General features: G+C 38.4%; 1 long non-coding RNA gene across 1 annotated transcript; it reads right to left on the bottom strand.

Annotated features, from left to right (window-relative positions):
- Window positions 1–31,681: 31,681 nt before the first annotated feature.
- Window positions 31,682–113,131, bottom strand: LOC146004656 (uncharacterized). Its single transcript, XR_014443954.1, has 4 exons — window positions 113,098–113,131; window positions 90,106–90,232; window positions 86,538–86,656; window positions 31,682–31,787 (listed from the first exon to the last, which is right to left on the bottom strand). It is a non-coding gene; the product is annotated as an uncharacterized LOC146004656 (long non-coding RNA).
- Between the last annotated feature and the right edge of the window lie 31,048 nt (window positions 113,132–144,179).

Raw genomic sequence — 144,179 nt, 5'->3', positions numbered from 1 at the left:
GGAATCGCAAATACGATCCCAGTGTAAATGGCAGTTAGGGACTTTTGCTTTAAAAACTCACTCTAGTTATTGTAATCTGGTTGAAAATCCTCAAGATATAGATGTTGTGCAGTTAATACTTAGCCAGTTACCTGATAATATTGCAAATCACATTACTTGTCACGAAATTCGTTCAGTAGATCAACTGACTAGCATGTTAAGAAGATTAGATGTAATAAAATTTCCTAGTGAAGACAACGAACGTGAAATTATTCCAAAGATTTTTAAGAACTCTGAACAAAATAGAGGCAAGTTGAATGTGCGGCAAGTTAACGTTCGACGTTCGAAGACCACTAGTGTTTGTACTCAGACTCCAACTAGTAGTCAGAGAAACAATCTTCGAGGTCGATATTTCAACAATTTTAGGCGAACCTCTAATACTTATGGATATCATGGAAATTTTACTGCACGATTATAATAGCTTCAGATCTAGAAACGAACAATTCCGAAATAATTACAGGCAAAATAATTCTCGTTCACCTACAGGACAATTTAATGATGAAAATTTGCTCAATCAATCGCGATTCTATTACATGAATGAAAATCGCAGTGCTAATAATAATACAATGCCATATCAGCGTTTTCCTGCAAATTCAAATTCATTAAATTCTCAACCTGAAACAGCAGGTTTGGTATGACAAATTAATTCTGATGCTACAAGAATGGCAAATCGTGAACAAAATACTTCGCGAATAGATCAAGTACAAGGATCGATACAGCAACAAATTCCTAACTCTGCATCTTTAAATTAGTTGCGCAGAAGGAAGTGCCTCAGTCCCTCTGGTGTCCTGTTAAGAGGCAACGCTCAATTGATGGTAGTGTTAGAGGAAGGAGGTCATATTAATGTTGTAAATAATGCAAGTTCATCTTTCAAAACGTTTGAAATAAACTTTCTGTTAGAATGGTTCGACGATGAACCCGACTGGACATTTAATGAGGATGGTGTTCCTATTCCTGTAACGGAAGTTCCAATCATACATTGACTCATATGTAAATTACCTATTACTTGTATAATAGACTCTGGAAGTCAAGCAAATGTTTTAAATTACGAAGTTTGGTGCAAAATAACATCATTGATTGGTAATCTTAGATTAGACAAGGTTGAAGATATCAGATTGTCTGGATTTGTTGGAAGTAAAAGGTGCAAGATTGCTGGTTGCAAAACGATAAGCCTTCAAATTGATGATGAATATTTTCCTATTGAATTCTTTATTCTAAAGGAACTTAACGCTGATGTTATTTTGGGAGTTCCATTCTTACGAAAGTATAAGGCTATAGTAGATCTCAGGTCACAGCACATAAGTTTAGTAAGTTCTTCAGGTAAGTTCTTCTAAATGTGATGAATATTGTAGCTCAACGATTAAGAATGAACCTCAATCCAATGCAAGGAAGTTGAAGTCTTGTGGATTGTTAAATTATTTGCCTGTATCAGATATTGAATACATGCCTTCTAGGAGCGTTAATAAATGAAGTACAAAAACAAGATTTACTTTCACTTTAATGGAAGTATCATAACCAATTTTCCGATAGACCAAGACATGCAAATGTTGAGTTATATAAGATACAATTGGAAACAGAAATACCTGTATCTACTGCACCATATCCCATTCCGATTTCTAGAAGAAAACCTTTGGAAGAAGAACTTGCCAAATGGGAAAGTTGGGGCATAATTTACCAAAGAATTTTCGCCATATTTTAATCCTTTGCACATAGTCCGAAACAGGGGGGTCTGTGGAGGGCAGTTGTGGATTTTAGGAATTTAAATAAGCATGTTATTAGTCCGCAAGTTAGAGTGGAACCAATCAATGAAATGTTGCAACGCTTTTTGGGAGCGCAGTATTTTTCTTCTATTGACTTATCTTGTGGATATTTTCAGATCCCGTTAAGTCCGGATTCATATATTTATTCTGCTTTCTCATATCGTGGAAGGCAGTATCTCTTTCGATATCTTCCTTTTGGTATAAAATCTGCAGTTTCTGTTTTCCAAGACAGAATGAATAAGATATTCACAAGGGAATTTAATGATTATGTTGTTTGATACTTGGATGACCTCTTGATCTTCAGTAAAACTTGGCAGGAACATTTACGGCATATAGAAGCTGTTATTCAGAAACTCAAGGAGGCTAATATGTCAATTATGTTTTTGAAGTGCAAATTTTCACGAAAAGAAATTTCTTTTCTTGGCCATATAGTTTCTGGAAGCCAAATTAAAGTTGATCCAAGCAAGAATTCTGCAATAATAAATTTTCCGACACCTAATAACAAAAGAGCTCTTCGTAAATTCCTTGGCTTGGTCAACTGGAGACGAAAATTTATAAATAAATTTGCAGAAACTGCTCTGCCACTCTATGAACTTCTAAAATCTGATGTTCCTTGGATGTGGAAGGAGTTGCATTCAAAGGCATTTGAGAAGTTACGTGAGTTAGTTATATCTCCCGAGGGTTTAGCACAACCTGATTTTTCAAAACCTTTCAACATAAATGTAGGTGGCTCGAAGAAGGGGATCGGTGCGGTTTTATGGCAAAATGGAGACACTTCAGGAGAGGATCTCAAGATTATACAATATGCAAGCAGAGTTCTTCGAGGTAATGAGGTGACTTACAGTACGCACGAGATAGAATGTTTGGCAATTCTTTTTGCTTTTGAAAAATTTTATATATATGTTGCTAAGCAAAGTTCATTTGTATACTGATCACAAATCATTATCATGGCTGGAGTCTGCGAAGTCATTGAATCAGAGACTAAACAGATGGACCTTAAAACTACAAGGATTTGATTATTCCGTACATCATATACCTCGTACTTGTAACCAAGCTGCCGATACCCTTAGTAGGTATACTGATTTATCTACAGGCGTTCCTCTCATCAATGAATTATACATTAATTATTTGAATCTAGATATTGTTGATGAGGACACAGTTGACTTTTGGAAGGAGAGTCAAAGACTTGATCTATGCTGTTCTGAAATTTTATGGCATTTAAAGAAGGCAATATTCCGAAAGGATCCAAAGAGATTTATACATTCCATAACGGTCTTCTGTTTCTGAAGCACTTTCCAGACGATAAGTGGAAACTCGTAGTCCCAAGGCAGTTGGTACCTAAAATTCTACATCGACTTCACGATAAGCAAGGACATTTTGGATATTTTAAGGTTCATAATAAATGCAAAGATTATTTTTATTGGCCAAAAATGATAAGGAATATCTCAGAAACTGCTTAACATGTGCAAAGACTAAGCAGACAGTCTTAAAAATTGATAAAGAACTTTTGCATGTACATACTACAACCCCTCACAGTATGCTTTCTATAGACCTTATTGGACCTTTACCGAGGTCACAGCTTTATTTTAACAATTGTGGACGTTATGTCGAAATTTATAATGGCTTACCTTTTGAGAAAAGCTACAACCAAGGAAATTATAAATAAGTTCCAAGAATCGAATGCAATAAAACATGTTACAACATAAGTGTATTCACATTTCGCCAACCCAATTGAGAGATACAATAAGGAAATAATAAAGCTACTAAGACTATACACAAAGGATAATCATCAGCAGTGGTACTTAAGTGTAATCATTGGACTTTTAAACAGTTCGGTATCTGAGGTTCCAGGATTTACGCCGAATGAATTGTTTCTTCATGATAATGTCAAGAATACAGTATTTCATCAAATTAATTGGCGATCTGAACTGGAGAAGGTGACATGGCAGAATAAATGTCTAATGGCAAAAACAAGAATGAACAAAAGGGCAATAACCTAAACGAAGAAAGAGGATGGAAGGAGTATCACAATCGCAGTCAACGATATTGATCTTGTTAAAAACCACGAGAAGAGCAGCTTTCTTAATAAGAAAATTCACAAATTTCTGGATTTATGGTTAGGTCCTTACTTAGTTAAAAATGTTAAGAACAATTATGTGGAACTTAAGTCTCTAGATGGAAAGAAATCTGTAAATAAGCAAAATTTGACTAATGTAAAGAAGTTTAATTGTTCAGCCGACAGAAAAACAGAGTTGCTTAAATTTGCCTAAATAATTCTTGAATGTAGTTAGGTTAAGATAACTATGGACACTTCTATAATGAAAAATTTTGGATATTTGCATAGTCAATAATATTGTTTATTCATTTAATGTACTGAATGCATGCAACTAAAACAAAATGAAGAATATGTCAGTCAAGTTTGATTCACGTAAAAAAAAATGATTGAAAAAAATATAATTTATGTTGTAATTTAAAAAGTTCACAAGTTTGTTACTAAATGTAAAATTTTCGATATTTACAGAACTTAAATAAGTCGAAAATGTTCACCCGGAAGGGGTGCGTATTGTGACTGACCCAAAGATGTTCATTTATTTCATTTATTATTTATTGTTTAATTTTGTGTTTAACATGCATTAGGATATTTATGTTGTTATCAATTACTATTTTGTTATGTTCCAAAACGTTGTTGAATTAATAAGATGTATAATTAACTATTGATAATGTGAAATTGCTATATATAAATTTCTATACATATTTTGAGCATAGCAACGAAAAACAAAACACAGTAGATCAATAAGTGATAAAATATATGGACATTTTAAATAGTGACGTCCGAGTTTCATTGAACTTATCAAAATCCTCATACTAGGATGCATCGTTGAAGTTCAAGTAAAATGCTTGCTTCAGAGTTAGCAAAGAGAAAACTAAATATATGCTTACAGGCCGAAACCAAGTGTTAGGTAATAATCAAAATCTAATTATTGATAACAACTCGTTTGAACCAATTTCCAAAGTCAAATACTTAGGAGTAATATTAACAAGTGAAAATTATATTAAAGAGGAAATAAAAAGTAGGCTTAATTCAGGAAATGCATGTTACTTCTCTCTTCATGAACTTTTGTGTTCTCGTTTAATATCTAAGAAACTACGTAAAAGTTAAAATATAAAAACAGTAATTTTGCCTGTAGTATTATGTGGGTGTGAAACTTGGTCCCTTACATTGAAAGAGGAACATAAATTGAGAGTATTTGAAAATAAGATCCTTAGGAAATTCTTTGGACCTAAAAGGGATGAGGATACAGGTGAGTGGAGAATGTTACATAATTTAGAACTATATAATTTGTATTCATGTCCAGATATTATTAGAATAACTAAATCAAGAAGACTTAGGTGGGAAGGCTGTGCCACGAATGGGAGAGGATATAGTAGTTTACAGGATTCTTGTTGAGAATTCTAATGGTAAAAGACCTGTAGGAAAGCCAAGACGAAGATGGAGGGACAGCGTTGAGATAGACTTAAATAAAATCGGTAGGGATGGATAAGATTATATAGATGTTGCTCAAGATAGGGACAGATGGAAGGCCTGTGTTACTGCAGCCATAAACCTTCGGGTTTAAGAATGCTAGAGAGTTAGTTGGTTAAATCGTATCACTATTTTTAGGATTAGGTCTAACAGGTGTGAAAAATGAATTTTTATAAGTACTAGGACGTTCAACATCTAAAGAGAAGACAAGTTTATTTTCTGTTTGTTAGTTCCTTATTCCAGTAGAGAGTGTTGATGATGTTGTAATGCCTTCTGTGAGACCTGAAAGTAGTTTCTGATTCTGGAGAAAGCACATGAATTTCGAATAGATAATACTTCTTATCAGGGCCTTATTAAAGTATTGAAGACATTTGCAGATGGAAATAATATTTCAAGCACCGTAGTAAATTATCGACACTGAAAGATTCCAAAATGGTTTGAGCATTACGCGACGTGAAAGCAAGAGAGCAACGCATGAAGAACATTTTCAAGTTAGGATCTATTTTCCAGTCCATCATCGCCTAATTTCTGAACTAAAGGAAAGGCTTACTTGAAACAGTGCTGTGTTAATTGGAATTAGCTGTTTACATTCTAATAGAGCTGATTTTCTAAAAACTTCAGTCTGTCGCAGCTCACCGCTGTTATCATTATAACACTTTGGAGAGTCCCAGTTAAAACTGACGCCAAATATTAATTATCTATCGATTCTGCCCGTTGGGAAAAAGCTTGAAAGACTATAATTTTGCACCTGTTCTTTATGAGCAGTGGTTCTTTCTGTGGTTCATTTTCTCACTTTACCAAAAGAGCATTCACACTCTTTACTTTGAAATACATGTTGTACTAATACGCATATCCAGAGTTGAGAGTGAGTGTTGTTTTTAAGGTGTATTTTGTAATCTCGATAGTAAGTCTGTGATATTATTCCATTAAATAATGGCTTAAGAAAAATATATATTTATTGTGTTTGGTTTGGCCAAAAACATTCGTGACTAAAAGTACTCTTGTGTGCGAAGGAACCGAATACAGTATCTTACTATGATTTATACTTGTATTATGTTTATTATTTATATTTGTACTATGATTTACCTTTGCATCTGAATGTAAAATAGTATGTCACTGGTAAAATTATATCGTAGTAAAGTACAGCGTGTTCAAACCTCCCATATTTCAATTCATCATTGCTAAAAGGTTATGAAACATAATGGAATGCGAATGGTACTAGACGAAAGAGAACTCACTATGCAGCGCCACAATCGCATAAAGCACAATGGACTCCGCAGTAGCGCGAACAATCTGTATTCTGGTATGCAGAGAACAAATCAATCCTTACAGCGCAAAGAAATTAGCGGAGAGAATATGGACGTGAAGCACCTGATGGGAATACTGTAAAGGCATGGTGTGCGAAGTTCTTGGCGATTGGAAGTGATAATAAACAATCCGGAGGTTCTCAGATTGAATATTATTCGTGCTACAAAAGGTGTAGAGGAGTATTGGTTTATTCATGCTTAGTGCTTCATGCAATAAAATTCTTTGAGTTTCTCTTTCGTCTAGTACCACTCGCATGTGGGAGGTTTGAAAGGAATACCCTTTATTATGTAAATTCATTTTATTCACTATCAGACACCCCCCTAGAATTTTACTCCGGAATCTGTAGCTGCCCCGATTATTTCAGACTGGCGTCGTCACTGCTTACCTGCAGTGAACAATCATTTTATATTAGTGGTGGAAATATTTGCAGCTTGTTTAAGTCGATTCTAAAGTGAAAATTTTGTTTGTGAAAGTAAAATAATCAAATAGTTTCAAGTGAAATACACTCACAACATTGGTTATGATATAGCAGTAACAATACCAAAGGCACACCTGTGACCAATGACTACCAAAACTTCTGGTGCACTCCAAAAAAATTCCATAGGTCACAGGAAAATGCCTTTAAACTTGAAAAATAACTGAAAATAACTTATTTAGATAACATAGTCTGTATATCAAAATTTTACAATTAGCATGTACCCAAGTATACAAAATAATGTCAACATTTAAATTTATTTCATGAAGGTTGACCTACAGTTCAACCCTTCACTTGATATATTATTTAAATCAGTGAAATATCCTCTTATATTGTATTAAGAAACAGGGTGCAATATACGTTTCATTAGCCACATTATAAAAATACATTTTTCCACACACACACACGTGATGATGATGATGATGATGATGATGATGATGTGTGTGTTTGTGTGTGTCCAAACTCATCTCCTCAAACACATGAGCTTAACTACATTGATGTAGCAAAAATATATTATTTATGTAACTACCAGATTGGTGGCCAAGCACATTAAGTGGTCTAATTTTCATATGACCACTGACATTCGAATCCCAGCCTTGGCATGAGTTTTGTTGATGAGGGTTTCAATCAATCAACAATTTCATCTTATCAGAACTCATCGTCATGGTTATGATTAGCCAAAAGTGATGCAAAAGCGACAGTAAAGAACAAAAATATAAGTACTTAATACACATACATTTGAGCTGTAGGCATTGGTATCACACAGTTGATGTCTTCTAGCAATTCGCAATATTCATTTCATATGAAAGAAAAATGCTTAGTATTTTTTGTAGACAATAACAGAAATACAGCTTGCGTAATTAGCATTTATATAAATCTCTGATATTTTTATTTTTGCTTTTCAAGTAATCTCTTTTTTTACTTCTAAACGTGCGTTTAACTTCTCGCTTTATTCTATTATAATTGTTTAGATTTCTATCATCAGAGTTATTTAACCACCTAAGTCTATCCTGATTTCTTATTTCTATTAGATTATGACATTCATTATCAAACCATGGCTTACTTTTCCTTGGTTTATGGTATCCTATACTTTCTTTAGCTGCTGATTCTATTGCATTACGTATGTGCTCCCAATTCTTATTTACATCTGTTTCATTTATATTTTCATCATCATTTAAATCCTGCAAAACATCAAACCTATTTGACAGTTTAATTTGGTAATCTTTCTTAATTCTTTCATCAGTAAACTTTCCTGTATCAAATTTTAGAACTTTTAGATTTTGTTGCTTATGATTTATCACTGAGAGTCTTTCTCTTAATTTAGCAATTACTAAATAATGGTCACTGGCACAGTCAGCACCTCTATGTGTACGAAAGTCAATTATACTAGTACGCCTTCTCTTATCAATGAGAATATGATCTATCTGATTATGTGTTTTACCATCTGGAGAAGACCAGGTATATTTATGGATATCTTTATGTTTAAAAGTGGTACTTTTCACAATTAAATTCTTTGAGGTTGCAAAAGTAATCAATCTTATACCATTATCATTACTTAATTCATGAAGACTTTCTTTACCAATCGTGGGTTTAAATGTCTCTTCTTTGCCAATCTGTGCATTTCAGTCACCTAACAGAATTTTGATATCATACTGAGAAAATTTATCAAAGACCTGTTCTAACTCTGTATAAAAATCATCTTTAGTATTATCATCTTTATCTTCCGTTGGTGCATGTATGTTTATTAAAATAATTTTACACCACCTACCCTGTAAAACTCCATATGATATCCTATCATTAATAAATTCTACTGTTTTAAGAGCAGAGATAATTCTATTATTTATGAAAAAGCCTGTTCCAAAATTATGATTTTCAGTACCACCATAGAAAAAAGTATAATTTTTAGTTTTGCAATTCCCTTCTCCTGGCCACCTAACGTCCTGGACAGCTACTACATCTAATTTATACTTCACTATCTCATTAACTGTACACTGAAATGCCCGAGGCCGGTAAAGGTTCAGAACATTCCAGGTGCCTAATTTAATATCCTTATTCCTAATGTAGATCTTATTCTTAGTCCAGGGACTTCCCAAAGTAGTCGCCACCCGGAGATCCGAACGGGGACTATTTTACCTCCGGAATATTTTACCTTGGGAACATCCATGGCCTTATATTGCTGTTTCTTGACATTTTTTTACAGTACAGAGTTGTCAGCTCTACGCCTAACCCCCATTATGAATGGTGGAACTACTACACAAGACAAACACAAACACATTAGACAGTATAATTACTACACAAGACAAACACAAACACATTAGACAGCTCAACTACTACACAAGACACACACAAACACATCACAACTATAACACAATATAAACACAAACACACCACAACTACTACACAATATAAACATAAACAAACTGCACACCACAACTACTACACACCACAACTACTACACAAGACAAACACAAACAAATTAGACAGCACAACTAATCACAACTAAACCTCAGGTTTCTAAATATACCAAAGGTTTAACATTCCAAAGCATATGTGTACATTTTAATAAACGTGGAGATCTGGCCCCAACCCCTTGCCCACGCCAAGTTACGCCTATGACGATAAGCAGCAGTGCATGAATTGAGCGAGAGGGACAATCTCAGGGGTTTCATCCTTCTGCTAGCATGATCCCGTTTCCATAGAATACTGACGTCTTTAGTATGTTATCTGACAGAAAAAATATCACCTAACTGTTACATACACACAAGATCAGCGTCCAAAGTGTGGAGGGTGAAACGCAGCGGGATGATAACACCTTCAGTTAAACAAATTTTATAAAGCACCCGCCAGCTAGGCTAATTTGCCTGAGCATTCTACCTAGTGCATTGTCTCAATGTCGATACGTATAATCACGCCCCCTTCCCCTCGAACTTCTACCTCCAACCGAAAACTACACAAGAGAAAATGTTTTTTGAGGGCTGATTATTATATATTTATTTGAGGACTTATTATATTTATATAACAATAGAAACTAGTCCCAATATACAATTTTATCGATAGTCACAATATATAATTTTATCGAGTGTCTTAACAGAGCTCGAAAGAAATAAAAACCGGCAAATTTTAGACCCTGTACGGGCCGATGTATCATTTATGGAAATTTCAAGTAAATGTTACTTGTTCAAATTGGCTTTAAATCACTTTCAAATCTAGAAAGAGACCATATTTATTCGCCAAAGGATAGAGGTTTTTTTTGGTAGATTATGTCCTTCATTTTATGATGGCGTGGGACGATGGCAAACGCACAATTTTAAAACTAAACAAATATAGAAACGCGGCAAGTAAGAACAGCATAATATAAACCAGTTCCAGAGATCCTTACTGTCCTGTTCACCCCTCTTGGAAGCGTAGGGCCTTGATAAATGTACATCGGCGGATTCTGGTTTTTGCCATCTCTTTGATCTCGATCCAGCTCTTCCCTTGTTTCTCTACCTCTATTTGTACTGTACTCCTCCAGCTGTTTCTGGGTCTTCCTTGCACCTTGTGGGTTCCAATCTGACGACTTTTTGCTATGTTTTCGTTGTCTCAAGATGTGTCCTATCCATTTCCAGTATCTGATTTATTTCTGAACTTGCTTTTGATTTGTTCTTTTCCATATCTCCTGGTTGGTTATTACCTCTGGCCATCTAATTCCTAGGATAAATCTCCAACATTTATTTATGTATACTTGAAGCTTACTTCTTACACTTTGAGTTTCTTTCCATGTTTCACATCCACTTATTTAGGTCCTGTAATTTACTCTGAATATCTGTAAATTTATGGCATATATCATCTGCAAACTAAATCTTCCTGTCATATCCCATTGAATTCCTATTTTCCTATTTCTTCTTCCTGCTTCCATAACCTCATCCAGAACTAAAAGAACAGGAGTGGAGACAGAAGACAACCTTGTCTGATACCACTCAGACAAGGAAAAGGTTCTGATGTTTTCCCTTTGTGCAGAACTACTTACACAACTAGTTGAGACATAACTAACAAATTCACAATGCTCAAATCTGCCCCATGTTCAAATGTGGCCCAGCCTCCCCTACTCCATAAAGCAATGACCTTAAACGAAACTGATTAATTATCAGTTGGTTTAGACTCAAACTTTAACATCAGATCGCATGAGAGATCTCGGCTGTCCATTCCCCTTCACAATTAAAATTTCTACACAAAATCCTTCGTGGGATAAATTTTGAATATATAATTTTATGAGACAAGTTAATGTATTTTCTGTCAACCAGTAAAACCATCAATTGTAATTCTAATATGTACCCAAATACAGAAAAAAACACTCAAATCCTACAGCTATTTAACTTGACCATCTAAACTAGAATATCTACCCAAATATGTCTGAAATGAAACACGTTATGTGTGATAATATATGTAGTACAGATACATATCTCTATCTAGTTTCAAATTTTTAGTGCCAACTTTTCATACCTCTTTTATGAAATTACACTGTACTGGTCTTGTGTGCAACTCCCTTGTAGAATTGAATTTGTGTTTTAAGTCCACTTAATGTACAGTAAGACTAATCAGGACTGGGCTTCCAGTTTATAGTGGGACCTGAACCACTACCTACCTCCACCGGGTATTGAACCCGGGACCCCTTAATTATAAGACGACGACGCTACCACTGCAATTTCCTTGTCGTTTTATTTTCATTTTACTATATGGACTTATATTAATGAAGAAATTGTATATTGCATCCATGGTTAACTAATATGAAGGCCATCAGCTTTTAATTCAGATGGAAAATTAGACGAAATAAAATACACAATTAAATATTAAAATGACTGCACTCTCCACTGAGTTCCTTGGTTGAAATGAAATGTGATGAGAAAAATCACCTATGAGTCCCAATGGTAATAATCTGACTACCTGAAACCTGGCTGAACCATTCCATTGGCCAGTGGCTGGAGGTGAGCGTTCGGGCTAATTTGAAACAGGGAAAAAAGTATTTTATTTGCCTCCTCTTGGTTTCAGTCTCTACTTACACAACTAGTCTAGACATAACTAACAAACTCTCTAGCCTTCTTAAAGCCGAAGGTTCATGGCTGCAGCAACACTTTTCCATCCCTACCGATTTCCATTAGGTCCATCTGAACGTTATCCCTCCATCTTCGTCTTGGCCTTCCTACAGGTCTCTTACCATCAGGTTTCCCAACAACAATCCTGTAAACTTCTCTATCCTCTCCCATTTGTGCCACATGACCTGCCCAACTAAGTCTTCTTGATTTAATAATTCTAATAATATCTGGACATGACTACAAATTATGTAGTTCTAAATTATGTAACCTTCTCCACTCATCTGTCTCCTCATCCCTTTAAGTCCAAATATTTTCCTTACGATCTTGTTTTCAAATACTCTCAATTTATGATCCTCTTTCAATGTAAGAGACCAAGTTTCGCATCCATATAATAATTCAGGCAAAATTACTGTCTTGTATATTTTAACTTTTAGTTTCTTAGATATTAAACGAGAAGACAAAAGTTTATGAAGAGAAAGGTAACAAGAATTTCCTGAATTAAGCCTACTTTTTATTTCCTCTTTAATATCACTTTCATTTGGTAGTATTATTCCTAAGTATTTGAATTTGGAAACTGGTTCAAACGAGTTGTTATCAATAATTAGATTTTGAATATTACCTAACACTTGGTTTCGGCCTGTAAGCATATATTTAGTTTTCTCTTTGCTAACTTCCAAATCTTTCTCTTTAGCTTCTTTGAAAAATATTTTAGCATTATTCTAAATTGTATTTATATCATCCCCTAATAAGTCTACATCATGTGCATATGCTAACAACTGAGTCACACCGTTTAATTTTAGTCCTTCGTTAGTTTCACCCATCATGAATTGTAAATTTGTCAGACACATTAATACACACACGAATTTTATTTTCTGTTTCACTGGTGCATACTTTTATCATATTAACAAGCTTCTTATGTATTCCAAACTCGACTAATATATTATATAACACTGAGGAACAAATTCAAACTTTTTGTTTTGCCGCTTCATGAAAATAGGTGATCTTTAGTAAATCGGGTGTTCTGATTTAAAAAATCATAACAAAAATGCTGTATCACGTACCATTTCTGGCGGAAACCATTTCGAAAAATTTTCACCGCACATTAAAAGAAGGGTAAAATACAGCATATTGCTCCAACCTTAATGTGATAGTGTGAATTTTAGTAATACATTGGGTTCATAGAATACCAAATATGATTGTAAATGATGTAGTTATGACATACACTAAAATTGGCATTTGCAGTAAAATAGTAAATATTAAAGTAAAGAGTAAAAGTAACGCACCTTCAAAACGTATTTCTGTATGATTTCCGCTTATAGCAGGCGTGTTGAACATCTGCTACTGTGTTCCAGCAGTAATCCGCTAGTAAACTGGGAGACCATCTGCCTTTATAACGTTTTTCCATTTCTGCGATTTGTTGGTGAAAGAGTTCGACCTGCTCGTCACTCACTGCGCCCAGATTAGAGGGGGAAAAGTGTAAATGGGAATACAGAAAGTGTATCTTGAGAGACATATTGCACCTCATTTTTTGTATGTTGCCAGCATACATTCTACAAGTTCAGAGTAATTTTGAGCCCTGTGGTTGCTAAGGAAATTGCGGCACACACCCTTGAACGCACCCCATGCTGCTTTTTTATAGTTTCCTCCCAACTCCAGTGACATTGTTGCAGTATACCAGGGACCCATTCATAGAAAAAAAGGAAGAAAATTTTAGTTGACGTTTTCTGAATGTAATACTTGTCCCTGGTTCCAGCAGGTCCACCCTTGCAGTCTTGAACCCAACAATTCCGCTTCTTTCTTTGTAAGGTTCAAATCACATACTAAATCATTTAATTCCGTCTGGGTGATAAGATGCGTGACTCTTGAAAGTCAGGATCATGTCCGAGAGAAGATATCGGTTAATCTGAGGAAGTTTATGTTTCCTCTTCCAAAGACTATTCCAAAGGTGGCTTTGGAACGGGTAATGTCTTATCATGTTGCACTGGTCTTATCGCAGAAGGTAAATTTGGATACTGTAGGATTTTTTGGATTTTCTTGAAAATCCCGTTACATTAGTTAAACAGAAGTAACAATCAGTAAAGTGATCTTGAGGTTCGGCGATACCATGGGAACAACGAAGGGAATGGATAGATGGGTACCATCACGAGCATCTACTGCAACAGACATGAGGCGCCGACCCTTTATCTTTTTCTCCGATATTGCATCCGAAGCTCGTAAGCTTTCTTCACTATTGGTGTAATTGAGTTTCGTTGGTATTTTGTCGTGAACTCACTACACACATAGCAAAACAGATTGGGTGAATTTACACAGTTACGAGGTATCACTGCACTATTTTCAAATAATACACAAAAGAATCGCGATGAAGCACACAACCTAACACACAACCTACACTACCAGCGAACAGAACGCAACTGATAAATACACGGTACAATAAGTCACCTTGCCTCTTTAACAAAGACTTTTCTCTACTCTTATCATAATATCGGGTAACAAAATAAAAAACATTGTGTTCCCTTTTGTTGTCGTTAAAATACTTTCTTCATATTACGCAGGAAAAACAGCCACACGTGATTTTTTGAAGAATCCTTGTACATCTTATGGCGAAAAAAGCTTTGTCACATTTACTTCAATTTCGTGTTTTTTTTTAAACTAGACGTGGTGGAGAAAAAATAACATCATTTTCGAGTTCAGCAAGTCAAACAACATAGAAATAGGTTGTTTTCCGGTTGCGGCAAATTTCATTGTTCCTCAGTGTAATTTATCTCTTTTGACCAAATCATATGCTTTTCTTAAATCAATGAATAGCTGATGGACACTTTGATTATACTCCCACTTTTTCTGAAGTGTCTGTCTGATGTGAAAAATTCGATCTGAAGTTGATCTGTTACGTTTAAATCCACATTGATAATCACCTATAATTTCATTAGCAAATGGGGTTTGTCTTGTTATAAGAATGATAGATAATATTTTATATGTTGTTGAGAGTAGAGAAATTCCACGGTAATTGTTGTAGTTCATTTTATCACCTTTTTTAAACACAGGAACAATTATGAATTCTTTCTAACTAGTCGAGACATGGCAAATGCAATTGGAGCTCTTTCCGGTTTGTGTAGTCACACTGAGGGATGCAAAAGCACCATGAAAGACAGTGATGTGTATTAAGTGTAACTTTGATAAAACAATAAATAAAATGAAAAGTTCCACGACTTGTAACTCCAGTATATGGAGTCACGAATTTGGCAACACTCTGCTTCTTGCTCCAGCTACAGAGTTGGAAGCATCAATTCTCACCCAGGGATCGGGATTACGACGATCTCCAATCTACCATGAAGGTAACCACCGAGCAGCACATCACGTCAAATAAAATTAAAATACTTTATAAATAAAATGTCCAAAATCTTTAATCAACGACTGAGCGCGTACATACTTATTCGCATAAGTTAAAAGTATAGTTTGTTGGGTCCTGCTTGCTCGTAAGCAGTGATAAGTACTTATTTGTCACAACAGAATTCGCGCACCGCCTCACCGTTAACAGCAAGGCGATTTAAGAATCCTAAATGTTTCGAGATCAAGTGATTTATCATTGATCAGGAAGAGAGACTATGACATGTAAGAAAGTGACATAGAGTCCTAGCTGAGTCTTAGATTCTTAGGGAGTATAGAGATTGAATGAATATTTGCACCAAATAAAGGACGAAGATATTTGACAAAGTGTGGGGTGAAAATGAAGGTCAGAGTATATTAGGAAGAGTAAGTAGTTTGAGCACATGAAGAATATTAAGTGAGAAAGACTGTCTGTGAAAGCACCAGGAGTATAAAAGAGGCCAATAGGAAGACCAAGATATCTGTGGAAAGAGCAGGTAATGGATAGTGCAAGAATAAAACAACAGGATTGGAACACAGTAGAAAAAGATGTATGGTGAAAAATAGTAGTGTAATTGATGATACTACTGGGTCGATAAAGTATGAGCCCCCCTCAGGCAGATTTGGCTACACTTAAAACTAGCTCAAGATGTGCATATGAAATTATTGCTCAAGTGTGGTACTCCGTCTAATCCAAGATTTTTGTAAAAATGCCCTCGGGAATTTCCCGGGAAAGTATGACCCCCCTCAGATTGATTTGGCTACACTTACAAAAGCTGCATCTGTGAGATTGTTGTCCATAAGCTTGTTAAAAATAAGCCCCTCTTGATATTGTTTTTGGCTACACTTAAAATTAGACCAAACGTATTAACACACCCACACCCACCCACCCACCCACACACACACACACACACACACACACACACACACACACACACACACACACACACCCACACACCCACCCTCACACACACACCCACCCAAGTAGTGTGATTTACAATACTACTGGCGCACTTATAGCGTAGAAAAGAAGAGCTCATATGATTAAACAGCCCGATTTGCCCACACTTAAAATTATGCCAAGATGCCCTTATTCCCCATTTCTTCAAGTGTGATATGCTCTTAATTCTAAGAATTTTGAATCCTAGTGTAGAAAAGAAGAGTTCATATGCCCCCGATTTGCCTACACTTAAAATTATGTCAAGTACCCATATGATTTTATTGTTTATAGTGTGTTATTCTGTCAAAATCCCAAGAATCTTGAATTCTAGTGTAGAAATGAAGAACTCCCCTCAGACAAACTTGCCTATGTGTGTAAAAGCTACATCTCTCAGTTTGTTGTCCATAAACTTGTCAAAAATAAGCCCCTCTTGATATTGTTTTGGCTACACTTAAAAACTAAGGCTAAATACCACACACACACACACACACACACACACACACAAAGCACATTGTTGAACCCAACTGATATTTTTTATTAAGTATAGAATTTTGATTTGAACCCCAAGAAATCTTATATAATAAACCAACAAAAAAATGCCTAATCAAAAATATTGTAATCAATGCAATAAGAATATATCCAGCCCCAATTGGGTTAAACACCAAAAGAATTGTAATCCAGATAAAAGCAGAATTCTCACAAAAACATGCCCAAAATGCTATAGAAAATATAACATGAAATATTTCACTTATACTTGTTCTGCACAGTCATCACATTTCCAAACAAAATTGATTGGAAATATTTGTGTGATTGCCCTGTATAATTTAGATTGCAAGGTTATATTTTGTAATTTTCTAGACCAGAAGCTAGACCCTGTGCACCAGAAACAGGCTATAAAATGCCTCTCCACAAATTATGTGAGCATCATGGAGCACACAATACGCTTTACAATTTTGAGAATCTCAATTTAAATTGAGGAACAAGAGATTTGGATTTGATGTATCTGGAAATATCTCTTTTTTTTTTCAAAAAATGTTTGCATCTTGAATCAACCTGCAAACAATTTTACATGTTAGGCTGGGATATCTCAACAGCAGAGACATGCAGCTTAGTGGTTTCCCGCACTCACACTCTGTAAATACATTCCATGATTTTATTATCCCATTAAAGCACCCAATGCTGCAATTTTTAAATTTTTGCTGAAGAAGATACATGATTATCTCAGTCATGTTCAACATCTGAGAATTGTATGCATCAAAATATTGCAGGTGATGATTGAAATCTGCACCACTATACAACATCCCACTGTCTGTTGTGACAAATTCTGTTTTTTGGAACCTGTCCAGATGCATCAGCAAAAATCTGAAATGTTTCCAGTTTGAGCTCTGATTGGGAAGGATCTCAAAATCATAGGATCTCTCCACACTTGCATGATTTGAAAACCATCCTCCATAATAGGAAAAATCAATATAATAATAAAAAACAACAAACTGTCCCACAATTCTCCTACTTGTGGCACTCAAAATCAGTGATGTATCTCAAGTTTAGATAATTGAATTTTTGTGTGCTGTTCAGGGCCCAGCCGAACTCTGTTTCATTATTGATTGAAAATAAATCATACTCTGAAAGTGTTGAGAATCTAATTTTGAAATCAGGAATAAGAGATTCAGACCTAATATATTTTGCAACATATCTTCTGTCAAAAAATGACATGAGCATTGATCCTATTGTGCACCTACACAATTGTGGAGAGCAATCATGTAGATATAAACAGAAATTGTACATGGCTCTGTGTACCTTCCGATCAGTATTTGAGGTTGAGATTTGAAGATTGCAAATAATTGCAGTTTAAAGGTTCAAAATATCTCAAATCATGAAATTTTATCTTCAAACTCAGCAAATACAGAATAATCTCATTTGCATTTATGACCCCCGAGATATATTTTTCTCTTCTAACAAAATCCGCACCAGAAAACACCAAGCCTGTATCTGTGGTTACAAATTCAAAATCATCATAGGATTTCAAATAAGTATCATAATTTAAATGTTTCCAGTTCTCAGATATGTCAAATGGGATATGAAAACAATACATTGATTCAAAATATTTTGTTGTGAACCAATAATTTTTTCTGTAACAATCATAAAACCTACAAACAGCCCAACAATTCTCCTGTGCAACAGATATATGTATTTTTCCTTCTTGCCCAACAATCCCGGATGTATGCATCCAAATTCATGGTCACTCTCAAGCACCCACCTAAATTCTGACTCATTTCTAACTGCAAACACATCATATTCACATAAATCGGAAAATGCAAGCTTGAACCTTTCCAACAGTGATTCCGATTGTATATATTGTGACAAATTCCTTCTCTCAAAAAACATTGCAACAAGTGCTGTGTGTTATCCTTCTAAAACAAGGACACATTCAAAAATGCAATGCTGTAATTTTTTAAGAGCATGCCCAACACTATGCTTAATAATATTGTTCCTTTGTTGCTGATAATCCCGATTTATTTCCAAATCACACTGCCCGGGATACATGTTTGCTGAACAATATTGCAAAATTGGAACTGTAGCAACTATGTATGTATTATTGGGAGCTTAGATAATTGTTCCCCACACCTGCATGTTTCATTCCAAGAGGTTTTGTCTAGGCACAGTGCAAGGCACTTACTGCTGCAATTTCTGAATTTTTGCCTCAGAAAATACAGAACAAGCTCATTCAGGCATTTGTGTTTTATATACCCAACAAGATCCGGGTGGAAATCATCTGCACTGAACAAGTGCCCATCATCTGTGGTCACAAATTCAATATTCCTATTAAACAGATTGGGATTGGAAATTATTCTGTTCAAAAATTTAAAATGCACCCAATTTAAGCTCTGATCAGCCATGAGCTCTAAATCATAATCTTCATACCCATCACAACAATTGCTGTACCAATATTCATCAAACAATTTCAACCTGCAGAAATAATAATAGCTCCCAGTGTGGTGATGCACAAACAATCCACAAATTCTCTTAAACTTGTTGTACATAAATTTTTCAAACTTGCTGATGCTCTTCAGTGACAAGTATTGAACATTCTTGTCACTATCAAGCACCCAGTGCATTTCAGTCTCATTCTGAACTGCAAACAAATTATACTCGGACAGGTTCAGGAACCTAAGTCTAAAATCTTGAACAAGTGATTGAGATTTAATGTATTTTGAAATTGATCTCCTGTCAAAAAAATTCTGCATTATGACAGGCACAATGGCAGTGTGAACAATTTCCTGCCGCATTGGCATGTATTTTGTATGTTGTGTGCTTCAAGTGTCAGGCATATGCATTCATGCTCACAGTTTTTAAATTTTTGCCTAAACATAAACATGAGAATTTCATTGAAGTTTGTATGTTTTAAAAATTTGCTCATGCCTGGCTTAAAATCTTCAGGTAGGTATAAATTGCCCTCATCTGTAGTGACATATTCAAGAGGATTCAGGTCCACATAAACTCTGTTTGAGATTTTATAATGGACCCAGTTTAGACTCTGCGGCATAATTATGTCCATTCTGTGCACAAAACAATTCTTATTGCAATTGTTGTACCAGTAATCATCATACATTGCAAATCCACAATGCCAATAATAACACTCTACAGAATAATGCACAAAAAATCCAACAATTCTTTTGCATGTATTGAACATGGATATTTCAAATCTTGTCAGGGATTTCAGGAACAGGTAGTGAAAAGCAAAATCACTTGAAAGCACCCACTGCATCTCAGCTTCATTCTGCACAGAGAACAGGTCATGCTCAGAGAGTCCAGAGAACCTATGCCTGAAATCCCCAAGTGATTCTGATTTTATATATCTGTCAAAAAATTCCATACTTTTGATTCAATCCTCTCTCCCACTGCTCTGCTTTCCCTGCTGTTTCTGCTCTCTCTCTGCTGTTTCTGCTCTATCTGAAATCAAATTTTTATTTTAGATAATTGTTTCCCACAATTGCATGTTCCCGCTGAGATTGCTCCCACCTAGAATCTTTGCAATGCAATCAGAGTCACAGTGTTTGAATTTTTCTCTTATGAAATACATAATAATCTCATTCAAGTATATATGCTTAGAGTACCACACACAATCAGGATCAAAATCATCCCCACTGGGATCAATGCTCATGTCATTTTTTGACAGAAGATATGTTGCAAAATATATTAGGTCTGAATCTCTTATTCCTGATTTCAAAATTAGATTCTCAACACTTTCAGAGTATGATTTATTTTTAATCAATAATGAAACAGAGTTCCGCTGGGCCCTGAACAGCACACAAAAATTCAATTATCTAAACTTGAGATACATCACTGATTTTGAGTGCCACAAGTAGGAGAATTGTGGGACAGTTTGTTGTTTTTTATTATTATATTGATTTTTCCTATTATGGAGGATGGTTTTCAAATCATGCAAGTGTGGAGAGATCCTATGATTTTGAGATCCTTCCCAATCAGAGCTCAAACTGGAAACATTTCAGATTTTTGCTGATGCATCTGGACAGGTTCCAAAAAACAGAATTTGTCACAACAGACAGTGGGATGTTGTATAGTGGTGCAGATTTCAATCATCACCTGCAATATTTTGATGCATACAATTCTCAGATGTTGAACATGACTGAGATAATCATGTATCTTCTTCAGCAAAAATTTAAAAATTGCAGCATTGGGTGCTTTAATGGGATAATAAAATCATGGAATGTATTTACAGAGTGTGAGTGCGGGAAACCACTAAGCTGCCTCTGCTGTTGAGATATCCCAGCCTAACATGTAAAATTGTTTGCAGGTTGATTCAAGATGCAAACATTTTTTGAAAAAAAAAAGAGATATTTCCAGATACATCAAATCCAAATCTCTTGTTCCTCAATTTAAATTGAGATTCTCAACATTGTAAAGCGTATTGTGTGCTCCATGATGCTCACATAATTTGTGGAGAAGCATTTTATAGCCTGTTTCTGGTGCACAGGGTCTAGCTTCTGGTCTAGAAAATTACAAAATATAACCTTGCAATCTAAATTATACAGGGCAATCACACAAATATTTCCAATCAATTTTGTTTGGAAATGTGATGACTGTGCAGAACAAGTATAAGTGAAATATTTCATGTTATATTTTCTATAGCATTTTGGGCATGTTTTTGTGAGAATTCTGCTTTTATCTGGATTACAATTCTTTTGGTGTTTAACCCAATTGGGGCTGGATATATTCTTATTGCATTGATTACAATATTTTTGATTAGGCATTTTTTTGTTGGTTTATTATATAAGATTTCTTGGGGTTCAAATCAAAATTCTATACTTAATAAAAAATATCAGTTGGGTTCAGAAGTGTGTTTTGTATATTTAGTGTGTGTGTGTGTGTGTGTATGTGTGTGAATATTTTTGGCTTTGGGTTATATAAAATTTCTTTGGGTTCAAATCAAAACTCTATACTTAATAAAAAATATCAGTTGGGTTCAACAATGTGCTTTGTGTGTGTGTGTGTGTGTGTGTGTGAGTGTGTGTGTGTGTGTGTGTGTGTGTGTGTGTGTGTGGCATTTAGCCTTAGTTTTTAAGTGTAGCCAAAACAATATCAAGAGGGGCTTATTTTTGACAAATTTATGGACAACAAACTGAGAGATGTAGCTTTTACACACATAGGCAAATCTGTCTGAGGGGAGTTCTTCATTTCTACACTAGAATTCAAGATTCTTGGGATTTTGACAGAATAACACACTATAAACAATAAAATCATATGGGTACTTGACATAATTTTAAGTGTAGGCAAATCGGGGCATATGAACTCTTCTTTTCTACACTAGGATTCAAAATTCTTAGAATTAAGAGCATATCACACTTGAAGAAATGGGGAATAAGGGCATCTTGGCATAATTTTAAGTGTGGGCAAATCGGGCTGTTTAATCATATGAGCTCTTCTTTTCTACGCTATAAGTGCGCCAGTAGTATTGTAAATCACACTACTTGGGTGGGTGTGTGTGTGAGGGTGGTTGTGTGTGTGTGTGTGTGTGTGTGTGTGTGTGTGTGTGTGTGTGTGTGTGTGTGTGTGGGTGGGTGTGGGTGGGTGTGGGTGTGTTAATACGTTTGGTCTAGTTTTAAGTGTAGCCAAAAACAATATCAAGAGGGGCTTATTTTTAACAAGCTTATGGACAACAATCTCACAGATGCAGCTTTTGTAAGTGTAGCCAAATCAATCTGAGGGGGGTCATACTTTCCCGGGAAATTCCCGAGGGCATTTTTACAAAAATCTTGGATTAGACGGAGTACCACACTTGAGCAATAAGCTCATATACACATCTTGAGCTAGTTTTAAGTGTAGCCAAATCTGCCTGAGGGGGGCTCATACTTTATCAACCCAGTAGTATCATCAATTACACTACTAAAGATCAGAAAGTAATGAACAGCCTTGATTTATTTACGACCCATTCAGCGACCAGAAATTATGAAGGTTGGGAATGATTATGTGACAAATTGATTTTGTGATTCTGCATAAGTTATTTCATTATCAGCTATTTCTCCTTTTCTCTTATGTAAACAAATGGATATTTTATATTTTCTTATCTTAAAGCAAAAGTATAGTACAATGCTATGATATAATTGTAATCAAGTAAATGTTAAAATATTGTGAAAATTTTAAATTTTACAATACTCAAATATTGCTATTAGTAGAAATTGGTAAAAATTTTGCTCGTTCAAAGTTTTATCAAACAGTATGTTTTTCAGTTTTCTACAAGAGCACTTGAATAGGAAATTGGTAACTGGGAGGATGTTTGGGTGTGCCTTGGGCTTAGCTGGGGGATGTTCCCATGATTTAACATAGTTGCAATGAGACAGTTGCGAGGATGCTTTGCAGAATATTTTGCTATCTGGCGAGAAATAACATTTGTTCAGAGTCTTATTTCTATATTTTAACTAAACCTGAAAATTTGAGAAAACTTGCCTCTTTTGGGACTGAAAAGAAATGTAGTAAGAAGTGTGTTGTTTAGTATTCTTGTTTATTTTACTTCACATACCTGACACTTCTGGTTAATCACACAAATTCGCAAAGTGATGAAATGATGAAATTGATTAAGGGACAATCACAAAAAACATCCATGGCCAGACTGAAACTCGACCCACTAGAACCACTGACTTCATATTACACTGTGATAAACGGTGTTGATTACAAGTTTGGGAATTTTGTATTTCAGAAATCATAAAAAAAATATTTTTTAAAACTTGAAATGTGTCAATCTTACATTAATAACTAACATGTTCTAGTAGGTAATGTATATTATGTACTACGAATGATTTGTACATTTTGGGACAGCGTATCCTACTCTCCCCTTACTCAGCTGTTAACCCTATTCTCAAGTCAAGTGAATAAACATGCTTTAAGGCTATTTTTTCAGGTAGAAGCTTACAGTAAACTTGAATTAAGAGAACTAGATAACGCATTTTACAATTGTAATTTAAAATGACAAGTGATGCTTTCCATGTTTACATGTACAAGCTAAAATTTCACATCTTGAAGAATATAACATATGAGCAATCTCACATCAAGCATGTCGTATGAAGCTAATTTCGAAAAGCTATATGCAAGCAATTTTAAGCTTAATACAAGCCCATGAGCAATTTTGGTACCTTTGTTGTTTCATTCTTTATCAATAATTACCAGCATTACACATTAAATTTATGGTAAGGAGGTTATAATTGAACTACTGCAATCAAACGTTTATGATAAAATGGACATTATTGAGCTGCAGGTTTACAAAATCATATTTTCTAAATAAGTATTATTTGTCGTTTTAAAAGGGATGTCTTAAATAGTACATGTTGTTGCTATTGTTTTTATAATACCACAGTTTGAATTGATTTCTATTAGTCAGATTATAATAGTTTAAAATATCTAAATGTGGAGAAATGAAGTTTATAAAGTGAAACTGAATGTTAATCATAAAATAAAATGCATTCACCAAATTTGAACCCTTCACCAGATCAGTATCTTCAAGGTGCCTCTGCAGATCACTTGGTGCAGTTTCTTTTCACACATGTCAGATATGGAGGCACCTTGCATTCACACTCTCCACAACTCGGTCTCTTTGAGAGTTTGTCACCAACACGAAACTGTAAAGATCCAAATATGCATTCCCCTGTAAGGAAAAATCAAGAAATATGAGTAAAGCAAAATTCACTTGATTTATATTAAACCAAAGTTCACAAAATGAATGAATTATTAGTTAATATTATGTTTATTGCAAGAAGTAAAATAAAATGCAATTTTAACAATTAGGAGAAAGTCGTCAAACACCTACCCCCAACTCACTTTTAATTTTTGTAAATACTAATGATTTAATGACACATTTATTTGGAAAGTATTTACTTGTGACTAGTAATTAATACATAACATAAAATAGTTTCTTGTTTGTAAAGCACTTTTCAAATAATAAGTTTCAGGTTTCCAGATCTCTATATGTTCATGTATAGTTACCTTTTCCTGATAACACATCCGAATCATCATTTGGAACTACTGCATCATTTTCACTGGCTGCAAAGAGAAACCAAGAAATTGTAAATTATATTGTTTTGGAATTAAAATTTTAACTTATTACTCAATAAGACAATAATTTGATGACATAAGCAAGCTTGTTTATTGTATATTTATAAATTTAAATAAAAATTAAATGATAAATATTGTCATACTTAAGGGGGTAGATTTAATGGCTCCAAACCATTCCTTTCCACTGGTGAAATATATAATTTGTGTTCATTGTAAAATCATGTACGGGGTGACCTTCAGGTAAGGCACCCAAAAGTTAACCTCACTTCACGTAGGATACCCTGGTAACTTCTTTTTGCAGGGAAACGAGGTTCTGGTGTGTGGACCTAAAGCCAGAATCATCTGTAGGACTGTGTTATCCTCTCCATAGTACTTGTTTGTGCTGAGCGCCCCCTTGCAGCTTAAATAGGTTAGGAGATATTAGTTATAGTGAAGAGAATGGCCTGTATAATGTGATTGGTGCAAATAACCCAAATATTGATACATCGAAAATATTTAATTCAAATTCAGAAGTACAATGTTTGACATTAGCGTGTCGATGAGAATATCGAGATACATCAGAATCAAAGTGTGCTATGAGCACAAAGAGGAGCAATCATAGAAGATGTACAAGAATATCTTAAAAATCAAGAGTTTAGATTGCATGGAATTAACTTCAGTGAAATATCCTGACATGAATAAAAGGCAAGAGAAGGTAGGAGAAACATGCAGTATGAAAGTGCTGGGCATCTGGGAAAAGAGAAGAGTTTTCAAAGGAAGATTGTGACAATAAGGGTAAAGGAAAACCTCAGCCAGGTAATTATTTTTTTTAGCTGATGAGTTACGTGGTTCATTTATGTTTAGGTTTATTGACATTTATCAACTGTTGTTGTTTTAAATTTCTATATACCTATTTTTCAGTGACTAATTCTTCAGGGTAGTGTGATGTTCTGTAATTACTATTTTGTTCAGTGTTTGGACACGTCATGCGTTTTGGGTAGGCATGTATATGATAGGATATAAAATCTACTGCCTACTGCGTGTATTATGAAATATTAATATAGGATATTGAAGTAATACGAATGGTATTTTTAATAAAATAACATCTTACTCTTACTTCCTTGACTCGTTATTAGTTGGTTGGTTGGTTGAGTTGGTGTTTTAAGTCCACTTTATGCACAGTATGGCTAATCGGGACTGGACCTACAGTTTAAAGTGGGATCCGAACCACTTGTGCCTCCACCGGGTATCGAACCCGGGACCCCTTTATTACAAGGCAACGACGCTAGCACTGCGCCATGGGGGAGGCCCGACTCGTTATTAGTATTGGTGCTATTTTTTGAAGATTTAATACTCATCAACTGAGTGAAACCAGTGTAGATTAGGCACACACATGAGATGTACTACGTATAAATTATCAGCGAAAAATGCAGGCTCGACCAGGACTGTAACAGGGGTTCGAGTCCTGGTCGAGCCTGAATTTTTCGCTTAAAATTTCTACGAAGTATATTCTAGTTCTTTCTTAAGAGATTTGCAGGGTTCTTTTGCTTTTATGCCGTTAAATTTTGCGTTACATAAATGGATCCCAGTGTACTTAGTTCCATTTTTCATACAAAGATGTATTGTGGCAGATGTAATTTCATATTTATTCTTTAATGTAAGGCTAAATTTGCAGTCAATTATGGAGGGTGTCGAGGAAATTTTGGACAGTGTTGAACATTTGTGAATCATTGATTTACATGACTAGTTCCAGGGTTGGCAAAATTTGTGTTTTTTCCAAAGAAACAAAACAAGCAGTTTCCTTTATTTAAATATGTTTTAATTTTTTTCAACAGTGTTTTAATCAAGAACAAAAAAAAAAACATGTTTCATTAGAAGAAATTTTCTGTTTAATTCTTCTGTGCCTATTGTTGTAAAAATATACGTCTCACTCGTTCGTCCAGTACTGGAATACTTGAGTACCATATGGAATCCACAGTACAAAATATGGCAAGAGGAAGTGGGGAGCGTCCAAAGGCAGTTTGTGAAATGACTGTGCTTCAAGGTGAACATTGAATATCACAAAAATAACTATACATCTTTATGCAAGCATATCGGTCTTGAAACTTTGTTCAACAGAAGAGTCGTTAGTGATGTTATTTTTTTACAGAAACTGATTAATCACAGCTGTGAGTGTTCTGCACTGTTAGAAAGTATAAACTTTAATGTAGGTCGACACAGTGCAAGAAGCCGAAAATTATTCTACACGGAGAGGTCAAAGGTCAACACGCATAGATTTTCACCTGCAGTGCGCATGCAGGACATGGTGAAAGAACTATTAAAAACTGAAGACTTCGAAATATTCACAGATTCACGTAGTGTTCTGAAAAAAAGATAATCACAACAATAAGTCCATAAATTGATGTAAATCCTACATAGACGCTCATACTTTAATGCTTTATTTTTCCTCTCTCTCTCTCTCTTCTCTCTTGTTATTTATTCACGGTGTATTATGTTCAACATAATTGGGAAATGTATCCTATGCTGAACAAATAAATAATAATAACCATAAAAATAAAAGTACCAAAACTTGTTTTTTTAAAATAGCAACATGTTTTAAACACTTTGTTTTGAACGTTTTACACATTTTTAAGAAACAAAGCCATGTGTTAAACTTTTAAAACAAGTTGTTTTAGACACGTTTGTTCTGACTAGTTCACACATGAATAATAATAGAATAAATATGGATTTCGAAAGTTATAATTAGTACAATAGAAGAAAAATATAGGTTCAGGTATCAGAATTGATAAAAAGTTTAAAATTGTTACCGATAATTAAACTTTATATAATAACTGTCATGTACTTACGGCAAAGCATATCTATTGGGCAGCATGAACCATCTAAGTAAACAGGCACACATCCTTTTTTAATTGCATCGATATTATGAATGTCTGTGTTGCATTCAATATCACTGCACCAAGGTTCAGAAATTCGTCCTGAAAAAATAATATTACTTTACCTTGAGAGTACAAAAATAGAAATTGGTTTGAGATATATTGCCAATTACATCAAATTTGAAAATCAGAGTTAAATTTACAATCTGTACAAAGTAAACTTCTTTCAAAGTTTTTTTTTACAGAGAAGAGAAATATGTGTTATATTTTTTTTAAATAATTGTTTATGTGCATATTTTGGGTATTAGAAAAGTTCGAGTAAATTCGAATGAATTATTTTCTAATTTCAGATATTGTTGATAATTATAATTTTTAGCTTTCAATATTAACAAAAATAAACTTGCAAGAAGAGTTTAAATGATTATGTACATGTAGTGTCATTCAATAGTTTTTCAACATCCCTTTTTTTTTGCAAGAACTTTTATCAAATTTCATAGACATACAAGTGAAATTTATATATGTTGGGCAGCAATGTAGGTGGATCTGTGTCAATGGTGGTAGATAAGTTCGGACTATTTACAAATTATTGAAAATCTTTGTTCGATTTTTCAACCTGGGAAATAAATGGCACGTTTATTTTATTACTGTAGTGCATGAATGCTGTGGGCAACAATCACCAAACTAGTTAGCAGTATCAACACACTCTAGTACTGGGTTTCGAAGCTCTTAGATTCGATCAGAGGCATGACTGGCATGGAGTTTATCACCGACTGAGAGATTGTGCCCCATTCTTCCTTCAGCTCCGGAGACTGTTTGAAATCTCAAGATCAGCCATCTACAGAGTTCTTCAGTGGACCAAGGTATGGGGAGGCATTGTTAAGATGCCCAAGCAGTCAAGTGTAACCGATTCCCTCCACGATCGGAGCATTCTGTGAATAATCCATGCCAACCCCCGCCTGTCTTCCAGAGGCATTACTCGGGAGATAATGGTGCCATGAGCAAAGCAACTATCCATAGATACTGTGAAGAGGCAGCCGCCGAGAAAGGTGGCCTGCGAAGAAGACATTGATCCCCTCAAGAACAGGAAGGTTAGGCTGAATATAGCGAACGAGCACCTGACGTGGACATGGAGCCAGAGGAACAACGTTCTTTGGGACGATGAGAGCAGGTACAGTTTCTTGGCAATGGACAGAGGAGAGTGGATACGAAATCCCAAAAGCAAAAGGCACACCTCGAGTACCACCTGCACGCCAGCAAGCATAGCGGTGAGAATATGATAGTGTGGGGGAGCTTCTCTGCCATTTGGATGGACCCCCTTCACCATATGAAGGGCCACATGGACCGGTTCATGTACAGGGACTTTCCAGCGAATGTCAGGCACCCCTTGGCTAATCATCCCTTCATCCTGCAGGAGGACAACTACCCGAAACACAGATCAACCACCATCGCATGAGTGGCCAAGCCAGAATCCAGACTTGAATCCCATCGAGGACATATGGGAAGAGCTGGAGCCACGCTTCAAGCACAAGGCAAACACGAATGCCAATGAAAAGTTCGCCTAGCTGAAGGAAGAATAGGACCAGTCGGTGATCGACAAATTTTGATTGATCTAAGGGCTTTGAAACCAAGTAATATAGTGTGTTGATACCCTAACTAGTTTGATGATTGTTGCTCAAAGCATTCATGCACTACGGTGATTAGAATACAAATGTCATTATTTTGTCAGGATGAAAAATCTAATAAATGTTTGTTACTAATTTGTAAATAGTCCGACTGATCTGCCACCAATTGACACGGATGCACCTACATTGCAGACCAGTTTTTCATTTTCGGCCAGACATCTACATTGTAAACGAAGATTCACAAAAAGAAGAAACCCTGTTAGAGGGTGGAAACGTTACGTTTTGAGTGTGTTTTATACAATAAGTTTTGCCTTGGTCATTATTTTAATGTTTTATGAATATATAAAGTTTGAAAATGTTATCGCAAATGAAATGTGATGTTGATAAACTTTTGAACAGCACTGTATAAAGGAATGATATTCATATGCGTATTGGATCAATTTTACTTTGTTCACTCAGAGTATTCACGAGTTCAGTTATAATATATCACACTTTTAAATTAAGGCCTACAACTGAAAGGTTAGTTTTTACGTTCTTGTTTCCAAACTTCGCGTAATCCTAAGAGTTTTAGGAACAATAACCACCTACTTTCAATCACGTTCTTTAAGCAGGCCAACTAACAGAGCGCTATATTGAATACTCAACTTCGTTACAAAATTTCAAATTCTAAATGTATGCCCAATTTCCACCATCTGAAATTGAGCACCCTTTCTTAATACTTACAATATATTGTTTATAATGCAGATGTTTGGCCGAAATAGAAAAACTGCTCGTCAGAAACAATGAAAAAAGCTATGTAAGTGGTGAAGAACAAGGAAGTGGGATTTCTGAAGACATCTAAAGTCTTTCAAGTTCCAAAACAAAACATTTTGGACAATGTAAAGAGTAAAAATGTTGATTAGCGATTACCACCATCAATTGGCCACAAACGTGTACTTGGTACTGAGCCAAAAGTTCAGATAATCGCAAGTTGATGGTCGAAAGTTTCTGTGGACTAAAAAAGACATGATAACTAAATGTTAGGGTACCAGCTGGCAAGGTTAAATAATACTGAAGCAGCTGTAATTACATCATCTCCTTTCCACAAGGAACTAGTAGGAAGCAACAACAAAGCATTCAAATGCAAGTGGAATGTTTATGCACCAAAAAGAATGCCAAAATAGATAGCAAAAGAAAGTGGAGTCTTCAAAATATCAAGAAAAATCAAGCCAAAACTTAACGATATGGATGGAACTTCAGATGAGGGAAGAGGCGGCGAAAAATCTGCCCACAGGCGATGAAGATGGTGTGGACTAGGAGTGCGTTTATTGCCAAACAGGGTACAGACTGGAGAAGACTGGAAAATATGTGTGAAATGCTTAAGATGGTTTCACGAGATTTGTGCAGGAACAGAAGAAAATGGAGGAAGAATTGCAAGTACAAATATTGTAAGTAAAGGAATGAAATGAAATAGATCTCAAAGTTTCCAAACATGCACATTCACATAATACATATGTATTCGTTTGAGATTGTTATGTATGTACATCTATTTTTTTGTTTTAATTGAAAACTGATTGATAATTATAAACCTTATCCAAAATTAGGCTTCATTTCTTTCATAACCACAATTTGCATACAAATAAATATTGTTAAAAGTATCACAAATTGGTTATTTAAATGTAGAAAACTGAGAAATATAAATAAATCTATGTACTAAGTATATGAAGTCATTAACAGATTATTTTCTTTGCATTTAGGTAATGAACGTATGATTTAAAATTAAATATCCGAAACATAGTTACCTTACCTTACAATTTTAGTTACAATTTTCAGGACAGGTCATGTACATAGTTTGTTGTATATTCAATTCTTTTAACTGCATTTGAAATTTATATTTTTACTTCAATTTATATATTTTTTGAAGACATTTGCCCAGTGAATGGAGGTATGGGACGTCAGTCCCTGAAACTTCCACACTCTAAATCCCTGGTGCTGGTAATATACAAAGCAATTGTGGAATTGTGGAAAAAATGTTGAATTCACAAGAGAAAGGACTCTTGTCATGGAACTTACACTGCAGTTAAAATTAAAAAGGATGATGTCACATCTAAATTTTGTGGCATGACTGTAGATTTATATGCCATATATTTCTAGATTAACAGATATACTTGCCATCAAATCCTTTCTGACAATAGCACGATTTACAGGGCTCATCCACAGTTATAGGCTGGCCCTCTAGGTATGTATTCCCTTTGTAGTGACACTTGAATACTCCTGTGGTATTTTGAGCTGCAAGGAAAAACTACTGTAATTTTTGAAGATATAATTAAAAAGTACTTCATTACAGGAAGATTAAGAAAAATAGCAGAGATGGCATTAAATTGTCTCATAATGCAGGAATAAGTAACAAACCGCTTGATATTTAATGTTGTCCTTGACCCTTCATGTTATATAGAAGCAATTCGTAACAAACTCTGAAGTTCATGGGATCGAACCAAGAACTTTTAACCATTCAGGTAGATGATGTAACTGGAGGTATCATTCATCCTCTTCATTTGAGCACTCGCTCTTCATGTAAGCCTAATGGTAACGAGGAAAAGGTACAAATATCTATACACTTAAATGGAAAAAGGCTCTTGGTTCCATCCCACGAACCTCAGAGTTCATTACGTAAATGGAGGTGCTGGAATTTTCATTCATTTCAGTTTGAAATAAATAAAAATTAAGAACATAGAACCGTCATGACATTTTTGCGCACCATTTCATTTATCTCAGGCGGAAACGCAAGGAAAAATAATATTATATTTTAAATTAGGCTTCCCCACCCTCCAGATAGGTTTTTCTCATTTCTAGGCGGAGAAAAGAAGGGATAGACGTCATAATGAAAACATTAAATGAATAACAGGTTGCGTACGCATTTAAAAGTAGAGAATTTATAGAGTTCCACGTGTTTTAATGCTAATATCAGCGGGGGAAAACCATTACGCTATGATAGATGTCGAGTTCTAACTCGAGAATGAATCAGATGAAACCTATCGAACTCAAGTCAGGGTCGGTCACCCGCAAAATGTAAAAATGCGGAGGAACCTGCGCCTTAGCTCCGTTGCGGTTATCCGTGTCGGGCTCGCGATTTGGTATCAGGAGCGTCCGTCATTCCGCGTGGCGGAAGGTTCGATGTCGCACTTTAGGGAGACCCATTTCTTTAGAAATGTAGCCGGCCCAGAGACGTCCGTGGACGATTCCCTATCAATCCGCTCCAGGTAGCGCGAACCCGGTACCCTGGCTACAACAGAATTCCCACCTGGGAAAATTTTATCATTCCCAGGATTTTAGCTAATGTAGAAAGTGGCATTAGATGGTCCTTGAAATTGCAGTGGTCCCAGAACGTAAAAGTTGGGAAATTTTTATTTTTATTTTACATGACGTTTGACACGTAAATCATCATAGCGTCGTCTATAAGCAGCAGGTTACAGAAATTTTTTAATCATTTTTTTTTATTGACGTCCCTCTGCATTTTGGTCAGACTGTGATTATGCTTACCCTTAATATTAAAAACTCAATATGCTGACCAAGGCAGAAATTTATTTTGTTTTAAAACAAACTAAATGTAACATATTAATATATCAACTAACTAACAACCTGGATTAAAAGTGAATATTAAAGTTATATCATGAACTAGGAAAATAAATTAGAGTTTATTGACTCTAACTTAGTGGCACTATTATTATTAAGAAAGTTCCGTAAAAGTCTTAATTTAAATTTCGTTTAAAACTGACCGTAACGTGTAAATGATCTAGAATGCATGAGCTATAACTGTTAAGATTATTGCAACAAGGATATTAAATTTTAATAAATATAGTTTTGGGAACGATAAAGGTCCCGCCGGCGACTCAATTATATTTATTATGACTTAAGTCTCCTAGCACCTCTAGAAGGGAGCTTAAAACACGGAGAAAGCAGGGAATTCAGGAGTCGACCACTTTTCCTTATATTACTTTAACTAAGGAATACATTGCCTTATTTCTAAATTCATGTAAATATGTAATTAGACGTAACACTAATAATATTCCTAGACATGCAGTACAATTATGTCCACTATTACGCCAAACGTATATATACTAATGTCCGAAATAAAAGCAACAAACGGAAATTCTTTTCCGTGTGTCCATTTGACCACATAATACGATCAGGTGATAGTAATATTTATGATGTCATAGACAACTGGTTTAAGATTGAAAATAAACTAACCTTAATGTGCTCGGATTAAGGGTGCCCATCCCCCCCAAGGCAAATGGCGCATCCCCCCCCAAAATCATGTCATGCATTTCCCCCAAATCATAAGATTCGCGCCCTTAAACCATATCGTATTCCCCACAAAATATTTAATTACGACAGCGTTTCTACCGAAAGTAACTTTTTCCTTAGCTTTACTGAACATTATAATTGATCTGCCTCTCCTCTCTAAACAGGGGTGCCATCACTAAAGATCACCCCTAAAATCGTTCATCATAATCGAGAATATCGCGTGGATCCCACTTTAAACTGTAGGTTCAGTCCCGATTAGCCTTAGAGTGCATAAAGTGGACTTAAAACACCAAAGCAATGAATCAATCAATCGAGAATATTGCTTGTCTTGTAATGTAGCTTTAGAATAAAAACTTCATATTCATCTCATTAAAGCGCCAAACACACATCGTAGCAACAAATTATTGCGAGCGAAGCGAGCAAGAAAATGTTTACATACATTTCTTTGCAGGCTTTGAAGAATATTAATTTAATGGGGTGTCAATATTTTCTTAAGATCCAGAGATATTTAGTCTGTTTCTTTTCCAGCTTTTCCTTTGGCACATTCGGGGTGGAAAACGTGTAGATGCTTTATCACTAAATACAGTCTCCAAAATGTAATGTTCGAACTCTCACTCCACTACAGAAATTCCTCGACAATCTAAGATTTAACACTTTCTCAAGAGCTTTCTATCTCCCCCTTTAAATTTCATACTCAATCCTACCACCAAAATTTCGATGCCAATTTTAGACTTACTGTTAATATTGAATAGTAGATATTGCCTCCTCAAAAAAATTAATTCTCAGTCTCCACACCAGAAATTCCGCAACAGTCTAAGACAATAGTAATAAACAGAATTGGATACCCCCTTCAATTTAATGTTCAATCCCCCTCTAACTAAAGCACTCGCCATAATCTAAGACCTAGAGTTGGATACTGTCCCCCGAAGTTTAATTCAGAATCCCCCTCAGAACCCACGTGTCAATTAAGGCCTAATATATAGAAGTCCGATACCCTTCCCCTTTCGATAATGCCGTAAACACTTTCATTTCTTCATCTAATGGATTAAATATAGTGCATTTAAGATGTAAAATTTTACATATATTTTGGAAAAGATATAAATGTCGAATTTTATATTATTTGAAAGGAAAAAATCCCCCCCAAAATTTCGATGGCGCAACCTGCAGGAGAAAACCCCCCTGTGGGCACCCCTGCCAGGATTTATCAACAAAAAAATCACCATAGCAACAGGTAAAACTTGGCAAATTTATCAACAAAAAAAGTGACACGAGGAAAGGATTTCTGTTTGTTGCTTTAATTTTGGACACTAGTGTAGTTAGAGTGTTGTACCGTGCTCTAGAGTATAAATCGCTCGTTTAATTGATCTACCTCAGGAATTCATAATAGCAGTTTTAGTTGTGACTTTAGATAGTCTAGGCACCATAGTTAGCATAATAGAACTTTAATGAACAAGAGATTGCATAATAACGCAAGGATCAAAGTTTTTTCACAAAAATAATGAAACATTTTGTGGTTATATATATATTTTTTTTCTCTGTAAGATATTGCATTCGTTAACAGTTGAATATCTCTTCTTTGCAGTTTACAGCTTTAAATTCTAAAATATCTTAAACTTCATATGCTATATAGGGTGTTTCAGAGCGACCCAGACACTACCTTTTTCTCGAGAACGGGAGATCGTATCAAGTTGAAACAAAAAGATGCACTACTAAATTGAGCCCAAAGAATCCGTAGAAAGTATTTGCAACAGCCCAAAAGCCACCCTATGTGGTTTTTGTTGGTGGGCACATGCCCCATTCTTGCGATTTTCAAATGGGAAGGGTATGTTTGGAATGCTGATTCGGAAAGGCGTTGAGAAAATACGATTGTCATATGAAACATTTGTCTGTAGTGGCCGCGGTGGCTCAGTCGATAAAGCGTCTGACTATCATGCTAGAGGTCCCGGGTTCGGTCCCCGGCCGGTTCAAATCCGGCAACTATTCTAACGATGGAAGTGGCCCCGGCGCCCACCTGGCGTCGAATAACATGGGTACCTGGGGAAACCCTTGTGGGTAAAGGCGGTCATGGGCGTGATGCTGATCACATCACCCCCACTCACGACCGGATCAAGAAAGTGTAGGGCGTTACCCCCACACCCCCTTTACGCCTTCATGGCGTGGTGCTATGCACAGGGGAGCACTTTACCTTTTTTCTTTAACATTGTTCTGAACCTTCGACCGTTTTCCGTGTAGAAAATGGTTTTGCAAAAAAAGGAAGGTGAGCCAAATCGAGTATACCGAGCTTAACACTTAAGATAAGTGCAGCACCATAACAGTTTCGGCAAGTGCAGGACACAAGCTTTCCAACGATATGCCACATGATGACTGCGGGACTAAAAAAGGATGACCCAAAAAGTTAGGGAAGGTTTCGAAAATTTCAAATGGTAAGGGGGGTTGAGTAATACCTCGTTTTAGAGGTTACAGAAAACGTGAAAAGGATGCAAACATGATGTTGCAATCCACTGACTGGTTTCAAAATTGAGACCAAAACAATTCCGACCCTTGAAGTTGGTGTTCCAAAGTGAGGAATTACGTACGTAAATAGCAAAACACAAACACTGGACAGAGTACATGAGATCCTGTACAAGGAATGCCAGCGGAACAGTTGTTTATTCGTGACAAGGTTTCTAAATGGTTACTGGTTCGCTACCATTGTCAGACCATGCCACCCGTCACATGTAACGTCAGTGTACTGAATAACCGGGTGAGAGGTCTGCGGTTTCGTATTAGTACATGCCTCTGTGAGTGTACAACATACAGTGAGCAGAACTTCAGGTTCATTGTGTACGAGTAGGAATAAGCATATCCCCACGTGTTGGGTAGGCTGCAGTACATAACACAGCATGCTGGCCCAGTCGACAAATTACAAAGTACGTCAATTGTCGGTGCGTCCAGTTCCATTTGACTGCACGTACGCTGTTCCCACTGCCCGGTTCAACAAAGGCAATCGGAAAGTACCACGGGTCGAGGTGTGACGAGCTCTCCTGCATAGCAGTCGGTTCTAGTGTGCTTCCACTGATAACGCGAATACGCCCCTCCAATCTTGGTGTCATTCACCGTTGTCTGTTACAAGTGGTTGCATCGTCGAAGTCATTGTGTGGTACCTCAGGACGTTCTACAGTGCATTCCTCGCGGGTAGTGTGCATTCCTGTACTTAATTCGCAGTGGCAAATTGTTGAATGTGAACTAATAATGCTTTTCACGAACGAAGAAGCATTTCATATGCTCATGGTGTTGGGTGAGTGCCAACGAAATAGTTCTGCTGCTGCTCGTGTGTATGCTGCAAGGTATCCCTATCGGGAACATCGTTCAAGACATGTTTTTCGCACCCTTGCCGATCGTGTACGCAGAAAGGGTAATGTTCAGCCTTCTAGCAGTCACAAACATGAACGCATTGCTCGGCCTGTTCGAGATGAGAGGTCTGCTGGTGTACTTGCAGCCTTCCATCTCAATCCTCACGTGAGTATCAGACAAGTTCCTCGTTATTCTGGTGTCAGCGCAAGTACAGTGAGAAGGATTTTAAGGATTCACAGATTTCATCCCTACCACGTGTCCTTGAATCAAGAGCTACACGAAACTGATTTTTAAAGCAAGCTAGACTTTTGCTTGTGGTCTCAAGCTCAAGTGAATGCAAATTTCGATTCTTTGACGAAATGTTGTGGTCTGAAGAGGCTACATTTAAAAGTAATGGTCAGGTAAATAGGCACAACATGAATTACTGGGCCGCCGAAAACCCACGGTCGATGCAAGAGGTTGATCATCAACGTAGATGGTCTGTGAATGTGTGGTGTGGAATCATCGGCGGACGAATAATTGGACCTTATTTTTTTCATGCGAGGCTTACGGGTGTTGTGTACCGCACATTTCTTCAAGAACAATTTCCCAGTCTTCTCGAAGATGTCCCCTTACACATCAGAACACACATGTAGCTACAACAAGATGGCTGCCCAGCACATTTTGAGCTGACATCGAGGAATTAGGTGAATGCAATGCTTCGGGTATGTACAGGTGGGACTGTACCCTGGCCTCCTAGATCACCAGACTTAACATGTTTAGATTATTACCTCTTGGGACGACTGAAATAAATCTTTTACCAAAATCTCCCTACAACGAAGGACGACATGATCGAGGGCATAGTTGCTGCATGCAGGCAGGTTAGTGAGGCAGAAGTTATTGCAGCACAGAATGATTTCAATGTCCGTGTGCAGAAATGCATTGAGACCCAGGGAAGACATTTCGAACAGCTATTGTAAGTTGGTAAATGTGCATCACACTGCGTACTTTACCTATTCTTCTCGTTTTCGTTGTTCTTTGGTTTCATATTACTCTTTCGTTTTTCTTATCATCATTTCAGTTAGGCCTATTTCTCTTGTCAAACAATGATTTGACAATCAATTATGAGAAAAGGACCTTTTTCGTTGGTGAAGCAGCCGTTAAACACGCCAACGAATTCCTTATTGTGCGTGACAGTAAACCATTCGTTTCCACTCCTAAGCCTGGAGAAAGTGTGAAGGGCGGTCAAAGTTGCAGCTCAAACAAAGCTTACAGTAGTACGGTGTTTCAAGAGCGGACCCATTACAATAATTATTTGTACATGATCTTACATACTCTGTCCAGTGTTTGTGTTTTGCTATTTACGTACGTAATTCCTCACTTTGGAACACCAACTTCAAGGGTCGGAATTATTTTGGTCGCCATTTTGAAACCAGTCAGTGGATTACAAAATCATGTTTGCATCCTTTTCACGATTTCTGTGACCTTTAAAACGAGGTATTACTCGACCCCCCCTTGCCATTTGAAATTTTCGAGATCTTCCCTAACGTTTTGAGTTATCCTTTTTTAGTCCCACAGTCACCATGTGGCATATTGTTGGAAAGCTTGTGTCCTGCACTTTCCGAAACTGTTATGGTGCTGCACTTATCTTAATTGTTAAGCTCGATATACTCGATTTGGCTCAACTTCCTTTTTTTGCAAAACCATTTTCTACACGGACAACGGTAGGTGGTACAGACAAATGTTTCATATGACAGTAGTATTTTTTCCCTGCTTTCCGAATCTGCATTCCAAACATACCCTTTCCATTTGAAAATCGCACAAACGGGGTATGTGCCCCCCACTAAAACCACAAAGGGTGGCTTTCGGGCTGTTGCAAACACTTTCTAAGAATTCTTTGGGCCCAACTTAATGGTTTCTACTTGACACGATCTCATGTTCTCGAGAAAAAGGTTGTATCTGGGTCACTCTGAAACACCCTGTATATATTGTTTTAAACCTTAAAATATAAACATCGCAATTTCGCTACAAGTCACGGCATTCATTATCTAATATTAAACAGGTTCTACATGACTCAAGTGTGCATAAAATATATATTTTTTAAGGCATTAGTCTCTAATAAATTATTCAAATTTCATAATATGCGACAAGATTTTCTTTAAGCGGTATAATTTATACTAGCTAAGTAGTTACATCACTGAAATTTTAGTTCTAATAATAGAAGAAGGTAAACCTTCATACTAGCAAAGTTTTGTATCAAGCGCAAGTTATTGAGAATGTTTATTTCATACAGTGACGTCGGAACTTTTTTTGGAGGGGGGGCAAGTTTTTCAAATCCATCAATCAGTTTTTACATCTTCCCCCATATATATATATGAAATATAATTAAAGAGCTTATTATATTGTATTGTTATATTTATATATTAATTACATAAATATAATAAATATATGGTTATTGAATATATGTACGTATATTCCACAGTGGCGAAGTCTCGTAAGAGATAAGAGAAGGAAGGACTAGAGGCCTCTATTATGGACTATTTTATTACTTATATTTCCATTAAAAGGCGCTTAATACAAGAAAACTACCATTATGTCTTACGATAATTTCCGCGAATTTCCATCCCTGCCTGGTAGCAGATCTTCGCATGCAGTAAAGCATGTTGGTATGGAGGCATCCTTTAATGATTAGTAACACGTTAAAACACGTTACTTTCAAAAGGGGGCAAAGTACACGTGAAAATGTATTGAGAAAATACATGTTTCTGAAACTTTCTCATCGATGTGTTGCAAAGAAAATTATATAGTAAATATTATTTTTAATAAATTTAGTGGCCACGGTGGCTCAGTCGGTAATCCGTCTGACTACCATGCTAAAGGTCCGGTTCAAATCCGTGAACTCTTCTAACTTTGGAAGCGGCCCCAGTGCTCACCCAGTGTCGAATGACATGGGTACCTGGTCCTGTGGGGTAAAGAGGTCAGGGGCGTGAAGCTGATCACATCACCCGCACTCACGACCGAATAAAATGTGAGGCGTTACACCCAAACCCCCTATACGCCTTCATGGCCTGGTACTAAGCACAGGGGAACACTTTACCTTTTTTAAATATTATTTTTTTAATATCACCACAAAAATTAGAAAAATCCACCTGAATTCTGTGCATGAAACTCTAGAGGAGTTATCTAAAGAATCTGCAATAATATCTTAGACTTTTATGTAACTGCTACTAAGTTACATTCTCAAATGACGTGAAGTAACTCTAACTGTAATTCAGTTACTTTAAAAAGTAACTTTCCAGACACTGTTGTGAAGTTTGTAAGATAGAAAGGTGCTCCATATAATTCTACCAGATGCAAATTAATTATGTACTAAACATGAGTATAACCTTACTCCAAAAAGATAAATAATGAAACTAATAATACCAAAGAGAAGCTGAGTTTAAGTCAATATGTAGCCATCCAGAAAGTTATGCAACCGAGACTTTGAATGATCATAACTTTTGTACAGAAATCGATAGAGACATGAATGTTACACTGGGTGTTGCATTTTTCTGTGAGGATATTTTCTGAAACATTAAACAAGAAAATGAAAACATGAATGTTCAGCATGCGGAAAAAGTTACTAAGGTGTAAAAAAGTTTTTGTACAAAGTAGAAACAAACGTGAATGAAAGACAACAGTGGAGTTGCTTGAAATAATTTTCGATGTGTACCAATGGTCTCAGTGAGTATTTACCGAACTGATGAAAGATCGATAACTTTTTATTCATTTTCTGCATTATAGACAATTTATGAGGTTCATTATGAGTAGATTTCTGATTTTTAGGATTTAAAAAGTGTGCTTTTAGGTTCCTAAAACAGGCTCTAAAACACTTACATAGGTTCTAAAAATCCGAAAATACGAGTATTCAATTTTTAATCGTAGGTTACATCAATCTTATATTAGGCTCGAAAAATTCTCAAAAATGTTCCAAAAATTTTAAAATGATTCACAATTCGTGGAAAATACTGATTAAGTGTAACCTTTAAAAACAAAATGTCAAAAGAACCATACGGAATATTAATAGCTAACCTATACATAACAACCACATTTTAATTCGTTAACCAAATTTTCATTTGCATACATCATTTACAATATTTTCCAAAATTAATATAACACTAAATAATATACAGCGCTTCTCATGGTCGAGTCATCCGCTGAGCAGTGGCTACACGGCGGGCAGTGAGAGAGCGTCTGCTGGCAAACTGGATGTAACACGCACATAACTGAAACCACTATCAATGTAATGAAATAAACCCGCACAATTCTATCGGCAGTTACAATTAAAATGAGCATGTACCTTGTTACAAGAGATGTTGGAAATGTCCTTCACTCACCTTAGGTGATAAATCAAATATGCTAAGTGTAGATATTATAATTATTTAAATTCCTGTTTTGCTAGTGACAAAACTCGTTTTTGGAGACTAATTAATTTGTCACCTCCTAAGCTGTCTACTCTTGTCACATCTGATAATAAAATATTGCATGATGAGAAGGAAATTGCTGATGCATTTATGAGTCATTTCGAGGGTAATTTTTCTAAACCGCAAGACACTGCTCTTCAGTAATCTGATTGGTATTTTAACCCTATATTTCCTCCTGTAATCTATGAGAAAGATATAATTGTTGTCTTCAAGAAAATTATGGCTAAAAGTAATTCTGGTCTCTACAATATACCTAACTATATTTTCAATGGATGTAGTGATATACGTGCACCTGTCTTCTGCTTAATTTTTAACAAATCATTAAAAACTGGCATCTTCCCTAATTATGTAAGGAAGTAACTGTGGTGCCAATTCAGAAGATAACTGGAAACAACAAAATTTCTAATTAAAGACCGATTACTATTATTAATATTTTTAGTAAGATGTTCGAATCTCTTAGACACAAATCTTTATATTTTAATATTAAGAGTATAGTTAGTGAATGTCAACATGGGTTTATACGAGGAAGATCTACAAGCACAAATCTATCAGTTCTTATAACTAATGCTTTTCAATCCTTCTGAAATAAGAGTCAACTAGATGTTATATACCTTGATTTATCCAAAGCTTTTGATAGTGTCAATCATAATTTACTGGTGCAGAAACTCAACAATTATGTGGTGTAGTTATAATTATAAATTAGACTCATGGAGTAGTTAAAAAAGTTGAAGTTACTAAACATTTGGGTGTCGTTTTAGACATAAGGCTTGATTTTAAAGATCATGTATATGATTCTGCAAAAAAGCTAGAAAGAGAAGCGGCCACTTAATTAACAAATGGTCTAATTCAAACAATCTATTATTGTTAATTCAGTTATTCACTGTGTATGTAAGGCCAATTTTGGAATACAGTACAAGAACATAGAATTTTGCATAATAATATGAAAGAGATACTTGAAAATGTACAGAAAAGATTTCTCATTTTATTATGAATATCATAATTTGTTAGAAAAACTTAATATTTCGTGTCACTTGGAAAGAATAAATATTAACGATTACAATTTCATTTTCAATTAAATTAATGGAAAAATTGATGTACCATTTTTATTATCTAAAATTGCACTAAGGACACGTCATTATGTATTAGTAGTGCAGGTGGGACAGTTCTGAAACATTAATTGGGGTTCAGTGGTGCCAACCCAACCCAAAGAAAATCGCACCAAAACCTCAAAAACTCACTTTCTCTCCACGTTCCGCGCCTCATTTATTGCGCTGACGATGTTTCACAGCGCAGAAAAGCCGGTACGAAAAAAATACTCAAGTGGGGTTCAGTGTTGCCAACCCACGAAAATTTCACCAAAACCTCAAAAACTCACTTTCTCTCCACCTTCCGCGCCTGACGATGTTTCACAGCGCACAAAAAGCCGGTACGAGTACAAGTAAATGCACTTTCTCATCCTTGAAGGATGAATGCGCCTTATCGTAATTTTCCAAGTCCGGGACCATGTTTATATATCGTGACCTTTTGTAAACCTCTCGGGAACGATGTGCCACACACACACGCGTGCGTGCCTGTATTGTGACGCAAGCAAACGAAAACAAATAATAATAATTGTTTTTTTTAGGATTCCTGGCCCCTATAACCACGCCAGGTTGCGTGGTGCCCAACCAAAAAAAAAGGTTCTAACGGCTGCGGTTATAGATAACCACACCTCTGTAGAGTTTCACGTGTTTTTTTCTCAAACTTCGAGACAGAAAAGTGACGATGGGGACGCGCAAGCGGGGGGTTCTTCGAAACGAACGAGCCCCCAACGTTTTTCCCGTACGGCCTGCGAATGTAAGGTTGGTTCACGTGAGCGCGAATTTCTTCGGGAATGTCTTTCAGCTCGTACATCTGACCGTACATGCTGTTCATCATCAACTTCGCCGTATTCTGTTTCGCGACCATTTCGAGCAATTTTTGCCCGGCGGCAGTAGATCCGTGAAGACAGCCCCACCCATAACGGCACAAATTATAAGACATATCCTAAAAATTAGTGCCGAATTAGTGCTACCAAAGTATGCAATCCAAAAAATTAGTGCCACTTTAATATACCAGAAAAATGAAAATCATTCTGGGTGAGGCTATCTTCACGGTGACCCCACCCACAACAGCACAAATTACGAAACATGTGCTAAGATTTAGTGCTAAATTAGTGCTGATCATCCCGCATGAAAGAAAAATTAGTGCTATTAATACAAGCCAGTTATTAGAGATTTATTGATTCCTTTGATCTATCCCGCCTGTGAAGCTAGCCCCACCCACAACACCCAAAATGTTTAAATCCCACGCCAAGATTTAGGGCTCAATTAGTGCTGATCATCCCGTATGAAAGTAAAATTAGTGCTATTAATACAAGCAAGTTATTAGAGATTTATTGATTCCTTTGATCTCTGCCGCCTGTGAAGCTAGCCCCACCCACAACTCCCAAAATGTTTAAATCGTACGCCAAGATTTAGTGCTAAATTAGTGCTGATCAACGCGCATGAAAGAAAAATTAGTGCTATTAATACAAGCAAGTTATTAGAGATTTATTGATTCCATTGATCTCTGCCGCCTGTGAAGCTAGCCCCACCCACAACACCCAAAACGTTTAAATTCCACGCCAAGATTTAGTGCTAAATTAGTGCTGATCATCCCGCATGAAAGTAAAATTAGTGCTATTAATACAAGCAAGTTATTAGAGATTTATTGATTTCCTTCATCTGTGCCGCCTGCGAAACTAGCCCCACCCACAACACCCAAAACGTTTCAATCACACGCCAAGATTTAGTGCTAAATTAGTGCTGATCATCCCGTATGAAAGTAAAATTAGTGCTATTAATACAAGCAAGTTATTAGAGATTTATTGATTCCTTTGATCTCTGCCGCCTGTGAAGCTAGCCCCACCCACAACATCCAAAACGTTTAAATTCCACGCCAAGATTTAGTGCTCAATTAGTGCTGATCATCCCGCATGAAAGTAGAATTAGTGCTATTAATACAAGCAAGTTATTAGAATTTATTGATTCCTTTCATCACTGCCGCCTGTGAAGCTAGCCCCACCCGCAACACCCAAAATATTTAAATCTTACGCCAAGATTTAGGGCTCAATTAGTGCTGATCATCCCGTATGAAAGTAAAATTAGTGCTATTAATACAAGCAAGTTATTAGAATTTATTGATTACTTTCATCTCTGCCGCCTGTGAAGCTAGCCCCACCCACAACATCCAAAACGTTTAAATTCCACGCCAAGATTTAGTGCTCAATTAGTGCTGATCATCCCGCATGAAAGTAAAATTAGTGCTATTAATACAAGCAAGTTATTAGAATTTATTGATTCCTTTCATCTCTGCCGCCTGTGAAGCTAGCCCCACCCGCAACACCCAAAATGTTTAAATCTTACGCCAAGATTTAGTGCTCAATTAGTGCTGATCATCCCGTATGAAAGTAAAATTAGTGCTATTAATACAAGCAAGTTATTAGAGATTTATTGATTCCTTTGATCTCTGCCGCCTGTGAAGCTAGCCCCACCCACAACACCCAAAATGTTTAAATCGTACGCCAAGATTTAGTGCTAAATTAGTGCTGATCAACGCGCATGAAAGAAAAATTAGTGCTATTAATACAAGCAAGTTATTAGAGATTTATTGATTCCATTGATCTCTGCCGCCTGTGAAGCTAGCCCCACCCACAACACCCAAAACGTTTAAATTCCACGCCAAGATTTAGTGCTAAATTAGTGCTGATCATCCCGCATGAAAGTAAAATTAGTGCTATTAATACAAGCAAGTTATTAGAGATTAATTGATTTCTTTCATCTGTGCCGCCTGTGAAACTAGCCCCACCCACAACACCCAAAATGTTTAAATCTTACGCCAAGATTTAGTGCTAAATTGGTGCTGATCATCCCGCATGAAAGTAAAATTAGTGCTATTAATACAAGCAAGTTATTAGAGATTAATTGATTTCTTTCATCTCTGCCGCCTGTAAAGCTAGCCACACCCACAACACCCAAAAACGTTTCAATCACACGCCAAGATTTAGTGCTAAATTAGTGCTGATCATCCCGTATGAAAGTAAAATTAGTGCTATTAATACAAGCAAGTTATTAGAGATTTATTGATTCCTTTGATCTCTGCTCCTGTGAAGCTAGCCCCACCCACAACATCCAAAACGTTTAAATTCCACGCCAAGATTTAGTGCTCAATTAGTGCTGATCATCCCGCATGAAAGTAAAATTAGTGCTATTAATACAAGCAAGTTATTAGAATTTATTGATTCCTTTCATCTCTGCCGCCTGTGAAGCTAGCCCCACCCGCAACACCCAAAATGTTTAAATCTTCCGCCAAGATTTAGTGCTCAATTAGTGCTGATCATCCCGTATGAAAGTAAAATTAGTGCTATTAATACAAGCAAGTTATTAGAGATTTAGTGATTCCTTTGATCTCTGCCGCCTGTGAAGCTAGCCCCACCCACAACACCCAAAACGTTTAAATTCCACGCCAAGATTTAGTGCTAAATTAGTGCTGATCATCCCGCATGAAAGTAAAATTAGTGCTATTAATACAAGCAAGTTATTAGAGATTAATTGATTTCTTTCATCTGTGCCGCCTGTGAAACTAGCCCCACCCACAACACCCAAAATGTTTAAATCTTACGCCAAGATTTAGTGCTAAATTAGTGCTGATCATCCCGCATGAAAGTAAAATTAGTGCTATTAATACAAGCAAGTTATTAGAGATTATTTGATTTCTTTCATCTCTCCCGCCTGTGAAGCTAGCCACACCCACAACACCCAAAACGTTTCAATCACACGCCAAGATTTAGTGCTAAATTAGTGCTGATCATCCCGTATGAAAGTAAAATTAGTGCTATTAATACAAGCAAGTTATTAGAGATTTATTGATTCCTTCGATCTCTGCCGCCTGTGAAGCTAGCCCCACCCACAACATCCAAAACGTTTAAATTCCACGCCAAGATTTAGTGCTCAATTAGTGCTGATCATCCCGCATGAAAGTAAAATTAGTGCTATTAATACAAGCAAGTTATTAGAATTTATTGATTCCTTTCATCTCTGCCGCCTGTGAAGCTAGCCCCACCCGCAACACCCAAAATGTTTAAATCTTACGCCAAGATTTAGTGCTCAATTAGTGCTGATCATCCCGTATGAAAGTAAAATTAGTGCTATTAATACAAGCAAGTTATTAGAGATTTATTGATTCCTTTGATCTCTGCCGCCTGTGAAGCTAGCCCCACCCACAACATCCAAAACGTTTAAATTCCACGCCAAGATTTAGTGCTCAATTAGTGCTGATCATCCCGCATGAAAGTAAAATTAGTGCTATTAATACAAGCAAGTTATTAGAATTTATTGATTCCTTTCATCTCTGCCGCCTGTGAAGCTAGCCCCACCCGCAACACCCAAAATGTTTAAATCTTACGCCAAGATTTAGGGCTCAATTAGTGCTGATCATCCCGTATGAAAGTAAAATTAGTGCTATTAATACAAGCAAGTTATTAGAGATTTATTGATTCCTTTGATCTCTGCCGCCTGTGAAGCCAGCCCCATCCGCAACACCCAAAATGTTTATATCTTACGCCAAGATTTAGGGCTCATGACACGTGGCGCCATTCTGCGAGAAGAACATCTCATCAACATCAAAGCCAAAGTCCATGGCTTCCACAGGAGGCCACAAAAATGCTGATATAATCTTGCGATAAATATACCATTGACAGTTACTGCACTTCCGGACTCGTTTTCGAAGAAGTGCGGCCCAATAATTCCACCACACCAAAGTGCACACCACACACACACTCGTTGGGAATAAATCGGTTTTTCTTCAATAACACGAAGGTTTTCCGTGCCCCAAATACGACGACAGTTCTGCTTATTTACATACCCTTCCAGATGAAAATGCACCTCGTCACTGACGATGATTTTCTTAGCAAAATCACCATCCACTTGGAGATTGTCCAGGACCCAATCGACGAATGTTGAGTCATCTAGGTCTTGTATGGGTGCATACGCAGATCTTTCGCCATAATCATGTAGGGTGCTCCTCGAAATGTCTAACTCAAGAGACCTGCGTCGAATTGACGTTGTCGAACACTCAGTGACAGTAGCGCCCACATCGGCAATGATATCAGCCGAGCGTCCGGTATGAGGACGACCGCTTCTTTTGTCGTCCATCACCGAACCTGTTTGTTCAAACTTTTGAAGCACTTTTTTCACAGTCGTTCCGTTTGGCGCGTTTTCCCGCCCAAACATACCACGTAATTTGCACACCGTTTCAGCACAACACTCTTCGTATTTGTAATATGTTTTTACGATAGTTATGCGCTCCTGCATCGTGTATTTCTCCATCACGACTAACTCACTACTAACCGGAATGTGCTTACTACAACATGTGCTTCAGAGAGCGTTGCCAACCCAATGGAAAAAAATGGTGCGCAATTTAAATCCTGCGTTACTTTTGGGACACCCTTATAAGCAAGTTATTAAAGATTTATTGATACCTTTGATCTGTGCCCACTGTGAAACTAGTCTTATCTAAAATTCAAAAATAAATGTAGATATGGCTAATTCAATTCAAGAGTTTGTGCAAGACGTTAGTAACAAATGTTGTGATGTATCAAAAGATATATTTTTGAGGTAGAAACAGCTCTAGAAGAACACTTTGTTGCGTAATGTAGCAAATGCGGTCTTCATATAATTTTGTTTTCTATTTTTCATTTTTAGTGTTTTTATTGATTGATTTGCTTTAATTTACGTCGCTTTTGTGCCACTTTGCGCTAATTGCGAAGATGGGGATGAGTGACGATATGATGAAATTAATGAATGGAAAATCATTCCCAGGCCGGGATTCGAATCTGGGACCCCTGGCTATTTAGTGTTGTTAGAAGTATTATTAATGTTATTAACAGTATACAAACTGACAGTTCACGAAAGCAATATGAACAAGAAAATAAAATAAAATAACATTCTGCCCTGCATCCCTTACGTTCACTGGCAAAAATACCCCTCCGAAATATTGAGAGATCGACATTTCCAAATGAAAGCAGTATAGAACTCGGGGAAAACCGAAGTGGTAAATGCAAACAGATTGTCATTTCTGTCATTGAACAACTTTCAAACCGAAGGTTAAAAATGTTAATTACGGTATATTTCATTTTGTATTCCGTCCCCCTAGAACGCAGATCTCTCCGCAAAAAAAAATTAAAAATCTGCGTATTCCAGTGCTTACGTTCAAATGCAATAATTGAAATACGCATTTTGTATTTTTAAAATGGTTTATCTTTTGTAATTAACATTTATGTCAATTAATGGCATATGATCAATTGTATTCCATCATCAACAGCATTTTTTCTTGCCTTAGCGTTTCGCGAAACTTAGCGTATACCGTCGGAAAATTTTGGGACTATGCAGGCACGTATCCACATACCCTCCACAAAATCCACCAATTCAACACCACATATTAAAAATTTGCCCTCTCTAGGATTAACTTTGCCCTCCTCCCTACTAAGAATTCCTGGCTACGGGCCTGCAGCAGTGCGTACATCTCGGTGGAGACAGTATCATCTACAACTTAACGTTCGGTCAGGGAGCAACACTTTTCTATGGCATCATGATAACACAGCCCAAATTGCAAAGTCATTTTTCAAGTTTACAACTGGTTGAAATAACTTAGAATAGGATGTGTAGGTATTGCCAGCACATGTTTTTTTCTCTCCCTGTCTCTCTCTCTCTCTTTCTTACCGAAAGGGAACTTACGAAGCTCAAAGAAAACTCCAAATAATCCTCCAAAATATCACGTTGCAACGGACTGGGATGCTTACACTCGACAATTAGTGTCTATCATTGGCTTGCATTTAGCTTTAAAAACCCCAGCCGAAATTAAGCAGGCATACAAACTTCTTATCTTCACTCCACTATCAGAAGCCCACAGTTATACAATAACCACAGTGGTCTATTCCTTGAGGGCATGATCCTTCGGAACTGTAAAAAACAGCACAGTGCTACTACGCAACTTCACCGAGTAGTGGAATATGTTACAGGACACTTTAATCTTAGTTGACATTCTCTAGGAGTACTTCTCGACTCCGACAAAGTCTCCCGTCCAATTTGACAAGCTGGATTACTTGTGAAACTAGCTGAATTTCCCGTCCCGGTCCCGACTTTTCAGGATACCGAGCAGTCGGGAAATACCGAATGGTCATTTTAAAAAGTCGTTAATTCTCGAAGTTTTTTGCATTGTAAATGTCTGGATCTTACCGGAAATTATTAGTATTTGTACCAGAAATGCAAAAACAATTACTTAAGGTGAAAATGACGTGTAGAATTCGAGATTTCAAGAGCTTCGGGAAATTTCGACATTTGCCGTCCCAAAAATTTCCCGACCTTGTCGGGAAATTGAGAATTTTTCCCGCCCCGAATGTCGGGACTTAAAAATATTCCCGTCCCGACCCAAAAAATTCTGTCCCGCAACCCCTAGTATTTACAAAATAGACAATTTCAGGTGCTTTTTAGGAATTCGATCCACCGTTAAGGTAAGTGCTGGTGTTCCCCAGGGAGCTGTTCTATCTCCACTTATATTTGCTTTATATACCAGTAATATTCCTGTCACTGATAAATGCATGTTAGCTAACTATGCAGATGATGTTGTCAACATTACAAATAGCCCTTTACAAGAACTATGCTACAGCAGGATGAGACAACAACTATTGGAGTTTGAAGATTGGTCTTCTCGCTGGCGCATGAAGTGTAATTCACTGAAGAGTGCGGCGGTTTTATTTACACGTCAACACAGACAACTACCAAAGATTTTAAGACCCCAGGGATCTTCTATACCGAGTAGTGTATATTGGAGGCTTCAAAGTACTCCTTTGTAGGTATCCCCTATTTCTATGGATTTAGCCTCAGTTGTATCATATTATGAACCTACAAAGGCTGTTTTTGTCTTATTCTGGTTATATTCTTTTTTTCTTACGATCTTATGTGATATAACTTAACCTATTCACTTTTTCTTTACGATCTTTCACGAGTTAAGTAGTTCTTTTTCACTACAGTTGTAACCTGTCACGAGCACACATCTTTTATGGTTTTAAGATCTTTTACGGACTAAACTAAGCTACAATGGGGACATCTCACCTATATGTATGCATGTCCAAGAAAAAAAACAGATTATGACCAAGTGTAACAGTTTTCGAGATACATCCACTTCCGGTCGCCATTTTGAATTTCTTCCAGTCAGGGAGGACACCGAGACGATGTTAACGCATCAAACCTGAGCTCTCTGCGACCATCTGTTCGGAAGTTACGAGCAATGGAAAAAAAATGGCAATTGGTGTTTAGACCAAACCCCTCTCCCCCTTGACCTCACACCCAAATTTTGCATGCGTACTCTACATCCCCAAAATCGACGAGGAAGTCAGCGGGGGAGATTTTTCGAGTTATTTTCGCGATATCTCTTACCGTTTTCGAGATACGTCTACTTCCGGTCGCCATTTTTTATAATTTCGGAAATTTTTCTCGGAAGGGTAGAGGAATTTTGGTACGCGACGACAGAGCAAAACTCGGATGTTGGAATTTTGATAGGCGACGACAGAGCAAGACTTGAATTTTGAAATTTTGATAGGCGACGACACAGTCATCTATAAGCAAAACGTTGAAACTCTCGGTTGTTGGAATTTTCTGTCAACTTTTTCAGTACGTCGGCATTTTTTTCTTTTCTTAGTGAATGGGTTAGGTGACTTGCAACGACGAAGGCCTTCTAGCAACACGAACTTAGCTTATGCCGGCGTATTTCACTAAAATATGTCTTTAACTATTGTCATTTAGAATCCGCCATCTCCTTGTGCTAAATTTGGTTATGGCCAATTTGAAAATTGGGTCAAAAATAACAATGGAGATGGCTATTAAAAGCTCGGAAATGACAATAGTTAGAGGTTTCCTCTATATAGTTAGATAGGTTGGTTGAAATTTATTTTAATTTTTTTTAAAAATATAAACATGTTAGAAATTGAATTGTCTCCACCAGACGTGTTGTCCCCAAGAAATTCTATATATATAACATACCTGAAAATTCTATCGTATTTGAGACCATAGTCCTTTAACTTGATTTAAAGCTATATTCGACAAATTATTTGAAGTTTAAAGAGTCTTTTTAGAAGGTGTTTCCTAGTGATTCGACCACATTGAATTTTTTACATGATCGGATTTTACTTGTCCCCAAGAAATTCTCTATAAATAACATACCTAAAAATTCTATTGTCTTTTACTTGGCTTTTCTATTCTCTTTGATTTGTGTGAAAGTGTTTTTTTTAAAAAATGGCATCCACCAGTTTCACTCATAAATATGATAAAACCAAATGCGATACTTGTGGGAAGCTAATCTCAAGAAACAATTTATAAGTACATAGGGCAAGATGTAGCGAAACAGGTTCAAGAATAAATCGTTTGTTACCTTCTAAACCCTGTCCTCAATGCGGAAAGATGTTTAGCATAATAAATAGGCATCTGAAAATTTGCAAACTATCGACCGAACAAGTACTGAAAAAAAAATTAATAATCCAGGAACTGAAGCTTTTACTTGTAAACGAATTAAGTTAACAAATGAACATAAACCAGTGAGGTCTGCATTTAACGACCGGCTCAAGAATTTTCCTTTTTCGTCGGAACCAGGCCGTGACATTCCTAGTTTCTTGAGTGAAATAAAAACATCTATAATAAATATTCTGAAAAATGAACTGGAAAACAATTCTATTAAAGTATATGTTGAGCTAATATTTTCTGAATACGAGACACACGAATACACAACGAATATTTATTATCACAGAACGAAAAACCAGGTTCTTCACTTGGCAAACATCGGTAATCTGGACGTATTCTATTCTAATTTCTCCAACGAACTTGTTAAGCAACACGATGATTTCGAGGCTAAGGGATCAGGATGATCATTATGTGGGAGTCCTCGCAAATTAATCGTTTATGTAAACCAATTCGCACCTCTTTCGGCTTCCAGCTAAGTGTCTCTTCCACCGGACATTCGACATAAGAGGGCTGTGCTGAACAATCCAAACATCGATAACAAGTGCTTTCTTTGGTTCATCTTGGCGGTTCTGTACCCGGCTGATCAATCAAATAATCCAGAGCAGGTTTCTCATTATACGCAATATGTTGATGAGATTGAATATGCTATGTCGGGTATCGAGTACCCAGTTGCTGTTAAAAATATAACAAAATTAGAGTCGCGTACACAAGATGCAGAAAGAAAACGCTTAGCCATAAATGTGTATGGCTACACATCGGACAAGCATGTCGTGCATCCCGTCAGAAGAAGCAATATGGATGACGACAATGATCGTGTAATAAATCTCCTTCTTATTTCCAACGAGGATGTTAATCACTACTGTCTTATTCGTTCAATCTCCCGATTGGTTAGAAGTCAAAAAACCAAGCGTAAAAACCACATCGAAGTTTGTCCAAGGTGCTTAACCACGTTCGACGATCGTGTTCAACGCAACTTCGTCAATTACTACGGACGACAAATTGCGTCAGAAAAACTTGCAGAACATAAAATCTATTGTGGAGTCAACAGACCAGTTAGCATTTTGATGCCGAAATCGAAAGAGGTCGAAGAATTAAAAATGCACAGGGCCTTGTTGGAAAACCCTGCCATAATCATTGCATATTTCGAAGCAATGCGAGCCGGATCCTGAAATTTCCTCCACCACGCCGTATCAGCTTTATGAACCAAATAGTTTTGGTTACGTTGTCGTGTGGCAGGATAGAATAGATGAACCATACATATACCGTGGGCCCGATGCTGCCGAATGTTTCCTGGAAAAAATGGTCGAGGAGGTTGAGAAAATTGGCAGTGTGTTGCATTAATCGAAACCAATGTTTCCATTATCTACCACAGTTTTGCAAAGTCACAATACTGCCGTTGTCTCTCCGGTGTGTGATCAACACTTCACAGATGAAAACTGGAAAATATTCCACCACGATCATTTCACCGGAAACTATATCTGTCCATTATGCAATATTTGTAACCTAAGAACTCAAAAACCTAAATTTGTCCCCATATTTTTCACAACGGCAGCGGCTACGATTTTCACCACTTAGTCAGGCATCTTGGTTATAATACAAAACTTATAGGTGTCTTTGCCCATAATGAGGAACGATATATCAGTCTCAGCAAGCAAATGTCGATTCCTGGGACGAAAAATACAATCGAAATGCGTTTTCTCGACTCGTATAGATTTCTTTCGGCTAGCCTCGACTCTCTCGCAAGCAAACTTACTGATGATCAATTTACATTCACGGTCGATAGTTTTCAAAATTTGAACATAGAACTCGTTAGGCGAAAAGGTGTGTAACCCTACGAGTATGTGACTGACCATTCGAAGTTTGACGAGGAGTCTCTTCCTCCTGAAGAAGAGTTGTACAGCCGACTCAGAGGGGCGGACAACACGACAGAGGACTACCAACATGCGCATTTGATGTGGGATAAACTGGAATATAAAACACTTGGCGAATATCACGATGTTTATCTGAAATTAGATGTAACCATCCTCGCCGACGTTTTTCAAGCATTTCGTAAAGTGTCCATGCATATTTACAAGTTGGACCCTGTACATTTTTACAGCCTTCCTGGTTTGACGTGGTCGTCCATGTTGTTCCAAACTCACGTCAAGCTGGAACTTATTTCCGACGTGGATATGCTGCTTTTTATCTAGAGCTATACGTGGGGGAATGGTTCAATGTCCACAGAGGTATGCTAAAGTTCGTATGTGTGAGAATCAATACGATCCAAATCGGCCCTCCAGTTACATCTTCTACATCGATGTCAACAATTTATACGGACAATCCATGATGCAGAAACTGTCCTACGGTGGTTTTGAATGGATTGATCCTACTTCGGTAAATGTCAATTTCGATGACAGGGAATATGGTTTCTTCGCAGAGATAGATCTTGATTTCCTCGACCACTTGCACGATCTGTTCAGCGATTTACCACCAACATCCGACTTTAAATGTCCACCTGAATCGCTTCAACCAAAGCTTCTGATGACTTTGAAGGCGAAAGAGAGATATGTTGTTCATTACAAAAGTCGACAGTTTTTGATTGGGAAGGGAGTTCAGATAGTAAATGTAAGAAGAATACTCAAGTTTAAACATTCCGAGTGGTTAAGACCATATATTGAAACCAACACCGTACATCGTACTGCCGCTTCTCCTGAGCTTGACCGGGACTTTTTCAAGTTTATGAACAATGCGGTGTTCGGTAAGACAATGGAAAATGTGCGGAATCGTGTGGAAGTGAGGTTGGTCTCCGATGCCAGGAAGTGTTGGAAGTTGATAGCAACTCCAACTTTCAAGTCGCGAAAAATGTATCACGAACAACTGGCATTGATCCACATGGAGAAAAAAATGATTTGTTTCCATAAGCCTATTTATGTTGGAGATACGGTTCTCGACTTGTCGAAGCTTCACATGTTGGAGCTCCACTATGATGCTATGAAACCTCATTATGACGATTGTATCTCTCTGCTCTACATGGACACCGACAGCTTCCTCTACCACATCCAAACGACTAACCTCCATGCAGACGTAAAAAATTCATCCATGTTCGAGTATTTTGATACTTCTTCCTACTCCCAACCGAACAGTTTCAACATTCCTTCCCGTAACAAAAAAAAAATACCTGGCAAATTGAAAGATGAGAAAAATGGTAACATCATCCTCGAGTTTGCTGGATTGCGTTCGAAGATGTATGCGATTCGAGCAGAGGATGACATTACCAAGAAGGCTAAGGGTATCGGTAGGAACACAGTTGCGAACAAACTCACCTTCCAAGACTATATCGAGTGTCTTAACACATGATCACCGATATTGAGGGCCGAAGAGAGGATTCAAAGCGTTGACCACGTCCTCACCACAAACAAAGTTAGAACAGTTGCACTAGATGCTCGTGATGATAAGAGATGCATCCTGTAGTGTGTAAAAGATGGAACGAATTGCACTCAATGCAAATGCACGTAAAAAAGGGCACATATTCTTCTTCGCACCACCACATACTTCACTCTCGAAGAAATTAAGAGTAAATTGCAGATTTTGGAAGATATCATTAGAAATTTACCTTCCTCCGACGAAGTGCAAGTTATAGGTAAGAGCATAGCGAATATAAAGCTTCAGTTAGAGGCGTACCAATATTTTGAACATATTCAAACTACGATTGCTACACTCGAGGCGTCTTTTGAGTTGATTAATGACGAAATTAAAAATATCCATGCTCTTATAGAGATCTTCCAAAATCAGACGATCAGTATTCAAGACACATTAACTACGGTTCAGGAGAAGATTGATTAATTAGAAAATTTGAACATTGAATCTAGTCTCAATCATTTTCATCATGTCTTGGACAACATACAGCATAATCTCGAAACCTTGCAGATGAGTGTTCCATCGAACGAAGATTTACAGAAGTTAAAAACAGCGGTGTTGACATTGTCCGAATCTAGTGACGTTGAAAGTATCAAAACTTCTCTGACTGCACTCGAAAACACAGTAGGTGGTCTTCCCACCTCGCAAGAACTTCTCGCCGTTAAAAGAAATATTGCACGCATACTGAAACAGATAGAAACAGAAGTGACAAATGCATAACAGATTCGGGATGAAATTTCTTCGTTTCGTGACATGGTGTCCACGTTACCAACATCACATAGTGTAATCGATCTCCATGCGCAGTTTACCTAGATGAGAAACATAATAAACGATCCTACTGTGAAAATTTCGAAATTGCATCTGTTAGAAAATCTTCAGCAAATTGTCGTCAGTGTCAGAGAACAGGTTGGTGTTCTCGAAATCAATGCTGCTTCGCAGGAATCGACGCTAGCCGCTTTCAGATCTAAGTTACAAGAACTGAACGAAAACTACAAACAATTGAATATTGAAATAAAAATCAAACCAACATTTTCGTCTATAACGGATTATATTGTAAGCAATTGCTATCCACAGAAAATAAACTAGGACATATTCACAGTAATCTTGTTACTGTCAATACTAAAATTGCCAAATTGTTTTCCTTGCAAGCTATCGAAATCAATAGCATACCAAACCAGCAAAGAACTTCAACGTTCGTTAAGGACAACAAGTTTTACGCATTAAGCCCCATAAGCCGTATTACAGATTTTTAATCGACGGTACTATACAAATACACGAATTTCATACATGCTAAACAGATCGCCATTCCTACAATGACATTAATAAGTAAGCGTGGAGTCCAGATGACAGGAAATATCCCTTTAGCATACTGGGATGAAACTCATTCTGTATATGAAATACATATGGATGAGATAAACTTTTTATTCAAAGTACCAGTGAGATACCACCTTCGAAACATCCAATCACGTTAGTCATTTTCTTCAAACGAAATCTCTCACTCAATGTCTAGAAAGGCTAATGTGAACGAGTTGCACAAACCTGCGCGTCGCAATTACAAACGTTTATCGGTGGTGACAAATGGATAGACCATTTGTGGCAATGCGACCTCGTCGAAATGAGCAGTGGTAATTTGAAGTCTTTGCATAAAATCAACAAGGCCAACAAGTACCTCCTCACCGCCATAGATACATTTTCAAAATTTGCATGGGCTTTAACCCTCAAGGTCAAAACGGGAACATGTGTAGTGGAAGCATTCAAAACAATTTTCCATGAATGTGGCAGTCGACCTCGATTCCTTCAAACAGACAACGGAAAAGAATTCTACAACTCCGTATTTAAACACTTCATTCAAAAGTATGATATTCTTCATTATTCGACCTTTAGTCACATAAAAGCCAGCATAGTGGAACGTTTAAACCGAACCTTGAAAACGCACATGTGGAAACGGTTCACGCTTCAGGGTAATTACACATGGGTCGACATTCTACCGGAACTCGTAAACCATTACAATCATACTGTTCACAGCACAACACGCATGAAAGCAGCTGACGTTACTAAATGTAACGAGCGGCGTTTAATTTCTACGTCTAATGATACGGTAACAAACCTTTTTCATCCACCACAGCTTGTAATCGTCTGAGTAATATACGTTCAAAGATTTTGCTAACATGGCTCACAAGACTTTCCTGGTTTTGACAAGAGGATTATTTTTGCTAGTTTCCAACTTGATGGATAATAGCCGGTAAGGAATTTAGCATTGAAGATTTTGCTAGAAAAACTAGCAATTTTCTGGGGCCGTTCTTCAGTTGTAATGTAGTAATAGTATGAAAGCCAGGTGCCTTACCAGGTCGAAGAAGATTTATAACACCTTTGAAGTCCTGAGGGGTTGTGAGAAGTGGATAAGCTGTGAGTGGTTCATGACGTAATTGTTCCAGTCGATGTGGAATATTCTGGATATAATTGCCATTATGCGGCTGATCTGGTGTGTGGAGAACACTTTACCCTTCTCCTCTGGTGTGTACACCATGCCATTTGGACCCTGAAGAGGGTAGGCAGCAGATTGTGGATTCTTTCGCAGATAATTTCTTAATAATTGCCAGAATCTACTATCCTGCATTGATATCCCGGAGAATTCGGTTTCCCAATCTGCCTGTTGCTGTCGAATGAGATATCGGCGAAATCGATCGTGAAATTGATTTAAAACTGTTTGTAGCGATAGGTATAAGTTTGTTGCCATTTCCGTCGGAAATATTTTTTACAGTTCGGGAGGATCATACCCTCACGGGATACACAACCGTGGATATTGTATAACTGAGGCGTTCTGATGGTGGAGTGAAGATAAGAAGTTTGTATGCCTGCTGTAAGGTTTTGTAAAGCCGAATCAATTTCGGCTGGGGTTTTTAAAGCTAAATGCAAGTCAATGATAGACACTAATTGTCGAGTGTAAGCATCGCAGGCTTTTGTAACGTGATGTTTTGGAGGAGGAGGCTTCAATAAATTATGATGAACAATTTCAAAGAGAGTTTGTTTATGGCCCTAGTCTAGATCATGAATAATACAGGGACCAGTCATAATATTTACACCTTGATATATCAAGACATCCAACACATCTGGAAGTTCACGTCCTCGCGGATAATGAGTCTGTTTTTTTGGGCAAGAATAGGTAAGTTCAATTGTTGGACACTTTGGAGAAGAGAGGCACCTCCACGGTTCACTGCACGCGAATTCCATGAAGGGTTTTTACAATTTAGATCCCAGCGAAAATCACTTTGCGGCCCAATCGATAAACAGTCTCTAATTCTTGTATAGGAATAAGCAGTTCTGAAACGTTATATCCTGCTATCAAAACTAGTGGGTCGGTGGTAGTTAATAGTTCAATTATTGTGATTTCTAAAGCTTTTACAGCTGGATTTCGAAGTTGACGTGCAAATAGCAAAGATTTCACAACTACAACCGTATCTCCTTTCCGTCCCGGGAACCGATCGTTTCTATAGATGTATAATTTGCAATTTTTCACTTATTACGGGGTTTTAAGTGCGTTTCATTCACCAGGGCTATATCAACATTAGATTCACGGACACATTGTTTGAAGGTCAGGAATTGAGTACGAACTCCATCAGCATTCCACTGAACACACGTCAATGTTCTACTTATCGGAGTACCTTTTTTTGGGCGATTTCCGAAAAGGTTTTCCAAAACATCCATGGTAACACTGAACTTATGTACGATTGTCTTGGCATGACTAATTCGTTGTAGACCAAATACAATTTTTTGTAGAAAACCCTTGAAATCGAATATTTATTTAATACTAGGCCAAATGTCCTTAAATTCCTGGCCTCTTGTATTCGTTTTTGTATTTGCAGCAGTACCATAACTCCTAGTGGTTGGTAGTTCTTGCGCTCGTTATACACGTTGGAAAATCGGACAACCGCGAGAGTTAGCAGGATGGTCACCTTGACAGTTTACACATTTAGCAGGTGATGTACGGTCTTTTTTAGGGCATTTCCGTGTATCATGTAATTGAGCACATTTGATACAGCGAGCTATGGCATTGCAGTTCTGTTGGGCATGTCCCAGTCTCTGACATTTGAAACACTATAAATTGCCGTGGGTGTTACTCCTCTATCACCACACGGTGTTGTTCAAAATATAGTTCTTTATACATTCCTTTAGCAAATTCAGTATTTTTAATGGTCATCAGAAAAAGAGCTAATGGCATGAGTTTATGGGTATTTTGATCCTTCTGTTTCAACTGAGATACCTTGAGCACATCATAACCTATTTGTTGATAAAATTTGCCGATATCCGTGATATTTGTATCGTTTGGAAGTTCTCGCAGTACAACTAGAAGCACCGGAACCCCTGTTTGGGTCCCGGTTGCATATTCAAGATAGAAGTATGTTATATTGAAGGATTAATTTTAAGTGCTTTGAAGTGTTGGGAGAGGGCATAGAAATTGTTAAGGTTAAACACATATATAGGTGGTGGTTTCATTCGACGGGTGTCTTGAATAGAATTTCGTGTGGTTGTATCATCCCTTTTATCACCAGGAGCATCCTCAGTTTCATGTTCCTGAAGAGCACTAAATTGATTATTCAGTGGGATGGATATTTGCTGATATATCGGTAATTTCCTTGCCGTCTTCTTGGTGAGCTGAAAGCCATCAGCAGCTACTCCGGAATCCTCACCAGATGAGTGGCCACTATCACGGGCTCTCTTGTTAGAAACACTAGATGTAGATTCGGTCTTCTGTAGTTTAGGGTCCGTAATAGCATCCGGGAGCGAATTCGTGGAATTATGAAGTGATTCTCTGGAGCGAAAGTCTGGAACAGTCGATCCTTGTAATTTGAGTGGTCCATGTAGTTCTGTCAGATCCGTATCAGATGATGAATGCTGAAAACCACGTCATCTGTATCGAGTGGTCCTGAGTGGAGGGGATTTAGGTGTTTCAAAGTCCTGTTTTTTCATTGTCGGATCTTGAGGAAACGGGAAGCGAATTATGAAGACGCCTAAGTTGGTGAACCCCCCCACCAATTGCGTTTTCGAACATATTATCGATGCACACATCGCCTGTCAAAGTGTACACCATGATTGTATCGTTCCTATTGTGTCCGGAAGGAATGAAGCAAATTAGTTGTACGTTGTCTTTTATACGACACGATTTCCCCACACTCACGAACCTGTGATTTTTGCCGAATTACACAATTACACGAATATACTAGTTCCCTTTCCCAAAGTACAGTCCGATGTGAGATTTTAGTTAGGTTTTAGGCACTTCGATCACCAATGGAAGGCTGAAGAACCACAAATGTGGCTAACGGTGTATATATTGCTATCTGAGTCCACTGATTCAAAAGAAAAATTCTTTTGAATGAAAACAAAGCACCGTCTGTGTACTTTCCTAAGCACAGTTTTCAGCCATTTTTGTACAATTATTCACAACCACCTAACCGAGTTACTTACATCGGGCGTCTGACAACTTCCGAAACGTTAGAAATTATCCGGATAACACTAGAACTTGATTCTTCTTACCGTAATTAGCGAAAAATAGAGATCTCAACGCAACACGTCCAACTCACTTATTACCGCCACCGGGAATCAAATCCTGTATAACACAGCATCACCATGAAGCCCAAGAGTGACGTGTACCAAGTACCATACTCGAATCTTAAAACAATGGGTGCTCTCGATGGGTTACTCACCAAAAAGCAACGCGAAAATAATCTTACTTGCTTGTCCAAAGGTCACGGAATGAAATTGTTGCCCAGCACTCCTCAATTGAAAAGATTGCAGCGTTCGAGGAAAAAATCTCACACGGAAGGTTTCAGCATTCCATCAATTCTAGCGGCTTTGGGTGGTAGCGCCGCCATAGCAAAATCCGTAATCGACGCGAAAAGAACAAGGCGAAATTGGAAGAACAGAAACGTGACAACCTGGAAATGGGAAAAAAAGGTAAAGGCCTCAAGAGAAAAAGATCGACGCTTTGAGCAAGTTTTTTAAAAAGAAGAACCACTCAGTATCCGCAACATTGAATCTCTGTTGAAACCGTTGGGAATCAAACACTTCAGAGGAGTTTTCATGTTAGATTCTTTACCTTCCTCCATAAGGAAAAAAGAGTGTGGAGTCGTCAACTTGGACAATTACGAAAATCCAGGCATGCATTGGATATATTGTCTCAAACATTCAAATACCGCTTTTGTTTTTGTTTCTTTCGGAGGTGTTTCACCGTCGAATTTAGTAAAATATCTCAAAGCTTCCAATCTCTACTACAACGACGAGATAATCCAAGGTTTCGAGGACGTGAACTGCGGCCACCTCTGCGTTTCCATGCTTGTCTTTCTGTCTCGAATAAATAACCCATCAATTCAAGATTTCCAGAAAGCATTGTGAAACCTGAAACATTATGGGAGTGTTCCATCTCACAAGCGAAACTTCGGTCTTGAAACTCACGTTGCACGACGATATCCCCTAACCTAAATCCATCGCCTTGCCTGCATTCTACAGCATGTTCCTGATTCGAAATGTGACCGAACACTATCAAGATCGGAAACGAAAAAATCAGCATCATGTCGGGACAGTACAATTTGTCCACCTTGCAAGCCGAATTACCAAAAGGAGTATTTCTCTCTCGAAATTCCGTGACCCACAGAGTTGAGTTGGTATCTGCAACAGAAACAGTTGACCTGGGTACGATCGGAGAGCTTTTGAGTTTCGAGAACAACACCAAACTCGATCCTGGCATCAAACACTTCGGCGCCAACATTCCAAAATTCCTGATCATCGAGACTTTGAACGTGCACTGCCACGTGGCAGAAGGCATGATCACAAAAGCAGACAATATAGGCAGTCACAAACAAACGGGAATTATCGCGACGTTCAAACCAAATTCAGAATTCATGGAACCGATCATCTTCACGCCCTCGTCACCAATATACTTTCCGGTGTGTCGCAACAGAATCGATCATATGGAATTGGTGGTGACCAACGAAAAAGGTAAAGTTGTGGATTTTCGCAGGAGCCACGTCAACGTCTATAGTTGAGATCAACATATAAATAACTACAATAGAACAAATCGAAAGTTACGAATTCCAATCTTTCCCTCCCAACCGTCGCACGTTCGCCAATCTCAACGAACCGAATCGAGAAATAGAGGTGGACATCGACGTTGGAGACGGATTCGTTCATCCTCACAGAGCAGACCTTTACGTTAAATTCAACGTGGTAAAAAAGGAAAACTGAGAATCATTTCCGTCTAACACAAATTTGAAACTCGTAGACAACTTTGTGCCTAACCTATTCTCGCAAGTTGAAGTTAGAAAACACGGAACGATCATCGATAGAGTTGATAATCCAGGCATCACTTTCACAGTAGTAGGAACATTGAAACTATCGAAAACAGATGCCGCTTACTACCAGGTTGGAGGTAAGAGGACTCGAAGCGGGAACGAAAATCTTAACAAAAAACCGCACCGTATTGTTAACCATGCGTCTACTTCAGGGTTTTTTCTCAGACTACAAGTAGATCATGTGGAAAGGAGGTTTGAGAATCACTTTTCGCAGATCGTCTAACGACATCAATGTTTTGATGCGATATAGTAACTTGAACGCCGACGGCACGCCACTACCCAACACCCCACCCGAATCAGCCAAATGCGTCATTCAGAGCATGGAGTTGAGAATTCCAGTGGTATAATACGAAATCAACAACGCCCTCAAGTACAAAGCGGGTCGCCAGATCTCAACCCTCTCGATTTTTCTTCTAGGGAGAAATGAAAACCCTCGTATACGACACACCTGTCACATCAGCTGAGGACCTCTTTGCTCGCATCAACGTCGCCGCACGACGGTAGCAGATACACCTGGCTTGTTTGCTCGTACTCGACAATCCTTGATTCGTAGCTGTCATCTCTGCGTAGAAGTGAACGGCAGTCATTTTTAAAACCGTCTGTGATTATCGCCCTCGGCAAATCCCAGTGAGAACACTCTTGGTATTGCTCCCCACCCCATTTGTGTGGTGGAAGTGACATCTTCAGTTGGTGTACAGTGACACGCACTGTCTGTGCGTAAGTCATTGTAGCATTTTTTTGTTTGTTGTGTGTGGGGGGGAGGGGGATATTACGTAGTTGTCGCGTGTAAAAATACACGTTGTCGCCATCATCTGATATTGTGTTTTTCTTTCCTTCCTCCTGGTGGAGTAATGTGTCTCTCGTATGTCTCATGACATGATTCGTTCATTCCTCGCGTGTAACTGGGGTATGCAACCGTGCTCAACTTTTCGGATTTTGTGTTCCGTGCTCATGTTTTGATGTTTGAGGTCGAGATGTGTTGTCTTTAAAACGCATTTCTCATTGTCACGGTCCTTCTTGCTGCGTTACATACCCTTCCCATGCATTGTTCTTGCTGGAAATCTCCAATTCCTTTGAGGACTCCATTGCGCATGCGTGCAGTGAACTTTTCATGGTGACGTCCGGACTGAGCACATACGATTCCTTGATGATTCCCTTGGAACCGCCTCTCTATCTGTGATAGTATTCGTCCCAGTTAGGTGTGACGTTCACTTTGTCACCTTTTGCGAGGCTCCTATTTCGGAAAGGAAGCCTCAGTCGTAAAAATTGAACTCACACTTTTTGCTTGTTTTCGTGTGAGGAATCACAGCAAAAGCACAAACTCGGGTTGGACATTTGTACCCAGTTTTCCGAAATCCTACCTTGGGACTAAAGACTCGCTTGCATGTGTATAACATGAAGGTACGTCCCACACTCTTGTATGCGGCACCATTTTGGGGTCATCTCCGACCTTCGGTCATACGTAAATTGCAGATTACACAGAATAATGTCACTCGACTTATTACTGGACATGGCCGAGATACTCGTATCTCACAAATCCATGAGGACCTTGAACTGGATTTGGTTCAATCTGCTATATATGCCATGTGTTACAACTTCTGGGTACAGATACAAAATCATCCAAATCCAGCAGTTCAGGGCATTTGACCAAATGTCCGGATGTCCCACTCCATTCCCAGAAATTTTGAACTCATATAAATTAAAAAATGTTATTGTATTATTATGTTGTGTGACATATGCTACCGTTCATGGGTACTTCCAAGTACTGTTTTGAATGGGGCAGATAAGTGTTCCTTGATAGTGCACCTATAAAAGCACAGATTGTGATTTTGTTGTTACTTTATATATTGTCATCATTATTATTATTCTAGTGGTTACTTTATGTTTAATGTGTCTTTAAACTTACTTACTTACTTATTCCGATCCTCTTCTACCAATTGGTGTCGAGGTTTTGTAGAGAGCTCGCCATCTGTCACGATCTTCTGCCAGCTTCTTTCCTTCACTCCACGAGATGTTCCTCCTGCTCAGGATATCCTTCATTCCCTCATTCCATGTCCTACGTAGTCTTTCTTTCGGTCTCTTTGCACCCAATCCTCCCATTCTTGCTTCCCATACCTGTTTAGGTATTCGATGTTCAGGCATTCTGCTGAGGTGTCCAAACCACCTGAGTTGTGCTTGCTCCACATCCTGATATATTGGTTTTGTGTTTAATGTTATTCTGATTGTTTGATTACTGATCTTATACCTTCTGGTATTTCCCACTGTTTTCCTCAAATATTTCATTTCTACTGTTTGTAAATTTTGTTTTTGTTTTTCATTAATTATCCAGGATTCACTTCCATATACCAATGTTGGTACATAAGTTGATTTGTACACAATAATTTTTGTTTTTTGGCTTATTTCCTTTTTCCCTAAAAATCCATTGTTTATGGCATAAGATAATCTGTTTGTATTCTTTATTCGAGTGTTTAATTCTTCATCTATTTTTCCATTACTATTGATTGGAACACCTAGATACTTAAAACTTTGTACTTGTTTTAGCTCGGAATCTTCAAGGCTTATTATGCAGGGTTTTTCTATTCTCCCTATCCTTAACACAGTTGTTTTATCTTTGTTTATTTTCATATATTTCTTTGACATATTACCATTTATTATTTCTAAATTTCTTTGTAGGTTTGATTGTGAATTTGCAAACAATACAATATCATCTGCATATAAAAGTTCAGATACAGTTACAGTTTTCAGTTTCCAATTTCCTACTTTGAATTTTCTCATCTTTGGTTTTATTTCTTTCAGAACATCATCCATTAGAATGATAAACAAGTATGGGGATAAAATATCACCTTGTCTTACTCCTGTTGATGTTTTGAATTCCTCTCATCTGTTATTGCCAGTTCTGACATAGCATCTATTTGTTCTGTAGAAACTTTGTATTGCTTCTACTAATTGTTTGTTTACATTGTTTTTCTTTAGGGTTTTCCATAGCTCTTGCCATGGCACCCTATCGAAAGCCTTTTTCAAATCTATAAAGCATAGGTAAAATTCTCTATTGTATTCTATAACTTTCTCTATTATTTGCCTTATTGTAAATATGTGATCTTGGACACCTCTACCTGGTTTGAATCCACTTTGTGTCTCCCCTAATTTATCCTCGATTTCTTGTCTTAGTCTAGTTTTCCAAAATTCTTGAATAGACTTTGCCAGGCACACTGAGTAGTGAAACACCTCTGTGATTTCCGCATTCCTTGTTATCTCCTTTCTTATATATTGGTATTAGTATTGATATTTCCCAATCTTTCACTATCTTCTTTTCCTTCCATGCCACATTTATTATTCTGAGCAAAAGATCTTCTCCTTCCTTTCCCATATACTTGATCATTTCTGGTGCAATGCCATCATGACCAGCTGCCTTTCCTAGTTTCATTCTACTAATAGCTTTCATTAACTCTTCCCATGTAATTACTTCTTGTTCTACATCTAGCATATCTGATTCTTCAGGCCTTCTCTCCTCCTCCTCCTCCTCCTCTTCATTTGGTATGTTTCTTTCGTTTTCACTTAATAATTTTTGGAAATAGTTTTTCCATCTTTTCATTATTTCTTCAGAATTTGTTAATAATTTGTTTTTAAAGTGATGTAGTTTGTGATTAGAACTTTTCATCAGTGCACCGAAAACTAAATAAAACTTTAAATGTATTATAATATGTAGCGAATGTGGAGCGTATGTGACCAGTCCGAAAATGGTGTCTGTGATCAATTCGAAATTTTTATTACTTGGACCCGAATTTTAAACTCAGCCTAAATACCTTAGAGTATTTTTATAGTTTTACACACGAGAAAATGCCTCCATCGTGGCAAACTGGTAGCCTAGTCGCCTTGTAATCAAGGGGTCCCGAGTTCGATGGAAGGTGGAGGCACATAATGGATCGGAACCAACTTCAAACTGTAGGTGCAGTCCCTCCCGACTACTCCTGTTGTGCATAAATTGGACTTGAAATAACAACTCAATCAATTAGATACAAGTAAAATTAATCGTTATTTATAGAAGACGGTGTCACAAGTTTAATTCTCCAATGCACCAAACATAACATTTAGCAGAAATCACTTGATATAACATTAATTACAACAACCTTGAAAATATGTTTGGTAGAGGCGGGGTGTGCTCAAATATAAGAGCAAAGAGTCAGACAACACAAAAATAATCAACTTTTCTCTAAAAACTTACTCGTAATAAGAGAACCAATTTCACCCTCATGCAGGTAGATAAGCACTAATTGAGCACTAAATATTGAACTGGGAGTTTAACCATTTGGATGTTATGGGTAAGGCTAACTTCACAGGCGGCATAGATAAAATGAATCAATTAATCACTAATAACTTTATTTTATTAATAGCACTAATTTTTCTTTCATGCAGTTTGATTAGCACTAATTGAGCACTAAATCTTGGCGTGGGATTTAAACGTTTTGGGTGTTGTGGGTGGGGCTAGTTTCACAGGCGGCACAGATGAAAGAAATCAATTAATCTCTAATAACTTGCTTGTATTAATAGCACTAATTTTACTTTCATGCGGGATGATCAGCACTAATTGAGCACTAAATCTTGGCGTGGGATTTAAACATTTTGGGTGTTGTGGGTGGGGCTAGTTTCACAGGCGGCAGAGATGAAAGGAATCAATAAATCTCTAATAACTTGCTTGTATTAATAGCACTAATTTTACTTTCATGCGGGATGATCAGCACTAATTGAGCACTAAATTTTGGCGTACGATTTAAACATTTTGGGTGTTGTGGGTGGGGCTAGCTTCACAGGCGGCAGAGATCAAAGGAATCTATAAATCACTAATAACTTGCTTGTATTAATAGTACTAATTTTACTTTCATGCGGGATGATCAGCACTAATTGAGCACTAAATCTTGGCGTGGGATTAAAACGTCTTGGGTGTTGTGGGTGGGGCTAGCTTCACAGGCAGCAGAGGTCGAAGGAATCTATAAATCTCTAATAACTTGCTTGTATTAATAGCACAAATTTTTCTTTCATGGGGGTTTATTAGCACTAATTGAGCACTAACTTTTGGCGAACGATTTATACATTTTGGGTGTTGTGGGTGAGGCTAGCTTTACAGGCGGCAGAGATCAAAGGAATCTATAAATCTCTAATAACTTGCTTGTATTAATAGCACTAATTTTACTTTCATGCGGGATGATCAGCACTAATTGAGCACTAAATCTTGGCGTGGGATTTAAACGTCTTGGGTGTTGTGGGTGAGGCTAGCTTGACAGGCCACAGAGATCGAAGGAATCTATAAATCTCTAATAACTTGCTTGTATTAATAGCACTAATTTTTCTTTCATGCGGGTTTATCAGCACTAATTGAGCACTAACTTTTGGCGTACGATTTATACATTTTGGGTGTTGTGGGTGGGGCTAGCTTCACAGGCAGCAGAGATCGAAGGAATCTATAAATCTCTAATAATTAGCTTGTATTAATAGCAGTAATTTCTCTTTCATGGGGGTTTATCAGCACTAATTGAGCACTAACTTTTGGCGTACGATTTATACATTTTGGGTGTTGTGGGTGGGGCTAGCTTCACAGGCGGCAGAGATCAAAGGAATCTATAAATCTCGAATAACTTGCTTGTATTGATAGCACTAATTTTACTTTCATGCGGGATGATCAGCACTAATTGAGCACTAAATCTTGGCTTGGGATTTAAACGTTTTGGGTGTTGTGGGTGGGGCTAGCTTCACAGGCGGCAGAGATCAAAGGAATCTATAAATCTCTAATAACTTGCTTTTATTAATAGCACTAATTTTACTTTCATGCGGGATGATCAGCACTAATTGAGCACTAAATCTTGGCGTGGGATTTAAACGTTTTGGGTGTTGTGGGTGGGGCTAGCTTCACAGGCGGCAGAGATCAAAGGAATCAATAAATCTCCAATGACTTGCTTGTATTAACAGCACTAATTTTTCTTTCATGTGCGTTGATCAGCACTAATTTAGCACTAAATCTTGGCGTGGGATTTAAACATTTTGGGTGTTGTGGGTGGGGCTAGCTTCACAGGCGGCAGAGATCAAAGGAATCAATAATTCTCTAATAACTTGCTTGTATTAATAGCACTAATTTTACTTTCATGCGGGATGATCAGCACTAATTGAGCACTAAATCTTGGCGTAAGATTTAAACATTTTGGGTGTTGTGGGTGGGGCTAGCTTCACAGGCGGCAGAGATGAAAGAAATCAATTAATCACTAATAACCTGCTTGTATTAATAGCCCTAATTTTACTTTCATGCGGGATGATCAGCACTAATTGAGCACTAAATTTTGGCTTGGGATTTAAACATTTTGGGTGTTGTGGGTGGGGCTAGCTTCACAGGCGGCAGAGATCAAAGAAATCAATAAATCTCTGATAACTTGCTTGTATTAATAGCACTAATTTTTCTTTCATGCGGGATGATCAGCACTAATTTAGCACTAAATCTTAGCACATGTTTTGGTAATTTGTGCATTTGTGGGTGGGGCCACCGTGAAGTTAGCCTCACCCAGAATGATTTTCATTTTTCTGGTATATTAAAGTAGCACTAATTTTTTGGATTGCATACTTTGGTAGCACTAATTCGGCACTAATTTTTAGGATATGTCTTATAATTTGTGCCGTTATGGGTGGGGCTGTCTTCACGGATCTGGCGGCAGTGGGTCTTGCAATTCTTTGCATCCTTGATTTTTTTACGCAAGGTCATGATCTTGCGGATGCGCATGGCGTTGAGCGTATCGGGCGAAAAAATACACGTGGAGATCCGCTTCCGTGCAGCCGGTTGGGGATTCGTGCTGCCGCGATAAACGTCCACTTCCGTGCTTGGTGGTTCCGGTGTGGAATTCGTGCCACTCCCAAAATTTACGTTGAAGGGGGAGAGTCCCGCTGCGACCATGACAATAATTTCGTTCTCGGTCCTGTTCTTGAGCGCCACGTTCATGTGAGGGTTGCGGTGCACGTATCCCCCGACCAACTTGTGGTGGTTTTCCGAGATGCTGCCGTGGGAAACACAAACATCGCCTGTTCTGCAACGCTTCGTTGAAATAATAATGCGAAAGATGCAAGTTGAGTTGGTGCCTACGAACCTGGTCCGCACGCAACACGCTCTGGCAGCACGTGGAGACGATCGTTTACACGAGTCCTTTTTTCAGAAACACGTCCCGCACCAGCATGGAATCTTGGATGTTGTATTGCAGCAGGTCGTCTATTTTTGTTTTTCTCGTAGAGCGTCTGCACGGTTTCGCCCTTGGGCATCATTTTCTCTCCCAGGTTGAAATACAACGACACGTACTTCAGCGTGTACGAGGAGAGGTTCCCGAAAAGATAACGCACCACTTCGATGCCGTCCAGTTCGAGTTGATGGTGGGCAGCAACGGTGTTCGGCTGCACCCACCGCTCGCACAATGCGAGTTGCCCGAAACTCAGAGGCAACACTGATACGGCCTAGTGAGTTGGCAACACTGATACGACCTAGTTTGCTTATATTGTCATCGCAATCGGATGTGACGAGGGTGGGGTAGATGACTTTCGTTCTGTGGTGTCGATGTAGGTCAGATCAAACACAGTAATGTGAAAGCTTCTGCACAGAAGAGTAACGTTTTTGCAACTGTACGCGATTATACAACCGTTTGTGTGTGTTAAATTGCTAGCAGCTTTTTTGTGACACTCTACTAAAAATATAAAATAACATACCCCACAAATATTTTATTATAGCGAATTAGCCTTCCAAGTTTTTTTATTGCAAAAGTATTTATTTTGTGACACTCCACTAAACATACTCCCAAATATTTTCAACAAGATGCAATCGGTACAAATTTGCCCTACGTGTGAAACTGGTGTTTCAACTAAACATTTCCAAAGGCACTGTCGTACCTGGGTACCTGGTAAGCATGTGACCGCTAAAAAACCATGTCCCAGGTGCGGTAAACATATTACTATTAATAATTTGAAAAAGCATATAACAACATGCAAAGTCGTCGGAGCACCTGTTCTACAACCGTCGACCAGCTCGACCAAGAGGAAAGCGAATGCCGACTCGCCACCATCCGCCAAACGTGTCAAGCCTGTGGCGAAAGCGAACCAGTCTGCTTTTGAGCGTTTGTTACAGGACTTTGTCCTCACTTCGGAGGGCTCATGTGACGTGCGTAGCTTTTTGGAGAACGAGCAAGCCAAAATTATTTCCATCCTCAGCGATGCGCTTGCAACGCACTCCACCAAATTCTACGCATCGCTACGTTGCCAGTACAAGAAGCCGTCTGATGAAATTTACAGCTTCTGCCACAACACCAAGGCGAAGACGCTGCATCTGGCGGATGTCGATAACCTCGAGGTCATCTACAACAAGTTTGCAGATGAACTGGTGGCCAAGCACGAGGAACATCAAGCTGTGGGCTCAGGAGGTTCGCTGTGTGGTGAACCTCACGAATTGTGTATCAAACTTAACAAGTTTGTGCCTCTCTCCGCGTCGAGCTACGTCCCCTTAACACGTACCATTGTGTTAAAGAAGGCTGTCCTGAATATTCAGAACAGTGACGCCAAATGCTTTCTCTGGTCGGTGCTTGCAGCGTTGCACCCTGTCGACCGGAAAAAACAACCACGCCGAGTTAACCACTACCTACCCTACGAGCCAGAGCTGGAAGATGCGATGGCTGGGATCGACTACCCGGTGGAGGTCCCGGACATTCGAAAGTTTGAGGCTCGTGCGCGGTTGGCCATCAACGTTTATGGCCTCACTGAGAAAAATGTGGTGTACCCTATCCGGGTGAGCGATGTAGACGACGATGGTGCGCAGGAAATTCACCTCTTGCTCATCAAGGACGAGACCCATCACCACTACACCCTCATTCGCTCGCTCTCCCGGTTGGTGTCGAGTCAAAAAAGCAAGCATGATGGTAGCATAGAAGTTTGTCGCAGATGCTTGTCTACTTTTGATAATCGAGAATAGCAGGATTATCAGCGCATCAGAGGTCCCAACATCGCTCCCGAGAAGCTCGCTCGCCACAAGCTCTATTGCAATGCTAACGAGCCGGGGGTGGCAGTCTTGCCCCAACCTGGCACTGTGGAGCGTTTCCACATGCACGGTGCCATGGTAGAGCACCCTGCAATCATCACCGCGGATTTCGAGGCCTTCCTCAAACCTATCTCCACATGCGATCCCAATCCCGAAGTTTCTTTCACCACCCCTTACCAACTCCACGAGGCATCCAGTTTCGCATATGTTTTGGTGCGGCGAGAACGACATGTTGCCCCCGAGCCCTACGTGTACCGTGGTCCCAACGCAGCCAAACACTTCCTCGAGAGGATGGTTGTCGAGGCCATCGAGATAGGGAAGGTACTGTTGGCCCCCAAGTCTATGCTCCCACTGTCCCCCGACGCTCAACGTAGACACGACGAGGCCATCGCTTGCCCTGTCTGAGTCAAGGAGTACACCGCCAACAACGGTAAAGTTCGCCATCATGACCACTTCTCTGGAGATTACGTAGGTCCTTGGTGCAACGGATGCAACCTCATGGCCCGGGACCCGCGATTTATTCCGATCTTCTTCCACAACGGCTCGGGGTACGACTTTCACCACCTGATCAAGCATCTTGGGTGCGACAACGAGGGAATCAACGTTCTCGCTCAGAACGAGGAGCGTTATATCAGTGTGAGCAAACGAGTGTCAATCCCGGGATCACGCTCTACCGTCGAGCTTCGCTTCCTCGACTCCCTGAGGTTCCTCCCAGCAAGCCTCGATGCTCTCGCGGGGAAGCTTAGCGACGATCAAATACTCATCACCTCTGCAAACTTTCCGAACTTGGACGCCGGTCTCTTCAGGCGTAAGGGGGTCTACCCTTACGAATACATCACCGACTCTACCAAGTTTGCGGAGACGTCGCTACCTCCCCAGGCGAAGTTCTACAGTCAGCTAGGAGGCTCGAACATCACCGACGAAGAATATCACCATGCCCAGTCCATGTGGCGCGAGCTGGGTTGTCGAACTCTCGGGGACTACCAAGACGCCTACCTCAAACTTGATGTGACGCTCCTCGCCGACGTGTTCCAGACGTTCCGTGCGACCGCAATGAAGATCTACCAGCTGGACCCCGCATACTTCTATAGTCTCCCCGGACTGGCGTGGTCAGCCATGTTTCTGCTGACGAAAATCGAGCTGGAGCTTCTTTCTAATTATGACATGGTGCTGTTTGTGGAACGCGCTATCCGGGGTGGCATGGTCCAGGTGTCGCAACGGCACGCGCGCGCCAACAACCATCACATGGCTACTGACTACGACTCCTCCCAACCGTCGAGCTACATCATGCACACGGACGTGAATAACGTCTACGGGCACTCCATGATGCAGATACTTCCCTACGGAAGCTTCGAGTTTACTGATCCTTCCAACTTCGACATCGAAAGCTTCGACGATTCGGAACATGGGTTCTTCGCCGAGGTTGATCTGCAATTCTCCGAGAAGCTACATCATGTATTTTGCGATCTTCCCCCTGCACCTGAGTTCAAGTGTCCACCCGAATCGAACCAGACGAAGCTCGTCATGGATTTCGAACCCAAGAAGAATTACGTCCTGCACTACCAGAATCTCCGGTGGTTGATGCAGCGAGGGCTCACGGTCCACACAGTTCACCGCATCCTCAAGTTCAACCATTCTCCATGGTTGCGTCCATATATTGAAGTCAACACTAAACACCGCACCGCAGCCACGTCCGAGCTTGATAAGGATTTCTTCAAGCTCATGAATAATGCGGTGTTTGGAAAGACCATGGAGAATTAACGGAATCGTGTGGAGATAAAATTGGTGACGAGAAAAGAGCGATGTCGTCAGCTTGTCGCGAGTCCATTGTTCAAGTCTCGAACAATCTACAACGAGCAGCTGGCTCTGATTCACATGAAGCAAGGTGAGTTGAGGCTCACCAAGCCCATCTACGTTGGAGCCACGGTTCTGGATCTGAGCAAGCTACACATGTTCGAGACGTACTACGACATATTACGTCCACACTACGGCCACAACATCTCGCTTCTCTACACAGACACGGACAGCTTGGTGTACCACGTTCGCACGGACGACGCATACAGGGATATAGCCACAGTTCCATCTTTGGTTAACCTCTTCGACACCTCTGGCTATCCGCAGCAAAACAAGTACGGAATCCTGGCCCGCAACAAGAAGGTGCCTGGCAAACTCAAAGATGAGAAGGACGGAGACGTGATTCTTAAGTTTACAGGTCTTCGCGCCAAGGCCTATGCCATCAAAGCCGAGAGCAGCGTTACCAAGAAGGCCAAGGGTGTCGGCAGACAGGTGGTTCGGGAGCATCTCACATTCGAGGACTTCGTCGATTGCCTCAAGACCAGGTCGTCGGTTCTAAGAGCAGAACAGCGCATCCAGAGCGTCGACCATGTGTTGACCACCAACGAGGTGAGGAAGATTGCCCTGGATCCCAAAGACGACAAGAGGTGCGTTCTCCAATGTGGAATCCACACACTCCCATGGAGACACAACCGTTTGAGAGATGGAAAAAATGTTACAAATGTCCATAAAAAAGTGAACCTAACATCAAACCAAAAAAAATAATTGAAAATGACAAAAAAGTAAACCTAACATCAAACCAAAAATTTGAAAAAAAGTATACTTAACATCAAACCAAAAATTTGAAAATGACAAAAAATCTTGCACGTACAAAAAAATAAATAACCATGCCTATGAACTTGTTCGGATACAGAAAGCAGACCATCATGGAAACTGCACCACCAAATTCCAATAACCTCTTACCTTCCGTGTTATCTAAACTCAACGGTCTGTTGATCGTTCATCTCAACAGCATTTGGACAAAATTGGACGGGGACGTGGGCAAGATTTTTTACGTCTTCAATAACAATTTACATTTTTACGAAATTCCGATCGACGGGAAACTTCGGATCACCGTGAATCCGGAGAACGAAGGACGAAAAATCAAAATTTCTAGCGGCAAGAACATTTTTCGAATGAAGCACGACAAGGTACTTTCTAACATGGCGTACGATGTTTCTGCAGCCGATTGTCTTTACGTGGAACTCCTCGGAGATTACGACAAACTCATTCCTCTCTTCGTAGAATTACGAATCGTCTATCCTTTAATAAATAACCGTTAACAAAATGCCTAACGACATTTTCGGCCACACCAAGCGTGTAGACCACGCAGAAGAAATTCTCATGTTGTATATTCGAGTTAAAAAGTTGAGGAGCGATTTGATCGCTTTGCAGGATACCTTAAACAAAAGTTTAGAGTCGTAAATCGCTACGCTCCAAACGCAATGTCTCGATCCTATTCTGAAAATCGATTCCGAACTGAAAACGCTCATAAAAAATTATGTTGACGTACCTTCTTACGACAACGTTCAAAATATACAGTTGAACGTGGATTCGCTTCAAAATGATTTGGCCAAATTACAGCAATTTCAATCGAAAGAAGATTTGGAAAAATTGAAACTCGAAATCGAAGAACGAACTTCCGCAATTGAAAAGAATTTCTCTGAACTTCAAACCGTCGTGAATGATATCGATATAGAACGCTTGCATGTCGTCGTTTCCAAATTACAAGAAGAATTCACCAGCACGTTGGAAGAAATTAAATCCAAGTTACAGACTTTGGAAGATACCATGACGAATCTACCACCGTCAGACGAACTGCAGGTCATCGGTAAATTCGTCGCGAACATAAAAATTCAATTGGAGGCTTATCAAGATTTCGAACACATTCAAACCACAATCGCTACGCTTCAGGCGTCTTTGGAGTTGATCAACGAAGAAATTAAAAATATTCACATTCAAGCGAACGCGTTGACGAGTATTCAAGACACGTTAAGCACGGTTCAGCAGAAGATCGGATATTTAGAAAATTTGAACGTGGAATCGAACCTGCTCATTTTCATCACGTACTGGACAACATACAGGATGACTTGGAATCGTTACGGACGAGTGTGCCTTCGAAGGAAGATTTGGAAAAATTGAAAACGGCGGTGACGGCATTATCTGATTCGAGCGACATCAAAAGTTCATTGAGCGATCTCGAAAGTACGGTGGCCAATCTCCCCACCTCCAAAGAATTACACGCTTTGAAAAGGAACATATCTCGAATGCTGAAACGACTAGAAACGGAAACGGCAAACGTGGAACAGATTCGAGATGAAATCACTTCGCTGGTGTCGACGTTGCCCACTTCGCAGAGCGTCACGGATCTTCACACGCAGTTTACCGAAATGCGAAGCATCGTGAACGATCTTACCGAGAAAAGTTCGAAATTGAATCAAGTTTAGAACCTTCAGAACATTGTCGTCAACATCAGAGATCAAGTTGGAGTGCTGGAATCCACGCAGGAATCGACGCTGGCCTCTTTCGGTGCCAAGTTGCAAGAACTGACCGAAAACTACAAGCAGTTGAACGTGGAAGTGAAAATCAAACCGTCATTTTCTGCCGTTACGGATACCATAGTCGAGCATTTGTTGCCCATTGAAAATAAACTTGGACACGTTCACAGTAATCTGCTCAGCGTCGACACTAAAATCGCCAAATTGTTCACCTTGCAAGCCATCGAAATCAACAGCGTACCCAATCAACAGAGAATCTCCACGTTCGTCGAAGGTAACAAACTGTACATGTTACATCCTTATCATCCGTATTACAAGTTTCTCTTCGATGGCACGATTCAGATAAACGAATTTTCGTACTGGTCTCACGGCAGAAAAGCTAGCGTCCCCACCATGACCTTGATATCGAATCGTGGTGTCCAGAAAGCAGGAAACATTCCTCTGGCACGTTGGAACGAAACGCGCAACATATATGAAATACACGAAGACGAAGATGTTACCGTTTTCGACGTGAGTGCCGGCTGATCATTCAAAACACGAGCGAGCTGCCACCCTCTTTGAATCCCATCACGCTGGTGCTTCTCTTCAAACGCAATCTCTAAAAAAATGTCTAGGCAAGCCATCGTCGAAGAATTGCATAAACCTGCAGGCCGCAACTACGAACGTTTAGCGGTGGTAACCAAGGGCTTCGATGACATCTGGGAAAGTGACCTCGTGGAGATGAGTAGCGGCAATTTAAAAAACGTACATAAATTGAAGAAGGACAACAAGTACCTTCTCACCGTCATAGACACATTTTCGAAATTCGCATGGGCTCTACCTTTGAAAGCCAAAACAGGAACATGCGTCACGGAAGCATTCAAATTAATTTTTTGCGAAAGCGGTAGACGACCTCGGTTTCTGCACACGGACAAGGGGAAGGAATTCTACAATGCCGTATTCCAAACGTTTATTCGGAAACACGACGTTCGACATTACTCGACCTTCAGTGACGTGGAAAGATTCAATCGGACTCTGAAATCGCGCATGTGGTCACGCTTCACGCTTCAGGGAAGCTACAAGTGGGTCACCATTCTTCCGGAACTCGTTAACGACTATAATCACACACGGCACAGAACGATAGGCATGAATCCAGCTGACGTTACGAAGTCCGACGAGCAGCGCTTAATTTCTACCGTTTACTGTCCAAAGTACACACCCACGACAAAAAGACCTAAATACAAAATTGGAGACCAGGTGAGGATCAGTAAATTGAAGCGAACGTTCGACAGGGGTTTCACACGAAACTGGAGCACGGAACTTTTTACCGTGGTTCGAGTTTTACCCGGGAACCGCCACACGTATATAATAAAGGACAGTGGCGGTGAAATTTTATTGGGGCGCTTCTACGAGGAGGAACTCTCTAAAACTAAATACCCCGACACGTACCTTATCGAAAAAGTTTTGCGTAAGAGAGGTGACAAACTTTTGGTGAAATGGCTGGGACTTCCGGGAACAAGTTGGATCGATTCGAACGAAGTGATTCTATGAGTACGTGGAATGTTGTGAAACGTTTACCTGATTCAGAAAGTCAAACTAAAAAAAGGAACGGTGAATTGCTCCCCGACAGCATACGGTGTCTGATCGTAGGACCTTCGGGGTGTGGAAAGACGACACTGCTCATTGATAATTTTATCCTCGCACCCAATTGGTTAGACTGGGAAAACAGACACCTCTACGAATTTTCGAAAAGTCTCGAACAACCGAAATACCAGCAACTTATGAAACTGTACGAGGGACTGGGCATTGCAACTTTCGCATCTGAAATCATTCCACTGGACTATTGTCTCGAGAATTCCGTTGTGGTGTTCGACGACATGATCCTGGAAAATCAAAACGAGATTCGTAATTTTTTCACTCGAGGACGTCACAAAGGATTAGATTGTTTCTACCTGGCACAAACTTTTTCCAAGGTTCCGAAACAACTGCTACGTGATAATGCTAATTTTATTTGCTTGTTTCGACAAGACCACGCCAATTTAAAACACGCACGTGATGATTACGTAGGGGCTGAAATTCTGCTCCCACTGCTGGAACCAAGGTGATTTCGGATTCGTGACCATTGACATGACTCGAAAAGCAAACCATGGAAAATATAGGAATAAAATAAACGTTTATCTAGACGTCTCAGAGGCTAACAAGAGGAAAATTTCAGATTTGCAACGAGAAGAAGAAAATCCCAAAAAAATAAAAAATCAAAGGTCGAGAATCTAAAAAATAAAATTTGAAAAAAAAAACGTTCTTTTTTTTCAAACGTCTGACAAGCATATATAAAATAACCATTACAACAAAAAGTGAGTGTTAGATAAGTTGATAGTCTCAAGCGGGTGACGGCAAGAAAACTACGAGAACCGAACGTATAGGCTGAGAATTCGACGTTTCAGAAACGTTCCGACGTATATAGAAAAATGTCAAAACGTCAATTTCAAGAAGACGAAAATCTCAAGTTGCGGGAATATCTAGTGAAGCGATTCAAAGGTTGGAAATCCGAGAATCGCGGAATCAACCTGTGATCGATGCCATCAGCGGTCTAGGTAAAGAAATTAAGGTGTCACGGAACAAAATAAAAATTTAATCAACGAACTCGTGCCACTTGCAGCTAAAATTTACGCTGTACCCACGTCCATTTCAATCATTCCTTCGACGCCGTTCGAACTGAAGGAAGTACCGGCACGACGTCAAGCCATAGGTAGCACGTCGTCATCTTCGGATAAGATCGAGTTGGGACCTTTGGCACGAGACTACCTGAGCACGGAGAAATTCGACAAGGATGAAGTATTCGGATTGTATCCGAGTATGGAAACCAACGAGGGTGTGATTTGTAAGATTGGAAAATCGAAAGTCACCTTCGAAGGCAACGACATTAAAGTTAATTTAGGCGATAAGAATAGTTGGACCAGGTATCCGGGTACGGTGGGACTGTGGGAACTCGTTGCCAAAAAGCAGCCGAAAGATTACACCAACGAAGATTACCAAAGTTACAAGGAAATTCTAATCATGACGGATGCCATGTACCAGAACAACGATGCCTCGCAGAATAGGGTGAAATCGAGCAGCGGTGAGAAGTACAGGAATTTCATCAAACCGATATGGAACGAGGTGGAAAGTGGAAGCGGCGTCAAACGCTACAACACGTTACCCAAAGAATTCGTTTGGGTGGACGACGTGAGGAAACTCATTGACCGATTGTTGGTGATAGCCTGCGAAGAGAATGCAGGCAATCGTAATTTCTACAACGAGAAGGTTGGCATCGTGGACATGATCAGCACCAAACTTTCCAACTTCATCGTGAACGACGACAAGGGCATAGGTTACCTGATGAAAATTATCAACACGCTGCCTCCGAGATTCTGGAACGTGGCCGAAGGAAAGGGACTCGTGAACGACATCATCAACAAGTTACCTTTCGAGATGCATTTACCTGGCTACCAGTACTGCGGACCAGGTACCAAACTCGAGAAAAGATTGGAGAGAGGAGACAAGGGTGTGAATCCGTTGGATGCGGCATGCAAAGATCACGACATCGCTTAGAACAACACGCGCACCGATCTGGATGCACGTCACGAAGCAGACAAGAAATTTGAGCATGCCGCTTTCGAAAGATTCGTCAGCAGAGACGCTTCTTTGGGTGAAAGAGTTGCAGCATTGGGCACCACCATCGCCATGAACACGGAACAAAAATTTGGATGGGGTGTGTAAATAAATAACATACATAATAACAACATGTCTTGTATAACCGATTTACCGCACGAACTGCTATGTAAAATATTCAAACACGCAGTAAACGGAGATGTAGGGAAACTTTTAATCATAGCAAGAACAACGCCGGAATTTCGTATCCCTTGTGAAATGGTTGTCAAGGATTATCTTCGGGAGATCAGTGACATGAGGTGCGGTGATCTCGACACTCTTCTTTCGGCCGCAGGGAAAAAATACAACAATAGGATGGACGAACTTCACGAGGCGAGGTAGGGAAGAAGACGATACACGGATGATTGGCGCAAGTCTAAACAGGAGACCGATGATATCATCACGCCCATCATCGCGTTTTCCGAAGCACGAACTTTCTTCCTCTGTGAAAAAAATAATAATATATACGTGTCAAAACTTGATATATAAATAACACACATCGTGAAATATTGAAATTCTCTAACACACGCACACATTCTGAATTTGTCCATCGATATGACTGAAAAAAGAGTGATCTCCAAGCATTAAAACAAATGCTAAATTCATCAGTCGAATATGTAAAAATTCAGGAATTGGAAGTGGACAAACCTTACACGATAACTTCAGGTTCAATTGTTTCTACCCAGTATGGTCCCAAAGTACGTCTGTTGCTCAACGGACAATACAGTCTATTTTTACCAGATCGATACGCTATCATGTTATCCGACGAGAAGCTATCTATTTTAATCGAGAACAAAACTCAAATCGTGTACAAGGGGACAAAGGAACTTCTTGGTAAGAAAACGAAGAACGTAATAGAATTTGTGTAAGGGCTGCGCGGAGTATATAAAATAACATACCTTGGAAAAAAAATTACACGAGAGAGGGAAACAAAAAAATCTCAGAACATTTATATATAAATAACATACCGTGAAAAAAAAAACATGAAGCCCAAGGGTGTCGTGTACCAGATACCATATTCGAATCTGAAAACGCTGGGTGCCCTCGATGGGTTACTCACCAAGAAACAACGCGAGAAGAAACGTTCTTGCTTGACGAAAGAACACGGAATGAAATTTCTTTTCAGCACACCTCAATTGAGACGGTTGCAGCGTTCGCGGAAACAGCAAAAGATCGGATGTTTCGTATTCAGCATCCCGGCCATCCTGGCAGCATTGGGGGCCGTTGGAAATTTGGCTGGGGGTAGCGCCACCATCGCGAAAACCGTCATCGACTCGAAGAAGAACAAGGCGGAATTGGAAGAACAGAAACGTCACAATCTGGCCATGTAGAAGAAAAGGAAGGGGGTCATGAGGAAGTTTAAAAAAAAGAAACAGCACTCACCAACCGAGACATTGAATATCTGATCAAACCATTACAAATCAAACACTTCAGAGGAGTTTTCATGTCCGACTCGTTACCTTCAACCGTTAAAAGAAGAGAATGCGGCGTAGTCAACTTGGACAGTCAAGAAAATCCAGGCACGCATTGGATATGTTACCACAAAAATGATAAAGCATTCGTTTTCGATTCTTTCGGAGGTGTTCCACCTACAAATTTAGTCAATTATCTGAAAACAAACAATCCTATATACTACAACGACGAACGCATTCAAAATTTCGGAGACGGGAACTGCGGTCATCTCTGTCTCTCCATGCTCGCGTTTCTCTCTAAAATAAATAAGCCGCAGGTGGAAGATTTCCAGAAAGCATTGTGGAACCTGAAACAGCATCACGATGGGCGTGTTCCATCTCACGAGCGAATCTTCGATCTTGAAACTCACGCTGCACGACGACATCGTCTATCCTAAATCCATAGCTCTGCGTGCATTCTACAGCATGTACCTCATACCTAACGTCACGCAGCACAACAACAAAATTAGCGTCGGAAGCGAACATATCGTCGTCACGCCAGGTCAATACAATCTTTCTACTTTGCAAGCTCAATTACCCAAAGGCACGTACCTTTCTCAAAATTCGGTCACGCAGAGAGTGGAAATCGTGTCCGCGACGGAGACCGTGGACCTGGGCACCATAGGAGAACTTTTAGGTTTCGAGAACGACACCAAACTCGAAGCTGGCATCAAGCACGTAGCAGCCAATATTCCTAAATTCTTGGCCATAGAGACTCTGAACGTTCACTGTAACGTGGCGGAAGGCATGATCACGAAATCCTCGGACGGGTTGCTGGGAAGTCACAAGCAGACGGGAATCATAGCCACGTTCAAACCCAGTTCCGAATTCATGGAACCGATCATCTACACACCCTCTTCGCCGATCTATTTTCCAGTATGTCGCAACCGCATAGACAACATAGAGTTGGTGGTGACGAACGAGAAAGGAGACGTGGTGGATTTCGCAGGTGCAACGACCACGGCCGTCGTGGAGATCAACGTATAATAAATAACACACATAGTGAAAAAAGAAATGGAGCAAATCGAAAGTTACGAATTGCAATCTTTCCCTCCCAACCGTCGCACGTTCGCAAATTTGAACGAAGCGAACCGGGAGATCGAATACGACGTGGACGTAGGCGACGGGTTCGTTCATCCTCACAGAGCGGATCTTTACCTTCAATTCGACGTGGTGAAGAAAGAAAGCGGAGACGCGTTCCCCGCAGCAGCAAATTTGATACTCGTTCACAACTTCGTGCCTCACCTGTTCTCGCAGGTGGAGGTGAGGAAACACAACACCGTCATCGACAGAATCGATTATCCGGGCATCACGTCGACGGCAGTGGGAACATTGAAATTATCCAAAACGGACGCAGCATACTATCAGGCGGGAGGATTCGAAGCGGGAACCAAAATATCGACGAGAAGTCACACGGTGCTCTTTCCCATGCGTCTGCTTCCGGGATTCTTCTCGGACTACAAGGAGATCATGTGGAAGGGAGGACTGAGAATCACATTTCGAAGAGCGGCCAACGACAACGACGCACTGATGCGATACGCTACTTTGGGTCCGGACGGCACCACGCCACTGCCCAACACTTTACCCGAAGCAGCCAAATGCGTCATCCGGAGCATGGAGTTGAGAATGCCGATCGTGGAATACGAAACGAACTACGCCCTCAAGTACAAAGCGGAGATCTTGAAAAGTCCGCAGGTGCCGATTCACTTTCACGGTTACCAGTGCGTGCAGAAGATAGCGTCAGGAAGTCACATGGAATTCGACGTGACGACTCAGTTCAACAACATACAGTTCGACATGCCAGATTTCGTCATTGTACTCTTTCAGCCCGAGAGCGATAACAACCAGGAAAAAGATTCCAGCAAATTCGACGACTGCAAGATCAAAAACGTTTATCTCAAGAATGGCAGGAACGAAGTGTTCCCGCGCGAAAATTACAACCTCGACATGAGCAAAGATGATTACCTCAAACTTTACGAAGCGTTCTCTGCTTACAAGCGCGTGACCGAGGGAAGCGTGGACATGTACTACACACCCAGCGAATTCAAAACCCACAGGCCGATGTTCGTCATCAACACGATTTTCTTTGGGTTGGGTTGGCACCACTGAACCCCAATTAATGTTTCAGAACTTTCCCACCTGCACTACTTGTATTCTTATTTTAAACTTAATAGGTATTTTAATTTTCTGATATCCCAATACGGTAATAATCCACTGGAGCCTAGTAACCTTTTACTATGATAACAACATGTGTAATTTTACTTTTAACGTGTTTTTTAACATATGTGATCACCTTGTACTTTTTAAATTTGCATTTTTCTTTATTTTAACGAAATTGTCTTCCCACTATATTTGTTAATGTAGTACACATTTCATATTTTTTTTCTAATACTTATAATATTGTATATATATCATATGTCATCACAAACATGTAAGCTGTTTTTCAGCAGTAAAATAAAATACATCAATTGAAATTATCCAACTACTTACGGGGCAATGTATGGTCAGCACAATAAACTCCCATTCATTGCTGCCAGTTTCCGTGACCGGGTTATGCATTCGTAGCTCCTCAATTTCCTCACGATGGTGGTGGCCACTGGCACAAACACAGGCCGAAATCTCAGGGAAAAGTTGCTACGCTTCCCCCAGGAGACTCGAACCTGCACTCGTTCCGTAGCAGGAGCCCAAAGCATGACGCCTTAGGCCTCACGGCCATGTTGTGTGACATACAATACATACTGTTGGCAAAAGTTACTTGTTGATGACGAATAAATTACTTATGTATAATTTGAGGCAAAACACCACGGTCGCAACTAATCTGGAATTCCTTGAATTCCGAAATTATGCCTGCATTATTGGCTCCAGAATTTATGCGCAACTTTTCTCCTCAGACGTGAAAAAATGCAACTTTAATTAATCCAAATCCCATTAAATTTACTACATTGAAGGATTGTAAATTTTTCAACGTATGTATCTTCTTTCATGTCTCTTTCTCATGCACGTTGCCACAAAAAGAAAAATGGCCCTCCTATATTTCAGAAATATTAGTCACTATCTTTTTCGGTACCAAACCGAGAAAAACCTTTGTTGTATAAAAATCCTGCAAAAAATTAAAAGAAGATAAAGATTTGCTTTAGGCGCATTAACATAATATTGGGTCTAACAAGTAAAATTGGTTATTTCAGGCGCTATAAAACTTAATCCGTTGCTGCGTTTTTTAATGAAACGTTGATGTAACTTCTTATTTCTTATTTATCTGCAAATGTAAAAAAATAGGTAAAAAGGAAACAACAATAATCCGAGGTTTGATTATGACGTATTCATAAAAAAGGATTTTTGAAACAATTACAAGGTACAATGGATACATTGGTCGTATCAGAGAACAGTATCAGGTTTACCCGACATCTGGCTGTGTCATTTAATCAATGTACAGATGAAACAAAGAAAATGTTAAAATATATCGAGCAAAAAAATAAGTAGGTTAGTTAGGTTAGATTTTGGCATGATAAATTTAATTATTTTATTTAGGTGTCGTGTCGTTTGCGCCGAGTCATTTGCGCCGAGGCTTCGTATCGGTTCATTTCTGCCATGACATATGTCAAGACTTTCCTTGGCTGGTTTTCCCACAATCCAGAGTGTCATCACCACCGCGCGCACGTGTGTTTATGGACACATGGTACATAGTGCATAAAGTGGACTTAAAACATAAAATCAAACGTGTGTTTATGATGATGCACAGCTGTGTTTACACTGAAATGTTAAACATATCCAGAGAGTCAAATATGACTTTTCTTTACTTATTTCAAAAGACGTTACACAGGATTACTTGTATCAATTTTATTCCACAACAGAAAATACATAAATTAGTATCAGCCTATTAACTATTAATCATTTATCGTTAATCGTCAAAAAGACATTGTAAATACAGTATTGTTAAAATATTGAAAGCATTCTAGAAGTACTACGTAAATGTACACTTTGGAAGCAACATAAATGTGCCAGTCCATTACACTTAATTATTATACACTACATAAAATCGTCAAAAACATTATAAATACAGTGTAATTTTTTGCAAACTTTATATACGTAATAGCTACGTATATATAAACACAACATTTCGATACACTTGCACAACAACAATACAAACGTTATTTGAATTCTTGTAGGTATGCAAATGCTCGAAGGTATTCCACGCGTTGTTTCTATCATTTCCATATTCTCAGCCATCTTGTAGTCTCTCTCAAGTCTCAGTTTTACATAAATACTAATTTCCCAATGTATATCCGTCATATATACTTTCATCTTACATTTGTTTACCAATCACCTTCCTTTTCAATCTAAGATAAACACAGCTGGAGCTGGGCAACGTCATAAACACACGTGCACGTGGCGGTGATGACACTCCACATTGTGGGAAAACCCACCAAGGAAGGTATTGACATATGTCGCGGCGGAAATGAACCGATCAGAAGTCTCGGCACAAATGACTCGGCGCAAACGACACGGACTCTTTATTTCATCGAGGTATTGATTGAATAATGCAACCAGATGTCGGGCAAATGTGATACTTCCTCTGACACGAGTAATGTGTTTAGTGGACCTGGTATTTTTTTAAAAAATCAATTTAGTGAATATGTCACAATTAACCAAATAAATCATCTGTAATGCATAAAATGCGTACAAAATTATTGGTCTTTCATCAGTTCGACAAATACCCACAGAGACCATTGATACATATAAAAAAATATTTCCAGCGACTCCACTGTTGTCTTTTATTCATGATTGTTTCTATTTTATACAAAAACATTTTTTATACATCAATATTTTTTCTGCATACTGAATGTTCATCTAGAACATGCTTTTCTTGTTTAATGTTTCAAGAATATCCACATACAAAAATGTAATACCCAGTGTAAGATTCATATCATATGTTCAAAATATTTGTTGCTTGACGTTTTGGACACCCTGTACATATTTTATGAAAGTTTTGAATAAAATATCTATTGCTCCCCATAATAACTTCCACATCCTGCAAGTAATCCTAACTAGAAGTTCCCGGTGCCATGTGTAAAAAGCAAATCTTACTTGTATTGTGTTACAAGTAATTCATAAGTTTCAAGCAGTGGATAAAGTGATTCAAGATACTTACTGCAAAGAGTACCGGTTGAGCAACATCTGTCTGGAGCATACTGTCTGAAGCAAGAAGGGTTGTCAAGAGGTCCAAGGAATAACTCCGGACACTCGACTGTTGCACACAAAAATCCAACTCTACAATGAAGAAAGCAATAGCTCAGTTTATTATTAGTAGTGGTTCTGAGCATTTTTCTATGTGGAATTTAACATTTTTTTAAAAATAGTTTTATCCATTCTTCATGCTAAATAATATTATTTTCATACTTGCCACTTCCGTGGCTAGTTGAGGGTAGTGGAGAGCTTCAAATATCTAGGAAGCATAATTGAGAGAAATGGTTGAATATATAGGAAGGTAAACAGAAGGGAACAAATGGGTGGTGGACTATATAAAAGCGTTGAATGATTAATATGAAAGAGGGAAGTACGTAGCTATGAAATGCAAGAAGGTAATACAGCGTGTAACAAAAGTCCGGGAACACTTTAAAAAAATTATTGTAGCCAAACAACAAGCATTACAAAGTGGCAAAGTACATCATTTCAAAGAGTAAAGTTGCAAGTTTTTTTCTCATTGCAGGTGTTACATGTAGTTCCATATATCGTCGCTAGGTGGTGTCATAATCAAGATGGCGCTTTCTAGAGCTGAGAAGGCTTTCTGCGTGCTAGAATTTGACACAACGAAGAGTGCAACGGATGTCCAACGAAAATTTAGGATGAAGTACGGGAAAGCAGCACCAACCAGGGAGGAAATCTACAATTGACATGTAAAGTTTGTTGAAACTGGGTGTTTGTGTGTCAAGATGAAAAGTGGTCGGCCAGGTGTGAGTGAAAATGACATTGAGCGAGTGAGAGAAGCTTTCAAAAGGAGTACGAGAAAATCTATACGTAGAGCTTCACGTGAGTTGGAATTGTCATCAATGACTGGCGTGTTTTGCGTAAAAAATTAAACATGAAACCGTAAAGACTACAGTTAGTGCAAGAGTTATATCCTAAAGACAAACACCAGCTCCAGAAAGCGCCATCTTAATTATGACACCACCTAGCGACGATATATGGAACTACACGTAACACCTGCAATGAAAAAAAAAATTGCAACTTTACTTTTTGAAATGATGTACTTTGTTACTTCGTGATGTTATTCGTTTGGGTACAATATTTTTTTTAAAGTGTTCCCAGACTTTTGTTACACGCTGTATGTAACATATACTTTGTGCCAATAATTGCGTACGGAGCAGAGACTTGGACAATGACAGAGAGAGACAAAAGAAAGAAGCTTCAGGACAGAATAAATCAGGCAGAGATGTCATGGTTCAGAGACATTAAGAGGATGTTTGCAGAAAGACTGTCAGTAGGAGCTTTTAATTCAGAAGGAGTGCGAATAAGTCCAAGAAGGAGACCAAGATGTCGGTAGAAAGAGCGGATAGTGTTAGGCGAAGAGTGCAATATTGGAACATCGTGGAAATAGAGGAGTAGTGGGAGACGAGAAAAAATGGAGAGACTTGACTTCTATGCTGACCCAGGAAACGGCCAAGAATGATGATGATGAGTAGACACTCCTAGTTTAGGTTGGATATGATATTGCCATGCACACCAGCAGAATATCTTCCAGAAAGAAAAAAAACTAATATTATTCCAGGTATGCAAAGTATTTTTCCCAACACAGTATTTTAGTTTGAAACTATATTCTATTATTAGAGCCATATATTTCCAAATTATTCTCTTTACAAACCTCTGTAGAGCTTTATCATTTTCTTTATTAATTGTTCAGACTTCTGCAACATATGTAATCACTGGTTTCACTAGTGTCATATATATCTTAATTTAAGTTTACTGGTGATAATTCTACTTTTCAATAGGGCTTCCCCGATGGCGTAATGGTAGCGTCATCGCCATCTAATCAAGGAGTCCCGGTTCGATAACCGAGGGAGGCACAAGTGGTTCGGATCCCACTTTAAGCTGTAGTTCCTGTCCCGATTAGTCTCACTGTGCATTAAGTGGTCTTAAAACAACAAATCAAAATCAAAAAAATCATTCTACTTTTCAATCGTTATATATTTGTGTAATGCACTTTATTTTCTGCGTTTATTTTTTAAAATTGTTCCTTGCATGTTGTTCCGATCATTAGCCATCATCCAAAATATTTAATCACTCTAACTGCTTGCAGATTTCTTTCACAAATTATAAGCTATTTTATGTTTTTCTAGATGGTTTTGGTGTTTTAAGCACTTATTTAGTTTCATTAACATTAAATTGCATTATATTTTTCTCCATCTTTAAAAGGATTCACTAACTTTATTCTGCATACAACCAAAATAATGAATATGACTACAAAATACCTTCCATCGGTATAAACCCCAAAGCAAGAAATTCCACTCAAGTCTTGAACAATATCAACATAATGAGATAATGTGATAATATGGCCCCAAAACGTTTTCTAATACAACAGTTCTTTTAGTAGTTGAATCAAAAATAACTATTGAGTCTGGAAGTACAATCTATAGACTTGTCTTCTCTGAGGTCACCCTTTGTTCAAGTGAAATAAGCATTTGTTAAATTCAAATTATGTGATGCTCAAACTGTAGGACATTTATCATTTTTTTCAAAATCCTCGCGGGCAACAGAAATAAGGTTAATATATATTTCTAAATATATATTTCTATTGGAAAGACTGTCAAATAGCGCTCAAAATGGGGTGGGTTAATGTAGGGAATGCTATCCCACATTTAAGAAAATTTTCATAAATTATCAGTATCAAAAAACCAAGCTAGGATAATTTGCATAGCCCAAGTATCCAAAAGTAATTAGACAAATTTTACGCCAAGTGTACTAAACGTAGTTGGTAAATATAAGGATATGCCACTAATCAACAGTGATGTTGGTGCAAATGTAAGGCCAATAGGTAATTTCTATGTTGTTTCTACGTACTGAAAACTAGAGATAGATTTCTGTTGTGACGTATATAATTGATGGTAAAGCCAAATATAAATTATATCTCTAAATTAAAAATTTACACAACTCCTTCACTTTCAAATTATGTCACTGTTTTTCAAGGTAGGCAACCTTCACGCACAAAGAACTATCTGAAGAGTTTATGTAGTTTTACAGATTTCAGAGAACTTAGTATGTACATAGCACAAGTTTATTTCTTGTTCTCCTACAGATAAACAGACAAACCATAAGCACAGAAATATAACTAATCGATGGAGAGTGACAAATGACTAGTGAGTGACTCCAAGTTACAAATAACTTCAAAAATATTATATTCTCAGGCCATGTGACTGAAATGTTTGGAAATAAACACAACACTGCCACATGTCGTATATACTCTAGAATTTACAGCATACTTTTGATTGTGGTCTTAACATGAGAAAGTACCTAGTTGATAACGCCGATTTTGATTGACCTATTGGAACAATTCGTAATCAACTAAGATTTGCCAACAATTTGTACTGCATTGTATCCATGTTGATTCATACAAGCATCTCCTCCCTAAACCCAAATTTATCAATAAACTCGATCAAGTTGTGAATTTCTAATTTTAGCACTATTATGAACACAACAAACACATTTGTTTGTAAATATCTTACCTTCCATTAAAATCTTTTCTGCAACGACACACTGCTAGACAGTGAGGGTCTCTTTCCAAAATAGAATCCACTTCATATTCTTTTCCATTATGGTAGCACTTGTTAGGGTCCCGATTTTCAAAATCACCTATAATGATTGAAATATTACAATTCATATGATAATCACAGTAATTTGAATTAATAATTACTTTGCTGTTTCCTCTACATCACTTAGAGGAAAACCAAAGTAGAAAAAACTATTTTCCTGTAAATTTACTTTCATTCTCTGCATTATATTATGAAATGGCAGCATCTAAAGTGATGACCTTCTCTAGAAAAATACACTTTCAGGTGTTATCTCGCACAAAAAGAAGCACTCAAATATTAACATTTTAGAAGCTAAGAACATCATACAGTGTTCCTTGTTCCACAGACTATGCAGCCAATACAATAGTTTAGAAAAACAAACAATCATTGTTTGAAAATCAGGCATGTTTCATGTTTTATACGGTTGTTATAAAGAAATGTGTAGTTCACTTTATCACATGTAATTCTATTTTTCTTGTTTGTTTCATTGTTATTTTCTGTTGTTAGTACATTCCAATGTAAAATGTCTAATGCTGTGTTAGCCAATTTGAATTTTGAAATACGTATCATGAATGACCTATTTTGTATGTGTTTGACAGAGGGGGCCACTCCGCGACTTGCACGTTATTGGCTAGAGCTTGTGACGTCACCAAGCGGACACGAGCGGAAGAAAGCTGTGCGTAGAATGTAGCAGATGGCTCATGAAACGATGTGTTTTCATGCATCTTTTGATATTATACACCAAAGCTGTTAATTTAATTTGACAACAAGAGATCAAATACGCGATAGAAGAATACACTTATTCCGAAACAATGCATAGTTTATTTTTCATACATTATATGCGTGATATCTTGTCCCTGTAGGCTATATTCCACTGCCAGCTTTTCTTTCCAGCTAACCTATTGCATTTAAGTAGATAGTAAATGTGCATCCCACCGCAACCTTGATTTTTCGACCTCTAAGAAAATCGCACCAAAACCTCAAAAACTCACTTTCTCTCCACGTTCCGCGCCTCATTTATTGCGCTGACGATGCTTCACAGCGCAGAAAAGCAGTGATGAGTAAATGCACTTTCTCATCCTTGAAGGATGAATGCACATTATCGTAATTTTCCAAGTCCGGCCTCTCATTATTTCTGTATTGTGACGCAAACAAACAAATAATAATTGTTTTTTTTTTTAGGATTCCTGGCCCCTATAACCCCGCCAGGGTGCGTGGTGCCCAACCGAAAAAAAGGTTCTAACGGCTGCTGTTAGATAACCACACCTCTGTAGAGTTTCACGTGTTTTTTTTTTCTCAAAGATCCTATGGGACACCTCTGTTTGTCAAAAATTCGAGATATTTGCAATTTAAGATTTTTTTAACGCTGTGGACTTAGAAAATTTTCGATTGATGAAAAAAATTGGTTCCATGACGACCTATGTTTATTTTGGTATGGGAGGACAGAGGACACCGAGACTCGACCGACACACTAAACCCGACAGGTGGGATGCTTCGTTTTTGGCGCAGCCCTTTGACCTACTTTTGAAATGACTTACGACATTTTCCTATAAGGCTGTCTCCCCTTACGATGTTTTCCTGTAAGGCAGAGATCGTCTGTCAATTGGCCCTCAGTGTAACCTACGACCTAATACTAACTTTCTTTTTATGTTTTTATGTTTAGCCTTACTGTGCATCAATCAATCTATTTCTATTAGGTTATGCGAACCATGGCTTACTTTTTCTTGATTTATACTTTATTTAACTGCTGATTCTATTGGATTACGTACGTGTTCCCTATTCTTATTTACGTCTGTTTCATTTAAATCCTGCAAAATTAAAAAAAAATGTTCAATTGTATAGGTTGAAGTTCATTATATGGAAATAAATTTCATTTTTTTTTAAATTCATTTTTTGTCAGGGATTGTATTTTTTTTATAGTGGCATGTGCTTTCATAACTAACTAACTAACTCTCTAGCCTTCTAAAACCCCAAGGTTCATGGCTGCATCAACACAGGCCTTCCATCTGCCCCTAACTTGAGAAAAATCTATATACTCTTTTCCATCTCTACCAAAATTTCCGTTAGGTTCATCCCAAATATTGTCCTTCCATCTTCGTCTTAGTTTTCCTACAGGTCTCTTACCATCAGGTCTCCCAACAAGAATCCTGTAAACTCCTTTTTTCCTCTCCCATTCATGCCACATGGCCTGTCCACCTAAGTCTTCTTGATTTAATTAATCTAATAATATCTGGACATGAATATAAATTTATGTAGTTCTAAATTATGTAACCTTCTCCACTCACCTATCTTCTCACCCCTTTTAGATCCAAATATTTTCCTAACGATCTTATTTTCAAATACTCTCAATTTATGTTCCTCTTTCAATATGACAGACCAAGTTTCACATCCATATAATACAACAGGCAAAAAATTACTGTTTTGTATATTTTAACTATAAGTTTCTTAGAGAGAAGTAACATACATTTCCTAAATTTTAAGCCTACTTTTTTATTTTATATCCTCTTTAATATAATTTTCATTTGTTAATATTACTCCTAAGTATTTGAATTTTTAAACTGGTTCAAATAAGTTATCATGTGCTAACCACTGAACCGGAAATCAACAGCGTTGAGGCAGGGGTCCCAGGTTCAAATCCTGGCCTGGGCATGGGTGTTATTTGTGGTGTCCCTTCATTAATTTCATCATCATCACATACATATCTTCGCGTTTAGCCAAAAGTGGCGAAAAAAATAAAATAAACAAAATCAAGTAATTGGTGCTAACCACTACGCCACGAGGTCGACTGGTACAGAAAGGCTAATCGGGACTACAATTTAAAGTAGGATCCGAACAACTAAGTGCCTCCACCGGGTATCGAACCCAGGACCCCTTGATTACAAGACAATCGGGGATGCCCTCTCATGCACGGTGTTGAATCATGGACAATAAAGGCATCAGACCAAAATATCGGTGCCTTCGAAAGATGGTGCTGGTTGCGAATGCTACGAATCTATTAGACGTTTGAAAGAACTGACGAACGATTTGAAATGAATTGTGTATTCAAGAAAGGTTCTAGACAGTTTGCTGTCATCAGATTTTACAATACTTTGAGCATGTAGCACGTCGTTTTGAAACTGGTCCTGGGAATCCATTCTCCAAGAAATAGAAGAAGAATAAATATCCAGAGGTTATTTACCAATTAGATGGATGGATCAAATTGAACATTTTATATGGACTCACATTTCCTTACGAGATGCATACAGAAATTTAAATTTTGAGAAATAAAGAGGACGAATTGAACATAATTTAGTTGTATAGAATATTTACGAGAGATTGAGTATCTATATATTTCCGTAGATGCAACAACAATCTGGATACAGCAATCCGCGACCATTATTAAGAGCTGTTGTTGGATGACTTAACAATCACATCACCGCAGAAACAGATGGAACTGGTGAATAAAAAGCAGTTGTTTTGATGCAGCCATATCACTGCAAGAATCCTATATCCTTTCTTCCGCGTTACAGCATTATTGCTTCTAAAAGTAGAACTTCATTCACAGCCGCATATAAAAGCCATCATCGCAGAAACGCCTCACGATATAGAAACATGGACGGCACATGTTTTTAGAAAGTTACATTACTGGAGCATGCATACTTGAAAGTACGTTTTTTGACACTCACCTTTCAGAGCCTTTTTTTCCGCTCTTTTAGTTCGTCACTGCAATAAAACAGCCGCGAAACATAAAAAGAAAGTTAGTATTAGGTCGTAGGTTACACTGAGGGCCAATTGACAGACGATCTCTGCCTTACAGGAAAACATCGTAAGGGGAGACAGCCTTATAGGAAAATGTCGTAAGTCATTTCAAAAGTAGGTCAAAGGGCTGCGCCAAAAACGAAGCATCCCACCTGTCGGGTTTAGTGTGTCGGTCGAGTCTCGGTGTCCTCTGTCCTCCCATACCAAAATAAACATAGGTCGTCATGGAACCAATTTTTCATCAATCGAAAATTTTCCAAGTCCAGCGTTAAATTGCAAATATCTCGAAAATGGTAAGAGTTATCGAAAAAATATATCGAGAAACACCCCCATCCTGGTATCGTTAGATACCCCCCCTGTCGATTTTGGAGGTGTAGAATACGTATACCAAGTTTTGGTGGTCCTGAGGTTAAGAGGTAAGAAGTTAGCCCACCCTCCAAAATTTTGATCACTCGTAACTTTTGAACAAATAGTCGTAGAAAGATCGGGTTTAGTGCGTTGGTCGAGTCTCGGTGTCCTCTGTCCACCCATACCAAAATAAACATAGGTCGTCATGGAACCAATTTTTTTCATCAATCGAAAATTTTCTAAGTCCACAGCGTTAAAAAAATCTTAAATTGCAAATATCTTGAATTTTTGACAAACAGAGGTGTCCCATAGGATCTTTGAGAAAAAAAAAACACGTGAAACTCTACAGAGGTGTGGTTATCTAACCGCAGCCGTTAGAACCTTTTTTCGGTTGGGCACCACGCACCCTGGCGGGGTTATAGGGGCCAGGAATCCTAAAAAAAAACAATTATTATTTGTTTGTTTGCGTCACAATACAGAAATAATGAGAGGCACGCGCGCGCGTGTGGCAGAGAGATCACATCGTTCCCGAGAGGTTTACAAAGCTCACGATATATAAACATTGGTCCCGGACTTGGAAAATTACGATAAGGTGCATTCATCCTTCAAGGATGAGAAAGTGCATTTACTCATCACTGCTTTTCTGGGCTGTGAAACATCGTCAGCGCAATAAATGAGGCGCGGAACGTGGAGAGAAAGTGAGTTTTTGAGGTTTTGGTGCGATTTTCTTAGAGGTCGAAAAATCAGGGTTGCGGTGGGATGCACATTTACTATCTACTCATTTATTTTAAATGTCTAATTATAAGGAAAGTTCTTGTCCGGGCATATTCTGCTATGAATTTTTACTGAATGTCCTGGAATTTCCCTTTAATATTTTTACGCTACTTTTCAGATTCTCCAATTGATCGCCACGGTGAGGATAAATTTGTGTTTGTTATTTAGCGTCTTCTTTCACTTTTGGCTAATCGCGATGAACAGGATGAGTGATGATTAGTTTAAATTGATGAAGGGACACTCGCAGCAGGCACGTACCCAAGGGGGAGCTTAGGCGGCTCGAGCCACCCCGAAAGTTTGCGGTTTACAATAGTTAAAATGAGGTTTTTGGTTTCTTGTGGTGTGAAATAAAATAACGTGACGATAATTTAAGGAGAGAAATAATTATCGAGTCAAGCACGTATGCAAGGTGGGAATCATGGGGCTCCAGCACCCCATTCAGGAAATTACGCTACATAAAATTAGGTTCATGGCTTCTTAAATAATGTGATGATAATTTGAGATAAATAATTTTCTAGCCAAGACACAGAATGTTCTATAACCCTGTTATTGTTAATAGCGCGCACTCAAGGTGGGATCAGGGGGCTGGAGCCCCCCCTTAATTTTTTCAGTTTACACTACATAAAATTAGTTTTTTTTAAAAATTTGATTTATTTCATTTTACTTCGCGTTTTGTTCCTCTTAGCTAATTTACGAAGATGGGAATGAGTGATGAAATTATGAAAATGATAAATGGACATTCACACACAACCATGGCCGAGCGGGATTCGAACCCGGGACCCTTGGCGTCGCAGCGCGATGTACTAACCACTCAGCCACAGGGTCCGGCAAAATTAGGTTTTTGTTTTCTTGAATAGTGTGCCGATAATATATAAGGAGAGAAATACTTACCAAGGCAACAGGGAGAATGTTCTATAACCCTGTTGTTGATAATATTGCACTAAAACTTTTCTTGCGCTTTCGGTGTTGTCGCAACACTATGCAAAGACTTGTCAGCATTTGGAAGCTGCAAACGTAGCGCCACACGTAGGACGATTCATTGTAATTTTTTAATCTCTGGAAAGCGCGAGAGGGAACGTTCTTGAATAAGAGAAGGAGTCAAACTACTGGCAACATTAACGAATCGTTTTATCTGTGGAACGTTCTAGAATATAATGAGGTTAAAATACGCGGCTTCAATTTCCAGGTTGATCTGTACAACAGAATCGCTTAATGAGTATTCAAAGGCAAGTGTGATAGTTCATACAGTCGATTAGTGATCAGTCAGTGTCTATTGGTGGCTTTATAAGATCTAGTGATTCGAAAATGAAAAGGACTAAATACCATAAAGTAACGAAGTCTACTACTAGTTCCAGTTCGGGTCCAAAGCAGAAGGCATTAACGACAGTGGAATTTCCGGAGCCTCAGTGTAGTGCTAGTTCGTGTCGATGGCCGAAGAGATCGAAGGTCTCTCTCTAAAGTGAATATTTAAGCAGTAACGGGTATTGGAGCGGTTAATTAAAAAATAAATAAGCTGCACAGATCAACTGAAAATCAAAGTTTTGAGTGATGAGTTAGTTGTGCCCGGACCAAATTTTCCCAGAATTTTAGAAGAGGAGGGTTATGCATACTATTTTTGGTGGTCAGTCCTCATTTTGCCATCTTTTCCTCTCTTTGACGTTCATTTTTGTAAGGAATACTTTGTCAAATTGGGTTATGACCTCACCAACCCTCCCCTGGGCACGTCACTGGAGATAAATGAGTAAGCATTTAATCATATTGGGAGAAGAAACACTAGATGTATTGGGATCGGAAGGGTTTTCATTGTGAATTAATTGTTTCGAACTGTAGTCGAGAAGACTTACTTTGTTTTGTGCCAATATATGACAAGACTGCGGAACTTGTGACAGACAATTGTGAACCCTTGCATGTGCTTAGGCCTCAATATGAATAATTTGGTGGGTTTCGGCTTTTATAAGAACTGTAAACAAGGTAGTGGTGTTCAGGCTCGAATCAGAGAGAAATATTCGAGAAATTTCTGCGTCCAGTTCGCAGCCCACAGTTTGAGTCTCGCGTTGTCGAGTGGATTGTCCATCCCGTGCGTGTGTAACAGCTTCGTAAAAACACTCGAAGACGCCATAGATGTTTTGATGTCTGATGATAAGAAATGGACAAACACACATACTGAGATGATTCCGGCACACAATGTTAATGCATGGAAACAGAGGAGTTGAGTGGTAAAAAATGTTCCGATTTCACGTTCTGAATAATTTGGCAGCCTTGAAGAGTGGCGACGATTTTATGCTAACCCTTGTATACCAAGGGAAGAGAAAGTAAACTTTTCTTGCACCCCCCACTCCCGTTTTGAACCCAATTGCCACCATTGGCCTTAAACATACAATTGTGAGGTTCTATCTTAACCCCTTAAAAATATGGTGTTTAGCCCCCCACGAAGGGAATTCCTGGATACGTGCCTGACTCGCAGAGAACACCTATGCCCATACTGGGACTTGAACCGGGAACTTCGGAGGCGAAATCGAAAGTCGACCACTTAACGCCCTCGGCTACCGAGCCGGCGAATGAATTAGATAATGGCTATTGTACAAATGGTGTCTTTTCGGGAAACATTCAAATAGCAATATTTCTTCCAGGTAATATATCCTAGGAACTTCATTCTTGCGGGCTTATTAGGTTCTGGCATATGGGCCAACAATCTGTGTAGTACTCTGTACTGTTTGTGATCCACATGGATTTGTGATCATCCATTTCATCTACTCACCATTCATTTTCATTTTTGCGATTAGCGAAGTTGTAAATTATACTTGAAATAAAACAAATGCAATACAAATACAAAACAAAAATAATGGAACGATTATGCTGTTACATTTTCCTGTATTTTAGGCACGTCGCATTTATCAGCCAACAGTCGGAGATTGCTTTTCGGTCGAATGATACTTCTAATAATCGGAGGTAAATGCAAGCTGAGAATTATAATTTGATCTCTTATCCACCTGAGTTGAGGATCTAATTTTTTGGATTTTATTTGTAACAATATTTACTACTGCGAGGAATTAAAAAAAACTTACGGCTAATTTCATCACTGGCTTCCTATTCTGTAATAGTTACATTTGTTGTAAGAACATAATACATTAATTTACTTTGTATAAATATTACATTATCCATCGCTTTTCCTAATTAAATCTCATACCATATCCAACACACACATAAAATGTGTTTTACTAATAATACAGGTAGGTTTGGTTTGAGTTGGTTTTTTAAGTCTATTTTATGCACAGTAAGGCTAATTGGGACTTGACCCACAGTTTAAAGTGGGATCCGGTAAACGGATCTAAATTATGTACGTATTCAAAGTTTTTTTCATTACACATATACAAGACATATTATTTAAATACATCACATTACAAAAAAACAATTACTTGGTGCGTACTGAAAGTAGTGATCAACTTTTTATTTCAGACGTAAATGTTCACGTAGAGCGATGCGTTGTATAAGACAGTTAGAACCATCTATTGTGACAACATACACTTGAAAGTGGGGTGATCGGCGCAGTACGTATGCGCATTAGCGAGTAGCGAGTAATGGCTCCGTTTGACACGTCGTTTCGCCAGCGTGCAGTAATTGAATTTCTGTTGAAGGAAGGTGCATCGGCATCAGATATCCACCGCTGATTGCAGGAAGTGTATGGTGATCAGTGTATGGCTGCCAGTAGCATCAGGCGATGGATAAAACATTTTAGAGGTGGAAACACAGACATCAGTAATCTCCCTCGCACAGGCCACCCGAGAACTGCCTCGAACAACAGGAACGTGGCTCGCGTCCAGGAAATCATCCAGGGGAACAGGCGTGTTTCGGTTAGGGAACTTTCACACATTGTTGGAGTAGGGCACAGTGATATCCAGGAGATGATTGGTGTACTGGGTTACCGGAAAGTGTGTTGCAGATGGGTGCCAAGGGATTTGAATGCGGCACAAAAACGAAACAGAAAAGATGTTTGCACGGAACTTTTGGCGCGGTACCGAGCAGAAGATGGAGGCGAGGGTTTCTTGAAGTGTTTGGTTACTGGAGACGAAACCATTTTCCACCTCTACGAGCCTGAGAGTAAACGTCAAAGCCTGGAGTGGCGACATCAAACATCACCAAGAAAGAAGAAACCGAGGACAATGTCATCAGCTGGCAAAGTAATGGGAACTGTCTTCTGGGATTCGGAGGGTGTTCTTCTCGTGGACTTTCTCATTCCAGGGGAAACAATCAATGCTGCTCACTATGTGCGCACTTTGAGAAAACTTCGTCGTGCTATTCGTGAAAAACGTCCTGGCAGGGATAGTGTTATCCTCCAACACGACAATGCCAAGCCGCACACAGCACAGCTAACGAGGGATGAAGTTGCCAGATTTGGGTGGGAACTCCTTCGACATCCTCCCTACAGTCCAGATCTGACTCCTTCTGACTTTCACTTGTTTTCTTTTCTGAAAGAACACATGCGGGAAAACAGATATGACACCAACAAGGAAGTGGAACTTGCCGTTAGGAGAATACTCAGACGTGCCCGAACGGAGTTCTACAACAGAGGAATTTTCAAACTTCCAGAACGTTGGCAAAAATGTGTCGATTTAGATGGTGATTATGTTGAAGACTAATAAAGGTATGTACTCTAACAGGCATATATTAGATTCTTTTTTGTACAGTTTACTTCCTTCTTGTAACATGTTGATCACGACTTTCAGTACGCACGATATATTCAGGGTTTCGGAGCGGAGTGCGGAGCGTACTAAAGGAGCGCTCCGGAGCGATTTCGAAGCGTCATTTCTACTCCGCTCCTCGCTCCGGAGCGGACCGTGGTACGACAGCACTACGATCCGGAGCGGAGTGGTTCGACTTTTTGAGTCGCACGCTCCGATCCGGAGCGGAGCGTGATATAAAAGCACTCGCTCCGGAGCGGAGTGGTTCGGCTTTCTGGGATAGACGCTCCGATCCGGAGCGGAGCGTGATACAGCAGTACTCCGCTCCGGAGCGGACCGTGGTGCTTTTGACAGCACGCTCCGATCCGGCAAGGGTTTGTTTTTACACGAATGCTTTAATGCAACTATGAAGAATGGGAATGTGCACATTAAAGCCGACTTCCGTGACGGAGTGGTTATAGTGGAACCACATGGAAAAGAGCCTGCAGTCCTGTTTCCAGGTACTCTAGTTGTTTGTCTGTATGATCGCCCTGCTTGGAGGGGAGGGACAGAGTGGATTTGCTTCCTTTTGACCCTAGTCGAACGGGTGAAGGGAGGTGCGCGGGGACTTTTGGCCGTAGCTTTTGTGTTTATGGTCGCTCTACAGCACAGCACCCTATGACGTCAGGGATCCGTGGGGTGGTTCAAATCCCGGCATGGCTTGTACAGGGTCAACGAAGTTAGTAATAAGTTTGTTATATACACTTGTATGTTGAATTGTATCTTCTGCAAATATGCTGTATAAAGAAACAAACTGCCGGAGTACTAAGTGAGGAGAGTGTACAATCTTTGTGTGTATCGTTCATCAATTTAATCATAAAATCGATCATCCCATCTTCGCGATTAGCCAAAAGCAACAAAGAAGAGAAGTAAAATGAACTAAATTAATCAATCAATCATGCACATTAAACATTGGTAAAACAATACAAGAATGTTGTTTTGGCTCAATAGAGAGAGAGAGAGAGAGAGAGAGAGAGACAGACAGAGAGAGAGAGAGAGAGAGAGAGAGAGAGAGAGAGAGGGACAGAGAGACAGACAGAGAGAGAGAGAGAGAGAGAGGGACAGAGAGACAGACAGAGAGAGAGAGAGAGAGAGAGAGAGAGAGAGAGCTGTAGTACGTAAATTGTTCATTTGATGTAAGTTGAAATATGAATTACGTAAATAGTATTTCTGTATTGAGATGTACTATTTTGTATTGTGACTCTTAGATATAAGAGTTTGAATGTTATGTGTTGAATGGGTTACGAATAATTTCAAGCAATCAGTTTTTCTGCTTTGCGGATTTGTCCGACCCACCTCCCCCATACAACAGACAGCTTCGTTTTGTGCCGTATTCCGTGTTCCTTGCAGGTGACTCTGTGCAGTCGGCTAGCGCATTGGCCTTGTGCCCATTTCAAGAGGGAAGGAAGTTGAAACTGGTACATAGCTTGTTTGTGTGTGCTTTCGGGGTTGAGAACTTCGTTTGCTGCGCTGTACGTTGCGTTCGACGTATCCGTAGAGACATCGCCTTTGCCAGACAGATCCAGTGTTGCCAGTTGTATTAGAATTATGCTACACCAATTCTGGCTAGATTGTTCTCTTTTAAAAATATTACTTGCGCGTGTTGTTCTTCTCTTCACTGTCATAAAAAGAAGCATTTAAAAGCTGTGTTCTCTTGTATCATTACATGCATATTATGTGTGCTTGTCAACGGTGATGTATGGACATTTAATAAAATTTTTAACGCCGCTGACGTCTTCAGGATTTTTTCCAGGAAGGGACAAGCAAGATATTTTTCCAAGGGAGGGGGGCAGAATGAGGCAGAATTTCCCCAAAATAGTATTACTCCTTTTAAAAAAATTCTACAGTTTGAAGTTATCATATTCCTGCAACGCCCTTGCAATAATTAACATATATTACTGTGACTGAAATGAAATTATATGCGTGAAATATAAACTTTTTGATTGACTTTCATTTCCGGGTGGCGTGGCCCCCCTCCCTTCCGGACGTTCATGCGAATGGAGAAATCATTCCAACCAGTATCGGTTAATGGAATTATAAGGTGACTAGATTTGTTAAATCAATATACAAGAACAAAAAAGAAAAATCCGTAATTGTTAATTCTATGCATCATAAGCCACGAGAATCATGGAAGATGTAGTATACTGTAATAATGAATTGAAGGAAACCATGCCGAGTTTTTATTTATAGTTTACCTGTTCAAGTAGGAATGGAAAGGTGCACAAAAAGAATTACAAAAATGTATGTAAAAGAAAACCAAGTATTTCGGTCAAGTTATTTCTATAATTGTAATCAACAATGACCAATTGTCCTTTCAACTAACTATAAGTTTCGATTTGTCTTTTCCGGACTATTACCTTTGTCTTGCCTTTAATCGTATATTTCTCATGATCCGTAATTGTAAACAAATCCTAGATAAGTCGGTAAAAAATAGGACACCGAAACTATGGAAAAGAAATATACTGTGATAGAGAAAGAAACACAAAGGAAACCTCAATGACATTATGACACCATGGGTCAAACCAACACCACTTGTCGTTGAGAGCTGAACTCACATGCATGAACTCGCTGAAATATTCCCATGGAATTCGTTATTCGTCTGATATTGAATACCCAATGATGCTTTCTGTTATGTAATAGACATTTATGAAGTGCCAGATTTCAGAAAACACACACACACATACGTAAAAGATATGCATAAGAGATTGTTCATTTGGAAATTAATTTCCAAGTTGTATTTTTATAAAAAGTGCTCCCCTGTGCATAGCACCACGCCATTAAGGCGTATAGGGGGTGTGGGGGTAACGCCCCACACTTTCTTGATCCGGTCGTGAGTGGGGGTGATGTGATCAGCATCACGCCCCTGACCGCCTTTACCCCCCAGGGTTTCCCCCCAGGTACCCATGTTATTCGACGCTGGGTGGGCGCCGGGGCCGCTTCCATCGTTAGAAAAGTTCCCGGATTTGAACCGGCCGGGGATCGAACCCGGGACCTTTAGCATGGTAGTCAGACGCGTTACCGACTGAGCCACCGCGGCTCATTTTTATGCTCTTGTGAATAGATGTAAAGGAAAGTGAAGTCTCTTATTGTTAAACAGAATTACAAATGTATATTTGCTTAAGGATTAATTTATCACAATATACATTGCAATTATACATTCAACATACGTTGAAACAATGCCTTTTGTTGTGGACTTTAGGTTGATTTAAGACTCAACAATACGCTATCGAGAATAGACCTATAGTTTTAATCCTACCTAAAGTGGGATTCGAGCCACTATGTCCCTCCACCGGGTATCGATCCCAGTGCCCCTTCATTACAAGGAGACGTTGTTACCACTATGTTATCGGGGTACAGCGCGCTACATTTTTTTTTCAGTACATATTTATCAATTCTCTCATTATCATCGTCGCGATTAGCCTAAATTCAAAGCTAAGTAACAAAAACCAAAACAAATGCCATCAGTGAGGAACGCACGTATTTGTCGCAGCCCTGTTTTTCAAAATGAAACCATAAAATTCAGGATATGACCCTATTCAAGTAGATAATATTATAATACGTTTTGTGTTTATCACGGTTATTAAGGTTTATACATCTTGTTTCGACTTATCTGCTGACTACACATTGTTCATTACTGAAAACTTGCTTTCAGTTTGCTGTGTTTAACGTACTCAATACAAAAAATATTAATTTTATACGTATACGTTTTCTGGCTTTCTAGACTCAGAAAGTTAAATATAGCAACATTCCATTCGTCGTTTTTCCAAACTTTTTGCAATTTTCTTATAACCACCATGCCTATTTCCAGGTTACTGCTTACAAACTTGAAATGTTAGATATATCAACCAGACATTTTGTAATGTTTGCAGTAGTATACGTATGTAACCATTAAATACCTATTTCAACTTCCTGCCTTCAAAATTGGGAAAAAGAATCGATATGACAACCCTGTATTTCATACTATTTAAATTCCCCTGTTCGGCTGTATACAAACAACATTCCGATTTTCGACTTATACCTTTATGAAAGTAAACCAAATGTGGCAACTTATATTTTTGGTTAAGCCGGTTTTCAACTTTCTAGTGTCAAGATTTTTAAAAAAGTTAGATATGAAAACTCTGTATTTCAAATTAAAACGTTTCCTTATTGGCCGACGGTAACATTAATAAGCATGATTCCGAATTTCAACTTCATACATTCAAAAATCGAAAAGTTAAAATTAGCAACCTGAATTTCCAATTGCTTTAAACTTTTCCCTTTCGCTACATTAAAAGTAACATACATAACCAGGGTAAAAGAAGGTTAGATATGGCAATCAATCACCAGCGAGTGTTTTGCATGAACACCTGTCTGCCTTTTATCTTCCTCCGTACAAGAGTGGTTCCATTCTCTCAACTTATAAAACCACAGGTGGCACACCTGCTATTGAAATATATTGTCCCCAGAAGTAGTAGGAGAATAGTAAAAGTGATAATGAAAATGTAATAATAATAATAATAATAATAATAATAATAATAATAGTAATAATATCGCTCTCTTCACGAAAACAGTCCAGTGAAGTTCGAAGCTTCCCCTTGCCTCCTCCACACCCCTGGCCCTCCAGGTTTGCCACACTTCTTATACGCTTCACAGTTGACACATTGCGCGTTGTGCAGTCACGGACACTGCCGGCTTGTAACGATTCCATTGAAAGTCAATGTATTCATTACAAGCCGGCAGTGTCCGTGACTGTACATAAGCGGTGATTGTGCCTTCCCTGGTGTATTGTGTAAGGATTATTCCTTGCTTATTGGCAACACTGTAGGTGAGTGAGGTAATCTTTTCTGGACTGTTTCCGTGGCGTTAGCTTTAGTAATAATCAGTTTTATAACTACAATAACGGGCGATTTTCAAATGCCGTACAAATTCCACAAACAAAATTACTAATGTACTCGGACACTTTGATCGTTAGTTTTCTGTATACACTCGTATTATCCAACCTCGGAGCGCTCCGGAGTCGCTCCGGAGCGGAGTGCGCAAGTTCTTAGAATTTCGCTCCTCGCTCCGGAGCGGAGCGATAAATTTTCCGATTCCCGCTGCTCCGCTCCGGAGCGGAGCGAACCATTTCTTAGAATCTCGCTCCTCGCTTCGGAGCGTGGGCAACAGTCGGAGCGTTGATCCGCTCCGCTCCGAAACCCTGATTATATTGCGAGCGAAGCGAGAAAGTAAATTTTTTGATCCAATTTTTGCAATTTAAAACAATATTGATTTAATAAGGAACAAATAATATCACATGGCGCCAAGGCATTCTCTCTTTCACATTTTTTAAAAATTAGATTATTTGGCGCCCATGGCCGACTCCCGACGCCCCCTAGCTACGTCTCTGAACTTGACGAGACTGAGAAAAGCTGGCACTGCAAGCAAAGCGAGTAAGAAAATTTTACGAAATGTATTTTTATTTGTATAAAATTTGAAATAGAAGGGGGCAATTTCTCCTCTGTGCCCCCTGCAGGTGCCTTTGGCCATCAATGTTTGCCCCCCCCCCCTAGAATTGACTTCCGTCGAAGGTTGGGGGACAATGCCCCTGCCCTCCCCTGTGGTTGCACCACTGAGTAAGTCCGAAATTTGGAGGAACAAATTGAATCAATCCTGCTACAGCAACTTATTGGGAAGCGATGATCGCTTTATTCCAGGCGATTTTCTTCTATTATTATTGCACGTGGCAAGAGCACAAACAGGTTGATTTGTTCTCATTCTACCGGCATTCAAGAAAAAGTGTGTATAAGTAAATAATCGACCCATTTATCTCAAGCTTCCGTATACGATAACGAAGTAAGTTCCATTCTGTCCTCTTAATGACGTCATAGCGCGCACAAAATCATGGGAGAAAATCTCGGAACCTCGGGAATGGCATACCTTATAAAGGTACCTTGTGTGTTTGATTCATTTCGCATTGTTGGAAGTAATGCTTTAATTGCAATTAAGCTTCAAGTAATAGTTACTTGTACAAGTAGAACTCCATCAGTTTCAATATTCAGTGATTCATGTATCCTGGATACTGATAATGGGATTTTAACGGATAAACAGAATATGGCTGATACATTTTGTGAAAGGTTCTAATTTTTTTTTCTTACTTCAAATCTAAATTATGCAAATAAAGACTGGTCCACTATTCCAATATTTCCTCCAGTTATTGATGAAAAGGAAATCTTTGATGTTTTTCGTAAACCGAAACCCAGAACTGGTTCTGGCATTCAATGCATACCTAATTATATTTTCAAGGGATGCAGTAAGTTACTTACTCCTTATTTACTTTTATTTTTATCCTAAATTATAGAAGAAAAGTAACAATTTTCCAATCCCAAAAACGAGAGAAAACTTCGAAGTATCAAATTTTATACCAATTTTAATTATTAAAAAATTTAGTACGTTGTTTGACCCCCTTTTTTTTAAAATCACTTCATTTTAATTTTAAGAGTAAAATCAATATTAACTAACATAGATTTGTTGTTGGAAGATCAATAAGTACGAATCATTTCGTTTTCTTAACTGACATCTCTCAGGCTTTTAGCAAAGTATCCAATTAGATGTTATATACTTACATTTATCTAAAGCTTTCGATTCTGTTAACCACGAAGCATTGGTTACAAAACTTATCTTATGGTTGTACACCTATTTAATGTGAATGGTTTAACAATTGTCTTAGCAACAATTTTTTTAGGGTCAAGTATCAAAACGCTCTGTCTAAACCTGATTGTGTTAAAAAAATGTATTCCAAGAATCTCCACTGGGCCCTCTCTTTTTTTTGTTCCTGAACGACATAGCATATAATGTAATGTATTTGAAATATATTTTTTTCTCTTTTTCGCTGATGATTTTAAGCTGCATACGGAGGTAAGTAATAAACAACCATTCTAAACTGCAAAGGGATATAAATGCAATTAAGATGTCGTTAGATCATAATGAAACTTTCTATTAACGTATCCAAGACAGTCGCAATGACCTTCTCATGCAACAAACTACTCTTGATACACTTATCATAGGTAACGTAAACTTAAATTATGTAGAAACGTTTAAGGATCTCTGAGTTTTTCTTGACAATAAACTTAGTTTTAATGAGAATTTTCATCATATGATATCAATAAGTACGAGAATGACAGGTTCGGTCATAAATAAATGGTTAGGGTTGAACAACGTTTACGTTCTTTTATTTATGTACATGGCATTCGTCAGACCCATTCTGGAATTCAGTACTGTGACATGCAGATTTTTTCCTGTGGCACTGTAAAAAAAACAACAATATTGACAATACAAAAGCAATTTCTTTCATACCAATATTTTAGATTTAAATTATTTATTTTATTTTATAGCCATGATGATCTATTGAAAAAATTAATCCTTGAATCCCTTTCATCTGGAAGAAACAAAATTATCATCAATTTGTTTCGAAAATCTTAGAAGGTTATCTGTCTCCATGATCTTAACCAAAATATCTATACGAGCTACGCCATATCGTGTAAGAACAAAAGGAGCATCATTAACAACCTGAAAAGAATATACAACAAATGTTTTTGAAAACTCTATTGTCAGAAATATTAATGATTTTATACAATCCTAGAGATCACATTGTATTTTAATGTTGCGTTTTATTGTATTTTCTAATGCTCCTTTATATTTTATGTATTACTTCATTATCAAATATGTATTATAAGTTTGTAGCTAATATATACTTACTTATACGTTGTGCTGTACTAAGGCTAGTTAGATATTCTTCAGCAAAACAATATCAGCGTAAGAAATAAATAAACAATGCAGTTTATTAAGTATGAGGTATTTTCTTTTGAGTTTTCTTAATTCTATAATTTAATTTTTAAACAAATAACCAAATACAGAAGGTTGTTCGGGATCTCTGGTGACGATTTTGAAAGCCGCTGGCGGCGCTGTTATCAACGTCAGTCCGTCCAAACGGTGCATGCTGAGTCACGTCAGTACCGAGAACACGTGTGCAGAGTGTTGTGCCATTTACCTACAACGATGCCGAAGAAAATTGAACCATACTGGGAGGGCTACATAACAGCCCTTTCCGATGCTAAATATAGCTATTCGGCAATCAAAGGAATGTGCAAGAAGCGTGGTTTTGTGATATCGAAGAACGGGATCGGTGCGGTATTGAACAAAAAAGGCAAAGGCCGACTGGGCCTAATTCCACAGGGGAAGAAACAGGCAAATCCACGAGCAGCTACGAGTCGTACACCGGACATAGTGAGAAAAGTGAAGGCTCTTGTGTCAAGTGGTAACCCTGCCCCCCAAAGGAGTATCGCACGTAAGTTGGGAATGTCTGTGTCAACAGCGAACACCATAATCAAGAAGGACCTGCAACTAGAAATGCGGCATAAGCGGCGAGTTCACAAGCTGTTGCCTCGTCACATTGCGGAACGTCGCACGAACGCTAGAAAGCTCTGAGACCTATCTTGCAGGAGAGAGATGGAAAAATGTGGTGACATTAGACGAAGCATATGTCTACCTTAGTGACTGTCGCAAACCCCGCGTGATTTACTACCGCCCTCGCGACAAAAACAATTATCAAACATTGTATCGAGAATGCCAGGAAAGTTTTCCACGGGGTTTCATGATCATCGCTGGATACTGCTATAATGGCAAGCTAGCAATTCGCCGTGTAGCTAATAATGTGAAGGTGAACTCCACGTACTATCAGGATGAGGTTTTAACACCCATTTATAACATAGATATCCCGGCACTGTATGGGGGGACCAAAAACCAGGTCTGGGTGCACCAAGATAAAGCATCCAGCCATACCTCCCGTTCGACTCGTCTGTTCTTACAGCGAATGGAGGTGGAAACTGGCATCCGAGCAATTCCTTACAGCGACATTCCGGTCAAGGCGCCAGATGGGTCACCCATGGACTTATGTGCATTTGGACTCCTAAAACGGGCCTTAGGAAAGAGACGTCCACGCACTCTCAATGGCCTCTGGAAAGCCTGTCAGGAGGAGTGGGAAAAGTTGGACATGATACCTCTTCGGAAAAGTCTGTTGCAATGGAAATTACGTTGTTGATCTATAGCGCAGAATACTGGTTTTCCGTTGAGCATGATCGTTGGTGGCGACATGGGTTTTCATGAACTTATCACCCTTCCAACATTGTCCTCAGAGATCCCGAACGACCTTCTGTATAATTGAATGAAAATTAATGTTAATTTCAGATGGAAATTAGTAAGGAAGCAGTAGCCCATTTGCAGTCCATGTATGCAAAACATAACAAATGATAGTTTACCTAGAATAAAACAAATGTTACAGCAACTTACTTTTTGTATTAATGGTAACTATATCTCAAGTGAATAACTGTATCTCAGGTACTTTTGACAGAGAAAGTGGCCAAACATTGGTGTAAATATGTACCCAGACATAAACATTGAAGAACATCTAAGAAATAAAATGTTGTTTGGAATACTTTGATTTGGTTTATTTTACTTCACTTTTAAGCCACTTTGGCTAATTACAAAGATGACGATGAGTGATTATATGATGTTTGGGATGAAGGGACACTCACAAAGAACACCCATGCCTAGGACGGTATTCGAATCAGGAACCCTTGGCATAGTAGCACACTGTGCTTACCACTCCAGTATGGACGTTGGCTGATACACGTTGCAGGTGATGAACGTAATGGTTTTTGATTCGTGCTCTATGAAATCGGACTTTTAAATACTGCTGTAGTTTTATTATCAAATTTGGATATTTTTCTATCTCCATCTTTAGTAACGAAGGATGTACTTATAAACAGTCATGTTGATTTGTCAGTTAGTGTGAGAATATAATAACAATGACCACTGTTTCATCAGTTTCAGCTAGTATAGGAGATTAGTGAAATCTGCAGTGATATGTACTGGTTTGTGGAAAATTGTACATAAGACTGTATGATATACAAATGGCTGTATAAATACATAGTGAAGCATCAAATATCTCAAGAGAGAAAGACAAAATGTTTAGAACTAACAGAATTAAACTACAACAGTGGTTAAGTGAGGTCGAATTTACACTGTTGTTTCAGTGTTTTGATTATTTGTTGGAGTTTGCTTTGCTTTTCTGCTACTTTTGCCTAATCGTGATAATGAGCATCAGTTAATAACATTTCATGATTGCATAGAAATGTAAGATTTTAGTATATTTATCTGTCACTAATATGTACTAGACAGAGTCAAGAAGATAATCTTAATATTTCTTTTTATTAACACAATATGTACAATATCATTGAATGCACTATTTCACTTTTTAACAAAGTTTCCAGCATGCTCAATGCAGCTGTGCAAGTAATTCACGAATGCCGAGGTTTCTATGAGAAACAAAAAATCCTATCACTGACTGCATAACTTATCATCCACAATATCTTTCAGCTCATCGTTAGTGAGGAACTTCTTGCCACCTACAATAGTACTTCCTTAAGGGGCCCCAACAGCAAGTGCTAGGTCTAGTGAATATGCAGGATGTGGTACACACTCCAAACTATCTATCAGTGATAGATCTATCAATGTAATGTTCCAGGATTGGACCTTTAGAGTCCCATGCATGAGTATTACTTTGCAGGCACACACAGAATTCTCGAATTTCTCTAGTTTCGGCGATGATGAATGCTTACACTGTTTTCTGGCTTGGTTGGCCTCTGGCTGGAAGTAATGGACCCAACATTCATCACAAGTGACTATACGAATTAAGAAACCAACTCCTTCAGCTTCATAACATTGTAGCACAAACATCTGAGTGGCATTCCTTCAGTTCGGGGGTGAGTTGTTTGGTACCCATATCTAGCGGAGACATCGTGGTACTACAGAATGTTATGAATCATATGTTGTGCAGAGCCATGAATTATGTTCAATTCTACAGCCACCTTGTCAATTGTTGCCCATTGATTTTCTCAGATCATTCCATCCACTGAAGCGGTAGTGTCGGCGTAGTTGCAGTGTGCGGTCAACTGGAGCAACTGCATTAGTAAGAGTTGACACTCCACTTACAAACCTTCTGTACCACTGATAAACCTCATCCTCATACTACGTATCTCTTCATTTTCTGACGAATGTCTGTTGGTTTTACACCCTCACAACCCAAAAGCAGATAACTGTTCTTTCCTCCTTGATGGTGCATATGTCCAAGGTGGCGGCAAACTTGCAATGGTGCCTGGAGTCACATTTCCAATCAGACAATGTGCGCTGGTACTTACAACAGAAGAGTATGGATATCGATTAATTATAAGTGCTGGACAACTGTCTACTACATTGTTCTGATTTCTTATTGCTACATTAATGTTACCTTTTGACACTGCCTTATACGTGTGGCTGTAATGGAGTATGCATATTATGCAGTCACATTACATATCCAATTGGATGATATGTTCTACACTACAGTCATTAGAATTGATGTAATTGGTAGAGCCAAAGTAAAACCCGTACAATGATAGACAAAATTAGCTGAGAGACACTAGAAAAGGAACACTTATACTAAAGCTGGACAAATAAGAGCCCAGAGCATTTTAAGCTGAACACCCAACCTACTCTGCCAATGAAGAAGTATTCACAGTATATTGCCACAAATCTCTGACCGGTGGTGTAGTGGATTCAGGGCAATCTGGTACTACTATACTCAGGTGAAATTATGCATTACTCTAGTGCATAATTTTCACGAATCAGCTTTATCTACTCATTTTAATATTCTATTCAGTTAAGCTAGTGTAAGCAGTTGTTCTATGAAAACCCTAGTTAAAAGCTTTATACAGTTTAATTATTTCACAAATTAAGGAAATCCTAAGAATTAATAGAAACAATAGATCTATCTGTGCAAGTATCATCTGTGAAACAATCTATTCTTTTTATTTATCTATTTGTGATACAATGTGCTCTTAAACATTTGTATTTAACTTGCATACAAACTAGATATTTTTAAATTTATTGATTTACATTTATTTACAAATATTTCACTTATTGCTACATTACAATGAAAAATTGTGACATCAAATCTTTAATAAATTAGACACAAATCTCAGATCAGTGTCGGCGATTAGGTTTCAAAAGTACCGGGGCAAAGTGCAAAAAGTGGGGGGGAGGGGCAACGGGTTTTCCCTCGCCCACCCTACTCGCCACCACTGTCTCAGATTGCTCCTGAAATTTTTGAAAACTACCCATTTTCTTCCTTCGTTGGGAAGAAAGATTAAAGAATATACTTATACAGATGAAAGGTTACCTTTGTAGAAGTTTAATTTTAGTCATGTAATGACTTTTACCGCTCTTACTGAAAGTAAAAGTTTGGAAAATTTGAGGAGAGGATTTGCTAAACATATACATATTTTTTATTTTCAAGACTTGTTTGCATCATTCGTTGGAAGTAGTAAGCTACTGAAACTAGCTACAAAATTCATAGCTGTAGCAGCATTACATTCTAAGAACTGTAGCTGTAGCTTAAATATAAAATTATTGTAGCTTGTAGTAAAATTTTCCATACAGTTAACTCTCTTCTTACCATTTGATGTACATTTTGTATGCAGCACCAGTGTCAAACATTTGTCAAAGATAATGCTCATTTGTGCAGGAGGCTCATACACAGCACATCTATTACAGAGTAATGATAATCTAGATAAAGTAGATGATCGATATTTGATATTGCAGTTTATAGGAAGCCAGATTATGGGCATTGGGAGGAGGGGCATTGAACTGGTGCATTCCATCCTGGAAATTGACATAATTTATTTAAAGTTATAACAAAAACAGAAAGCTTGTTTTTTATATCATTTTTAGAGTTAACAATAGAAATAAATTTCATTTAGTTAGTATTATTCACATGGAATAACGAGGTAAAAAATATTTTGCTGAAGGAATTGACTGTAAAATAACTGGATCCAGGTTACATTTTCATATTCTCCCATCTGATCCAAAGAAAAAAATACATATTAAAAATTTCAAATTTTACAGTTTTATCTAAGGAGCTAAGTGCTATAAACTTTATGACTAAAATTTCCCCTAAATTGTAAAGCTTCTTCTTGAACATTGTGCGTACAAGTTAATACAAAATAGATAACTTTGCACTTCAGTACACTAAATGTAAGAAATGAAAAACATATAGGCCTAGTTGTGTTGGATGTTCACTTATCTGGTAAAGCAAGTATATATTATTATTATTATTATTATAAGATGTATTTAAAAATGGTTAATTTATGTTTGTAATAGTTCTTATATTACAATAATAATCAAATAATTGCATTGAATTATTTCATGTTTCCTGCATTGTGTATTTGTGATATTAACCTGCATTACAGATTCATGGAGTTTCTGACTTAGAAATATAATTTAAAAAACAGTGACTTACGGCAATCAAACCTGCTAGGACAGCTCTTGTCTCCTTCAAATATGGGTTTGCAATTCAGGTCATAGTAATGTGTTGTATACAGAGAAAGTTCGCAGCGTTGATTTACTGGTTCATCTGTTGAAGTGAATATAAGTATAATTACATAAATATAAAATAAATATACACATAAATTACATATAATACAATAAGAAATATTTTAAAATGTTAATTTTGCTCAATTGATTTATGCCAATGCAATCTATAATGTTAGAGATTCCACTTGAAATATATTGATGCATAGGGGAGACCGGGGTTAGTTGGCTAAATGTGTTTTATTCCTACCGGGCAAGAGTTAGCAACATTACAGGTTACTGTAAACGGCCAATCTGCGTGGCGTCAAGTGACACGTGCAGCTTGCCACGTCAATTCGGTTCGAAAGGTGGCATTGATTACTGAGAATTCGCTTCCGAGTAACAGCTGACAAGCGATGTGAAGGGAGTTTTCTGACAAAATCAACAAACGACAATGTTGCTTGAGAATGAGTCAGTGAACAGCATCGTTTTACAGCGTAGCGGCACGACGGGCCGTGCAAGCCTGCGTTGGATTGGTGTTATCCTCAAACGAGTCTAAAGGAAGACATTCTCTAACAACAGACAGAGGCTACACGATGCATGGTATTCAGAAAACGGCCTAATCCAAGCGACACGTGCGGCTTGTAGTGTCGCTTCGGTTCGAAACGGAACTTTCAGACCAAAACGAAATCTTCCGAACTGAAGTGACAGGACAAGCTGCACATGTCGCTTATCGCTTGCGTGTCACTAGGACTGGGCCATTTTCTCAATTTCGTTCATCGTTTCACCTCGATCTGTTTGCTCATGCGCGGTAAATGGTTTGCTTTAGACTGAAAAAAAAAAAACGTATCCCTTGCTGCTTTAGTGTGAAATCCCCATATCGCTTGCCGCTTCGGTCTGAAATCACCCTTACCGTTTATATTAAATTTATGCAGGAAAATGTGGTTAAAGATGTCAATAAATTACAAACTTCTTGGAATAGTTATATTGATATATGTTTTCGCTTTCTTTTAGTATTAAAAATTTAGGTTTCATTGTTATATTTGTCGTAAAAAAGGTAAAGTGCTCCCCTGTGCATAGCACCAAGCCATGAAGGCGTATAGAGGGTGTGGGGGTAACGCCCCACACTTTCTTGATCCGGTCATGAGTGGGGGTGATGTGATCAGCATATATATAATTTTCTATTTATCTATTTATTTATTATCCTGCACACAACAGGCATCTGCCCTTTTACAGTGCATAGTAAATGTCTTACATAGGATTTATACACATAAAAATAATATTTATACACATTTCAGATATAGAAAAAAATACATATAGAGGTTATATATATCGTCCTTAAACATTACTGTGGATAAAAAATGAATCAAATCTTACTCAATTACATTCATATATGTATGGGTATATATACACACATATAGAAGGTAAAAATAATAATAGTAATAATAATAATAATAATAATAATAAAATATTAAAGGAAATAATAAAAAATTAAAAAAATAAGTAAGAAAGTTGTCCATTAAATAGCGTTTATACCCAGAAAGGTTAGCAAATATGTCCAAGTGTATGCCCCTCTCTAACCATTCATTATGCAAGCTACACATTCTTCGCAGGGGAGCTATTTCTGCGGATTTTGTATGGGTGCGGGAAATTTCAAAGAGTTGCTTTCTTGATCGAAACTTTGGATGGGGGACATAGAAAGCTATTTTTGAAATGAGAGATAAAGAATCCAATTTGTCGTTAAGAAGTTTGAAAAGAAAAAGGAGCTGATGTATGGTTCATCTGTTTATAAGGGAGATATGTGTAATTTAATTAGTAATTCGTTATAAGGTGTCATCTTTGGATATACACCATCTATCCTAAAAAATATATAGCGAGTGAACTTATTTTGAACTTTTTCAATAAGATTTATTTGCTTACTGGTTTGTGGACTTCACACTATAGATGCGTACTCTAATTTGGGCCTAACGTATAGGTTAAATAATGATAACAACGCTTTATTTTCATTGAATTCCTTTGCAGTTCTCATAATGAACCCCAGTTTTCTATGCGCGTCATTAACAGTCTTTGTGATATGTAACTGAAACGATAATTTATCATCGAACACTACACCAAGATCTGTTATTGAGTTTGCCCTGTCTATCTGTGTGTGTGTGCTATTTCGTAGTTATAGTGTATTGGGGATTTCAAAATGGTAAATGTTACAACCCTGCATTTCTTACGGTTTAGATTAACTTTATTTGCTTTACACCATGCGTTGAGATTTTCGATATCCTCTTGTAATTTAATGGAATCATCTTCATTGTGAATGCTCCTATAGAATTTTAAATCGTCAGCGAATAAGAGTTTCTCGGAATTTCTAAGCTGTTTTGGTAGGTCATTAATTAATATTAAATACAACAAGGGACCAAGATTAGAACCTTGAGGTACGCCTGAGCCAGCTACCAATTCACCTTGATAATTTACGTATTGTTTTCTGTTTTTGAGATACGAGCACATTAAATCTATGAGGGAAGAGGAGAAGTTACGAAATGCTAATTTCTTCAAGAGAATATCATGGTTTACAGTGTCGAACGCTTTGCATAAATCTGTGTATATAACGTCTACCTGACCTCTGTTGTCAAGTTCAGTGGAAATGAAGTTTGTAATTTCTAGGAGGTTCGTCACGACAGATCTCTTTGGTACGAATACGTGCTGGTGCGAGGAGAGAATTGGTTTTACGTGAGCAAAAAATTGTTTATAGTTAATCTGTTCTAATAGTTTAGCTGGCTCAGAGAGTATCGCAATTGGTCTCTAGTTTGAAATTTGAGATTTATCTGATGTTTTTGGTATGGGACAAATTTGGGACAATTTCCATTTATCTGGAAATCTCGATGTTTTTATTACAATGTTGATGAGTATATGTAGCGGATATTTTAGACTTTCACCACACCCCTTGATTACATAGGGGGGGGGGGTAAGATCAGCCCTGCCGTTTTTTTTAGGTTTAAGACTCTATATTGCTGCTTTTACTTCAGCGATTGATATATCCTGTACATTTAGAGAAGATAAATGGGCGTCAGTTTCAGACAGAGGGGTTGTTGGTTCGTAACAAGATGGTTCCTGTACGTAAACAGAGTGAAAGTGTTTCGCAAACGCTTCGGCAATTGAGTTGTTGCTGTCGAGTTCTTTTTTCATTACAGATAAGTTGTGCGTATGATGGTCGTTTCTTATTTCTTATGAAGTAGTTTGAGTACGCATCCTGAATATTCTCTTATAGTCTGGTTCGTATATTTTTGAATTTTGCTGCCTGCATTTGAGTATTCCCTACGCTATGCTTCATTTTACGATGATGTTTTGCTTTGGATGCCAGATCCCTTAAAATCTGTCGCGTGAACCAACAAGGGTAGTGGCGGGAGGAGGGGGTTGAAAGAGGAATGCAATCATCGAACACGGACGTGACGATCTGATAAAATTTTTCAACGGCAATATTAACGTCTGAGCACAATTTTAATTCTTTCAAATCTATCGAAGTAAATCTTTTATACATACTGTTAAAATCAGCTTTCCTAAAATTGTAACGTTTCTCGTTTGGTTCCGGATTTCTTGTTTTACAACGTACAAGACTTACTTTCAAATATAAAGTAGGATGATGCTTATCCTCAGGAACGGACAGACGTTCTTCTCTGGACAATTTTATGTGGTTCAGATTTGTTAGTACTAGGTGAAGCATTTTCCCATAATTATTCCTAATATTATTTTTGTTTTGTAGACCAGTTAGTTGGAGGAAGTTACATATTGATTGACAGGTTTTATTGTTGTTTAATGCTTTGCAATCTGTATCCTGAATTTCCGGAATGTTAAAATCACCAATTATCAGAATCGGACTCCCCGGCCGGCAATGCATAGTTATACAGTTGAAAAGAGCATCATCATACAGGGCAGTATCAGAATTAGGAGGTATATAAATTGCACACATATATATATAACTAGCAGGAATTGTTCGAACTTCAACTATTATAATATAAATATTTGGATCATCTATTAAACATTCTACTTGAATCGCAATAAGTTCCCTTTTGATTCCAATTGTTTCCAATTTTGAGTCCGATTTTGTGATTCAGTTTCTGTTTTAAGTCCACTTTACGCACAGAAAGGCTAATCGAGACTGACCTACAGTTTAAAGAGGGATCCGAATCACTATGTGCCTTCACAGGGTATCAAATCCGAGACCCCTTGATTACAAAACGACGACGTTACCACTGCGCCGTCGTGCATCGGGATGCCCTTAACCAGGCTATTATTATGTGCTATTATTATCGTTAGTAAAGTTTGAAATGAAAACACTTTCTTTCGTTGCTCTAATAAATACTCTCCCCACAAAAATTTTTAGTGGGGATGGTTTTTGAGGACAATCTTGTTTGTTAGGGGAGAATTAGCCCCCTGCCCTCCCCAAGGATTCTACACTATTTACCCACCCCAAACGAGTACCACTAACACACAGGCACTCACTCAGATTTACGAAGATAACGTATCAAGAGCTTACGAACAAAAAATGCAACCCCGCTGTTACTGGTGTCTAGAAATATGGACCACTTCCTTTTTATGTTGGTGATTTAGTCAATGGGCCAGCCAATAATTCGGTATTACTTGAATTTTCGAGTTGTTCTTTAAGTCCACTTTATACACATATAGGCAAATCTGGAGAGGACCTTCGGTTTAAAGTGGGATCTGAACCACTATGTGCCTCCACAGGATATCGAACCCGAGTCGCCTGGATTACAAGGCGACGGCGTTACCACTAATCCATCGGGAGGCTACCTTTGTGTGGTTGTGTGTTGTCCTGTGTTTTTCCCATATATGTTTTGAGTGTCCCAATACAGCCTCGGTTTTTACCCTGGGAAAGATATTTTAGAGAGACGCATGGTAATTTCTTATCTATTGTAGGGGCTTGGCCCCGCATTATGTAACGGGTGCAAATAGCTGACGCATTCAAAATTTTAATTTCAATCAATCAATAACATTCTTCCATGAACACCGGTAACATTTAAACAAAATTCATGTAGTTAGTAGGCTACTACAACAACAACTAATATTAATAATAAACATAACATAAAATAATAAACAAGATTATTAGTAAAAAGTAGGAATTTTTTTCACTAATCTGTAATTAACTACTTAACTGTTTGTCGTATTAAGAAAACTAAGATAAGGTTAAGAATAGAACACTTCTTGATCTTTCATTTCCAAAAATGATTGTTGAAATCGGACCATTCGTTTCACGGATATAATCGTGAATTGGCTGCCATTTCTATTAGCAACCACTTTGAAATGGCAATAATGGTTTTTTGGCGTTCATTCACACCCATATACCCCAAATTATACGGAATTCCTGATTTTGGTCACTTGGCCCATAGAAAAATTGGTGGAAGGCTGATTTTTTTTACTTTGCAACAACTGTAGCTTCCTGTTGTTGGATGTCTTTGACCAAACTAGGGCGTAGGTTAATCTTGGCGAAAATGACAATGAAATGCAAAGGCACACTTGAAATAAATGCTTGTGCTAAATTACTTACAGTGTTTGCAAGAAATATGCACATTATGCTCAAATATGCACTAACGCCTCAAATAAATATGTTAAATACATATATGCACCAGTAGCGACGATTGGCTGTCAAAATGAGGGGGGAAGACAGTTTACCTTATCTTGTATACAAGGATTAGCGTAAAGTGCGGGAGCAAAAAGGGTCAAAAAGTAGTGAGCAACTCCCCCTCCCCCCACCTCTTCTAATCGCCGCACTGATATGCACTACAGAACTTTGCCAGAGTATTCCCCATGAAGTGAAATTAATGAATCCGTGAGAGAAGATGAATTTTCCCCAAGGAAAGAAAAGAACATGCAAATATGCAATAATCCCCTACCTAGTAATGACAATGAAAGTGAAGTTTTCAAAGAATTGGCCAGCAATGCAGATACAAACAATGATTCTTATCAGAGAGTTTCCACAAAAACTTGGCAACGACCTTGAAATAAAGTGATTTGCGTTTTGGAAATAAATATATTTTTGAAGTTGTTATTGCATTGTCTCCTCTTAACACAGGCAAAAATACCCCTTAAGCATTTTGTCCAACGTCATTGCTATTAGTACCACCACAGACAAGGTGGAGAAAGACATTTAGAGTCATTGTTTTTACTTGTTCCGCCAGTTCATAACTCGACATTTTGCCTCAAAAATTAATATTTATTGTAGTACTACTCTCTGTAATATTCACTGCTGTCTGTAGCATTGTCACCCCCAGAAAATTTTGTGTGTGGGCCACATCTTCAGTAGCGTACGAATGATTTCATCAAGGAAAGGTTATTTCTAAAACTTTCTCCATATTCATATTACCAGTATTTTATTATACTTTAATTAATTAATGAATCAATTAGTTTAATTACTACTAATAATAAACAACTATTGCAGCTACTGTACCACTACTACTATTAAGTAGTAGAAATCTGCAAAAATATATGTATAAATAAATATATAAATACATAAAAATATTTATGAAAGTGTTTTATTCGAGTTTAATTAATTAATAATACTTATAATTAACTAATTAGTTTACTTACTAGTTATAACACTACTAATTCAGCTGCTGTTACTACTAATAAGTACGTAGTAGAAGTCTACATAAATATATTTATGAAAGCAATAGAACGACATTTCTTTCTAGTCATTCCACTTTTAATACATTCTAGGAGCATGTCAACTTTGTTACGAAATAATTGTCTAGTCTATTCACATTTTAAGTGTGAAGAAAATCCATGAGAAGAAGAAAATATATTAAAATAAGTTGAAATAATCAATATGGAACTCATCTAATTGGTCTAGTCGGTAGGGCGTCTCACAACCAGGCTGGAGATCCGGGTTTGATTCCCGGGATGGGTGACCTAAGGTTGGATTTGTTCCTGCCTTGTCCCTGCATGAAGTGGCTCCGGGGATCACCCAGCCGCATATTAATGGGTTCCTGAGATAAACCCTGGGGGATAGTAAAGGCTCCTGGAGCGAAATGCTGATCACTTCACCTCCAAAATGGACGAGATCGAGAATGTGTGTGACCCCACCCAAGATCGTATATATAGTTCACGTAAGGAGGGGGGTTCAAATTTTGGTTCAATTAGGGTTCCGGGTGAAAATCCTGGCGCTACTGACCGGTAGTTTGTTAGGGAGCGGTGGGGGAGGGGCTGGACCCGTTAAAGTTGTATGTATGTACTACAACATAATTGTCATTTACATCACACATTGTGTGTGAACTTTATTTGAAAACTGCGGACTGAACAGATAGGCATCCAAGCAGTGAGTCTTATAGTAAGCAGGTTACTATACAATGGAAGAGAACCGTAACTGAAATTCAGCACTGCTAGCAGACGGCGACGCCATCGTGAAGTCGTGTTTGCAGTATCGTCTATATCTCGTTAACTCTTCTATTATGGAGAGGAAATGGTTCAATGTAGATTGATTGATTGATTGTTTTGGTGTTTTAAGCCCACTTTATGCACAGTAAAGCTAATCGGGACTGGACCTACAGTTTAAAGTGGTATCCGAACCACTATGTGCCTCCACTGGTTCAATGTAGAGTTGCAATGTTTTGTAAAATGAGCATTTTAAAATTACGGCCACGCATTTAAATATAAAAAAAGTTCAGGATATTATAGTCTTAATCATTTCGTCTTTCCCATCCGATTCCAGGACATTTTTTCATCCTGGAAACACTATTCGGAACACCGGGACAAATTATACCATTCCGGGATTGTCCCTGAAAATCCGGAACGTACAGCCTCCCTAAGTATGATCTGGCTATCAAAATCCACTCTGCCACCACATGAAAGGTCACACATTTATTAAATTAAGTCTATCTACAAACTTCTAACTTTTCTACATAAAATGAGCAGAAAATGCTTTTGAATGGGCTAATCCCAGCTTCTCTTTACAAAAGAATTACAATGTTAGAATTAGTCTTTTCCTCCTTGCTACAAAATTGAAAATAACATCATCGGTGTTATTTTAATATTCGTTAAATGTACACTTAACAGTGCAGGGTCCATTAGTCGAGGGTCTTACGTTGAATTGCGGGGACATTATTTCAACCTCAACGTTACATTAAGTTAAACACATCCTCTCGGATGATGAAGATGAAACTGACAGTGTAGCCAAGATCACCAACAATGTGTGCATATTTGAGAACAAGAGTATGTCACAATTTTCTACAGCTTACAATGCAGACCATGGGCATGTCTTGTCAATTACTCATTTTCACATTTTTCATTGAGATTTGAAAATGTAAAAAATATCAACCAGACCATCTAATATTTTGACATACTGTTCCAATGAATGAGGAATAGGCATTTCATATTGGAATAAGATGTTGCAATTTTTCAATGTGTTGACTGTTCAGAGAAACTTGGGTTCATTTCTACTACAAAATGGTCCAAAAATGGACAACAGTAAAGTTTCTACTAATAGTATATACGAATTCACAAGTCACCCTACTGAGTATTGATATTTTCCTGTCCATCTTGTGTCAAACAACTTGAGAACGTTACAAAACTTCCCTAGCTATCTTGCACTGGATCTTTCCAAACCAAATTACTTTGAGAAGATTGATTGATTTATTTGCATTATTTTACTTCGCTTTTGGTGCCACTTTTGACTAATTTCCGACGATCGGAATGAGTGATTACATGATGAAATTGATGAATGGACACCCACAAACGGGTTTCGAACCCGGGACCCACGATGTGCTAACCACGGATCTGTTCCTTTCAGAAGGGGAATTTTTTTTAATTGATTTGACAGCCTCAATATTCCAGAAATTCCACAGAAATGGACAATAACCAGGTTTAAAAAGGTCCGTGAACTTAGCTCGCCACTTGTGTAGAAAAATAACGAAATTTTGTCCATCGTTAGTGCTACGTTAGTGCTCGTCTCTGCCGTAAACAGTTTCGTTACTGCTCCTATAATTCCAAAATTAGGGCAATTCCAAAATGGGGCGGGCTAACTTCACGTAGCCCGCCACTTGTCTAGAAATCTCATGAAACTTTCTCCATCGTTAGTGCTACGTAAGTGCTGTTTTCTGCCGTAACGAGTTTCGTTAGTGCTGCTATAGTTTTGGAACAAGGGCCGTTCCAAAATGGTGCGGGCTAACTTAACGGTTTTCGAATTTTCGACAAAACCACCTAAATTTTGCCCATCGTTAGTGCTACGTTAATGCTGTTTTCTGCCGTAAAGAGTTTCGTTGGTGCTGCTTTATTTTTGGAACAAGGGCCGTTCCAAAATGGGGCGGGCTAAAATTAACGGTTTTCATATTTTCCACAAAACCACCGAAATTTTGCCAATCGTTAGTGCTACGTTAGTGCTGCTTTCTGCCGTAAAGAGTTTCGTTAGTGCTGCTATATTTTTGGAACAAGGACCGTTCCAACATGGGGCAGGCTAACTTCACGGTTTTCATATTTTTCACAAAACCACCGAAATTTTGCCAATCGTTAGTGCTACGTTAGTGCTGTTTTCAGCCGCAAAGAATTTCGTTAGTGCTGCTATATTTTTGGAACAAGGGCCGTTCCAAAATGGGGCGGGCTTACTTCACGGTTTTCGAATTTTCGACAAAACCACCGAAATTTTGCTAATCGTTAGTGCTACGTTAGTGCTGTTTTCTGCCGTAAAGAGTTTCGTTAGTGCTGCTATATTTTTGGAACAAGGGCCGTTCCAAAATGGGGCGGGCTAACTTCACGGTTTTCATATTTTCCACAAAACCACCGAAATTTTGCCAATCGTTAGTGCTACGTTAGTGCTGTTTTCTGCCGTAAAGAGTTTCGTTAGTGCTGCTATATTTTTGGAACAAGGACCGTTCCAAAATGGGGCGAGCTAACTTCACGGTTTTAAAATTTTCCACAAAACTAACGAAATTTTGCCCATCGTTAGTGCTACGATAGTGCTGTTTTCTGCCGTAAAGAGTTTCGTTAGTGCTGCTATATTTTTGGAACAAGGGCCGTTCCAAAATGGGGCGGGCTAACTTCACGGTTTTCATATTTTCCACAAAATCACCGAAATTTTGCCAATCGTTAGTGCTACGTTAGTGCTGTTTTCTGCCGTAAAGAGTTTTGTTAGTGCTGCTATATTTTTGGAACAAGGGCCGTTCCAAAATGGGGCGGGCTAACTTCACGGTTTTCATATTTTCCACAAAACCACCAAAATTTTGCTAATCGTTAGTGCTACGTTAGTGCTGTTTTCTGCCGTAAAGAGTTTCGTTAGTGCTGCTATATTTTTGGAACAAGGGCCGTTCCAAAATGGGGCGAGCTAACTTCACGGTTTTCAAATTTTCCACAAAACTAACGAAATTTTGCCCATCGTTAGTGTTGTTTTCTATCGTAAAGTGTTTCGTTATTGAAGGTAATTAAAGAAACTCAAATATTCCGCTTGCTGCCAACAACAGACATCGGGCGCTGATATGGGGACTGCTACTGGTAAAAAGAAGTCAATGGTATTTTCTTTCAGATTTGGGATAATGGTGTATAGAATAACAGCGATACCACTTCAGTACCTAATATTCGGCGCTCAATATGTCGACATTACATAAAATGATTCTGTAAGATTGGTTGATGGGTTTGGTGTTTTTAAAATTTGCGTACAGTAAGGTTAATCGGGACTGGAGCTACAGTTTAAAGTAGGAACCACTGTACCTCCACCGGGTATCGAACAGATAATGTAAGAGATAGTGCTTTTGTTTGGACATAGTTTTTTTTAAAATTTGGTACCGAATGGAATGCGCACCCTTCGTACCACCCCCTGGCGGCTCCCCCTGTAACAAAGGATTAAAATATTAACGGTCATATCACAGACACAGCAGTATACACAAGGGCGGCAAGCGTCGATTTGACAGAAGTGCTGGGATGTCAATGACATTGGTTTGCAGACGGCTCTGTACAGTGGGCACGAGCTACAAATCCTTTTGGGGTCATTGTTTCTATTCCGTAGGCGTCAGGCCACTCAGTCGTATTTTATTGTTTGCAAGTCCAATCGAAAACAGAAAAGAAAAGATTCATTCACCACTGCTATATCTATGACCGACTGCCGGAAGTAGGGAAGAAAAGGCACAGAATGTGTTTTCCAGAGGGCGTACCGGAATTTCGTCAGGTGTCCTGGTGGGCCAGTCAGGCCCTGCAGCGTACCACTTGTTTTCCAACCTCTCGCTTGTATCTTTACCATTCGCACCCACACCCACCCAAAACTCTCCACCCCTTCCTGGTGATCCTATTGTGAGACTGGCCTCCCAAGAGAAATGTTTTATGACAGGGCATTGAGATGTTTGCGACAAAAATTGAACCAGTGCCGCTTTCGTTTGTCGGTCTTTTTGCGCCAGATTTTGTTTTCGGTTAAACTTTGTGCTGATGTTTTGATTAGACTGCCTTGTTATTTGAGAAGACTTTCTCTTCCAAGGAACTCTTACTACAATGATAGAGTTTGATATATTTATTACTTCACGTGGTAGCCGGCGGTTGAACAGGCACTACACGTGGCGCCAAGTTGTATGGCCCCGTTGGCTGGTGATTTTCGGATTGCTTATTGAAATCCTCTCTCCCTCCATTAGTTAGGTGGCTTGTGGCTTGTTTTCGAGAAGGCAGACTGACGGCTCAGATAATCTGAGCCTAGAATCAGGGGTGAACCGCTACCCAGTTAACAACTTTACAAATTCAAGATATATTAATAAATATTTAGAAAAATGCTAATGCTTCAATAAAAATATATTATTGTCTTGTCTCGGTGTATATTTTCCTTAGGAATATTGTCGATACTAGAAAGTCTCAGAAATCATCATCTTATAAGGAGTTTTGCTGTCTCTGGATTTACATTTACCGAGTAAGAGAGCGAAAATCGTAGCAACATATGGTGACCAAATAATAACTAATCATACATGTTATGAAAAAAATATTTACTTCAGAAAGCGATAGCTTCTTTAATGACATCTTCTTTTCGATATTCATTTTGCACAAGTTCCTTTATTTTTACAATTTTTAGTTATATCCGGTGAAGCTTTAGTTTCATCTTGTGTATAATTCACGTTTTTATGCGAGGAAAGTTTAATGCATAACGAACAAATGTGCTTTGAAACTTTCCTCATACAAAAATTATTAGATACAAAGATTCAGATACACGTATTAATTTGGAACACCCCTTTCAGCCAAGTAATTGGAAATTCACCAACCCTCAACGAAGAAGCAGTACCCTTTTCAGTTAAGAACTCATAACACTATTAAATCAAGATCATTCATTACAATTATGAAGAAAACTAAAGAGTGTTTCTTCACTATTGTCTGTGTTTACGATATTTCCTGTCGACTAACTCCATATCAAAACACCCAGAAGAATTTCAAAATGCAACCCACAGATTCATATTTTTATTAAACTTGGTGTATTTGTTAATTCTAGCAAGGTATGAAAACGTGCAATTTTTTTCTCCTCTACACGTCATAGTTACTGAGAGACAGGAGGCTAAAGTTTCAGAATTTTGCACGCATCGATCATGCCGAAGCCATGGTAGTGGCCTGCAGTGCTTAACATAAGAAGTAATATCTCAGACTCAAATCTATATATCACTTTGATTTTTTTCTAAATTTCATAGATATTGGTATATTCACAGGTATATTCCATTTTAAAAGTTGTCACCAACATTCCTTAGCACTCAGAGTCAGAAAAATTATTGTATTGTAAATAATGTTGAGTTTTTTGTGTCAACGTCTGACTTTACTAAGATTGCATTATCACTAAAAGGCACTGCAGTTATCATGACATTTTTTTTTCAAATTGATGCTTGAAGAATATTTTAAAATGCTATAAAATAAAATTAGTGGCTTTCTGACTGCTTCTATTAATAAATCTTCATTCAAACAAATTCGATGTATATTCATTCCATGCCAAATCCTAAAAAAAAATGAACTTTTCAACCCGACCATTTCAGATTTTCATGACATTTGGTAGGATGTTAGAAGGCATGGAGTAACTTACATATGTAAAATTTTAGCATTCAGTGATACACGGTATTCATTGCCAACCTTATAACTAGGGAGCGGAAGTTGATGACCTAAAAAATATAGGTATATGACCTATAGAATGTCCTAAAAATGGGGAAAATGACGTAAAAAATGCAAAAAGTTCAAAAAATTACCATTCAATTAGTTAGTTTCGGGTTAAAAATTTCAATGAAAAGGAAATTAAACAAAATGCTATCTCCTTATCTGATCTTAAATTTGAGTTTGCCCCAGACGGACACCTGGTGGTTTCCTCGAACACAACAATGACTGTCACCAGTTCAGCATTTCTTTTGCTCGTAAATTGCAATCCTGCGAGATATATATTTCACCTTTTTGAATAAACTCAAGAATATTACCAAAACGAAAGAAGTGACAAAATATGACGTAACAATACACCGAATATTGCAAAAAATGACGGAAAAATGTCGAAAATCGGGGAAAATGACCTAAAACCTAAAAATAGGCAAAAAAATGCAAAAAAAAACCACTTTAAAATTACCTTTTTTTGGGTTCTAGACGAAGTTTAATATTGTGTATATTAATGGGCATCGTGTACGAGATGTCAGAAAAAAGATGACATTTCATCAACTTCCGCTCCCTACTTATAACCAAGGACGTATTTAGGGGAAGGGGCCCAGGGGCCCGGACCCCCCCTCGAAATATTTATCAAGTACTAAAATTAAATAATGGAAAATATAATTGTTTAAACTTTGTTGCATAATTTCCTGTGAACTTATTGGAAGACGAGGATTATATTGGGATCATACGGCTTTGAAGGACAGGAAGGACGTATTTAGGTGGTCTGGACCCCTACCTCTCGAAAGACGTATTAAGTACGAAAATTAAATAATGAAAATATACTCCTTTAGCATTTGTTGTATAATTTCCTCCTTAACTTATTGGAAGACAAGCATTATATTGGGATCATACGGCTTTGAGGGACAGAAAGGACGTATTTAGGTGAGGTCCGGACCCCACGAAAGGCTTACCAAGTACTAAAATTAAGTAATGAAAATATTAGCATTTGTTGCATAATCGATGGTTATTCATTTCTTGTGAACTTTTTTTAGTTAGAAATTTACCTTTCTCCAATTACATGTATCATCATTTTTGTTATTCGATAAATATTCAATTATTCATCTATTTGACATTAATTGCATTGCCGGAGCACTTGTTTTATGTAAATTATTCCGATCTAAGCTACGTAATGAATATTCGCTGTTATATCTACATTTTTTTAGCTATAGTCTTCCTAAAAATATCTTTATATGAATATATTGAAATTTTGTGAAATTTTGTCGCATGATGTGACCTTTGACCTTGCATATACAGGGTGACTGGTAATGAGATGTATTCCCTGAAAGGGGTTAAAGTAGACAATTTGCAATAAATTTGACCATATGATACCCCGTCCGAAAATTAGTCGTTTTCGAGATAATCGAGTTTCTATTGTTTTTTCTAAAAATGACAATTTTCCACATAAAAAGATGAATTGAGAAAAAAACTGATAATTGTAGGGAACTTATTTAAGCGTTTTCTGATAGCTAACAAACAAGTGGTTCGTTTAAAAAAAGTTTTTTCCAAATAACAATCACATGTAAGTACCGGGGGGTCTAAACTTACAAGTGATGATAAAAAAATGCACTCTTAGTTTACTTGGCAACGTATTAATAACAAAAATGGTATGACACGAACCGTACAAATTACTTAAATTACTTCCTTGAGTCATCAGCTATCCAACAAGGTACAAATGTTGCTAACATTTACATTTGTGTACAAGAAATAATACTTCATTCATCTTCATGTGTATGGAATCAATGAACAATACAATTAAAGAACATTACACGTCTTGCTCAAAGTGGGCACCTCCGTTACGAATGCAGGCACGTAAGTTTTTACGGACACTTGTTCTCTTAACTCGTGATGTGATGGTGTCCTTGACGTGTTGACCAGCTGTTAAGATCCTCTCCCTGAGCTCTTCTTGCGAGTTTACCGGTGCCTTGTCATGTGGCTCCAAATGTAAAAGTCGCAAGGCGTCAAATCGATCGGGGGATCGAGCTGGGCAGTCATCATGCTGATAAATCATGTCACGTCTTGTAGCTAGAGGCACATCCTCCAACAACATTGCCATCCCGTTCCGCAAAAAATGTTCATAAGTGATGCCATTTAAGATTTGGGGCAGGAAAAATGGCTCGATGAAATGATTGCTGATTACGCCCATCCATACTTCTGCCTGGGCGTGCGACAGTGGCTAGATGAAAATTACCCAAAGAAATGGAGTGGCCGAGGCGGACCGATTCCCTGGCCGGCTCGATCCCCCGATCGATTTGACGCCTTGCGACTTTTACATTTGGAGCCACATGACAAGGCACCGGTAAACTCGCAAGAAGAGCTCAGGGAGAGAATCTTAACAGCTGGTCAACACGTCAAGGACACCATCACATCACGAGTTAAGAGAACAAATGTCCGTAAAAACTTACGTGCCTGCATTCGTAACGGAGGTGCCCACTTTGAGCAAGACGTGTAATGTTCTTTAATTGTATTGTTCATTGATTCCATACACATGAAGATGAATGAAGTATTATTTCTTGTACACAAATGTAAATGTTAGCAACATTTGTACCTTGTTGGATAGCTGATGACTCAAGGAAGTAATTTAAGTAATTTGTACGGTTCGTGTCATACCATTTTTGTTATTAATACGTTGCCAAGTAAACTAAGAGTGCATTTTTTTATCATCACTTGTAAGTTTAGACCCCCCGGTACTTACATGTGATTGTTATTTGGAAAAAACTTTTTTTAAAACGAACCACTTGTTTGTTAGCTATCAGAAAACGCTTAAATAAGTTCCCTACAATTATCAGTTTTTTTCTCAATTCATCTTTTTATGTGGAAAATTGTCATTTTTAGAAAAAACAATAGAAACTCGATTATCTCGAAAACTACTAATTTTCGGACGGGGTATCATATGGTCAAATTTATTGCAAATTGTCTCTACTTTAACCCCTTTCAGGGAATACATTTAATTACCAGTCACCCTGTATAAACATATGTATGTTCAATTTTGTGGGGAATAAAGTATGTTACACAGTTAAATGCAATCTGTGTTTGGTGTAAGTTTCATTTTGGGATGACTTTGGAAATTAAAATAATAATCTGACAGTAGTCTCCCTCATTCAATGAAACAACTTACATACCAGTCAATGAACGGGAAAAAACATCGAATGATCGGAATACTCCCGTAACAGCTTAATTTTGGATAAATTACGGCAAAAACCATTAACATTTGAAATAATTAAATATAACTTTTTTATAGTCCATCGAATGGGAATCATGACCAAAAAAATTCTGTTTATGATCATGAGTTACAGGGTTATACGAAGAAACCTCATTTCGTAGGTCAGGAACTGAGGTTTCAGAAGGGAAGAAGCATCTGGGAGAGGGAAGGGGACTTGTAAGATATTGCACTTCTCAGCTTTCACTGAATTAATCCTGACATTTGATATTTTCCCCCTTCATTGACAGGTATATAAGGTGTGAAATATTGTGATCTTCTTCCACACATGTTCATATACGCCAATTGCCCTAATGATTTGGTCTTGAAATTTTGGTTCTTGCTCTGGAAAACCTGTAAAAGTCCGGGAATTTTGTGTTTACAAAAGTTTCGACACCATCATTTTACTGATAAGAAGAAGTGGAGATACGTTGATCTGACTCGGGGTGGAGCTGAATGGGTTCCTCTGGTTCTCCCACAATGCTTACTATAGGTGATGTGTGCAAGCAGTCTCAGTTAATTACTGAAGGTGGTACCGATGCAAATAGTAGCTGTAATGAATATATCAAGTCAGAATAAGAACTACTTGATTCAATTTTTGGAATTATTATACCCATATTAAATGTCAATGTAATGAACAATTAAAACAACATAAACAAAATTAACATACTTCTCATAATTTACAGTATAGAGGAAAGGAGAGATATATGGCATAGGGGTACTAATTTGGCATGGTGCATTATCTCTGCTGGTAACTACTACCCTCTGTTGGTGTTTCCTGGAACGAACCCTTGGAAGGTCTTTCCATTGTGAGTGTTATCGCGTTGAGCACCACACGTGTATTGTGAGACAGGAGACCCTTGTTTTGTTTTCCGAAGATTTCAGAAGTTTTAAGGTAAGTTGTATTTCCATCGGCAGTGTATTTGATTGCAACAAAGTGGCAATAACCGTGTGTGCACTTAAAAGGCTATTGTTTGAAGCATAAATGAGCATAGTTGTTTTTTATGTGTGCTGCCAGGGTTCAGTAAAATTTCGATCAGGAAATCAAAGATGGCGAGGCTACAAATAAGGCATAGTAGTATGCCATATTTGTACCCACAACACGCCATATTTGTATTCTACTATTCAATGTTCATTTGTAGGAATACATTAATTATTTTCATGACAAACACTAAGAAAAGTGACAATAAGTATAAAATAATAATAAATAAATGTATCCATTAGTCTAGGTAATAAATATCAACTACTTGTTTTGTTTAAAAATGAAATAAATAAATAATTTCCTGTAACAGACCATACCAGATACAAAGCAAGTTGTACTCGTCCCACTGTAAAGGTTAACGTTGGCATATGAAAGAACCGTTTTGGCCCGTTGTTCAATCGCAAGAGAAGGAGAGAGAGTATTGCGCAGTCTTAGGTAGAAAAATGCTACAGTGAAACTAGAGGATGACACATGGGCAGGCAGCCACATTAATAGGGAACCGCCACACACTGCCTAAAAATGAATATGAAAGATAATCGAACGTTAACCTCTATAATGGAACGATAACAGCTACCTAAACATGCTAGTGGAGGTTCTATAGGGTCTGTATTCTTCTTTCAGACATGCCACCCAAAAGGAAGCAGTGGGGCCATGACAACATGAGTCGAGCAATATCATATTGCAGGAGAAGAGATGGTAAAGAAAAACTATGGACCAGACAGAATATTTAACGTTGATGAAACTGGGTTAAGCATAGTGCAGTCGATAGTTCGCCAGGTGTTGGCCCGTAAAGGTAAACGGCAAGTGGTAGGTGTTGCTATTGGCAAGAGAGAATCATGCTTGCATTGTATGCTTTCCTCCATATGCGTCGCATAAACTTCAACCTTTAGATAGGAGTTTTATGAGTCCACTGAAAGCAAGACACAGTGAAGAAATCCGCCTCTGGATGAGATCAATTCACGCCCCCTAAACAACTTTGATATTGCAGAACTATTTAGGAAATGCATACTTAAAAGTTCAAACAGGGGCAATTGCTGTGAATGGATTTAAGGTAACGGGGATTTATCCTCTCAACCCCAACATTTTTGCCGATGAATTCATAAATGCCGAGATGGAGACTTCTGCTAAGATTTGACTACAGACATCAACGATTCATCCCAGAAAGCTACGGCTGAAGCAGGACCTTCAACTTCGAGGGTAACACCATGGAACGTCTCTCCCATTCCCAAAATTGTGAAAAGTGCTGGAAGTCGTGGAAGGAAGGCTGGTTCCTCAGCTGTTCTTAAATCTTCCCCATACAAAAACACATTGGAAATTTCACTAAATAAGAAACCTGCTAAGTCAACGAAGAAGAAACTTCAATTGGATCAAATGATTAGTCCTAACGAAGTAGAGAAATCTGTGCAGACTCCTCTTGCGGCAGCAAAAAAACAAGAAAAAGAAAATGAAGTACGTTGACCAGCAATCAACAGATTCCGAGGAGGAAGATGACGTTATGAGCATTAGGGATGATTCATCTAGCTCTAATTTTAGCAGTAATGGTGAACAGTGGATTATGTGTATGTTGTGTCGTTTGTGGGCCCACGTGGAGTGTGCTGGATCAAAGAAGAATGCTATGTGTGTGACTTTTGTCAATAAACTAGGAATGAGTTCTATTAGGTCTATGGCAGAGACTATCACAACTTGAAAACACTGACATAGACCGTACTGTTTTCTAATATTCTGTAACGCAATGTGGTTATGTTTATCAGGTTCTAAAACTGTTTTGTTCACAGAAGTTACAGGTATGCCATATTAGTAACCCTACTTGCCATGTCTGAAATTGTGCAGTGTTTGTATTTTTCGTATATCATGACTAATTGTGTTGTCCGATGTGACTACTATTATCAATAATTACACAACATTCAATACTATAACTATTTATGTACATTGCACACACTTGGAAATAAATCTGACTGACGTATGAACCAAAAGGTAAATGGTATGCCATATTTGGCTCCTTTCCTCTACTGTTTGTTATCCTCAACCCGGGTGGATAAAAATAATTATTATAATTTTTTGATTTTTTTTTACATAAATCGATTTTTTTAAGGAAAAAACACACTAATAATTGGTTGTATGTTTTTTTTGTACCGTACATACAAATAATTGTTCTGGTAAACGGCCATGTTTCAACCATTTGAGTATAGAATAATATTTAAAAGATATATGTAAATATAAGTTTTTCTGTTTCTGATACTGTGTATATGAACCTACTATGGAAGTGTTTGTTGAGAGTGTTAATGAAAATATAATAATTTCAGTAACTTTTCTTCCAGTGAAAATAAAACATTCTGGATGAGCTATGTAATTGTAATTGAAAGTATTGTCTTTGTAGCTGAAATTTTACAATTTTTTAAATATAGTTTGCAAAATATAAGCTGCCATGATTATTTACAGCTTAACGATAATTACATTATTTACGGCGCCCGACCCTGTAGCCGAGTGGTTAGCACATCGCGCTGCGACGCCAAGGTTCCTGGGTTGGAATCCCGGTCGGGCTTGGTTGCCCGACAAGTCCATGCGCAAGGAGTGACGCGAGACGGCTCCACAATCGAACATTGAGAGAAACGAGATTGTGTAATACTCCTCCTTACTGTAAGCGTTGCAAACTTTTGAAAACGGTAATACCGAACGCACATTGCAAACGGATTGTATTTTTGTCTCCAGGTTCGTACGATTGATTTAAGAATTTCTTAGGGAAATATTAGGGATAAAACTGCAAGAGCAAATTTTGATAAGCCGTACATTTACCTTACGGACTAAGGTCTGGACCGTACGTCCGTACATGCCATGAAATCTCCGTATATGTACGGTCAGGACCGTACGGTTAGCAACGCTGAGCTTTCACAACTCCATTTTCCTCCTCCTCTCCTGCCGATATGCGCGGCCCTGCTTTACAGTTAACTGGGACAGGGTATAGAACTTGTGAATAAGATGACCCTCGGGGAGATGGGCACCCTTGTGTTGAGTTGTGTTCCATTCCATATCAAAAATATACTTCAATGAATTAACGTCCAATTATAAGCATATCTACCATATAGGAAAAAAGATAGTGCGTACGAGGTATACATTAATAGAAAACGAAGTTTACGGGGAACTATTAGCAGACATTTATTAGCTTACTAAAGTCGTTTTCACGTTCAGAAGACACAACGGCGCTTATGGAAAAACCGTTCAGTGTTGCCAATACAGCGCTAGCTCATGTCGCCGGGAAATGATGTAACACCTTCACAATGTAGGTGTTACATATTTTATATATATAATGATAATTATATGTAATTATTAATATTAATATTATACTGTGAACATTACAGTTCATTAGCATGTCATTTTCCCATTAGATTTAATTTAATACACAGGCACATTTAATATTCATTCGCCTTTCTCTGTAATTATTTCATAGAATAACATTGAGATATGGTAATGCGTTATATATATATATATATATATATATATATATAAAAATTCATTATTGCCTATGAATTTATGTGTACGTTAGAAGCTGAAAGGTGATCTTCATTTCAGTATTAATGTCGACAGTAATGTAAACAAAAACAACGTGTATTTGCGACAGCACTAATGTTGCTCACAACAGCAGCATTGGAAATAAATTTGAATTTAAAATTTTGGGTGCGTCAGCACTAAGGCTATTTTGCACCCGTCACACTATACGGGGTCCAGCCCCTTATCTTTACACATAACAACTCTAACGTTGCTTAATTAAAATCATAAAATATTAAAATGTTCTGACTTTCGTTAAAAGCTGAGGTTGCAAAGAACACTCAGCACAAATAAGGACAAAACACAGGACAACACAAGCAAAATTATACTGGCCATGGGGCCAGTCGCCAGAGCCTCGTTAGTTTTTAGTCCAGGGTGTACTAACGTGGAAGTGAGGTTGACAGTTGGGTGTACTACGTGAAAAATCACCCCTTACACCGCGCATTGGAAATAATTGTCAATTATTAAATTTAAGTAATTTCAATTCTATTATAACAAACTGCATGAAGTTAATATTTTTAATGAATGGAAATAAAATAACAACTCGAAAACTTGGTTGTGATTAGCCGGAATGCTGCGGTGAGTCGGCTCAAGATGGCCAGACAACGTCCCCTTACTTCGCGCGCGGTTCGGGTTAAAAAGAAACTCCAAATGCATGGAAGTAATATTTCTGGGAACCTTTGAGTGGTTATAAAAAATAATTTCATTATTTTCTTCACAACTTTGTCGCTGGAAGTTTTTACTTGGAATTACAGAACAAAAAATGGCCAGCGACGACACTTTCTACTGCACGAATATAAAAAATCTCCACATACTTTATTTGAATATTTTTTAATGCGAATATGCTTTAAAGTATTGATGAATTCTGAGCACCACCATCACCTATGACAATTAGAAAACCGTGTCAATTTTTTTCATAATGTATGCTTCAATTTTACGGCATGTTTCAACGTTAGGAATGAAAACAATGTAAAAATTTTGTTTTCACAGAAAATTTGCGTTTTTAATTTATCTAAAAATATGTAAACAAGTTACCACTTTTTTGTGCTCACCATCGTATTCTCTACAAAATTTCCTGCAAAACTGCAGGTACCGATTTTACGTAAGTTAAATTTGTAAATCGAGAAATTTCACAACAGCGCGCTCGTATTTTCCATAAGAAAAGCATTGTCCATAAGAGCCCATTGTGTCTTCTGAACGTGAAAACGACTTACAGCTGATTGCCCGGCGTTACCTGGGTATTTATTTATCCCAATTTTTATCGTGATTCATTGCTATTCGAGCTGTACAGCGAGAATGGCTGAATCGAGGTCTCCTGTTCAGTGTCCTTTGGCTTTGCCCAAGTGTTATTTTGAACATCATCCGAAGGAAAAAGCTCTTCAAAGTTAAACAAGTTGTTTTAAATACATATTCCTCTTTAAGGTAACAAGACCAAAATAAAACAGGTCGGGAGGTGATTTGCCGTCGATGAGCGCACGTACTATCTCGGATGTTGAATGGTTTGCGGTTGAGTTTAGGAGTAGGAAACGATTGTTTGTTGTTTGACGACAAAAGAATTACCGTGGTATTAAAAGATATCGCGTGAAAAAAAAACATTAATTATTTGGACGAGGCATGCGTCAACGCGGATCGTACATTGATTCATCCGTGGGAGCGTGCAAAACCACCGGCAGGGCTGAAGTAACCGACGACGGGGGAGAACAGCATTAACGCAGCACTAACGATTGGCAAAATTTCGGTGGTTTTGTGGAAAATATGAAAACCGTGAAGTTAGCCTGCCCCATTTTGGAACGGCCCTTGTTCCAAAAATGTAGCAGCACTAACGAAACTCTTTACGGCAGAAAACAGCACTAACGTAGCACTAACGATGGGCAAAATTTAGGTGGTTCTGTCGAAAATTCGAAAACCGTGAAGTTAGCCCGCCCCATTTTGGAACGGCCCTTGTTCCAAAAATATAGCAGCACTAACGAAACTCTTTACGGCAGAAAACAGCACTAACGTAGCACTAACGATTGGCAAAATTTCGGTGGTTTTGTGGAAAATATGAAAACCATGAAGTTAGCCTGCCCCATTTTGGAACGGCCTTTATTCCAAAAAATATAGCAGCACTAACGAAACTCTTTACGGCAGAAAACAGCACTAACGATTGGCAAAATATCGGTGGTTTTGTGGAAAATTTGAAAACCGTGAAATTAGCTCGCCCCATTTTGGAACGGCCCCTTGTTCCAAAAATATAGCAGCACTAACGAAACTCTTTACGGCAGAAAACAGCACTAACGTAACACTAACGATGGGCAAAATTTCGTTAGTTTTGTGGAAAATTTGAAAACCGTGAAGTTAGCTCGCCCCATTTTGGAACGGCTCTTGTTCCAAAAATATAGCAGCACTAACGAAACTCTTTACGGCAGAAAACAGCACTAACGTAGCACTAACGATTGGCAGAATTTCGGTGGTTTTAAGCAAAATTTAGAAACCGTAAATTTAGCTCGTCCAATTTTGGAACTTCATTTGTTCCAAAAATATAGCAGCACTAACGTATCTCTTTACGGCAGAGAACAGCACTAACGTAGCACTAACGATTGGCAAAATTTCGGTGGTTTTGTGGAAAATATGAAAAGCGTGAAGTTAGTCTGCCCCATTTTGGAACGGCCCTTGTTCCAAAAATATAGCAGCACTAACGAAACTCTTTACGGCAGAAAACAGCACTAACGTAGCACTAACGTTGGGCAAAATGTAGGTGGTTTTGTCGAAAATTCGAAAACCGTGAAGTTAGCCCGCCCCATTTTGGAACGGCCCTTGTTCCAAAACTATAGCAGCACTAACGAAGCTCCTTACGGCAGAAAACAGCACTAACATAGCACTAACGATGGACAAAGTTTCATGAGATTTCTAGACAAGTGGCGGGCTACGTGAAGTTAGCCCGCCCCATTTTGGAATTGCCCTAATTTTGGAATTATAGGAGCACTAACGAAACTGTTTACGGCAGAAACGAGCACTAATGTAGCTCTAACGATGGACAAAATTTCGTTATTTTTCTAGACAAGTGGCGAGCTAAGTTCACGGACCTGGTTTAAAATATGTGCTGAGCAATGTACAAAAATTGCTTTTGGACATTTCTCTGAAATTATATATCTATCTCACCCCCTTAATTCTACTGACCATTACATCAGCACCATCCTATTCTTCACCAACTATTTTTTTTCCAAATCCACACCCACTCAACCCAGAGAGAGTAGCAGTACTAATAGCTGAAACTAACCCAGATGCAGTTACAGTCTCCAATAGGGACAAGTTTTCCATTCCGATCTAGAGTTTGGAAAATGGTTTATCGACTTTCGGGATTATCAAACAGTTGGGAAATTTCAAGTTATCAAAAAATTAGAACCTGAGGAATACTTAAACTTTCAATGGTAACAAACCATATTGGGAATTTCTAATTAAATTATAATTTTCGTGTTATAAGTTCACAAGCAGCTGCTTCGGGCAAAAATTCCATGTGACATTATAGAATTAGTGAAATGTCAAGATTTTTCTGAGTATTTTCCAGAGAAATTCCGAAACTATCAGGAAATTGCAGACATTTGCTTTGCAGTCCCATCTGGTGTGTGGAATTAATTTCTTACCCATCCGTATCCCGTTCTATACGTTTGTAATTTATGAGAACAAAATAAGTGTGAACAAATTTTTACGAACAAGTCTGCGCATAGCGGATAGAACAGGCTATCTGGTAATTTTACTGAACCAAAGGGGGAGGGTTGGACTCATCCGACCCCTACATGTTCCTTCATGGGACGGTGCTACTGTATATGTGTAGGGAAATTTACATTACCTTTACCTATGGAACTCACCCAGGATGAGCAGAAGGCACGATGTAGAATACATGTTGCTAAATTGCACTGAGTCTACTCTTGCGTTCAAAAGTAAGACATTCCAACACATGTATTACTTCTACCTAGGTAGGTGATTCACAAAGTATCTCTTCAACATGATTGAGTGATGTGCATGTAGATTCAGCATCACTTTAGAGTTAACAAGGGGAAGCGAAATCAGTACCTGGAAGATCGGGAAGAACGTTCGCAAAAACGTCGACACACTGCGACGAAGCATCCCTTAAAGGCCCATGACGAACTCCCTCCCAATAACGTAGAACATTTGCCCCCCGTTTATGCCCAATTAATTACTCAAATAATTCTTGTCAGACGAAATTTGCGGAAAAATATAATACCAGAGGTGCAACCACGAATTTTTGTCTGGGGGGATAAACGTACCAATAATAATAATAGTAACATTAATAATGGCTTTGTTATTACTACTACTAACATTAGTAGTATTTGTACTATCGAATACGTTATTTTCCTCATGAATTAAGCAAAAAGAGTGTAGAAGTCTGTGCTAATGCACTTCTTTGGAAAGAACGATTTGAAATAATTTTTCAACACCGTCAATTTCACATTAGCTAATAATGGAAATGAAACAAACAAACTGTGTTTTTGAATGGCAGAAAATGAATGATTAATGCATTACGAAAATACATGTGTAACTTTCATGTACAACATATGTTTTATACATATGCAACATGGAGCGACATAAATTCTCTCAATTCTCGCGAGAGGAAATACATATACATATACAGGGTGTCATTTTAATGGCGCCCACGGATTACAGATTCGTATAGAGGACATCAAAACAAACAACTTTTCTCAGTAACATTTTTCTCGTTGGTGCATCATTTCGGCGCTACAGTCGTTCAAAAGAGTCCGTTTTGCCGCCTGAATGCTGGCAACCACACGCAACATTTAATTGCATTTGTGACGCCATATCCCGTCGTGAAGCGATGCGTTCCAGGGTTGCCAGGAACACTCATATTCTATGAAATATGACGTCACATTATGTACCGTAAAACAAAACGAGCAAACACATTTTGTAACTTAACAGGAAGTAAACAAACGATACGAAAAATGGTAGAAAGAAAATAGAATTCAAGTTGAAGTGGTCATATCGAATTTTGTCTCCGCTTACATGTCAAATATTTGCAAATCTAGTTACCAAGTTGGCATCTACAATTTAGTATATCCACTTCGTCCTTCTTATACTAGTTGTCTGTGACACACTGAACAGATGACAAAATAGAAATGAAAGAACTCAAAATTCGAAAGGTAAGCAACACATAATATAATGTATATTCAGGACATTATGAGGCAAGTGGCAAAAATGGTTGAAAATACAGTAGCAGTAAAAGAAGCTCTCCGACGACTGTGTTTATCTACGCACCGGATACACATGTAATAGTTTGCAATTGTGAACAGGGCAGTATATTCGCTACTGATTCATCATTAGATTGTTACTGTGGTTGTACGTGTTTTAGGCGTAATGTAACAACGTGAAACTCGGATACTTCCGTTATCAGCACAAAATACCACAAGGCATATGGACACAAACCTGTAGATATCAACCTTGCAACGAGATTTGCAAAATTAATATAATTGACATGTAGCTGGGCGTAAACAGCCACATGTAAGTTGTAGGTCCAATAACATTTATTGTTGTTGATATTTGACATGTAGGCTGAGACAAAATCCGATATTGACACTTAATTTTGAATACGTTTTTCACAATTTCTTATATCGTTGGTTCACTTCCCCCTTTCCTTAGATGACTGCTGATCTTCTGGCTGGTAGGCTATGATGTTCGGTCTACTGGACGCGTTTCTCTCGCTTTGTTTTAAAACTAATAATGTGGTTGATATTTTGTAATTTTTCACAAAATTCGTGTGTTCCTTGCAACACTGCCGTGCGCTGTTTCGCCGCAGGATATGACGTCACAGATATGATCAAATGTTGTGTTGGGTTGCCAGCATGCAGGCGGTATAACGTTCTTTTTTTAACGGCTGGAATCGACGCACCGACGAGAAAAATGTTACTGAGAAATGTTGATTGTATTGATGTCCTCTATACGTTTCCGTGGTGAGTGGGCGCCATTATAATGACACCCTGTATATATATATATATATATATATATATATATATATATATATATATATATACAGGGTGATTGGTAATTCGACCTATTCCTGGAAAGGGGTAATACTAGAGCACATTTGCAACAAATTTGACCCTAAGCACCGTGGGTTGGAAATCAATGGGTTTCGAGTTATTCCAGTTTGTAGATTTTCGTGAAATATTCCGACTTGCGACCAAAAAACTATTAATTGTGAAAAAACTACTACACCCTTGGCACTTAATCGACACGTTGCTCACAGCTGACGAATGAGTGACTAGTGGGAAAAAAATTCATGCCCAAAATTCCCATACCCACATAAGAAATCAGTCATTGGAGCACACGTCATGGAGAAATTTGGAAATTATCGTTTAAATCGAAGATGATTACTCAAAAAAATGGTAACACACTTCGCGTAAAAATTACAGAACAAAAACTTCCCCGTTTCATAAGCTCTCCAAAGAGATACAAATGTTGTCAACTGGCACACGAGTTGGGGGAGAAATCTGAATAAAAAGCGGAGAAGGCGCGTTGTAGACCTCTTTGTAAAGTGAAAAGAAGTTGTCCGTTGTGAGAAAGAAAGGAACGAAAATGTGTGAAATAATAATGTTATTTACCATTCTCATTATTCCAGGTTGTCAGAATTAACTGTTACGAAAACTACAAATCCTGTTCAAATTGCCTCCCCGGTTACGTATGCAAGCACGCAACCTGCGGCGTACTTCAGACACAGTCACTCGCGTTGACACTCAGTCTCTTATGTATTGGGCGGCTGTCACAATTCTCTCTCTCTCTCAACTCTTCTTGGGAATCCACTGGTGTACTGTAGACTAACTCTTTCATGTGACCCAAATGTAAAAGTCACATGGCGTTAAATCTGGACTCCTCGCCGGCCAGGTGGTCGGGCCGCCTCGACCAATCCATCGTATGGGATAATTGTCGTCCAGCCACTGTCGCACACCCCGGAAATAGTGGGCTGGGCAGCCATCATGTTGGTAAATCATACCCTTTCTTGTGGCGAGCGGTACATCCTCCAGCAGCGTCGTCAATTCTTCCCTTAGTTTTCGTAGATAATGCCGTTTAGGTTTTGTGGCAGATAGAATGGCCCAATCACATGATTGTGGATGATTCCCATTTAGCGAGAATTTTCTCTGGTGAGCATTTTCTTTAGATTTTCTGGGGTTATGACCTTTAGGGGACCAAAAATGCGCATTATGAAAATTCGTAATACCATCGTGGTCGAATTTGGATTCGTCCGTCCGGCAACAGAATTCTTGTCAGATGATGGGGGTCTACAAGGCGCCTTCTCCGTTTTTTATTCAGATTTTCCCCCCAACCCGTGTGCCAGTTGACAACATTTGTATCTCTTTGGAGAGCTTATGAAACGGGGAAGTTTTTTCCGTAATTTTTACGCTAAGTGTGTTACCATTTTTTTGAGTAATAATCTTCGATTTAAACGATAATTTCGAAATTTCTTCATGACGTGTGCTCCAATGACTGATTTCTTATGTGGGTATGGGAATTTTGGGCATGAATTTTTTTCCCACTAGTCACTCATTCGTCAGCTGTTAGCAACATGTCGATTAAGTGCCAAGGGTGTAGTACTCTTTTCACAATTAATAGTTTTTTGGTCGCAAGTCGGAATATTTCACGAAAATCTACAAACTGGAATAACTCGAAACCCATTGATTTCCGACCACCGGTGCATAGGGTCAAACTTGTTGCAAATGTGCTCTAGTATTACCCCTTTCCAGGAATAGGTCGAAAATTACCAATCACCCTGTATGTGTGTATGTGTGTGTGTGTGTGTGTGTGTATATATATGTATATCTGGTCGCTTAGATTGTTTAAACATATCGACAGATCCCAAACGACACTATAAAGATTTATTAAAAACGTGCCAATACTGCTCCAATCTGCACATGCACAATAATTCCAATCTGGATTGTCCCGCTGTTCTTACTAACAAAATATTTCAAAACAGTTAAGTTTATTGTCCTTCGAATTCAGAAATTCAAACGCGATGCTGTAAACAATGGGAAGGCGGACTAGCAGGCACGTATCCAAAGGGGGTTTAAGGGTCTCGAGCCCCGCAAAAAATCGTTAACACTATACAAAAGTTTTTTGGTTTCTTGTGGTGTGAAATTAAATAATGTGATGATAATTTAAGGAGAGAAATAAATATCGAGGCAAGACGGAGAATGTTCTATAACCTTCTTATTGTTAATAGCACGTATCCAAGGTGGAGATCAGGGGGCTGAAGCCTTTAAGGAAATTTTTCAGTTTACCCTACATAAAATTAGGTTTTTGTCTTCTTGATTAATGTAACGATAATTTAAGGAGAAAAATAATTATCAAGGCAAGACGGAGAATGTTCTATAACCCTGTTGTTCATATATTGCACGTAAACTTTTCTTTCTCTTTCGGTGTTGTCACACTATCTTGAGCACTATGTAAAGACTTGTCACCATTTAGAAACTGCACAGCAAAGGTAGGATGATTCGTTGTCATTTTAATATCTGGAATGCGTGAGAGGGAACGTTCTTGAATAAAAGGAGTCGAACTACTGGCAATATTAAAGAATCGTTTTATCTGCGGAACGTTCTAGAATCTAATGAGGATATAAATACGCGGATTCAATTTTCCGGTTGATCTGTACAACAGAATCGGTTAATGAGGCTTCAGAGGTAAGTCTGACAATTCATACATTCGATTAGTGATCAGTTTGCGCCCATTGCTAGTTTTATAACATCTAGTGATTCGGAAATGAAAAGGATTAAATACGTAAAGTAACGAAGTCTACTACTAGTTTCAGTTCGGGTCCAAAGCTGAAGACATTGACGACTGCAGAACTTGCGGAACCTCAGTGCAGGGCCGAAGAGATCGAAAAGGTCTCTCTCTCTCTCTCTCTCTCTCTCTAAAGTGAATATTTCAGCAGTACCGAATATTAGAGCGGTTTATTAAAAAGAAAATATGTTGCAGAGATCAAATTAAAATCAAAGTTTAGAGTGATGATTCAGTTGTGTGCGGAACAAATTTCGTGTATGAAGCCTGAGAATATCATGGCATAAAAAAATACTTTTGTTTAAGCCTACTGCGTTCGACACACACTCAAACATTTAACTACTATGATGAGACAGCTGAACATTTTATAATTGTCGAGAAGAGAAAGCAAGAAGATGTTGCAAATGTAGACATTTTAGCGGAAATTGAGAGTACTACTAGGACCTCAATCAGGGCTCTGGCATACCCTGCCATTTCTCTACCAACTGAGCTACCGAGCTGCCCTTGACTTTAACTGATTTTTCGCTAACATATCTACATAGTACATGTCCTAGGATGTCGAATCGTAATATGTTTCGAACAAGCACAGAAAATAAAGGAGAAAGAAGAAAACTCAGGGGCATTCCCACCGGTTGAGGAGACAATTTACTTCTGTAGCCAACACGAGCTGCCGCTTCGAGGTGACGATGACAGTTGCCTACTAAGGGAGATTTCACACTGTGTAGCCTGAGGATTTCACAAGTCGAACGCAGATTTGTGCGTCCTTTTGTGTCGCTACGGTGTTAAACGTTGCTCTTAATTGGCTCATTCCAAACGACATGTATCGCGTGTTCCTTCGTGCTGAAATCTTCGTAAGTTTTGAAGATCCAAGCCACAAGGATGGGTTAGGTGCAAAGGCAGGCGACATCACCAAAAGAGATAATAACGGAACCTGCAGAAAGAACGCATCTTACTTAAGTCTCCAATATGAAATGATAAAAACTTCTTGTGAGTTAATTTTAAATAAGGTGTGCGAGATAAAGAGTGGCGTGCATAGGATTTTCGGAAGTAAGAAGGGTTATGCACACTATTTTTGGTAGTCAGTTCTCGTTATGCCATCTTTTCTTGTCTCTGGCTTTTTTTTAAAGTAATGCTTGGTCAAATGGGGTTATGGCCCCACCAACCCTCCCTTGGGCACGTCCTGGATATAAATGAGTAAACATTTGATCTTGTCGGTAGAAGAAACATTACATGTGTTGGAAACGGAAGTGTGTTCACTGTGCATTAATTGTTTCGCGATCCAGCTGTCTTCTAGAAGACTTCCTTTGTTTTGTGTGGATATATGACAAGACTGGCGAAGCTGTGACAGACAATTTTGAACACTTGCAAGTGCTTAGGCCTGAATACGAACAATTTGGTTGGT

The sequence above is a fragment of the Lepisma saccharinum genome, chromosome 22 (genome assembly GCF_977018435.1).
Source record: "Lepisma saccharinum chromosome 22, izLepSacc3.1, whole genome shotgun sequence".
Taxonomy (NCBI): Eukaryota; Metazoa; Arthropoda; class Insecta; order Zygentoma; family Lepismatidae; genus Lepisma; species Lepisma saccharinum.
This window is presented reverse-complemented; position numbering and strand designations above follow the sequence as displayed.